The 143,776-nt window shown below is 46.3% G+C and overlaps 3 protein-coding genes and 1 pseudogene across 4 annotated transcripts; 2 read left to right on the top strand and 2 right to left on the bottom strand.

Moving 5' to 3' along the window:
- Window positions 1-27,500: 27,500 nt before the first annotated feature.
- LOC118590876 lies at window positions 27,501-28,261 on the bottom strand (annotated as a pseudogene).
- Window positions 28,262-38,106: 9,845 nt separating this feature from the next.
- On the top strand, window positions 38,107-41,512 carry Tmem254 (transmembrane protein 254). Of its 2 annotated transcripts, none has more exons than XM_036199467.1 (4): window positions 38,107-38,434; window positions 40,370-40,473; window positions 40,704-40,763; window positions 41,369-41,512. In XM_036199467.1, the coding sequence occupies exons 1-4, from the start codon at window positions 38,348-38,350 to the stop codon at window positions 41,487-41,489; spliced, it is 372 nt and encodes a 123-aa protein (XP_036055360.1). In that variant the 5' UTR covers window positions 38,107-38,347; the 3' UTR covers window positions 41,490-41,512. The 2 variants fall into 2 exon arrangements, with proteins under 2 accessions (XP_036055360.1, XP_036055359.1); XM_036199466.1 differs by lacking the exon at window positions 38,107-38,434 and adding an exon at window positions 38,465-38,685.
- Window positions 41,513-70,409: 28,897 nt separating this feature from the next.
- On the top strand, window positions 70,410-85,967 carry Plac9 (placenta associated 9). Its single transcript, XM_036199984.1, has 4 exons — window positions 70,410-70,559; window positions 82,751-82,839; window positions 85,363-85,486; window positions 85,853-85,967. Exons 1-4 carry the CDS (start codon window positions 70,505-70,507, stop codon window positions 85,861-85,863), a joined length of 279 nt encoding a protein of 92 aa, XP_036055877.1. The 5' UTR covers window positions 70,410-70,504; the 3' UTR covers window positions 85,864-85,967.
- A 1,484-nt stretch (window positions 85,968-87,451) lies between these two features.
- Anxa11 (annexin A11) lies at window positions 87,452-132,981 on the bottom strand. Its single transcript, XM_036199845.1, has 15 exons — window positions 132,814-132,981; window positions 105,270-105,332; window positions 104,070-104,182; window positions 101,466-101,852; window positions 100,211-100,298; window positions 99,817-99,911; window positions 99,285-99,398; window positions 97,449-97,539; window positions 96,927-97,006; window positions 96,717-96,773; window positions 94,772-94,865; window positions 91,235-91,330; window positions 90,233-90,291; window positions 89,951-90,073; window positions 87,452-88,164 (listed from the first exon to the last, which is right to left on the bottom strand). The coding sequence occupies exons 2-15, from the start codon at window positions 105,322-105,324 to the stop codon at window positions 88,105-88,107; spliced, it is 1,512 nt and encodes a 503-aa protein (XP_036055738.1). The 5' UTR covers window positions 105,325-105,332; window positions 132,814-132,981; the 3' UTR covers window positions 87,452-88,104.
- Window positions 132,982-143,776: the final 10,795 nt, after the last annotated feature.

The raw sequence follows: 143,776 nt of genomic DNA, 5'->3' as shown, positions 1-143,776 counted from the left end.
GATCTTTAGGATACAGCCTAACTGGAGGAAGCTGGCTCACTCAGGGTACGCTTTCCCACTATACGCAATGCCCTAAATTCAACCCACAGCACTGCACTGACTAAGTATGATGGCACATACCAGCTCTAAGGGAGTACAGGCAGAAGAATCAGAAGTTCAAGGTCATCCTCAGCTACATTGTAAGTTTGATACATAGGGAATTCTGAGCTAGCCTGGGATACAAGAGACCTTATTTCAAAAAAAAAAGAGGGGGGGGCTAAAAAGATGGTTCAGTGGTTAAGAGCACTGACTACTCTTCTGGAGGACCAAGGATCAATCCCCAGGACCCACATAACATCCATAAACCATTTGTACTTCCAGTTCCAATGGACTCCAGTGCCCTCTTCTGGTTTCTTTAAACACTGCATGAACATATAAGCAGGCAAGACACCCATACACACACATACAAAAAAACAAACAAAAAACAAAAAACAAAACAAACTAAAGACAGACAATTTATATGACCCAAAACAAATATTTTAAATTTTTAAGTTGTCTATCTTGGTGACTGAAAGTCAACACTCTGACTTTATAATTAAGCTGGAACCAGTTGAATTCTCTCCTCCATTTGTTTTCTTTAAATGCTACTATGTCTGTTATTAGCCACAACTCTTAGAAATTGTTCTGACTAAGAGCAACCCAATTTTCAAATCATTCTCATTGCTTTGTTCTTTATACTCACTCATATAATTTAAACTTATTTTTCCTTTCAACAGAACTTAAACTTCACCTAGTCACCAAAGAAAGACAATAGCCCATATTAAAGAAAAATGGTTCCCAACTTGTTTGGATATCTCATTTGGAGCTAGAGACTGTCTGTTGTATACAAGATCACCGCTGTGTTTTTCTTAGTGAGGAATAGAAGGAAGGCAACTTCGAGAGTTGGAACTCACTCTGTAGCCCAGACTGGCCTGTAACTCAGAGATCCGCCAGCTTCTGCCTCTGGAGTGCTGGGATTAAAGGTGCGGGTCACCACCACCTGGCTACTCCAAGTTGTTTAAAACAGAATCATTGACTTGCATTTGGTGCTTCTGCATAACAAGCACTTGGGGCCTCACTGAACCCAGCTCTTGACACTAAGCCATTGCTGTTGAACCAAGCACTGAGAAAAGATCATACAAGCCATCTCAGGAAATGCTGGGGACGGCAATGTCATGATGCTCAACAACAATCATAGAGGTTCCCTGCGACATGACAGGCCACTGTGTTTTTTTACATCTTACCTTTGACAGTTTGTTCAAAGCTGCCGATGCATCCTCCGCATAACTGTTACTTAACAGCAAATGAAGTCTTATCCAGCTTAGTTCATTTTCTACCAACATATGTCTCCCGAGAACATCATTGTACGGCACCCAGTGTTAAGTAGTCATCGTCGGGTGAGTAGATAAAAGTGAATGATGCTATTCAGCCTTTCAGTTAAGGAAATTAGCAAGGGATCATGGCACATACCTGTAGTCCCAGCTACTCCAGGTTGACACCGGAGGATCACTGTAGTCTGACCTAGTGCAGTAGGTAGTTCTTCAATGTCAGGTTCCTGAGAGCGAGTGAACCAAGGTGTGAGGATAGAGAAGATGGGAAAGCTGCCGTCAAGAAATCTTTAATCTTATTAAGAAGTACAACTTCTAGGCCGGGCGGTGGTGGCACACGCCTTTAATCCCCAGCACTCGGGAGGCAGAGGCAGGAGGATCTCTGTGAGTTCAAGGCCAGCCTGGTCTACAGGGTGAGTTCCAGGACAGCCAAAGATACACAGAGAAACCCTGCCTCCAAAAACAAAACAAGACAAACAAGAAGTACAACTTCTTCTATATGGTTTTGGGGGGGGGGGAGGGGGGAGATGGGACAAAGCCAGCAGGAAGTTAATCAAGTGTCGCACAAAGGGACACAAGCTATCTCAACAGCATTCAGAAGACACTGAGCCTTGGGACTGATAAACATAGCGCTCTATGTGGGAGGAGTTGAATTCTCAGGATGAAGTAGCAGCTCCCCCAGGACCCTGGCCCCAGGCCATCACTGGCCTTGCCAAACACAGTTCTGCTTTCAGATAATAAACGACATTTCTTCTCTGTAAACAGGGATGTAGGGAATGTCTTGGATCAGCCTAGCTCAATAGTACTGAGGGTCCAATCATAGACCATCCTAGGCAACATGGCAAGACTCCTGTCCCAAATACTCCTAGTTCTAACAAAGAAACCCTGTTGTTCAAACCATGGGTGAACTTGGAGGATGTTATTCTAACTGGCCAAAGTGCAATATAAAGATGAGAGCTCATAATATATGCTCCTGTATTTGAAATTTCATGAAATTCTTTAACTGGGTACGAGTTCACATCTTTGTAGGAGCAAAGACAAAACAATGATAGATAGCCAAGATTTAAAAGAGTGGGGAGATATATTACCTGCAACAGGCAAAGACAGCACATGAGTTATTTCCAAAGCAATACCCTCCTGGAACAAAGGGCAGCTTGGAGGTTTTATCCAGGGAGCCTACACATGCTCACAGGAGTTGGTGCATTCCTGAGCATGCTGGGTTTAACGTCACAATTTAAGAACAACCCAGAATAGACATATTTGGGCATGTTTAGCTTCACGTCATGGAGCCCATGTGTAAAAGATTATAGTAATAGGGCAGGAATGCCTCTGGCCTAGCTCAGCTGGATCCCTAGTTTTTTCCTGAAAATAAAAGTAAAAGCCATATTTGCAGGTGCATTAAATATGGGTGCCATTCTGAGTGCCTGCCTTGCTTACTGGCTAACATTTTTTTTTTTAATTAAATTTTATGTTTAGGAGTGTTTTGCCTGCAAGTATATATGTGCACCACATGTATGCCTGGTACCCTCAAAAGTCACAAGGCATTACAGAAAGTTGTGAGCCACCCCGAGAGTGCTGGGAACTGAATCTTGGTCCCCTGAAAGAGCAACAAGTGCTTTTAACTGCTTAGCCATCTCTCCAACCCTCTTGCTATATCTTTTAGTGAGAAAAATATTTGTCAGTGTTTGCACAGGCCCTGGGCTCACATCCCAGCACCACAGCTGTTAGCTGTCGGATGTACTGATGCATTCCAGAGAGAAAAGCCCTTAGCTGGGCCATAAAGGTGGCTCAGCTGGTACAGCCACTTGCACTAAAGACCCAAGGTTTGATCTTCAAAACCTACACCGTGCAAGAATATGCTCCCACAACCCGTCCTTTGACCTCCATGAATGCATGCACACAGCCCTGCCTGCCCCCTCATGATAAATAAATGTAAAAATACTTTTAACCTGTTTATTTTTTTAAAATGTGGAATAAGCCACCAGTGGTAGTGCACACCTTTAATCCCAGCACTCGGAAGGCTGAGGCAGGCAGATCTCTGAGTTCCAGGCCAGCCTGATCTACAGAGTGAGTTCCAGGACAGCCAAGGCTACACATAGAAACCCTGTTGTGGGGGCAGGGGGAGGAGAATGTAATAGGAGTGCAAATGAGCAGACTTCCCTACAAGCTGCTTTGCTGTGGATGAGCTTTAGAAATTTGGTTAACTTCTACCACATAGGAAATCAACCAACGGCTCCCACTTCTGTTAAGTGAGTGAAAGGAAAGAAAATCTGAAATCCAGATGGGGCACTTGTGAGCTGACAGAAATCCTTGGGAAACACCTATAGAAACTGTCTGAAGAGCCAGGCAATGACACCCGCTCAAGAAGTTGAATCTTTATTTGCCTATAAAGGAAAAGAAATACTATTACTATGTCCTATCATAACATTCAATGCATACTTAAAATCAAGTAAAGGGTGGAGTTCCCCCCTTGAAAACCAAATTGATAATCCTGCCAGTTTGGGGATAGGAGCTGTAAGCTTATAGCTAGGACTGGGTCATAATTCCTATTTATGAAGCTTCCTCTTGGGTACAGGAAGTTATAGGGAACCACTCAGGGGTGTGATGATATTTTGGTTGTTGTTTGATTATTGTTGTTGTTGTTTTTCTTTCTTCTTTTTTTCCCTCCAAAGCTGAGGACTGAACCCAGGGCCTTGCACTTGCAAGCGCTCTACCACTGAGCTAAATCCACAACCCCCCATGTTTTTTATTTAATAAGATCATTTAGAAATTCATCTACATGTGGAGATTCTGGATCTTTATTAAGTGTTAAGGGTTTCACAGAAGCTTGTAAGATTCCTGGACTCCACCTTAGCCCCAATCCTACTCAAATTCCTGCAGCTCATGCATTGCAGGCTGGTCCCAGGACAGCTTTGGGGAACCTGCAGGTATGTTTTGATAGGACCCCTCTCTTGCTGGGCAGTATACATAGCTGTTGGCAGCCCCTTGCTGCCCATCTAGCCAAAGAGGCATTGGTGCTCTGACTGCCTCTTGCAGAGGTGCAGGCTGCATCTGAAAGCCTGCTGCATCTCCATTACTTGGACCAAATTGGTCCTGATACCCTAAATCCCGGTGACTCTGTTGCTCGATGACCCAGCCTGCAAAGGAATTCTCTTGGTAGCTCTGAGGCGGTAGTGCCTGGTCTCCCCAATTATTCTGCTGCTGTTCTGGAAACAGCAGGGAATAGTTACCATCCACCTGCCACTGCCCTTGCACACTAGGAACACATCCAAAGACAGAGGACGTAGAACACTGGCTTCCCCATGTCTCAGGCCAGTCACCCATAGGATAATGCCCACACGTAGGGGGAGGCACAAAGTTTGTCGGTGTGAGGTTGAGCGAAGATCCACTTCCATGAGCGCCTGGATGCCATACAGCAACACTTGATCTCATTCTGATGCTTTGAATCGAGGACTCACGTGAATCAGAAGCTTCCTGGTTCTCCACAGAATAGACAGCAAGACTCCATGGAGCCACCTGCACATAAGAGACTTGCTCAGTGGTGTAATTGGGAACTTGCGTCTGGGTATCCTGGTGTATGCCTGTAAGCTTGCAGTCTTGGCTCTTCTGCATTCTCCTGGCGGCCAAGTTTTTGCCTTCCAAATTTGGTGGTAGCCTGGATCTTTTATTCTGAAACCAGTTCTAAAGAGAAAAAAAGGATATTGTCAATTAAGCCTGCTTTGCAGCAGTATCCCACGGTGCATTTTTTTTTCCTTTTTCTGTTTTTTTTCCCATTTGTTTGTTTGTTTGTTTCTTTGGAGACAGGGTCTCTATTATGTAGCTCTGGCTATCCTGGAACTCACTATGCAGACCAGGCTGGCCTCAGAGGTCCACCTACGGAGTACCAGGAGTCAAGACCTGTGCCACCATGCCAAGTACCACAGCCACTTTCACAGGACGGTAAGACTCAGCCTTACTAACTTGCTTCCCGACCTTGAAAAGACAGGTTGAAATGAAGGCAGCCTTTCTTAGGCCTGCACATTACCATGGAAGTCATGAACTGTGCACTGCTCCCCCACCCCCTACCCCGCTTCCATGTTTAAGTATGGAAGCCTGCTCCAGCCAATCCTGTTGTAGCCTCTGCATCTAGATAGGACAAACTTGGACTGTCCCTTAACACTTCCTAGACACTTCACCAAGCTGCCCCCAACCAAAACATCATGTTACAAATTATATTCTTTTTTTTTTTTTTAAGATTTATTTATTGGGGGGCTGAAGAGATGGCTCAGGGGTTAAGAGCACTGGCTCTCTTCCAGAGGTCCTGAGTTCAATTCCCAGCACCCACATGGTGGCTTTTGACCATCTATAATAGGATCTGATGCCCTCTTCTGGTGTGCAGGTATATATGCAGAGCACTCATACATAAAATATAAATAAAGAAAGACATTTTTTAAAAGATTTATTTATTTATTACGTATGCATCCCTGCAGGCCAGAAGAGGGCACCAGATCTCATTATAGATGGTCATGAGCTACCATGTGATTGCTGGGAATTGAACTCAAGACCTCTGGAAGAGTAGCCAGTGCTCTTAACTTTGAGCCATCTCTCCAGCCCACAAATTATATTCTTATGGGTGGCACAAAACTAGGCAAGACTTTGCCTAGTGGGTATTTTATGTGGTCCTAAGCACATCTGCTTTCACTTTTAGCCTCCTTAAAAATAACTATGCATAGCCAGGCTGTGGTGGCACACACCTGTAATCTGCACTTGGGAGGTAGAGCCAGGCAGATCTCTGTGGGTTCAAGGCCAGCCTGGTCTACAGAGCTAGTCCAGGACAGGCTCCAAAAGCTACAGAGAAACCCTGTCTCGAAAGACCAATAATAATAATAATTATTATTACACATGAAAATTATGGTCCAAAGCTTTTTTCGGGGGGAAGGGAGGTATAGAAATGATATTTTTTTTAAAGATGGAGGCCAGGCATGACAACACACTTTTAATCCCAGCATGTCGGAAGCAGAGGCAAGAGGATCTCTCTGTGAGTTCAAGGTCAGCCTGGCCTACATAGTGAGAAATGTGATTAACTATAACAACCACACAGTAGACCTGTGTAAGATCAAGCCAGCCACCTGTCCAGCATGGGGGAGGGGGAGACCTCTGTATGAAGACAACTCCAATCATCCATTTATTTCATTTTTCAGGGCAATCGTTTCTCCCCTGCTCTGTTGTATGTAGAATCATTTGTTTATGCTGTGGAACATTTGCTTTAATGGTGCAAAGATGTGTTGTATTCTTTTTTTTTTTTTTTTTTTTTTTTGAGACAGGATTTCTCTGTGTAGCTTTACACCTTTTCTGGAACTCGCTTTGGAGACCAGGCTGGCCTCGAACTCACAGAGATCCACCTGCCTCTGCCTCCCAAGTGCTGGGATTAAAGGTGTGTGCCACAACGGCCTGGCATGTTGTATTCTTTTATGTTGCATTTGTTTAACTCCATGAAGCTGTGTTACTTTGCCTGTGTAAAACACTTGATGGTCTAATAAAGAGCTGAATGGCCAATAGCGAGGCAGGAGAAAGGATAGGCAGGGCTGGCAGGGAAAGAGAATATATAGAAGAAGAAATCTGGGGAAAAGAAGGAGCAAGAGAACAAGGAGAGGAGGACGCCAGGAGCCAGCCACTTAACCACGCAGCCAGCCACAGAGTAGGAGTGAAAGTAAGATATCCAGAGGTAAGAAAAGGAAAAGTCCAGAAGCAAAAGACAAGTGGGATAATTTAAGAAAAGCTGGCTAGCAACAAGCCAAGTTAAGGCCAGCTATTCATAAGACAAAACCTCCACGTGATTTATTTGGGAGCTGGGTGGTGGGGTCCCCCAGAGAACAAAGAACCAAAAGAGTGAAAAACAGCCCACACTGCTCCACCTTTAAAATGGTCAACATTTGCAATACTAAAATACCCAGAAGTCTTCCTACTTTGTCCTTGTCACAGCAAACATCGGTATGAAACCATCACAGTCCCTGTCCTGGGTAATGGCAATAACTTTATCATCTGTTGTTTTTTGAAGACAGGGTTTCTCTGTAGCCCTGGCTGTCCTGGAACTTGCTTTGTAGACCAAGCTGGCCTCAACTCAGAAATCCACCTGCCTCTCATGTCAGTGTGGGGATTACAGGCATGAAAACACCATTCATGGCCTAGATTTTTTAGCATGTGTTGTATGGGCATTTTGCCTACGTGTGTATCTGCGTACCATGCGCGTGAAGTGCTTGTGAAGGCCAGAAGAGGGCTTCAAATCCCCTAGAATTGGAGTTACAGAGGCATGAGCTGCCATGCGGATGCCATGTGGATGCCGGGCATCAAACGCAGCTCCTCTGGAAGAGCAGCCCATGCTCTTAACCCATCTCTCCAGTCCTGGAGGGGCCTGAGTCCTTAAACTTGTCCCTGCTCCCAAATTTCCCTCAAAATGGGTTATTTTCCATATAAGCTGTGTCAAACTGGAAGAAGAAAGGTGGCATGTTGACACATCAGCTTTCTTGGGATTCTTCACTGCATTTTCCAAACAGCCCACAAAAGGGCACCCTCACACACAGCTTCAGAGATCTGACTTACTTCGATCACGTACACTTGGCACCCGAATTGCTGGGCCAGCTCATCCTTGGTTTGGAAACATGGATAAGGATTATCTTCAAACAGTTGTCTGAGTATCCTCAGCTCATCTTTGGTAAACTTATGTCGTGGTTTTAACCTTCTTCTTCTTTCAGGCTCTGCTCTCGCTTCGCTGCCATTGTCCTCTGTGCCTGGAGAACCAGAAATGTGGAAACAGAAATGCATTGAACATCAGTAGCACCCCCAGAAAGGCTCCTTTGTTGACTAGTCATAAAGATTCTTTTTTCTTTTTTTCTTTCTCTTTTCTTGGTTTTTGAGACAGGATTTCTTTGTGTAACAGCCCTGGTTGTCCTGGAACTCTCTGTAGACCAGGCTGGCCTAGAATTCAGAGATAGAATTCTAGATAGAAGGCATGTACCACCACGCCCAGCTCAATATTTTTTTTCTTAAAATGGAGCTCTGCCTTATTTCTATCCATAATGAAAGGTTAAAGGTCCATCTTTAAATTGATGAGGATAATTTAATTTATTTATGGTCACGAAATTAGGAAAGGGTTTCTTTGTCTAACAAAATTATATTATAAAGGAAGATTCTAACAACACTGACTTTTGTTAGTAATTGAGGATGCACCAGCTCACACTAGTGTGTAATTCCAGCTCTAAGGGGATTTGATGCCTCTGGCCCCCTTGGGCATCTGCACTCATGCACAATGAAACCACACACACACACACATACACACACACACACACACACACACACACACACATGTGCACAACTAAAATAAAAATAAATCTTAAAAAAAAAAAAGATTAAGCTGGGCAGTAATGTTGCACACCTTTAATCCCAGCATTCAGGAGGCAGAGGCAGGCAGATCTCTGTGAGTTCAAGGCCAGTCTTGTCTACAAAGGAGTTAGGTCCAAGACAGTCAGAGCTCTTACACAGAGAAATCCTGTCTCAAACCACCACCCACCATCCACCCACCACCACCACTACCCCACCCCCCCCCAAAAAAATCAACTCACATCAAAGCAGAAAAAAAATGTAGAAGATACAGAACAACTAAAATGCCAATATTGAGCACCTCTCTACAGGCAATTATTTAAGGTAAAAATGAGTTAACCTTCCCAGCACAAATATAAAGACTGGCTGATTTTAAAAACCAGAATAAGATTTAAACAGATTCTGTCTACAAGAGACTCACTTTAGATCTAAAGACACATTCAATGATAAAGTAAAGAATGCAGAGCTGGAACTCAGTTTGCAGAGGACCTGCCTAGCATTTACAGAGCTGGGGGGAGTTCAGCCCCTAGGCCACTGTGTGAAGAAGCATGATGGCATAGTCCCGGTATCCCAACACTGTAGGAAGATAGGATCAGAAGTTCATATCCACAGACTGAGCTGTGAGAGGGGATGAAAATCTATACTACTCCAAGTGGTCAACAGCTTCAACACAGTCTACATTGAAAACTCAATCAGACAAACATCTGCAAGTTCAGCTCCAAGGGATCAAGTGCTTTCTTCGGATTCTGCACCCACACAGACCCACACACTTGCACACAAGTATGTAGACACTCAAACATAAATCTTGAAGAAAAAAGGAACATTTGAGGGTCAGGTATGGTGGTGCAGGCCTTTAATCCCAGCATTTGGAAGGCAAGGGGAGATGAATCTCTGAATTCAAGACCACCACAGTCTACACAGTGAATTCCACAACAGCTAAGGCTATATAAAGAAACCCTGTATCAAAAAAAAAAAAAAAAAAAGTAAAAAGAAATCTAAATGAGCTGGCAAGATGATTTGGTGGGTCACTTGCTACCAAGCCTGCCGACCTGAGTTCAATCCCCAGGGCACATGAAGAGAGAACTGGCTCCTGAAAGTTGTCCTCTGACCTGCCATTCTCACGGTGTGGCAGGAGTGAGCCCATAAAGACACACACACACACACACACACACACACACTAAATGTAATTTTTTAAAAAAGAGTACATCAAAACTAAGAATTGAGCATTGGAGAACAGGATGAACAGCTTGAAATGCAGCCTACAGAATGGGCAGATACGCTTGAAAACCGTTAGTGAGAGGCTAATAGACTTGTTAAAGAATGACAAAGCAGTGAAAGAGGGCACACACACTCAACCTAACTTTAAAGTGGACAAAAGACTCCAATAAATATTTCTCTACAGACAACACATGACCACTAAACATGCACTGAAAACCTCTAGTTATTAAGGAAACCCAAATCAAATCTGTAGAAATACTGTCTCACACCTGCGGGGCGTTTACCCACCAACCCCACAGCTCCCCAGAGTTTTCTTGAGTGCATGCAGCAGGAAATATTAGATCAAAGGATTTAGATTGTGAAGATAAACAGATAGAAAATAAACAATAGGCTGGGCCGTGGTGGCACACGCCTTTAATCCCCAGCACTCGGGAGGCAGAGGCAGGTGGATCTCTGTGAGTTTGAGGCCAGCCTGGTCTACAGAGTGAGTTCCAGGAAAGGCTCAAAGCTACACAGAGAAAACCTGTCTCGAAAAAAGAAAAAAAAGAAAAGAAGAAAAGAAAAACAAACAAACAAAAAGAATGGCTACTACCACTGGGTGGTGGTGGCTCACACATTTAATCCCAGCACTGGAGGGCAGAGGCAGATATATCTTTGAGTTCAAGGCCAAACTGGTCTGCAAAGTAAGTTCTAGGACAGTCAGTGTTTCTCAGAGAAAACCTATCTCAAGGAGAAAAAAAAAAAAAAAGAGTGGTCACTTCCTATCACCAATACTCCTCAAATTATTCCACAACATAGAAACAGAAGAAACATTACCTCATTCATTTTATGAGGCTACCGTTACTCTGATGCCCAAACCACATAAAGAAAAATTTTCAACACAGAATTATAGACCAGTTTCCCCTATAAGTGCAAAAATACTCAATAAAATACTTACAACCAAATCCAAGAACACATCAAAAAGATCATCCACCATGACCAACTAGGCTTCATTCCAGAGATGCAAGGATGAGTCAATATATGTTACAAATGGAAAGAAACAAAAATACATAATCTTCTCATTAGGTGTAGAAAATGCCTTTGACAAAATCCAATAAACATTCATGATAAAAGTCCAGGAGAGATCAGGGATATAAAGGCCATATCTAAATGTAATAAAGGCCATTTACAGCAAGCCTATAGCTAACATCAGATTAAATAGAGAGAAACTCCAAGTAACTGCACTAAAGTCAGGAACAAGACAAGGTGTCCACTTTGCCCATATACATTCAATAGAGTACTTAAAGTTTTAGCTAGAAAAAAAGACAACTGAAGATCAAGGGGCTACAAATTGGAAAGGAAGAAGTCAAATTTGCAGATGACATGATAGCATACATAATCGACACTAAAAATTCCACTCCTACAGCTGATCCACACCTTCAAAGTGGCTGGATACAAGATCAGCTCAAAAAAGAAAAAAAAAAAAAAATGGGGTTGGGGATTTAGCTCAGTGGCAGAGCGCTTGCCTAGCAAGCACAAGGCCCTGGGTTCGGTCCTCAGCTGGGGGGGGGGAGGGAATCAGTAGCCCTCCTATATACAAACAACAAACAGATGAAGAAAGAAATCAGGGAAACACCTTTCACAATAGCCTCAAATAGTATAAACTATCTTGGAGTAATTCTAACCAACCAAGTGAAAGACTTGTATGGCAAAAACTTCAAGTCTTTGAAGAAAGAAATTGATACCAGTAGATGGGAAGATCGCCCATGTTCATGGAGGTAGGAAGTAACTGGGAGGAGTAGAGGGAAGAGAAACTATAATCAGGATGTATTGTATGAGAAAGGAATCTATTTTCAATAAAAGAAAAAAAAGAGCTACTATTAAAAAAAAATTAGGGGCTGGAGAGATGGCTCAGCACTGGTTGCTCTTCCCACCATCAATATGGAGGCTCACAACTGCCTGCAACTCCAATATCAGGTGATTCAGCGCCCTCTTCTGACCTATGAGGGCACCAGGCACGCACATGGTACACATGCAGGCAAGTGCTCATCTACATAAAATAAAAAAATATTCTTTTGGCTTAATCAACCCAAGGAAATAGCTAAGAACTAGATTAGGCTCTACAAACTCAAGTTCGCTCTAACATTAAAATCACCTTTGAGCTAACTAAACCACTCTCGTGGCATTATCCACTCTGTGAGGGTGAGGCTCCATGATCCTTACTTAGTACTGATACACTGAGGATGCTTTTCTTAACATACTAACTTTAGGGCCATGACCATAGACCATACATAGTAATCAGAGGACTACAATCAACATACCCAAAGTGAGCATTTTAGACATTTAATTGTATACCCAGATTTAAATAATGGATTTGTCATTAATCTAAAAGTAAATAATATGGGGCCAGCAAGATGGCTCAGCAAGTAAGGTTCCTCGCCACCAAGCCTGACAGAATCTTAGTTTGACTCCTGGGGCCCACACAGGGTCAGAACTGGCTCCTCGGAAACTGTCTTTTGGCTTCTGGGTGCCCTCGCCTCAAGTGATATATAAACAAATCAAAGCCCTGGCGTGCTAAACTAAATGCTGATCATCAAGAGAGCAAAACACCAATAAACTCCACACTCTTAAGTCCAGTTGGTAAATTTTGTTTTTCACCACAACTGGAAAATAAATTTAGAAACTCCAAAGGAGAGTCAGGCCTGGTGGAGCAGTGAAGACACGCTCCCCATCTTGCCCTTCTGTCAGAGGACCACACAGCCAGAAGGTCCTGCATGCTGCATTGAACAGCAGTACCTCATTCTTGGGCTGTCCAGCTTCTAGAACTATATATATATATATATATATATATATATATATAGTAAATTACCACGACTCTGCTATTGTTATAGCAACAAAGAACAAAGATATAAAGGTGAATATCACATTCCAGCAGCCAAGGGAAGAAAGAGGATGACCATGTGTGTCAAACTCCTACAAGGCTGAGACAAGAATAGCAGAAGCCAGACGGTGGTGGCGCACGCCTGTAATCCCAGCACTGCAGATCTCTGTGAGTTTGAGGCCAGCCTGGGCTACCAAGTAAGTTCCAGGAAAGGAGCAAAGCTACACAGAGAACCCCTGTCTCAAAAAAACAAAAACAAAAAAAAGCTGGGCTTTTTAAACCCAACAGTAGGTTGAATTTACTATTGTATTGGAGAGATAGAATAAGAACCTTTATCTGAGGTAGGCAAAAGTCACAGAACCATTCTGAAGCTAGAGAATCAGAGCTCTTAGCCAGTCCCAACATCCCCAGGTACCTCAGAGGTCCAGCATTTACGTTGTTTGCCTTAGGCAGCATGTCCTGGGCGCATCTCTCTCTCTCTCTCTCTCTCTCTCTCTCTCTCTCTCTCTCTCTCTCTCTCTCTCTCTCTCTCTCTCTGTCTCCCCCTTACCTCCTTTCCCCTTTCTCCTTCCTTCCTTCTACCCTGCCCCCCCCAAAATAAATTTGCCACATGGTCGAGGCGTCTGCAGTGTGAGTAACTTTCCACTGTCTGCCGGGCCGCATGGTGGGGACAGGCACCTTGGTCCAAAATCGGCCAAGGCCTCCGGCGTGCTGTATCATTACAGTGGCCCTTCACATTGCTCTGACAATTTCTACACCAGCCGGGTTGGTCCTTGGCTCTTGTGATATACACTCCTGAACTAGCCAGTGTGTGTGTTTTTCTGGTGGTGGAGACTGAACCCAGGACCTCACACTGGCCTGGCAAGTACCACTGATGATTCCCCAGCCCTCCTTCTGCCTGGTATCTTTGATTCTATTGTTCTCTCTCCTAAAGGTTAAGACACAGCATCCACCTTAAAAGAGGTTTCTCAGGAGGAAAGCCATGGACATAAAGACAGTCCAACACTCTAACAAGGGGGAGGGGGGAACAAAGCAAAACAAACAACCAGAATTCTGTTTCATGACAAAAAGGCCATTAAACAGCCTAAAAATAGAATTAAGTCATGACTGTTGACTTCAAGGGTATATTTAATCTTGTCTGCTACTGGGATGAGGGGCTAGTGAAAAGGAAGCAAGGTTTTTAGTGACTTTGTAGAATATATTTTCTGGGTTGGGGATTTAGCTCAGTGGTAGAGTGCTTGCCTGGCAAGCGCAAGGCCCTGGGTCTGATCCTCAGCTCTGGAAAAAAAAAAAAGAAAAAAGAAAAAAAAAAAACTGGAAAAAAGATAAAGGAAAAGAAAAGAGAAATAAGAGATCAGAAAAAGTAAAATGAATAAATAAAATACTTGATAATGAGGGGCTGGAGAAATGGTTAAGAGCGCCTGTTGCCTTCACAAAAGAATATGTTCTCCCAAATTTCAACATACAATACAGCTTTGACCGCTATCCTAGAAAAATGACCACCATTCAGGTGTGAGCCCACACCTATAACCCCAGCACAACTGCACAATCCCAGTTTAGCAGCAACACTTGGGAAGGGGTGGGAGACCCTCCGCTTAGAGCACAATTGCTCTTGGGGTACCACTGAGCACAGCCAGCATTCTGGGGAGCATATGATCTGAGGTTCCCAACATTTCTCAAAAGCAAGTGCACACTTTTTTTTTTTTTTTTTTTTTTTTTTTGAGCTGAGGATCAAACCCAGGGCCTCGTGCTTGCTAGGCAAGCGCTCTACTACTGAGCTAAATCCCCAACCTGATATTGCACACTTTTAATCCTTGTAGAGGCAAGTGGAATCTCTGAATTTGAAGCCAGCCTAGTCTACATAGTGAGCCCTGGGACAGCCAGGGCTATGTAGAGAACCTGTCTCAAAATAACAACAAACAAAACAAAACAAAACACCACCAAGGGTTTGAAACAATACTGAGTAGTAAAGACACCAACTAAGGGATATTCTCCAGGACCCCATGAACACACTGTGAGAAGCAGGTTCTGAGCCTGCCCACATGTGTCCCTGCATCTTCACGGAGAACTTCTCCCAAAGGGGCTGGAGCTGGATTTTTGCCTCTGAGATCATACTCCTGGGTCCACTATAAATCCAGGAAGATTCTGACAGAGGACTTCACCGTTGCTTACTGAGACATGCATAATGTAAGGAGCAGCTACATGCAGTCAACCCCAGAGCCCTGTGCTCTCAAGTAGGGCTCATCTGGAAGAAATCAGACCCCAAACCCCAGACTCTGCAAGTTCCCCTTCCAAAGAACAGGAACATCAAAATCTCTCCCTATCCTAGAGTTGAGATATTGAAAAGCTGCAGATTCGAGCACTACATGTCTTTAGCTTAGCATTTGAATTTCTACCCTTTAAAAAAAAAATCCTATTACCCCTTTCCTTTATGTATTTATCTTTATTTTATTTTATTTTTATTTTTGGTTTTTCGAGACAGGGTTTCTCTGTGTAGCTTTGCGCCTTTCCTGGAACTCACTCTGTAGACCAGATTGGCCTCAAACTCACAGAGATCCGCCTGCCTCTGCCTCTCAAGTGCTGGGACTACAGGTGTGCAACACACCGCCCAGCTTATCTTTATTTTTATTAATTTTACTTTCTTTCAGGCAGGGAGGGTCTTATCTTGTAGCCCTGGCTAACCAGGCTGGTCTCAAAGTCGGGCGTGTGCCTGCCTCGCCTTCCAGTGAGATTAAAGGTGTGCACCACCACACCTTTCGTTATAGTTTTACAGTACTGAGGATCAAGATAGGAAGGCTCTGTGTCAACAGGTTCTACTTCCCAGCCCCACCTCATTCACTTTCTTTCTTTTTTTTTTAAGCAAGAAGGCTGGGGTATGGTGGCCTTTGCCTTTAATCACAGTAGGCAGTTCTTTATGAGATCAGCCTGGTCTACATAGTGAGTTCCAGGATAGACACGGGACTTTGTAGAGAGACCTGTCTCAACACCTACCCCCTCCCAAAAATAAATCAGAAGGAATAGCAAAAGAGCTCAAAGAAGGGTTGAGGATTTAGCTCAGTGGCAGAGCGCTTGCCTGGCAAGCCCAAGGCCCTGGGTTCGATCCTCAGCTCAAAAAAAAGCCAGGCGTTGGTGGCGCATGACTTTAATCCCAGCACTCAGGAGGCAGAGCCAGGCGGATCTCTGTGAGTTGGAAGCCAGCCTGGGCTACCAAGTGAGTTACAGGAAAGGCGCAAAGCTACACAGAGAAACCCTGTCTTGAAAAACTAAAGAGCCCAAAGACGCTACCTCTTGAGTCAGCCCTCTTCTCTTTACCAGGGATTGAACAGGAGGCCTTACTCATCACAACCACTGACTTTGATGTGGACTGGTACTTGGCTGGTACCATTCACTCACCCACACATCCTGCTTACCTCTACTCTCACACCTATCCATCACTGCAAATGGAATCCCAAACACAATATTTTACCTGCAAATAAGTCCATATTGACCTCTAACACAGGAGAAACCCCCTCCAGTGTAACCACACATTTATTTGTAGGCACTTGAGTCTCTGGGAAAATTCCCAACACCAATATTCGGCAGCCAGGAGCAGTTACATTGTTTACAGGGCTGTCCTCATTCTACAAGCCCCCTTTGTTTTTTTGTTTGTTTTTTCCTTTTTGGTTTTTCAAGACAGGGTTTCTCTGTGTAACTTTGCGCCTTTCCTGGATCTCACTCTGTAGATCAGGCTGGCCTCGACTCACAGAGATCCACTTGACTCTGCCTCCCAAGTGCTGAGATTAAAGGCGTGAGCCACACACCGCCCGGCCAAGCCCACTTTTAAGAGATAGAAGTGGGGGGGGGGGAGAAAGGATAGTCCATATCCCTCCAAACAGACCAACAAAAACTCAGATGCAGCCATGCCCAACTTGTAGGCAGAATGTGTGCCGGGATGAATGCAGCCCAACACATCTGTAGATGAATGCATCAAAATATTAAAAAGGTTAGACATCCCTGAGTAATCAGATAAATAGGCAGCTACAGAAGCCAGAGCTTGATCCCTATCCAAGGAACTTACCTTTGGAAGTCATTTGGGAAACCTTCAATCCCAGTCCTGGAGTGCTTCAGAAAAAAGAAATGCCTTTTCCTGGTTATTGCTAATTATATAAGAAACAGAGGCTGCCCCCTCCTCAAAAACACCCTAAAAAGCCTATCCAATCATCAGGCAAAACAAGGCTCCACCCTTGACCCAGCCCTATTCTCCACCTGGGACTACCTTAGGCACATCTACTGGCAAAACAAAACAAATCTGTCTTTCAAATGCACCTTGCACCTTGTGTTCATTAAAGGAAGACTGAAAGGAATCTTCATATTTAATCTCTGTGTTATCTTTATAATGTTGGCATTGTTTTATCCCCACCTAGACTGGAAGGCAGAGGGGGCAGAGTGCCTAGACCACAGGGTCAGCTGAGGACCTGGAACCTCATGCTTGCCACATCCCACTGACTGCACAGGTGACTGCTATGTGAGGACAGAAATCTGGCTAGGTCACAGAGTGTCTACAACATTTAATAAGTGGCTTAATTACTTAATTGATTAATAAATTAATATTAATAAATGGAGGAATACTAAGAATATAGGCAATAGAGAGCCCACAGTGACACTGAAAAGGACATTATAAGACTTATGTGTTCTATAAGCATTAAATTGTTTGGCTAACTTACTCGATTTTGTTTTTGAGGTGCTCTTATAGCCTAGGTCAGCCTCATCTCTCTATGTAGCTGAAGATGATGACCTTAAACCCCTGATGCTCCGGCTGACTACTCCCATCTTAATCTTAAAGTCTAACCAGGCTTGGGGAAGACGAAGCTATTACTCCCAAGTTACTCAGGAAGCTGAGGCTCAAACTCACAGAGATACGCTTGCCTCTGTGTCCGGACCTCGGGAATTAAAGATGTGCGCCACCATGCCTAATGGGAAATAATGTCTTAAACTGAGCAAGTTAACAGCAGGAATCACAGAGAAGGAGCATGGGCAAGTTGGAGCTCAGTTTCTGGCTTGATTCCAGGACAGATGATGTTCCGTAGCCATAATGAAGCAGAGGTTCAAGAAACATGCAGATGGATGTATGTATGAAGTCCTGGGCGGCCGGGCTCATGAGCTATGGCTGTAGTGATCCTATGCTGCCTGCTTAGGAACCTCAACCATTCCTCTGGGGCAGCAGCATGTTTCCTGAGGTCGATGGGGGTGGAGTGATGCTGGCGATACTCTGCTCTGAGAAAGCAGAACAAAGCAATAAGAAGCTTCTTGGAAAAGCGGTCTCCGCCTGTTCCCAGGTTGCTGCAGCCTCCTCCTGTGTGAGAACAGCTCTGGACTCTCACAGCTTTGTGTCCAGTCTCCGCAAACACTATCTTTTAACGCTCTGCCATGCCCCACCATGTCAGAGGAGGCCCCGGACACATTACCAATCCCCTAAATCACTCCCAAAAGCTTTCAGGAGTGGAGGCACAGATAGGAGAGAAGTCCCAAGCAGGCCTGGTGGCACACGCCTGGTGGCACACGCCTTTAATCTCAGCAGAGGCAGCTGGGTCTCTGTGAGTTCAAACCAGCCTGGTCTACAGAGCAAGGTCCAGGAGAGCCAGGACTACACAGAGAAACACTGTGACAAAAACAAAATGAGAGAGAAAGAGGGAGGGAGAGAGAGAGAGCCCAGAGGGCAGGCAGTCAATGCAGAAAATGAGTGAAGGGAAGGGAAAAAGAGGAAGCAGAAAAAGAAAGGGACCACGAGGCTCTGGCAGCTACTGACAAACGGCAACTGCAGCTGAGGAGGGTGATGATGCGGATACAAGACGCAGAAACCCACATCGGTAACTAGAAGGCAGCAAAGAAAGAGTTAAATGTAAAAGTGGGAGGGACTGGGGAAATGGCTCAGTGTAGAGAGTGCCCACCTAATACAAAAGTGGGAGGGACTGGGGAAATGGCTCAGTGGAGAGAGTGCCCACCTAATACAAAAGTGGGAGGGACTGGGGAAATGGCTAAGTGGATAGAGCGCCCACCTAACATAAAAGTGGGGAGAGACTGGGGAAATGGCTAAGTGGATAGAGCGCCCACCTAACGTGTGCAAAGGCACGGGTTCAATTCCCAGCACCAACACCAAGTGAGTGTGGTGGCACACACTGACAATCCCAGCACTCAGGAAGTAGGAGCAGGTGGACTCGAGATCATCCTGAGCTACTAGAAGAGTTGGGGGCCAGACTGGATTAAATTATAAAGAAAAAGAGATGGCTTGATCTAGGTTTCCCCATGCTCCACTCCAATTTCCATATACTTGGTTACTGTGCCGTGCAGGCTACAACGATGAACTCACCACTCTATCCAAAGCGTGTTCCCACCCCAACCAACCAAAACACACTAATTCGTAGTAAAGGTGGAAAACAACACAAGTGGCTTGCCTTTCTTTTTCTTTATCTTTTGAGCTGGAAAGTATATGCATTATGCATGGTTCAAACCTCCAAACCTTGCAGCAAGCAAGACCTAGACACCGAGTCCCAGCCCCGGGTCTTTAGGGCCTGTTTGGTGAGTGTATGAAATAATGTGGTCCTATAACAAGGAATTTTTTTTTAAAAAAAAAACAGGTCTCACTGTGCATCCCTGGCTGTCCTGGAACTCTCTATGTAAGCAGGCAGGCCTCAAGCTCATAGAGATCCACCTGCCTCTGCCTTCCAAGCACTGAGATTAAAGGCCTGTGCCATGCCTGGATAGCAAGGATTTTATCGCTGAGTTGTTCTTCCAAAAATGAAATGCAGTGTTTGTTTTCTTCCCCCAAATTCACGGTTCCTGCCAGGTCTGCTGTTGTCTGCTGTTGTTTCTTCTCAATATCTTGACTTCCCAGTTCGTGGTGACCTGCCCTGTGCCTCCTCTTTGAGCTGCTGCTAAGAAACACCATGAGCAGAAACCCTCCTTGCCTCGTTTCTCATCACTTCTTCAGTTTCAGTGTGCCCCTCCTCTCTCTCACCCCATTATTTAGACATCGCTGGCAGAGATCGAGGAATCTGCTCCAAATTGCTCAACCCTTTTTCAGACTTCCTAAGTTATCAACTATGGTGGCCAGTGTCTCCATCCCTCTCCATTCCCTTCTCCTCCCCGACTCTCTCAGGCTTGGCTTTTGTGGGCATTCCCTGAGTTCTTCAACCTTTTGAAAAATAACCTACTGTTTTTGTTCAGCCCCACAACACAGACTGTATGACACAAGCTCATCTCTGAGAATCCACACTCAGAACTCTTTTTTTTTTTTTGAGACAGAGTTTCCCTGTGTAAACAGTCCTAGCTGTCCTGGATCTCGATCTGTAGACCAGGCTGGCCTCCAACTCACAGAGATCCATCCGCCTGCCTCTGCCTCCCAAGTACTGGGATTAAAGGCATGCACCATCACTGTCCAGCCACTTTTTAGATCTTTTAAATTCATTTTCTCCACTGTTTTGTAATTTTTTAAAAACTCAGCCAGATTTATAATCTGAGTTCAAGGCCAGCCAGAGCTGCACAGAGAAACCCTGTCTCAAAACAAAACAAACACAAAACAAAAACCCTCGACCCTATTGTTTTGTATTATCATTTTTTAGAAATGCCTATTGACAAGCTGGTTCACAGGTAAAGGTACCTACTGCTAAGCCTGGTGGCCTGGGTTCAATCTCTGGAACCCATATAGTGGATGGAGAAAAACCGACTCCTACAAGTTGTCCTCTGATTTCCACATGTAAACTGCCCAATACTCCCTCCTACACACACACACACACACACACACACACACACACACACACACACACGCACACACATGCACACAATAAAATAAACAAATAAAGTTTAAAAACAGGTATACAATCAATGGGTTTCATTGGTTTGTGATGGCAAAAGTTTACCTTAAATGGGACTAGACGTGGTGGTACATGCCCTTCATCCCAGCACTCAGGAGGCAGAGCCAGGAGGATCTCTGTGAATTAAAGGCCACCTTGGTCTACAGAATGAGGTCCAGGACAGACACCAAAACTACTCAGAGAAACCCTGTGCTGAAAAACCAAAAAAATAAAGTAAAATAAAAGGTCAGCCTGGTCTATATATGAGTTCCATGCCATCCAGGACTACATAGTAAAACTCTGTCTCCTCCCCCCCACACACAAAAAAAGTTAAGCTTAAAGTCCAAAACTATACTTAGCCCTCAATTCCACCTATTTCAAAAATGTGCCATTTTCTTTGCTCAAGACAAAATGAAAGTGTCCAATAAAGATGCAACATATACAGCTGGTGAATCAGCAAACTTGATGATCTGGCAGGATGGCTTTTTTCTAAGAGGTATTTTATTCATAATTATGTCTGTGTGTTTATGGGTGGATATGTGCATGTCAGTACAGGTGACCTTCAAGGCCAGAGACATCAGCCCTGTGGCTGTAGTTACAGGCTTCTGACATGGGTGCTGGGAACCAGATGCAGATCCCCTGCAAGAGCATTAGAAGCTTTTCACTGTGGCACCTTCTCTGCGGCCCCCAGAATGATGTCCACCTCACTGCGAGTGTGGAGGAGAGAGAGCATTGTATGTCAGTTGTCCAGTGAGTTTGATTTCTCCAAAGCAAATTCTAGCCCCTTGCTTCTTTCTCACAGGTTACATTTAGTTCACACAAGTCCAGCCGAGATTTCACTCTCTTCTCTACCTAAACTGAGCACTTGCCAAGCAGCTTTTAAAAACGAATGTCCTCTAGGCCAAAATCCTTCCCAAGGCTTGACACTCAGTATATACAAGACCTTGGGTTCAATTTCCCCAACAAACAATTAAAAAAAAAAAAATCCAGTCGTAATCATCACCAGTAATCATTATTCAGATGTGAAGGCTTTTGTGTGTCACACACTCAATTTCCATTTCCACCCCTATCTCCACACCCTATGGATTTCCCTGGCCCTTCATTAATTCAGTGACCTAAGGCACTTCTGTTTGCAGTCCCTGAAACAGTCTCCTATTATGAATGCAAAAAGGGGGATGAGGATGGAGCTCAAAGCATGCTTACCTAGCTTGCACAAAGCCCTCAGTTTTATCCTTGTTCCCTAATACCACATAAGAGCACAGTGTAGCTGGTGGTTCAAGCCTGCAATCTCAGAACATAGGTGGAGGCAGGGGCACCAGAAACTCAAGGTCATTCTCAGACTATGTAGTGAGTTTAAGGCCAGCCTGGGCAACATGATAGCCTGCCTAAAAAAAAAAAAAAAAAAAAAGTGAATGAAAGAAAGAAAGAAAGAAGGAAAGAAGGAAGGAAGGAAGGAAGGAAGGAAGGAAGGAAGGAAGGAAGGAAAAGGAAAGGAAAGGAAGGAAGGAAGGAAGGGAAAGGAAGGAAGGAAGGGAAAGGAAGGAAGGAAGGAAGGAAGGAAGGAAAGAAGGAAAGGAAAGGAAAGGAAAGGAAAAGAAAGGAAAAGGAAAGGAAAGGAAAGGAAAGGAAAGGAAAAGAAGAAAGAAAAAGCATATAATAGGTGACTCACACATGTAATCCCAGCACTTGAGTACCTGAGGCAGGAGCATTACCATGAGTTCCATGCCACTCTTTCTCAAACATAAAAGAATGTAAAGTGAGTTCTTCTATCAGGAAACAGATATCCTGTCTCTCATACACTCCTAGTAACTGTATGACTAACTTGAGCACATGACTACATTTGTCTTGTTCACAGATGCCAGTACAGCACCTTACAGTGAATGGGTCTTTCTACTGCAGAATAGTGACAACCACACCAGCCTCTCCTCCATTCCTGCCACACTTGTCCTGTTTGCTGTCATGTTCTTTTAACTCCACCTAACACACCCATTGTTTAAGGTCTATTATTTTGTTCTATTTTGTTCTACAAGGTCTATGACTACATGTGTGTATATGTTGGGAGGAGGACTGTGCATTTGAGTGCAGCTGCCCATGAAGGCCAGAGGCCTCAGATCCCACGGAGCTGCAGCTACAGGCAGTGTGGGCTGATCAATGTGGGTTCTGGGAATTGAACTCGGGTCCTCTGCAAGTGCAGCGAATGTTCTTAACTGCTGAGCCATCTCTCCAGCCCTGTCTACACCACACATTTTCAGTCCTCTAATGTAAAAATGTAAAAGCAAGCACACACCCCATCATGAACTCACCTTAGCTAAGGAATCCCAATTTCCCCAGTTCAGGACCAACCCCCTTCATGATCAGGCCCCTTCCATCTCTGTCCTATTCTCCTACCGCATTTCAAGTTCTTTCCAGCCAAAACAAACAAGCAGCCCTCAGCCTGTGCCCCCTTTCTCTCTCTCCTGACCCCATTTACTTTTTCTTTTTGTTAAATATTTTATTTATTGTTTACTCATTTTTATTTCATGTGTACTGGTGTTTTGCTTGCATGTATGTCTATGTAAGGGTCTCAGATTCCCTGGAACTGGAGTTTCAAATAGCGGTGAGCTGCCATGAGAGTACTTGGAATTAAACCCAGGTCCTCTAGTAGAGAGCAGTCAGTGCTCTTTACCAATGAGCCATCTCTCCAGCCCCCCCCCCACTTATCTTTTTTAAAGTTGTTTACATGTCCTCATCCTATGATCCTGGGACAGAGAAAGGAAGAGGCTGAAGAGCATTGTGGGGTGGCTCAGCACATTCTGTCACCAGACATAAAGAGCCCACCTCTTAGTTGAAACTGAGTCAAAACAGGACACCAAAGCATAGTTATCACATAGAACCCAGGTCACTCATAGAGGGCGCAGGCTCTGAAGAAGCCATGTCTGGACTGCGGGTTCTGCAGTTCCCTTTGAACTTCTTGTTTTGGAGACATAATCTGGGGCAGGGGGAGAGACAAAATTATCTTGAATTATTTTACTCTCAAGAAGTCGTTTACATTAGGCTCGGTGTTGCACGCCTTTCATCCCAGTACCCTGGAGGTTGAGGCCGGTGGATGTCTGTGAGTTCAATGTCAGCCAGGCTATATAGTAAGACACTATCTCAAAAAAAAAAAAAAATCTACTTATTCCTGACCTTTGTAACTGAGCTGATATCTTTGTGACTATTAGGTATAAAACTTCCAGAATGCATTTTTTTTTTTTTTTTACTTTTAGATTTATTTTTAGTGCTTTGCCTGCATGTGTGTCTGCACACCATATTCATGCCTGGTGCCCTCCAAGACTAGAAGAGGGAATTGAATCTCCTGGAACTGGAATTACAGATGGTTGTTGGTACTGCCGTATCTCAATGGAATGGCAGAATTCATAAAGCCAGCACAGCTGCTTGACAAAGATCCAGCAAAGCTGAGCCACATGGTGGCTGCCATGTTACATTTGGTTTTCATCTCCACCTGTTACATACTTGGGGCACTTTTAATATTTGTACAATTTGAGGATTTTGGAGTGATGGAAAATTCCTTATGAATCATTTATGCCTTCTCCCAGGAATACTGCTTCTAAGCTTCCCCAGGAAAGTCCTGAACATACTATTCCCCTCCCCCACTTTGAGGGAGATATCCTTATCTACTTCAAGGTCTTCCTTATGCCTTGGAGGTTGTGACACATAAAGAAGCCAGAGGTCTCTTCATGAGGCTATGAGACATTCTTGAAACATCTGTCCCTGTACTTACACTAGAACAAGATATTCAAAACAAAGTAAATTCAAAAAGGTCAACAAGATTCAATGGGCTAGAGGAATTGTCCACAGTTCAGATTACAAGCCTCTTCCTACTGTACACTCAGACAATTACGTGGCATACAACTCTGCCCTACATAGAGACATATTGGTGAGCAAAGTATGGAGTAGAAAGATGATAAAAGTATGAGGTGTCCCTTTAATCCCAGCACTTGGGGGTCAGAGGCAGGTGGATCTCTGTGAGATCAAGGCCAGCCTGGGCTACCAAGTGAGCTCCAGGAAAAGGCGCAAAACTACACAGGGAAACCCTGTCTCAGAAAAAAAAAAAAGTGAGGTGCAGAGAAGTTGTCAAAGACCACTATTATCTTAGCAAAGAGATTAAGCTTCCATATTAAAGCACACTATATTATGGCTCATGGACCATGATGCAGAGTTAAAACACCCACAAAATGCCAAGGATTGAGATTGTAGCAAATTCCTACTAACAAAAGTACCAATGTAACATTCATTGTATTAATTCTCAGAATTGTGATAATAACTATAGCATCATTTATTAATGATGTCAAAACTTGAGGGACAATGATTGGAAATAACTCTGTTCTGTCATAGTTTATTAATGATGACTAAAAGATGAGCAAAAGGAAGTGAAACACATGTCCCAAACCAAAAATGATATGATCTGTTTTGGAATATCATGAATGTATCCCTGCTAACTAAATTCTGTATAAATAAAGAAATACTCTGGCTGCTAGTCAGTCAGGCTGCAAGATTCTGCTGACCACCATGGTCTGGCTCACTTCCTTCCCCAGTCCTTACACCCTCTGCAGGACCCATCCACCACCGGGGCTGTCTCCTGGCAGGTTGTAAGCTGCCATGTAAGTGCTGGGAATATTTCTCTAGCATCTTCCTCCAATGTTGTGTTAAACTTAGCAAATGTCTATGTTCTATTAACCCTACAGATAAATGTGGTAACATCTGAAACCTAGAGGAGAGATTTTCCTACTCTGCTATAACCTGCCTACCTGATGACCCAGCAATATATTGGGTAAACACATTGATTTTTTAGTTTCTTTGGCTCTGTGACTATAAAACTGCACCTCTCCCATGATGGAACACGACATTCATAGTAACATGAATCCATGTTCTCAGGCTGTGATCATTCATAGTTTGCTCAGAATATGCTACGTCTTGCTTCCTTGGTCCCTCCTGTAAAATACAAACCATTAGGGTCCATTTTTAGAAGGAGGTATGCTTATGAGAGCTCATTAAAGAGTCAGAGGTAAGCAAGAGGCACAAAGCCCCTCCCTCCCCATCTGGAAGCCAGTACCTATTTATCTCAGAACTCATAGTTAGAAAGTTGTAGGCAGTCAGCGAGGTGACTGAGTCCGTGATCAAGAAAAAGGGTAGGGGGGTGTCCTGAATCAATAGGATGGGGAATTTGGTAAGGGAGCTCTGGAATTCAAAAATAGTACCTCTCTGGTTTGCCAGCCTATGGGGAAAAGAGGGCAGGAATTTAGCTTCCTCACAACCAGGGATTTTATTTATTTGCTTGTTTTTATGTGTTTGGGTGTTTTTACCTGTATGTAAGTCTATGCACCAAAGCACACGCCTGCTGCCCATGGACAGAAGAGGGCTTTGGATCCTCTCAGGTGCCATCATGTGGATGCTGGGACTTGAACACAGGTCCTCTGGAAAAGCTCTTAACCACAAAGCCATCTCTCTTCCCCTGCAATCAGAGACTTTAAAAACTACTGTCTTTAGCCAAATCAGCATGCCAGTCATTTTTGCCTGGCATTTCGCTCTGTTGGTGTCTCTCTTGGCAGAATAGCCTGTTTAGAACAGCTTCACATTGGCCGATCTCTTAAACTCATTACGAGTGAGGGGTTTGTTTCCTTGTGCCTAACAGGAGCAAACAAAAAGAGCCCTGGGAATCACTTCTGAAAGAGATTCCCAAAAGCTAGGGCAAGGTGTAGATTACCTGGGTGGGAAAGCTCTTAGTAGTGAAGAAGGCATCTTCACTTGAGTGGGCAGGGACAATCCTGCACAGGTGACCTGACCACAGACCCTCATACTTCCCATGTTATAGAAGGCTTCTGCTCTCCCCTGGGTGATTTTGGTGTTATAATAAAGTTCGCCTCTTGGTTGGGTCATGGATTGCATGCTCCTTAGGGTAGCACAGGGAACAGTATTTCTAAAAACTAGCTTTGAGGAGCTACCTCTTTAAGAACAATTATTTGGGGGCTTGGGAGCTGAACTGGATGGGAGACGCCTTGATTTTTCAGGCTGTTGCAGGGGAGAAGCTTGCATTCTGTTCCTCGGGCTACTGAATGAAAGAGTGAGCTACATCTGACCCCTCCAGCTGCCCCTGTGCTATGCTGATTCCACTCTCCTACCATGTATCAAGCTCCTCAGGGATGGTAGAGAGGAGCAATGCATCTCTGGGCCCTGCTGGGTGAAGCCCCATTTGTGTATTTGGGCTTGGGAGTAGAGTTTCAGATTTGGTTAGTTCCTCCCCTGCCTAATAGGTACCTAATTGTTCTAGAATCATGTGATGACTCACTCTTTAATTTGAAGTGCCACCTTCATCATAAATCAGTGCTTAGATACATATGAGATCCATGTCTGGAATTATTGCTTTCCATTGATCTTTTTGCATGTAAAATACTAAGGGTATAGTTTTGGTGTTCTACTTCGTTTGTGAGATAAGGTCCACTATATAGCCCAAGTTGACTCTATATTCTCCATATTCCTGCCTTTGCCTCCAGAGTTCTAGAATTACAGGCATGTGCTACCATGCCCACCTACCTATAGCATATTTTGGTTTGTTTTGAATATATGAAGCGGTCATTACCCTTGGGTATTTTTTCATTTTTCTATCCCAATGACATTGTCTGAGGATGCTCAGTGCAATGACCTTTGCCCTTTTACCCACTGTGGATATTGAAGATTTCCTCGTAAGTCTTTCAACTTTATAGTGCTTGCATAAAAAGGGGGGGGGGGTTGTTGCTGTTTGGGTGTGAAGAGATCATCTTTTTTTTTACATGCACAAATGCTTTATTAATACAACAAACATAAACTATGAAGAAGTAAGTTTCAACATCTGCATCGTAACAAACAGGCGGCAATTCAACATCCAGGTTGGACAGAATGCTGGAAGGAGATCGCAGCGGATTAGATTCCCGTGGGAAAGGGGTGTCTTCAGAGGCGAAGGGGCGTCCAGGTGCAGCAGCTCCTCAAACCCGGATCTCCTCATTCAGGATCATGAGAGGCCCTCCATTTAAGGGGAGATGTGCAATCTGGTGCTCCTCAGGCAGGTCAAAACTCTCAAAATCTAGAGGACTGAAGGGGAAGATCTTCGCTATTTCTGGGTAGGTATCATCAGAAGCAGGAACAAAGCCTTAGCAACCTTCTCAGAAGGTTATCTTTTTTTTTTTTTTTTTTGGTTTTTTGAGACAGGGTTTCTCTGTGTATCTTTGTGCCTTTCCTGGAACTCACTTGGTAGCACAGGCTGTCCTCGAACTCAGAGATCTGCCTGCCTCTGCCTCCTGAGTGCTGGGATTAAAGGCGTTCGTCACCTCTGCCCAGCGAGCCTTGTGTCTTAGCAACCTTCTCACTGATCTTTTTCACAAAGTTGACTGTTTTTGTTTGAGGGGTCTATTAGTCTTCACTGGCTTTTGCGTAGCTCTGTTGACAGTTCTCAAAGCCTTGCTGCTGGTTTTAGGCAAGGTTGGAGCATTGAACACTTTGCCAACTTGTGGCTTTGAAACCTGCAATTTCCCATCTAAGGCCTTGACACTAGACCCCAGCTTCAACCCATCCTTAGATGCCAAACTTAGATGACTACCTGGTTCTTCATTATCCTCATCAACAAAGATTAGAATAGCCATCCTGGATTACTCCAAGACTGCTCCTGAAGAAATCGTCTTAAAAATTTTGTATGCTGGTCTGTGGTGATGCATGCCTTTATTCTCGGCATTCAGGAGGCAGAAGCAACAGGATCTCTGAGAATTACGGGCCAGCCTGGTCTACAGAGCAGGACAGCCAGGACTACACAGACAGACCCTGTCTTAAAAAAGCAAAAAAAAAAAAAAAAAAAGCCGGCAATGATCAGAAACACTAATGACCTAATGACGCCGGGCAGTGGTGGCACATGCCTTTAATCCCAGCACTCGGGAGGCAGAGCCAGGCAGATCTCTGTGAGTTGGAGTCTAGCCTGGTCTACAAAGCGAGTTCCAGGAAAGGCGCAAAGCTACACAGAGAAATCCTGTTTTGAAGAAAAAAAAGTATCTATTTATTGTGTGCAGGCATGAATGTATCACATGAGTGAGACACTGAGCCATCTCCCCAGCCCATCTATGTTGCTTCTTAATATTTGCTAAGAGTTTTTCTTCCTACCTCCTAAAGATCATCAAATTACTCTCCTCTATTTCCCTGATTCTTTTACATATGCCGAAACATATGTAAAAGAATGTGGGGGCTGGAGAGGTGGCTCAGAGGTTAAGAGCACTGGCTGTTCTTCCAGAGATCCTGAGTTCAATTCCCAGCACCCACATGGTGGCTCACAACCATCTGTAATGAGACCTAGTGCCCTCTTCTGGCCTGCAGGCATACATGCAGGCAGAACACTGTATACATAATAAGTAAATAAATGTTTAAAAAAAAAAAAGAAGAAGAAGAATGTCGTTAACATAGCCGAAAAAGAGAAAATATAGATGTGTGAAACCCTCTATCAACCTAGAGGTAACAACAGGCAGGGTGCTTTGAGGGTGGAGAAGTCAGACCCCTTCCACTACAGGGGATGAGCAGGTTGGGAAAGAGAAACCCTTCTCACCAACCGAGTGACTGCATTCTCTGGGTCCACGGTTCAGAATGTCCTGTATGTGAAGGCTGTCTCAGTTCAGGCTTCTACTGCTTCAAGAGAGACCCAAATCCGCTCGGGGAGGAATGGGTTTATTTCAACTTACATCTCAGGTCACATTCCATCCCTGAGAGAAGTCATGGCAGAGGCTTGAGGCACTAACAGATGCTGAGGCCATGAAGGAATCTGCTTGCTCCTCCTGCTTTGCTCAACTTGTTTTCTTCCACACCCCAGGACCACCTGCCCAGTACCCACAGTTGGCTCGGCCCACCCACATCAATCGTCAATTAAGAAAATATCCTACAGGCTTGCCAGCCCAGTGGAGGCATTGTCTTAAGATTTCTTCTCCTCGATGACCTTACCTTGTGCTAAGTTAACATAAAACTAGCCAACACACTTAACAGTCAGGTTTGGGGTCTGTGTTAAGCTTCCCTTCCATGATAAGGGGTGTGGTGTTGGGAAACATTAAGCAATTCACCAGGTCTGGAGCTTGGTGATAGAAGAATGAAGTTCAAACACTGGAAAGGTTTTAGGACCTTCTAGAATATGTTAGGCAGAGCTTAGTGTGTGTGTTGGGGGGTGGGAGGTGGCTTGGAAAGTTTATAACCTCGCCCCACTTCTTTTTTTTTCCTTTTCATTTTATTTATTTATTTATTTATTTGTTTGTTTGTTTGTTTATTTATTTGTTTGTTTATTTATTTTTTCTCTTATCAGCTTGATACAGTACAAATTCTTATCCTAATAGTGAAATCTTCATTGAGGCTTGCCCAGTAATTGAGTAGAACCAAAACTTACTTGTTTTGGTTTGGTTTTTCGAGACAGGGTTTCCCTGTGTAGCTTTGTGCCTTTCCTGGAACTCACTTGGCAGCCCAGGCTGTCCTCGAACTCACAGAGATCTGCCTGCCTCTGCCTCTGCCTCCCGAGTACTGGGATTAAAGGCGTGCGCCACCACCTCCAGGCTTCAAAACTTATTATAAGCCATAGTCATCCTAGGGTCCCCTATGCTATATAGCTTCCTTGGTTCTGTGGGTTGCAGGCTGATTGTTCTTTGCTTTATATCTAGGATCCACTTATGAGTGAGTACATACCATGGTTGTCCTTCTGGGTTTGGGTTACCTCACTCAGGATGATATTTTCTAGTTCCATCCATTTGCCTGCAAATTTCATGTCATTGTTTTTCTCTGCTGTGTAGTACTCCACTGTGTACTCCACATTTTCTTAATCCATTCTTCAGTTGATGGACATCTAGGTTGTTTCCAGGTTCTGGCTAATACAAATAGTGCTGCTATGAACATAGTTGACCATGTATCTTTGTGATATGATTGAGCATTCCTTGGGTATATGCCCAAGAGTGATATGGCTGGGTCTTGAGATAGATGGATTCCCAATTTTCTGAGAAACCGCCATACTGATTTCCAAAGTGGCTGTACAAGTTTGCATTCCCACCAATAGTGGAGGAGTGTTCCCTTTGTTCCACATCCTCTCCAACATAGACTGTCATTAGTGGTTTTTTTTGGTTTCCTGTTTGTTTGGTTTGGTTTTTCAAGACAGGGTTTCTCTGTGTAGCTTTGTGCCTTTCCTGGAACTCACTTGGTAGCCCAGGCTGGCCTCGAACTCACAGAGATCCGCCTGGCGCTGCCTTCCAAGTGCTGGGATTAAAGGCATGTGCCACCACCGCTCGGCGTCATTATTGTTTTTGATCATTACCATTCTGACAGGTGTAAAGTGTAAGGTGTAAGGTGTAAGAGTCATTTTGATTTGCATTTCTCTGTTGATTAAGGATGTTGAGCATTTCTTTAAATGTCTTTCAGCCATTTGTGATTCTTCTTTTGAGAATTCTCTGTTTAGCTCTTTAGCCTATTTTTTAATTGGATTGTTTGGTATTTTGATGTCTAGTCTCTTGAGTTCTTTATATACTTTGGAGATCAGTCCTCTGTCAGATGTGGAGTTGGTGAAGATCTTTTCCCATTCTGTAGGCTGTCTTTTTGTCTTATTGACCATGTCTTTTGCCCTACAAAAGCTTCTCAGTTTCAAGAGATCCCATTCATTAATTGTTGCGCTCAGTGTCTGTGCTGCTGGTGTTATATTTAGGAAATGATCTCCGGTGCCAATGCGTTCAAGAGTACTTCCTACTTTCTCTTCTATTAAGTTTAGTGTAACTGGATTTATGTTGAGGTCTTTGATCCACTTGGACTTGAGTTTTGAGCATGGCGACAGATATAGATCTATTTGTAATCTTTTACATATTGACATCCAGTTATGCCAGCACCATTTGTTGAAGATATTTTCTTTTTTCCATTGTATAGTTTTGGCTTCTTTGTCAAAAATCCGGTGTTCATATGTGTGCCCCACCTCACTTCTAATTCTGCTTCCTATGCTGGAGAAAATTGGCCAGCTTCCTGTTCCTATGACTTCCTTGTCATTGTGGAGTCCCCCTGTGGAACTGTAAACAAAACAAACCCTTCCACAAGCTGATTTGATCAAAGTGGGGTTTTGTTGTTGTTTATTTAACTTTTTTTTTAGATTTATTTATTTATGTCTGAGTGTTTTGCCTACATGTATGCCTGTGCACCACATACATGCCTGGTGCCCAAAGAGGTCAGAATAGAGTGTCAGATCCTCTGAGACTGGAGTTAACAGTTGTGAGTCAATATGTGGGTGCTGGGAAACACGCCCCAGTCCTTTACAGAAGCAACAAGTGCTCTTAACCACTAAGCCATCTCCCCAGCCAACCCTCCTGGTCATAGTATTTTTATCACAAGAGAAAAGTAAGGAATCTACATGAGTTCCAAGGATCAAATTCAGGCTGTCCTCTTCGCTACAGCAGCTGTGGCTGCCATGTTCTCTGCTCTAGTTTGCTACCGGCTGTTCCACTCCCGGGATCAGTGGGGCAGAGTTGACAGAGAAAGCCACCTCAGCCCAAGACTGGCTTAAAGTCTGAACTTTCTAACTGGTAATTGTTACTTTCCTTGTTGTTACAGGAGGTGAGTGGGTTGGATCCCAGAGCAGCACAGTTGGCTCAATGTCTCATTTGGTTTTTAGAAACACGCTTGAAATAGATCTTAATGTCATTAAAACTCAGTGTGTTAGGGCTCATTTTCTCTGGCAATGAACAGAAGGTTTCAGAGAAACAAAATGGAGGAAATGGAAACTACATGTTTATTTATTTTTTAAAAAATTGAGGTTGTCAGCTTCTACTCACTGAGACACCTTGAAAGCACCACATATTTATGTGTGTCCGTGTGCAAGTGTGCACAAGTCTGTGCATATGAAGAGGCCAGGTGAGGGTGTCAGAGCATTTGGAGCGGGAATTACATACATTTGAACCCCATGACTGCACAGCGAGCACCCTTAACCACTGAGCCATCTCTCCACCCACTAGAAACAGTGGTTTGGTTTTCGGAGAGAGGATTTCTCTGTATAGCCCTGGCTGTCCTCGAACACAATTTGTAGACCAGTCTGGCCTCAAACTCAGAAATCTGTCTGCCTTTGTCTCCCAAATGCTGGATTAAAGGTGTGCACCACCACTGCCTGGCTAGGATATTTAATTTTAAAATTAATTTAAATGTAAGTTTTAAAATTGCTGTCCAAGTTGCTGACTTGAATTTCACTTTAAAAATTGTTTAAGGCTTTTTGCTTGAGACTAGGACAAAATTTCTAACCATTTCTGGGATGGCTCTAAAGATGCTTCTGCCATTTTTCATGTCACATATTTTTGCAAAGCAGTATTCTCAGCATTGGCTATTGTAAAATTAAAATATGGATCCACTCTGAAAAACATTGAAAATAGTCTATGTCCTGAAGTATCAAATATTCAGCCAAGATTTAAGTCAATTTCTATTTTATTTTATTTTTTGTTTTTCAAGACAGAGTTTCTCTGTAGCTTTGAAGCATGTCCTGGACTAGCTCTGTAGACCAGACTGGTCTTGAACTCATAGAGATCCACCTGCCTCCGCCTCCCGAGTGCTGGGATTACAGGCATTCACCACCACCACCTGGCTTTAAGTCAATTTCTAAATAATGATTATTTATTCTGTGCATGGGTCCATGCCATGATGCATACCCACTATGTGGGTTCTGAGGATCAAACTCAGGTTATAATATTTGGCAGTAAGTACCTTAACCCATGCAGCCATCTTGATAGCCCAAGATTTCTTTACGTAAATGAACATACACATTCATTTCATTGGTATGTACACTTGAACATAGACTCATTTCACTGGTATGTACATTTGGAAATGTCCTTGGTAAAATGTTAAATTATATGTTATGAAAAATGTTAAAACTTTGTTCAGTTGGAACTTCCAGCTTGCCCCTGCATGATCCAAAAAGCCCCATTCCTCCCTCTCTCTCTCTCTCTCTCTCTCTCTCTCTCTCTCTCTCTCTCTCTCTCTCTCTCTCTCTCCCCTTGGTGGCCAGGGCAGCTCCTTCCCTGAAGTTGCCCAGATCCCCACCTAAAGTGTTCAGTTTTTGACCATACTGGGGCACAAACCCAGCTTGTAGTGGCCAAGTATCACCTTCTGGCCTACAACCTGCATAATCTCTCTGCTTTTGTTCAGGTGTGTGACTTCTCCTGCCTCAATCTCTGTGACTGGAGACCTCACCCAGGAGTTGCTTTGCTCAAATAAACCTGTTCTTTACTTTTTCAATTCAGCTTGATCTAGCTTACTATGTCAGTAGAGAAACCTGTTATCAGGCTACAGAAAACCTACTACTCTTTATGATTTATTATCAGTAATGTTTTGAATACCTACATTATATGCCTATATAAAATTTCTCAGGCTGGAGAGATGGCTTAGAGGTTAAGAGCACTGGCTGTTCTTCCAGAGGTCCTGAGTTCAATTCCCAGCAACCACATGGTGGCTCACAACCATCTGTAATGAGATCTGGTGCCCTCTTCTGGCCCGCAGGCATACAGGCAGGCAGAACATTGTATACATAATAAATAAATAAATCTTAGAAAAAAAAAATTCTCAGTTGAAAGAGATCATGAGCAGAAAAAGTTGAAGCAGCCCTGTTCTAGAGCTGACTGGATATTTGAGAAAACAAATTGGCACAAGGAGAGTGTCATTAACATCAACAGGGGGGTCTTGATGAGGACTGATTCTGCAAAATGACAGTGGATTTCTTGTCTTGAGGTATGTGGGGGTGCTTGGTAAAGATGACTAGTGAAAGGACCAGGCAGACGCCATAACAGGCTGTCAGTCTTCTCAGAGATCAGGCCTCAATTGCAGTTTCCTGAGACTTGAGCAAGCAGTTTCTGGGAGGGCCGTGAACAAAAGACATAGTCCTCGCAGTAGCTCCCTTTCTGCATGTACTCTGACCGCTCAAAGTCCAGCCAGCTGTTTACTGTCTGGGACACCTCTGTCAAAGACAGAGCCTGGGCCACTGAGCCAGCCCCACAGTCAGTATGTGCTAGGCCAGCCAGCCTCCATGGCAGCTCAAGGACAAAGCCTGGGACTTATCCAGGTCTACCCAAAAATGGGTAACTGTAACCCTCAACTAACTCTGGTCAATTAAAAGTTACTAACATGATTGCCACTCACATAAACCAATCCGGAGTCTGTTCCTAAGTAGTCTGTAGACCCCAAAACTCCTTGCTTTAAAAACCCTGCCCCATTGCTACTTGGGGTCTCTCCTGCTCTGTTGCTGCATCAGATGGATGGAGAGGCCTAAGTTAACTTGTAAAAGACTCTGCTTTTGCATCAGATTCAGTCTCTTGGTGGTCTTTGGGGGACTCTGGGTACAACAACCAGCCATCAACCCAGGAAAGGAACACCAAGACTCCAAAGACCATCTTAGAGTCATCCAGATGGAGGTGACAACCGGATCTCAACAGCACTGAATACACAAAAAGATAAGATAAAAACCTGCACCTAGGAGGTAAGAATTAAAAGGACAGCTGGGAAAATACTCCGGACCAAAAGAGTGGTGTGAGCTGAAAGGGAAAAATCAGTAGCCCTCTTGAGAGATGCTCCTCCCTCCCCTCCTCAAAGGTATTTGCTGACCAGCAGTTTTAGAAGTGATCAGAAATTGAATTTATAAGGCTGGGACAGTAAATCTATGTATCCTGGACATGGCAAAAGGAGATATGGAGAATAATGGGCTCAACTGACCAGAAGTTGACCTTAGAGGAGTGTAGGACTGCAACCATAAATCTGAATGTGTCAACAAAAGCAAGACATAGGGAATAAAAATTTATGTCTCTATAGATACCCTGAATCCTGTTAGCAATTAGTAACCTTATGCTTACCTCACCCCTAACCCCCTAGTCCAATCCCAATCTGCATGGAAACTTTTCCTGTATAAACCCCTTAAAGTGAGTGCTCGGGGCCTGTTCTCCTCCACCCACTGTGTCGGATGCTGGACTGCAGACCAAGCTTGCTTGTTTTGTTAATAAAAACCTGTGTGCTTGCATCGGATAATGGCTCTGTGGTGGTCTTGCTTGGGGGTTTTTCGACCTGGGCAGAGCAGGCTAGGCATTGAAAACATACTATCAGCCCAGCATGGTGGCACACACCTTTGATCCCAGCTTCCTGATGCTCAGGCAGGTGGAGAATCTCTGTGAGTTTGAGGCCAGCCCGGTCTACAGAGCTAGTCCAGGACAGGCTCCAAAGCTATAGAGAAATCCTGTCTCAGAAGAAAAAAAAAAAAAAAAAAAGACAGAAAACCTGGACTGGTCTGCATGCTCTAAGAATATTCTTCTCGCACAGCCTGTACTTACTTGGCTTTTATATTCCCTACTTCATATCCATTACAGAGCACTGGGCACCTCTCTGTGTGCCTGCTACTGTTCATATAGAAACAACTGTCTCCGGGCGGTGGTGGTGCACGCCTTTAATCCAGCACTCGGGAGGCAGAGGCAAGCGGATCTCTGTGAGTTCGAGGCCAGCCTGGGCTACCAAGTGAGTTCCAGGAGAGGCGCAAAGCGACACAGAGAAACCCTGTCTCAAAATAACAAAAAAATAAAAAAAATAAAATAAAACAACTGTCTACTACCTGCAGATGTGTTGAGGATTAAGCAAACTAAACTTGGTACTGTACTTTATAAGCTCTCAACACCAGCTACTATTGCATTTTTTTTTTTTTTGAAGCTAAGGATCGAACCCAGGCCCTTGCTGCTCTACCACTAAGCTAAATCCCCAACCCCTACTATTGCATTTTTGAGACAGGGTCTTGAGACAGGAGTAGCTCCCACCTCTCAATTCCTCGAATTATAGGCATGTGCTGCCCAAGCATTGTTTGGTTTGTTTTTCAGTTGGCTGTTGGTTTTGAGACAGCGTCAGAGCTCACTGTGTATCTGCAGATGACCTTGAATCCCTGACCTTCCTGATTAGAGGCTTGGGCCACCACCACTCTTGCTCATGTGGTGCTTAAGACAGGGCTCTCTAGCCAGGTGGTGACGCACGCCTTTAATCCCAGCACTCAGGAGGCAGAGGCAGGCGGATCTCTGTGAGTTCAAGGCCAACCTGGGCTACAGAGTGAGTTTCAGGAAGGCTCTGTCTTAAAAAACAAAAAACAAAAAACAAAAAACAAAAAAACAAAAAAACACCAAGACAGGGCTTTCTGCATGCTAGGCAAGCACTCTACCTACTCTCTGAGCCACATCCCCAGCCCCTTAGGGACATAATTATTTTGACTGGCCTGGATCTCGCTAAGCAGTTCACTGAGGCCTGGAACTCATGGAATTAAAAAAAAAAAAAAAAAAAAAATCCGGTTTTTCAAGACAGGGTTTCTCTGTAGCTTTGGAGCCTGTCCTGGCCTCGAACTCACCGAGATCCACCTGCCTCTGCCTCCTGATGGATTCTGGGATTACAAACAGGAGCCACCATCAGGTTATTTTAATCTGTTTTTTAGGCCCAAGCAAAACTTGTCTTTCTCTGAAGACACTCAATCCAAACAATTGGGTACCCTATGTCTCCCAACACACACTGAAGATGCAACTAAGCATATGGGCCAATGCCTAGGCCAAAGTCTAAGTAATAATATTTTGGGTCAGGAAGTAGAGTTAACAGTATTCATCACTGATATCCATCTGGTAAGCAGTACAGGTCAGAAACTTAACGCTTTCTTTTTAGATAAACCCAAAACTTGGAATTGGGCTTGAAAGACCCCAGACCCCTGGGATACTTTCGTCTGCGAGAGGGCTCCCCCAGAAACCAAGATTCCAAACCAGCAGATGCAACGCGCATGAGGAATGTATTCAGCACTGGCGCAAGTGGGCTCTCTGTCCCGGTCAGTCAGAGAGCCCTGAGCAGTGGTTACAAGCATTTTTAAAGGCAGAAACTACAAAATTAGCATAAGATACCAGGTGCCCGGGTTTGGCCCAATTTAAAAATCATCATATATTTCAGCAATCATTTTGTTACTCGGGAAATTTTGTAACATTCGTTGTAAACTGGTTGGCTCAGGGGAGGTCTAGGGGGAGCAGTTACTCTGGAGGGGAGTTTGTATAGTTACATGCTTGTGATTGGCTGACATTTGACCTAGTTTGCTGGACTCACCAGATGGTCCTTATCTTGGGTCCCCTTTGAGGAATTTTTAAATAGACACTTATTATTATTTTAATCTATAATTGCAGACCTTGTCCCAAGGCCGGCGGCTGGGCTCTGAAACTTTTTACTTATTTCCAGGGAGAGGATGGGTCAGTGTCTAACGCAAGCAAGTTTACAGAAGCCGAGTCAGCAATTTGCAATTGTAAAATGTATCTCTGATTCTTTTTCCTCAGGGCTAACATGGCAGTTTCACAGATAGAGTGAAACACACGAGGGCTAAGAAACCAAGCTAATCTTTCAGGAGTAGCAGTAAACACTTGGGGGTAGCCTTGAGCCTCAGCTGTGCATGGCTCCACCCATTGTTTGTCACCCCATTGAACCGAGGAGGTGAGGAGGCGGCGCAATACTGATCACCACGCACAACTCACAGAAAAGGCTCGGAAATTAGACTCGCCATAACCAGAGCGGCAAAATAGCACCTACTCTAACTGAAATAGGCAGGTGCCTCCTGCACCGGGCTCCAGGGGTCACCGCAGCCGAATCCGCCTGGTGCACAGGAAGGCGCTCGCCCCACCCAGGCCATCCACCGGGTGCAGGAGTCTAGCCGAGACGCTGCAGCGATGGGGACAGCCACAGGGGCAGGCTATTTCCAGAGGGGCAGCCTGTTCTGGTTCACAGTCATCACCGTCTCCTTCAGCTACTACACGGTAATGCGGGCATGCACAGACACGGGCCGCGCAGGCGCACTGCCTGCCAGAGCTAAGCCTGTGAAACTCGCTCGCCAGGCTCGCCGGGTGTGGACGAGGGTGGGAAGCGGTTCTCGCCCTACAACTCAGTGTTTAGGGCTCTCACGATGGTGGTGGCGAAGTCGGACGCCCGTAGGGACACCACTGTATACTTCCGTGCAGCCAGACCCTGGCCCTCGCTGGTCACTGCCCTGGGCCTAGGATACTTCACGGTGAGGTATGGGGGACTGGAAGGCAGCTCTGACCCCCAAAACCCAGGAAGGCAAAGTGTGTGCGCGAGGCGGGGGAGGGGTGGGTTGGGTTGTACTTCTGCGCACGCGCACAGCGGTTGCCTAGGTTCCTGGTGTACGCGGAAGTTCGGTGGGCTCTAGGGGATTTTTCTAGTTGATGGTGTTCCGTTCCCGGAGTCCTCTCTCTCCATGGTCATTGATGTTTAACCGAGTTTTATCATTTTGGGAAGGGAGAAGTGAAATTAGTCTATTACCATAGATCTAACAACTCAGGACAAGATTCGAAACAGAGTTTTTGAATGAGTTTGAATTGCTTGGAAAATGAGGATAATCCTAACGGATAGGTAGGCATACATAGATGTGGGAGAAGACAGCTGCACACAGAAGAAGAGTAAGAGAAATTTTGTTTAAAGAATAACGAGAAAGATGCTGGGAATTAGCATTGGACTCAATGGGTATAATTATGAAGAAATGCTATTTAAATATCCCAGGAGACCTTAGGATTGTCATGTCCACAGTGTCTTTGGTGTCAAGTGTGAGCACCTCTTTCCTAATTTCACCATAAACAGAAGAATGAGTTAAAATTTTTCAAGGATACATTTTTTTGTTGTTCTAAGGTCCCCTGTCTCTGTTAAGTTAGCATATAGAGGGGAGGAAGCTTTTGCTAGTTCAAACAGATATTGTGGAGGTGGCAGGTACAACCCTTTAGTTCACATGGTTTAGAAAGATGGCAGTTTTAATATAAGCTTCCTTGATGAAATGTACAGGAGTATAAAATTTGCAAGTGTTGGCATGTAATAATTTTCAAAAAGATTCTCTCTCTCTCTCTCTCTCTCTCTCTCTCTCTCTCTGTTTTTTTGGTGAAAGAAGCAGTTCTAAATTAAATGGGAGATTGACTCCAGCTGTAACTTCTGCAGCCTAGAATAAGGCATGCAAATTCTTTTTTTTTTTCTTTTCCCGAGACAGGGTTTCTCTGTGTGGCTTTGCGTCTTTCCTGGAACTCACTTTGGAGACCAGGCTGGCCTTGAACTCACAGAGATCTGCCTGCCTCTGCCTCCAGAGGAGTGCTGGGATTAAAGGCGTGTGCCACCACTGCCTGGCAAGGTTTAGTATTTTTTTTTTAAGATTTATTTATTCACTATGTATACAGTTTTTCTGCCTGTATGTGTCCTTGCAGACCAAAAGAGGGCACCAGATCTCATTATGAGTGGTTGTGAGCCACCATGTGGTTGCTGGGATTGAACTCAGGACCTTTGGAAGATCAGTCGGTGTTCTCAACAGCTGAGCCATCTCTTCAGTCTTTTTTTTTTTTTTTTTAGCTGAGGATCAAACCTAGGGCCTTGCGCTTGCTAGGTAAGTGCTCTCTACCACTGAGCTAAATCCCCAACCCACAAATTCTTTTTTAACTTAGCTAATAAGCTCTATAAAATAACATTTTACTGACATCCATTAAGAATAACTCTGGACACTGATTCTGATAAGCATATTTCTTCTGCATAAATCACACAGTTAAGTTGTTTTTCGGGAATAAGCGTTGGGCCTGGAGGACTGGAGGATTTGTTCAGTTTCTTTGGGCTGTAGTTGTCTCTGCAGAATCATTGTTCCACAGCTGCTTTCAAATATAACCATTTACTGGACACATTCTGTGCCTCTGATTCTCTTTCAGTGGGTCGTCTTCTGGCCTCAGAGTGTCCCTTATCAGAGCCTTGGGCCCCTGGGTCCCTTTACAAAGTACCTGGTGGACCATCATCACACTCTCCTAAGAAATGGGTAAGGAATGGGAGGTTATGGGCACTGTGGCTCTAGGCTCTCTGGGTACCTGGAATGCCTGCAGTTAGCTTAGGTAGCTAACAAAGATACTAGTTTGCATTGAGATGTCTTTCTTTTTAAAGTTTCTGTGTTAGAGTTAATTAGCAAATGACTATAACCTTAAACTAAAAATAAATAAATAAAAATAAATAAAAAAATTTTTAAATACCTTTTTTGTTTGTTTGTTTCAGATATTGGCTTGCGTGGCTAATTCATGTGGGAGAGTCCTTATATGCCATGGTATTATGCAAGTAAGTCTTTGTAATAGGAACTTATCACTTTTATCTTGGTGTCTGATGTCAGTCACAAGTAGCTATGTCTAAATAATTTATACACTTTTAGGCTCAGAGCATGCGCAAGTGCAGCCTGAATCCCTATAATGAATCCTGAGCCTGGGACAGAAGTATTCTGTAAATGTTTGATGAATGAATGCAGTTTGCTTGTGTGAGCTAATTAATTATTTAGTTGTTTAACTGCTGTGTTTCAAAAAATGTGTCTAACCAACTAAAACAAATGGCTAGGAGTCTTTCTTCTAGTTTGCAAAAGAACTGAATTATTGGTCTAGGCTGGTGATTTTTGGTCCAGTTTCAAAACAGAATCACTTGAGGAGCTATTTGGAAATATGCATGCCTGGTTTCCAGATCCAGAGATTGTGATCTGATAGGCCTTGCTTCAGAAACAGGTCTATGTTCCTTCCTAAAACTCCTCAAATAATTCTGTGGTTCGGAGCCAGTTAAAAGTCCCCAAACCAGATCCTCATACGTTGTACCTCAGAGTTCTAAATAGAACTAAAAGTAGAATACCATAATCCCCCGGTACCAACATTAAAATTCTGTTTAAATTTGCTCTTTTTCAGGCATAAAGGGATCACAGACTGCCAGGCCCGGCTCCTCTGGTTCCTCCAGACTTTCCTCTTTGGCATAGCTTCTCTTTCCATCCTGATTGCTTACAGACCAAAGCACCCAAAACACAATTAAAGGAGAAAGTGAAGTCTCCTCTCCACTTCTTCAAGCCCTCCTTTCTGTGGGTCCTGGTTTCTGTGATGACCTCTCTGTCTTCTAGGCAGCCTCAGTCATAGAAACCTGTCTACGTTACACTGGGATGCTCTGACCAACCATGGATAGACCAATTGTAATTTAAGAAAGATTCTGGGGCTGGAGAGATGGCTCAGAGGTTAAGGCACTGACTGGTCTTCCAGAGGTCCTGAGTTCAATTCCCAGCAACCACATGGTGGCTCACAATCATCTATAATGGGATCTGGTGCCCTCTTCTGGTGTGCAGGCGTACATGCAGGCAGAATACTGTATATATAATTAATAAATAAGTAAGTCTTAAAAAAATAACTCTTAAAAAAAAAGAAAGAAAGATTCTGCCCTTCCATCTCTGTAGCCTGTGTGCTTGGAGAAGGCCTTGGGCCCCTCTCCTGGGGTCCTTGGCTGGGGCACTGTCCTTTTGTGTCTTTTGACTAAAGCACAAACTAGATTTTTCTGTGGGTCCACCTTTGCTCTCCCTTCTGACTAACACTTCCTCCCAGCCTCCCCACTGATATATTAGCTTTCCACCCCCACATTTTCCCCTGGTTCAGGGTCAAGATAAACTAAAACTTCCACATAACATCAGTTCCACATGCATTTATTAGGCACCATGAAGCACCCCACACGCCCCCCCCCCCCATTTCCATTTCTCCAGCTGCAGAGAAAGATAAAAACAAGCAAGTGCCTGACATAGAAACCCACTGGACCTGCTGAGCCCAAGATGGGAACCTTAGGGATGCCCTCCCCAATGCTGAGCCAGAGGAGGTGACTGGCCAGCTTGTGGTCCAGTATTCTCATGGAGCCAATGCCGCTGCTGGGTCGCTCCTCCACTTCAGGCCACTTCCTAGCTTTCCTTTCCTCTTGGTACTCAGGCTCCAGCTCTGCCCCATCAGCTGTAACCCTTCAGAGGTGCCGATAGAGGCTGTAAACAGGCTGTAAACCTGTCTCATCGAGCTCCATGTGAAAACAGCCTCTTTAGTGCACTTGGCAACTGAAGAGCTCAGGATTGCTCCCATCAGCAGCACCCCTCTGGGTGGGTCCTCCCGGGAAACCTGGTCTCTCTGGAATTCCTGCTCAGTCCTTCTCTGTCTAGCCCTGGCTTAGTCACACCACCACTCCAGTTCTGGTGATGTTTACCCAGGGGTTCTCCAGCCTGCAACTTCTACCTCCCTATTCACTGTGTATACCTGATTAGTGCTGACTCTTTAGGAAGGGTCACTCACTACTCTGTCCCCTAAACCTGGCAGGATGACCCTGTCAACTCTAGGAGCCTTCAGAGCTCTTTCCCTGTAGGACCAACTGTTCTCAGAGCAATTCCTCATTTCCCATCAGTGACATGGTGAGGCAACTTGTTTGTGGTTGGCAAACATATACACCTCACCCCAGGAAAGCCTCCAAGTGAAGACTCACCCCGAAAGGTTGTGGACTCTGGAGCTGTTGGTAGTGGAGATGAATTTCTGCAAATGTTTCTCAGCTTTTCCTCCTATGTTTTGTGATTCAAGGGTTGCATTTATGTAAAAAGAGATTTGTAGCCAAGTTGGTTTGGGTTGCATACCATTGTCAGCACTTCATTTGAATTTTAAAGTTTTGTGTCCACCTCTATGCCTTCACCAAGAAAGGAATCCACTCTCTGCAGAGTAGGGCTTGGTCTGTCCGTGGGCAGCTACATCCCAGCATCTGATCTGGAGGATGGAGTCTACACAAAGCTTCCCTCCTCTCCCCCCAAGGGAGGCGTGGAATTTGCTAGGGTCTTTCTCTGTAAATGTAGTTGGCCTGGTACTCATTATGTAGCCCCAGCTGGGCTTGAACTCACAACAGTCTTCCTGCTTCATCCTCCAGAGTGCCAGACATGCACCACCACATCCAGCTATACACCTCAGGAAACCATTGTCCCCAGCTTATCCCTGAAGAAACTAAGGGATTTCTACCAAGATGGCTGACTAGCTCAGACAGTTGGCTGGATCCTCCATGATGAACCCTAAAGAAACAGGAACTGTCGTGTCTTCAATTAAATAAAGGTAGTGCCACACCTTGAATCTCAACCTTTGTACTTGGGATCTCAGCACTTGCAGGTGGATCTCTGTGAGTTCAAGTCCAGCCTGGTCTACATAAGGAGTTCCAGGACAGCCAGAACTATGTAGTAGACCCTGTCTCAAAAGAGAAAAGAAACTGTAGGAGCAAGAAAGATGCACGAGTTCCTAAACCTAAGGCAAAAGCTAGAATTCCACACCCCCACACTGAAGACTTCTAGAACTGGGGGCAGAATGCTAGTCACTAAGGTAGACTAGCTCATGGAAAACCCAAGCAGAAACTTACAAAGTACTTTCTAATGTCATGCCCTCCAGTTGCCTTAGGATATGATAGTTGTCAGGGTGGCCCTTTTAACACGGTAGCAATAGCATCTAACACACTACCTGTCAGAATCATGTAATGGACAGAACTGAGAAGAAAAGTGGAGGGGTTTTATTTTTGGTGGGTTTGTTGTTTGTTTGTTTTTTAATCTTTTGAGGCAGAGTCTATGTAGCCCTGGCTGTCCAGGAATTCCATATGTAGACCAGTCTAACCTTGAACTCATAGAGATGCTCCTGCCTCTGCCTCGTTGTGCTGGGATTAAATGTGCACAGTCCCATGCCCAGCCAGGAAAAGGTTCTTAGCAACTCCTGAATTGATAGAGACCTGTAATTCCAAAGCAGTGCCACATGGTTCTTCTTGTGTCTCCTGCTAGCAACTGGAGAGCCCTGGTTTCCACATCACTGAGCTGACTCACACGCTCCATACAATTTTGGAAGTACACTACAAACAGCAGCTGCCTTTGCAGGCTTTGTTGTTGTTTCAAGACAGGGTTTCTCTGTGTAGCTTTGGAGCCTGGAACTCAATCTGTAGCCCAGGCTGTCCTCGAACTCACGGAAGTCCATCTGCCTCTGCCTTCTGAGTGCTGGGATTAAAGGTGTGTGCCACCACACCTGATGTTTTTGCTGTCTCTATGCCTGCTTCTGAGTTCTTTCTGTTTCTTCTGATGTGCTGTTGGTATTTAGTGGGATTTAATTTTGTTTGGTATTAGAATTGCCTGTTAGGTTTTCTTGTCCCTGGCCTTCTTTTCTCTGTAGTGTGTCCTTGATACGTATGATGCTAATAAAGCCCCAAAGGCAAAACTACACCAGAAAGTGCTTGGAGAAGTCCAGCTCCTCTCCCTACCGCTCTCTGCTCCTACCCATCCACCCCTACAGTTAAGGGGGAAGTTAAAATGTGCATAACAGACAGTCACCTTTTACGGACAAAAATGGACAGAAGCTCTGTCATAAAATACCCCACATGGTGGTGTTGGTGCCCATCCCTAGAATAAAGACTCCCGTACAATGTTCTGTAGAAACAGCTGGTCAAAGTACTGAGAAGAAATGGCAGTGGAGTGCCTGGCCTGGAGCAGGGCAGCTATATGACCCTCCAAGGCTCAAGGAAAATTAAGGAAAGGGGGACAGAGAGTAGAGGAGCCATGGATGTGAGGGCCACCTGGTTTTGACATCTGCCACCTCATGGGTTGCCAGGGTTTATTTGGCTGATCTGGTTGGCTAGGACAGTGTCACCTTCCTCCTCTGTAGCTCTGAAGAAGACAACCTTTCTGGAATGGTCAGTGTGGTGGTTTGGATGAGCATGGTTTCCATAGGCTCATAAATTTGGATGCTTGGTTCCTAGTTGGTGGAACTATTAGGGAAAGATTAAGAGGTCTGTTACTGGGGGTGGACTTTGAGGTTTAAAAAGCCCATGCCATTATCTATTAGGTCTTTCTCTCTCCTCCCTCCCTGCCGCTCCCCCCTCTCTCTGTCTATGGTGGCTTTCTCAATGTGTAAGCTCTAAGCTACTGCTCCATGCTCCCTGCCTCATGATCTTGGACTCTGACCTTCTGGAACAGTGAGCCCCCAAATTAAATACTTGGTTTTATACGATGCTTTGGTCATGGTGTCTCTTCACAGCAGTGGAAAAGAAATAGACAGTCTTCAGTCAAAGGTATGTGAGCAGCTGTGCTCCCCTACTAGACCCTCCAAACAAGCCATCAAGAAGGGAACAGCCGGAGGATGGGGGGAGTGCTGTGAAACTGTCTTCTGGACACACATGACATAGTATTTGTGAATTTATTCCAGCTGTAGTGACCTACTCAGGATTGGGCCCATCACCTATTTCATCATGCACACGGGAGGGGCAAATGATGCCCCACACTCTTCATGAAGGGACCATGGGAAGTCAATGGATGCTGGGAGAGGGAGTGTTGTGCTCTTCAGTGGGGTAGCTCCTGACAAGACACATGTTCTAGTAATTGCACCCCCACTGATGCTCATTCCAACTACCGTGATTACACTCAATGGGTCTCCCACCCACCTACCCACACCAAGACATGAAAGTGGAGATTGTTTAGAAGACACTTTTCAGTGAGAGGAGGAGGAAGGCTAAACAAAGGCTGGACACAACCAAAATCCATTATGTTCAGTATGAAGTTGTCAAATGTTTCAACAATGTTTTTACTGATTCTTTGAAAATGTCATACAATGTATCGAGAACACATTCACTCCCTCTTCCCCAACTCTTCCCATAACCACCTTCTTCACCTAACCATTCCTTCCCACTCAACCTTGAATTCGCTAATCCTCCCGACTCCTCCTCAACCCCTTTTGGTTTTTGCCCAGATTATCTTGTGACCCCATCAGGGGTCACACCAGTAAAGGAAACTGCCTCTCCTATCAAATGGTTTTGTGTTCACCTTCTGTGCTGAGATTCTGCCTGGCTGGGGCTTGTGCATGCTCTCTCAGTTACTGTGAGTTCATGTGTGCAGATGCCCTTCCAGATCCAGAAAACGCCATCTCCTTGCTGCTCTCCACCACCCCTGCCTCTGGCAATCTCTTCCCCTCCTCCAGAAGATCCCTGAGCCTGGGTGGGAGGGGGTGTGGTACCATCCAGTTTAGAGCTGAACACTCTTGTCTCATATTTGTTCTATGTTGACCATTTGAGGGGTCTCAAAGACTATTTTAGATTGTTTTTTCTTTTGAGATGGGGCCTCACTGTGTAGGCCCTGGCTATCCTAGAAAGCACTGTGTAAACCTGACTGGCCTAGAACTCAGAGATCTGCCTGACTCTGCCTCCCTGAGGGCTGGGATTAATGTTGTGAGCCAATGTTCCTGATGCTATATATATATATTTTTCCTAATAATTTTTTTTTCTGTTTTTGGATTTTTTTTTCTTTAGACAGAGTTTCTCTGGGTAGCCCTGGCTGTCCTGGAACTTGCTCTGTAGACAAGGCTGGCCTCTAACTCTGAGATCAGCCTGCCTCTGGTACCATAAGTGTGCACCACTACCACCTGGCTCTAAGAATATTTGAACCATATCTTCAAGAACTTTCTGGGCTGGAGAGATGGCTCAGAGCACTGTGTACTCTTCCAAAGGTCCTGAGTTCAATTCCTAGCACCCACATGGTGGCTCACAACCATCTGTAATGAGAGCTGGCATCCTCTTCTGGTAGGCAGGGATACATGCAGACAGAATACTGTATACATAATAAATAAATAAATCTTTAAAAAAAAAAAAAAAGAACTTTCTGCTTCGACTCCTGAGAGTCCATTACTGGTTCATTGAGCTGGGATTATTTACCCCAGGCAATCTTGATTCAGTTCCTTTCCCTTTGATGCTACTGGGAATGAAATGAACCAATCAGGAAGAAGCAAAGCCCCCCCCCCCCAAAGGAAGACAAATACGAATGAATCTGCACTTCCCAGGAAAAGGCGGTATTCAGCAACCCTCTGAGGGTTGGTGATGAACAGGACTTTCCTTTTCATTCATATTTTAGGTTAGCATTCAAAGCAATGGTTTCCGTACATGTGTCTTTTATACAAGGCCCTGTTCAATCTTTCATTGCTGCTCTTGTGAGCAGTGAGCGAGCGGGGTCTGCACCTTTGAGTGACAGCTCTGTTCAGTTACCCTCCACTTAAAGGCTGTGTCACCTAGGGAGAATTAGACCATCTGTTTGAGTCTCCTTTGGTGTGTTTCTCCTTTAATCCCATTTCCTGCTATCTTCAGTCCTGGACAGCAGTTCCTGTGTGTTAGATATGCATGTCATCTAGACATACATTATTATTTTGTGTGTAGTTTTCATTCAGTTTAAAGGGAGAGTAAGGGATTTGTAACGGAAAGACCCTATTGTATTGCCACATGTCAGCTGCCATTTAACATTGGCATCTCAGGAAGGGCTCTAAGCACTTGTCTGGTTTTCATTTAATTCTTGACAATTTGCCAAGAAGACCTAAGCTGTTCACATCCCATGCTGCTCCCTTAGAGAGGGGACAATCAGTCTTGAAGACGGTACAAGAGCCAACTGACAGCCGCTTGAGAAGGGCAACCAAGAAAAAGCCCATAGCCAGGCATGGTGGTGCACAGCTTTAATCCCAGCACTCGGGAGGCAAGGCAGGTGGATCTCTGTGAGTTTGAGGCCAGCCTGGTCTACAGAGTGAGTTCCAGAACAGCACAGCTACACAGAGAAACCCTGTCTTGAAGAACCAAAAAAAGAAAGAAAGAGGGGTTGGGGATTTAGCGCGCTCTCGCGCCATGGTGCAAGCACCTCTCAACAATTCCCCAAGGTGCCTGTCAGGAGTGTGGGGAGTTCTCAGCAGCATACCTCATGTCCCAAATATTTTGCAAAAGTTTTCCAAGAATAATACATTCAGAGAGGATGGTCCCTGCCATAAGCTGTTTAAATCCCTGCATCCTGTCCATGTTCCTGACGCCTGCCTTTATGCTGTATCCATAGCAATGCACAAATAAGCCCTCTGCAGACCTGGGGTTTCATACCAAACCAGGGTGTTTAGAGCATTTAGGGAGCTTTAACATCCGCACAGCCAGGGTTCACAGGCTTATGCTCAGAGTATTAGCCTATTTCCTAGGAAACTGAAATAAACACATCGTGAGGTTTCAGTGATTGATGTGTCACTACTGTTACCCTTGTCAGTTCTGTAGTGAGACATCCCTCCCCTAGAGGAGGGTCCTTATGCAATCCCATCATGTCCTTGGAATGTCGGAATCCTGAGGAATGGCTTCCGTATTAACCAAGTGAACAATCACTGTGTGCTATCATAGATGGTGCTAATACTTTAACCCCTAGGCACACCTAGATCCCTGATATCCTTACGGTTCACCAAGCCGCCCAGGGGGAATGTCGAGTATTTTGCAAATATTAGCCAAGAAACATCGCTGCTAGCCCAGTTTTTCCGACTTAGAAAACTCCAACATTCAGGAGGTAGAAACAAGAGGCTCATGAAATCATGCCAGTCTGTGCCGCACAGCGGGTTTTGATGCGCCTGGGCTGCATACTTTGACACCCTTCTCAAGAAATCAAAACAAAAGCAAGGAAGACAGTGGGAGCTGAGTGAAGAGTAGCAGGTTTACAATCAGGACTAGCACGGGAGGAAATCAAGAGTCAAACCTAGACCCCCGTGGTTCCAAAGCCCATGTCTGTAATGTGTTCAGGGCAAATTGCCAGGCACACAGCTAACTGTAGCACAGTCATTCCCCAGGAGCCATATATTCACAGTGAAATGCATTTTCCTGGGAAATTCATATCTCCACTATTGAACTCCTTTTGTGAAAATTATTTTGTTTCTTTGAACAAGGAGCCAAACTTGAGATGTCTCTGAAATGACACCACGTACAAATGAGTACTGAGTGGCCACTGTGCAATGTGCCTGGGACCTTGTAGATGAATGATCTCAATGATGCTCCTGATTTTTTTCACCTTAGGAGTTAAATTCTCTTCAGAATGAGGACGAGAAGCTAAGTTGGGCATGCAGGGGGGCTGATGTGACTCCCAGGCATCAGTCCAAGTTCATGTCAGTAGATCCGAGGACTCCTGGGGTGGAAGTAAGAATGGCCAGGTCTCTCCCCCACATATCCACACAATGTTCTGAACCTCCAACCTCACTGTGAGGGGAATGGCCCGCCTCAAGCATCGCAGCTATAACTAGCCACCCAGTGCCTTCTGCTATGAAAATATCCGTGCTAGAAGGAACAGACCAGTCACTGTGCGTTGGCCTCCAGGGACTGTCAACCAAAGACTAGCCATCCTCAGTCAGGGTCAAAGTGCACATCAAGAGTCCACTTGGCAGGCTGGAGGAAATGGCTCAGCAGTGAAGATCCTGTATAAGGACCCAAGTTTGGTTACCAGCACCCACACTAGATGGCTTACAGCCACCTTAACTCCAGCTCCAGGGAGATCCATTGCCTCTAGCTTCTGTGGGCACTTACTATACACACTTGCTCTGCATGTGCTCTCTCTCTCGCGCTCTCTCTCTCTCTCTCTCTCTCTCTCTCTCTCTCTCTCTCTCTCTCCCCACTAGGCCCCAGGTGAAAGCGTTGTTGGTTGGAGTGTGGGCAGTGCACATGGGGGCCTTAGCTGTCTAGCTTCCTCTGCAACAGCCATGGGGCACAGCACCTGTGACATGGACACCTCAAAGGTGAGATTTACATTTTGTTTGTTTGTTGGGTTGGGGATTTAGCTCAGTGGTGGAGCGCTTGCCTGGCAAGCACAAGGCCCTGGGTTCAATCCTCAGCTCAAAGAAAAAGAAAAGAAAAAATTTTTTGTTTGTCCTCTTGTCTCAGAGTTCCAGGACACATGAGGCTGAAAACAGTGTGAATGGCCTGAAACAGTGTTTGGCTGGATTCAGGCAGGATCTGGACCGGTCCTGTTGGGAGCACAAAGGTCCTTGGGATGCACAGATCACGAGGGAAACCAGGGATGTTTCTTAAAGCACACAGGATTCCTCTCAAAGGAATGGATAGATAACCTGTTTTTCAATTCAAAAGGCTGGGAATTGGAGGTGATTAATAGACCGGAGGTGGCTAGTAGTCTAAATGACCTTTACATTATAGGTACAGCCAGGGGCTCCTCCAAGCTCCCACAACCATGACTGGAGGTGGCTAATAGCCAAAATGACTTCTACTCTGCCTGTCTGTATGCCAGAGACCACACCAGATCCTTCTCTGGGCCCTTAAGATACAGACAGCCTAGCTCTAGAAGCCATCTTCTTGGAGGAATTCGAATGTACTGTGAGTTTGGATGTAATCAGACCTCCTCGTGTACCAGGGATTGTATGACACCAGGAAATTTTTTTCGAAATTGTACTGTGTTTAAATATGCTGGCAAAAACCCACCTGGCATCAGACTCCCAAAGTTTAATCCAGCCTGGCTGAACCAAGTATTCATCCTTACCTCTTCCTGGATCATTTCACTGCCAGCCACAGGCCAAAAGACTTACAGGGATCTGCCACACACACACACACACACACACACACACACACACACACACACACACACACACACACACCGCTCCCAACCGCACTCCCAACGCAAGTTCCAAGACATGATGTGACTCTGAGTCCATTTCTGGAATCAGTGGGGCCTCAGCCAGAACCTCCGAACAAGGCTGAAAACCCACTGGAGAGGATAAGTTCCACCAGGAGACAAGTGTGTTAGTCAGAAGTTGAAGACTACACAGCCTTCCCGGGAGGAGACTTCAGAAATACCCAAAAGTAGAAGGGCTGTAGACTCAAAGCAGGAGAAATTGCTATGGTGCACACCACAAGAAAAGAGTCTCTGGCCAGGTAGTGGTGGCACATGCCTTTAATCACAGCACTTGGGAGGCAGAAGCAGGCGGATCTCAGTGAGTTCAAGGCCAGCATGATCTACAAAGAGAGTTCCAGGACAGCCAAGACTGTTACACAGAGAAACCCTGTCTGGAAAAACCAAAAAGAAAAAGAAAAGAAAAGAGTCTCTAATGCCCTAGGTTTTCTTTCTTTCTTTTAAAAATTGATTTATTACTTTTATTATTTATGTGTGTAGTTGTGTGAATTTATGTTCACCACATGCATGCAGATACCCCCAGAGACCAGAAAGCATCATATCCCTTGAAATTGGAGCTACAGGCAGTAGTGAGCCTCCTGATATAACAGGATGTGGATGGTGGGAACCAGACTTGGGTCCCCTGCAAGAGCAGTAAGCACTCTTCACTCCTGAGCCATCCCTCCAGCCTCACTGGGTTTTCTTGGAAGCCTATCCCATGGCACATAGAGATGGGAGTAAAGAAAAAAGGCAGGGTGGGGTGGGGTGGGGTGGGGTGGGGGACATTTGAAAGAGAAGAAACCTGGGAAACAAACAGGAAAGAAGACAGGGCAGGACCCATTGAGCAGTATCTTCCCAGACAAAGCCAGGCAGAAGGCATAAAGCCTTGGGCTTTCACAGGACAACTGTAGGGTTTCTGTTGGTAAGACATTCTTTGAATAGACCAAAGAGCAATTATACACACACTCTGTGTTTGCTGAAAACCCAGGGCTAGAAGATTTAGAAGATAGTTACTTTTAAATTTTACTGCATTTCTTTTTGTTTGTATGTGTGTCAGTGCCTAACTGCCACAGCATGCCTGTGGAGGTCAAAAACCTTTTGAAGGAGTCCGTTCTTTCCTTCTACACTGTGGATTCCAGGAATCAAACTCTGGTCACAGGCTTAGCAGCAAGCACCTCTAGCCATTGCACATCATCTCCCCTGTCTATACTGCTCACAGTGTGTATGTAGAAGTCAAGAGAACACTAAAGGAGCTAGAGTTCTAACTTCCATTGACTTCCACAACATGAACTCTGGGAGTCAAAATCAGGCCCTCGGGCTTGCCTTTTACCCACTGACTCATCTTGCTACCCCCCTTTTGTTAAAGGGCTCTGGGATTGGAGGGGGCTGGGAAATGTAGGAGCACGGCCAAAACTCAGAACCGTATCAGAGCAAAATCACCCTGCCGCACAGAAGCACAGATGAGGATGGCACTGTCTGGTTCAGGGCAGCTGGGCAACCCTGGCCTGCAGCATTTAGAAATTCTAAAAAAGCTTCCAGTCCTGGCTCCACGGTGGGTCAGCAAGCTTGTTCTTGTTTTTAAGACAGGGTCTCACTCCCCACCCAGTCCTGCCTGACTTCACTGTGTAGCCTATTCCTGGAGCCTCCTCTCTCCTCTTCCCGAGAGATAGGCCTGGCCTTGAAAACTTTTAATACTGGTTTTGAGTTAGTTTGTTCCAATCTATTCCCACTCTGTGCTGGCTACTTTCATGTCAACTGACTCAGTTTCCCAGTTTGAATCTCAAGTCTATTTTGAGTAATAGAATTCAAGCTTGTTTGCTCCAATACTTTGAGAAAGTTCTGATTAGCCCGCAGAGTCTCCTTGAAGGGCTGTGAGAAAGTCCTGATTAGCCTATAAGAAGGAGCACACTGTCTAGCTAGATGCACGCTGCCGATGCCAGCCAGAGGTACATTGAGATGAAACTGCCTGCTCCTTGACACAAGGCAGGATAGATAGTGGGTGAATGCCTGTGCTGTGCATTGTTCTACCTCTGTCCTTCAAAACCGTATATAAACTGGCTGTGAAATCAGCTCGGGGCTGTCCAGCATTGACCAGCAGACCTATGACTCTTTTCTGTCTTCTTCATTGTCTCTTCAATCCGAATACCTCTATCCAGCTACCCAGCTGACTGTTGGCAGGCTCCAACATTGACATAAACTTAAAGTCATCTAAAACAGTGGTTCTCAACCTCCCTGATGGGGGTGGGGGTTGGAGTGGGAAAATCTGGCTATTGGAAGGAAAGCCTGTAGGGCATTTTCTTAAGTAGAGATTGATGACTGATGGGGGAGGGCCCAGCCCACTGTGAGTGGGGTTACCCCAGGCTGGTAGTTCTGAGTTCTGTAAGCAGGCTGAACAAGCCCAAAATGAACAAGCTGGTAAGCAGCACTCCTCCTTGGCCTCTCCTGCTTCTGCCTCCAGGATCTTGCCTTATTTGAGTTCCTGTCCTGACTTCCTTCAGTGATGAACAGTGATGTGGAAGTGTAAGCCAAATAATCCCTTTGCTCCCCAAGTTGCTTTGGTCATGGTGTTTCATTGAAGCAATAGTTGTTAATCCTACCTGTCAAGAATAAAACCACTACCACAATTTTTGAGCCAAATTTGAAGCAAGCTTTGTTAATACTGGCCAGGTCCATGGATTCCCAGAGTATGGAACTGAATCACATTAGACAGGAGCTCATAAAGTCAAGACCCACAAGGCTATATGTACTTCCCACCTTCATCTAATCAGGGGCAAGCATATATCCTGGCCTGCCTACACACCTCCCATAATCAAGCATCCTGTGTAATTGGTGTAACCATGCTGGTTTACAGAAGTGAAAACACATGGCTTGCTATCTTTTTTGGTTTTGTTTTTTTTTTTCAAGATGGTTTCCTCTGTGCAACAGCTCTGGCATTCCTGGAACTTGCTGTGTAGACCAGGCTGGCCTTGAACCAAGAGGTCCACCTGCCTCTGCCTTCCAAGTGCTGGAATTAAAGGCACATGCCGCCACTATCTGGAGTGGCTTGTTGTCTTACACATACAACAGCTCCCAGCATTCCAAGAAGTTATCTGTCTCTGGCAAGTAGGGCTTACAGGTTAGAGGCACTTCTGTTTTATAGATTTGTTTGGTTTTAGTTTTGGTTTTGGAGACAGGGCTTCTCTGTATAACACAGTCCTGGCTGTCCTGGAACTCACTTTGTAGACCAGGCTGGCCTCAAGCTCACAGAAATCCACCTGCCTCTGCCTCCTGAGTGCTGGGACTAAATGTGTGCACCACCACCTTTCAGCATTTTATAGATATAATACTTTAAACTTAAAACATAACTATAGCCCTCACATAGTAACCCTAACTAGTATTCACTCTAAACACTAGGGACAGGAAGAAACTTTTTTTTTTGTGGATGATAATGAAAGCAAAATGACCTTCTTCCCCGCCCCCCCCCCTCCCGACAGGGTTTCTCTGTGTAGCTTTGTGCCTTTCCTGGAACTCACTCTGTAGTCCAGGCTGGCCTCGAACTCACAAAGACCCACCTGCTTCTGCCTCCCAAGTGCTGGGATTAAAGGCATGTGCCACCACTGCCTGGCACAAACTGACCTTTTAAAAAAATACTGATTTCAAGGGCCTTTGAGGTCAGAATGAATCTCATGATCCTGTGGAGATGCTTTTGTTTCAGTTCACTGACTGTTGCTACCTTCAAGTACATCATTAAATAGTCACTTCAAACGGTCATTTTTGAGCCAGGCGGTGGTGGCACACGCCTTTAATCCCAGCACTCGGGAGGCAGAAGCAGGTGGGTCTCTGTGATTTCGAGGCCAGCCTGGACTACAGAGTGAGTTCCAGGACAGCCAAGGAAGCATAGAGAAACCCTGTCTCGAAAAGCCAAAATAAAGAAAATTTTATTTACTTTGGTTTACAACATTTGAGCTTGGAATGTTTTATTTTATTATTTGGAATATTTTAAGTATTACAATTTTGGTTTGTTTGTTTTTTTGCATAGTGCTATTCTTTTAATCAGAGGACGTTTTATACAGCTTATTTACAATATATAATATATGATGTACATAAACTGCCAAGTTCCCACTGCCATCAAACCAGATAACTGATCATCTATTCATGTGCAACATTGTGCATGGAAAGACAAAGAAACTTTTGAAAGAATGATGTTTTGTTCAATTTCTATGGAATGCAAAACCAAGCAAAATTAATCTATACTATCAGGATTAATGGTGGGTGGTGGCTGAGAGACATGGGGTCCTCTCGGATGCTGCTGTCCGTCCGTCATTTGGTCTAGGTACTGTTTATATGGGTGCATTCAGTTCCTAAAATGTATGCACACTGTAGTTCCAAATTTAAAAGAAACGACTAACATCCTGACTCCAAATTTCTTGTCATTTTAACTCAGTTGTTGCAATCACCCCTTCAGCAGATCAGAGAAAAGCTAACCTCTAACTAACGACATCCTCCCTCCTCCAGAGTTATGGCTGCATATATTTGCTGCTACCCTTCCAAGTTCAGGACTCTTCACTCAACCCTAGGCAGGATGGATTCTTTCAGTCTCTCACAACTGGGAGGATGTAGAAGAGAAGCTGACCTGCCCAGGGCTCTACTGTTCAGGAGGGAAGGTATAACAGAGCTATGGGAAATTAACATCACCTAGTGACCCTTCTGTTACTTCCTTACAGGGATGGTCAACCACATAAGACAGAGAATTAAACGTTCCTGACTGAAGGTCCCCTTGTTTGTAATGTATTAGCTCTCATTTTGTGCATTGGTAAAAGACTTTTTTTTCTTTTTTTCTTTTTTTTTAAATTGATTAATTAATTTACTTTATTTCAGGTGCATTGGTGTTTTGCCTGCACTGGAGTTACAGACAGTTGTAAGCTGCCATGTGGGTGCTGGGAATTGAACCCAGGTCTTCTGGAAGAACAGTTAGTGCTCTTAACCTCTGAGCCATCTCTCCAGCCCCCTTTTTCTTTTTCTTTTTAATTTGAGAGTTTGGCTATACAGCCCAGGCTAGCCACAAATCTGTGGTCCTCTGGCTTCTGCTTCTCCTGGGAGCTGGGTGAGGCAAGCAAGCACAGGAGACAGTTTAATACTCTTGGATACTATTCAAGATGATTCCCCACTACATAGCAAGAGCCTGCCTCTAAAAAGGTGTGTGTGTGTGTGTGTGTGTGTGTGTGTGTGTGTGTGTGTGTGTGTGTGTGTGTGTGTGTGTGTGTGTGTGTGTGTGTGTGTAGTCTTAAATGCCATATGTAGACAAGGATAACTTTGAACTCTTCCAAAGTACAGAAATTAGAGGCATATGCCGCCATACCTAGTGAGTCCAGTATTGTAAGGCCAGCTTGGATGGCATGGTGAGTCCCCATCTCAAACAAAATAAAAATTTAGACAAAGGAGTTTGCACTGGACATAAATGACAAACACCTGTGGTCCCAGGACTGGGACAGTAGAAGCAAGAGGATCAGGAGTTCAAGGTCCTACTGGTTTCAGAGCAAGTTCAAGGATAGGCTGGGCTGGAAGAGACCCTATCTGGAACCAAAATCAAACAAAAACCAAAGGATTTTGAAAGTTCTCCTGGAAAAGAAGTGATAAATGTTTGCCTGGTGTACCAAAATTTGAACATTACACAAAGTCTGTGCACAAACTGATGGCCTGTAAACATGTGCAATTATGTGTCAACTTTGGGTGCACAGTACATAAAGCTATGATTCCAGAAGAAAAAGAATAAGAGGGTTTGCTGTGACCCTTGGCTCAGTTAAACCCTGCCACGCCTCCGCTGTTATCTCTTTCCCTGGAAACCTTGAACATCCTGGAGAGCTGACATTGCTCACACCTTTGTACCCTGAGGAAAGCTGGAATCAGCAAGGCCCTGCGGGAGCAGCTTTAGGCTCAGAAAAGCCTAGGAAAGCAACTCAGAGACAGGCAGAGGAATTCTGCTGTGTTTTGCTTTTGACATCGTCTTACTATGTAGCCCAGGCTGGCCTTGAACTGTCAATCCTCCCGCCTCTTCCTCTAGAGGGCTGAGAACACAGGCAAGTGCCCCACATCCTGCTTTACTTGAGATGTTTTTATTACTCCATTTTCTAGTGTGAACACTGAAGATGGGGGTTAGGGGTGCCGCCTAAGGCTACAAAGCCAGTAAAGACAATCAGGATTTGAACCAACTCCTCAACTCCATTACTAACAGAAACTACCTCACATTCTTCAAATGGTCATCCACACATGGTCTGCAGACAGCTAACATTTTTATGGTGACATAAATGAGATCATCTCTCCAGAGAGTGCTGCACAGAACATTCTCTAAGGGCTGGGGGTGGGGGTTGCCAGCTGCCTCCGATCTCGACAGGAGATCCTAGAACATGTGGGAAACACCATGTTTGTGATGATTAGCTCAACTCAGCACTGTGGATGCCCTGTGTGAGCTTCCCTTGTGTGAGCATCCCTTGTGAGCACCCCAGAGCTAAGCTGGCAGGTACCACACCAGTGCTAGCATTCACCTTGCCCCTCACCCCTACATTTCTCATCTCCCTACACTAAGGAGATTGCCTCATCTCCCTATATCTCCCGCCTCCTGGGACTGTTTGGGACACAGGAACACTTGGGACTGTAGCTCAGTAAGTAGAGTGCTTGCTTAGCATTTACAAAATCCTGGGTTCAATCCCCAGCACCTCATAAATCAGTCATGCTAGAGTACACCTGTAATCCTAGAACTGAAGGCAGGAGGATCAGAAGTTTAAGGTCATTATTGGCTACATAATGAGTTCGAGACTAGCCTGAGCTACATGAGACCCAGTCACAAAATAATATAATAAATAAATAATTATTTTTAAAAGCACTGAATCTCAATATTCCAAGTCTTCTGCCTCCTTTTCTGAACCCACTCGAGATGCCCATGCCAACCTAGAGACACCTTTTCTGTTAATTCTGTGAGCCTCAGTCCAGCAACTGCCCTCCATTTGTGCATAGAGAAGCTGGCCTTGTTCACTGCATCAAGGAGGGCTTTCCTAGCCCAGGCCTCCCTGTGGCTTTGGAAATTCTTGTTTGATGCCAAAAGCAGAGGACAAGAAGGCTCTGTGCGTTCCAGTCCCCCCAGCCACTGAGGCTCTTCTAACTGGAAGAACCTTTCGCCCAACCACCATGCCCAGAAGTCCAGCCAGCCTCTATTTCCTGCTTCCGTTGGTTCCTTGCCTTTGGCCATGAGCAAGGAGAACAAGCCCCTGCCAGATTCCCTGACATGTGTCCCCCAGCAGCCCAGGCTGAGGAGTTCCAAAAACAGGCTGTAGCATGCCTGCATGGCCTGAAGCAACATTGGAGCAAACTGCTCGGGTCCCTAGAACTGCATACCGTGGCCGCCACGGCCTAGCTCCTCTGAGCCTCACACTCCACTCTATGTGGGTTTCTGGGCTACCTGGCAGGGAAATGGGAACATTCCAGGATGGGGAAGCTCGTCTAGAAAGAGCACTTCCCTCTGTGGGTGGCCATGAGGACCCAGACTGCCCAAGGCTCAACACTGCCAGCCACCAAATAACCCCACTTGCGTGTCCCCTCCTACACATCCCCTCACTGGCTAGTGATTTTCCTAGGGCCCCAGAGTTCAGAACAAGCTGCACAGATATACCCTGCCTCCAACCTGGGATCGCTTCATCCATTTTATATTAAAAAGCATAATTGCGGACTGCCTCACTAGTCTAAGACCTGTGCAGCCTTAGCTGAGCACTGTGTTCAGAGAAGACAGTGTGGAAATGGCAGAGTGACAACCAGCGATGGCACTTACTACCCCCCACCACCTTGCCCATGTACTCTGCCCTGGCATTAGTTCCATCCACTGATGCCCACTTCCGTTTAATGTCAAAGCTCATATCTAGAGAATGCTGAAGGCGGACCTTAGTAAGTGAATGTGTACTGTCTTGGAACTCATTCTGCAGACCAGGCTGGCCTCGAACTCATTGAGATCTGCCTGCCTCTGCCTCCCAAGTGCTGGGATTAAAGGCGTGCACCACCACTGCTGGGTTCTGTTAGTGTTCCTTTGTGTGTTTGGGCTGGGTTCTCTGGGTGAGGAAATAAATTACTTTCCACATACCGCAATGCTGATAGTGCATAAAGTGATGCATGCCATTCTGGCTCTGCTGGACTTTGTAAGAAAACAAGCAAATCTTCTACCACTAGCCATATTCTGTCTCTTTCATTCCTTCTTGGGAAGCTGGGGAGATGGCTCAGTAGTTCAGAGCACTTGGTGCTCTTGCAGAGGACCTAGGTTCAGTTCCTAGCATCCTTATCTACTTCCGGGGGATCTTATACCCTCTTCTAGCCTCCATGGGCACTGCATGTACAAGCAAACACAATTTTTTTCTTTCCAATTTAATTAAATAGGGGCTGGAGAGATGGCTCAGCAGTTAAGAACATGTGCTGCTCTTCCAGAGGAGCCAGGCTGCATTCCCTGCACCACATCTGGAGACTAACAACATCTGTGAGCCCAGCTCCAGGAGTTCTGACAAGACTGCCTCTGAAGGAGCCTGCATTCATGTACACATACCCATACACAAACACATAATTAAAAATAATTTTAAAAATTAAAAATTTTTGCTGTTCGGTGGTGGCACACACCTTTAATGTTACTGCTTGGGAGACAGACAGACAGATCCCTGAGTTAGAGGCTAGCCTGGTCTACAGAGTGAGTTCCGGGACAGCCAGGGCTATATAGAGAAACCCTGTCTCGAAAAACAAAAACAAAATTAATTAATTAATTAATTAATTGTTTTTAATTAATTATTTATTTAATTTTTGGTTAAAAAATTAAAGAAATAGAAGTTAAAGATTATCCAAGACTAGGAGAACAGGTGGCCTGCACCTGGAGAAGACATTAGCATATTATCAAGATATGTAAAGAAAAACAGAAGAAATAGAGAAAGGTCCTTGATAGGCCAATGAAGCTCACCTTCTAATAAACAGTATATAAATAAAAACCACAACAGGGTGCGATTGTCCATCATCATACTGTCAAAACTTAAATAGCCAGTGTTGGAGAACGGCCCAAACAGATGGCTCCTAAGAACGGCGGCCCTGTAGCGCCATCCTCACAGAGAGACAAAATGATAAAGGCCTGCCTCAATGACTGCTCTTAAAGAACGGCTTCTACCGGCTGTGGTGGCGCATGCCTTTAATTCCAGCACTGGAAATGAAAGACCCCCGGCACCCCTATAGGAATGCTATGTTTGCAAGGCTTATAAGGGAACAAAAGACAGTTCCAGGAGATAGAATGGCCCCACCGCAGCCCAGGTAGCCGATAAGCATTGCCCTGTTGTGCAAACCCCCTAGCTTATGAGGCACGTAGGGGAACAAAGGAATTCAGCTAGAAGGCAACCAGAGCAGCTGGAATTCTAGATAGGGGTTGAGTCAACACACATATCTGGTTACCAAGGAGACCCACAAACCGCCCTGAGCCTGAATCCACGCCCCATTTGATTTATGCTTATATATTCGTGCCTCACTTGAATTGTCCAATCAGAGCCATTCACGCCTTGTTTAAATTATCCAATCAGAACCCTTTGACTAATGCTTTCCCGCGCTTCTTGCTATAAAAACCCATCCCACCAACCCAGAGGCGCGCTGGTCTTCCGAGAGGCTTTGCTGCCCCAGGTACCTGTGTTTGAATAAACCTCGTGCTGTTGCATCTGATCGGTGGTCGCTGCGTGCTCATTGAGCCGGGGGTCTCTCCGGAAGGGAGATCTCTTCGGGGGTCTTTCAGAAAGGCAGAGCCAGGTGGGTCTCTGTGAGTTCCAAGTCAGCCTAGGCTATGTAGAAAGATCATGTCTCAAAAAATCAAAAATCAAATCAAATCAAAACAACAACAACAAAAACAACAACAAAAAAAACCCTTCTCCTCTCAGACATAACATGTCTATGGAATGTGTGCAGAACACACACACACACACACACACACACACACACACACACACTGAGGATGGATGGGCTGGGGGTTCAAGGCTTCCCTGGCTCTCTGGCGCCATTGCCACCTCTATCTTGTGAGGCTACAATAGGAGAGGCGAGCAAGAAGGAAAATGTGTGGACGTTAGGCCTCAGACAAAGCCCACACACGAACTACAGAAAAGTAACCGGAACCAGAGGAATATAAAACAACTGGACTATTTAAATGGTTTATCTGGTCTTGATTTAACTTAGGTATGTAGTATCTATCCAGAAAATTATCCATTTCTTTTAGATTTTCCAGTTTTGTGGAGTAGAGGTTTTTGAAGTATGACCTGATGATTCTCTGGATTTCCTCATTGTCTGTTGTTACGTCCCCCTTTTCATTTCTGATTTTGTTAATTTGGATGCTCTCTGTGTGTCTTTTGGTTAGTTTGGATAAGGGCTTTTCTATCTTGTTGGTCTTCTCAAAGAACCAACTCTTTGTTTCATTAATCCTTTGTATTGTTCTCTTTATTTCTATTTTATTGATTTCAGCTCTCAATTTGATAATTTCCTGGCATCTGTTCCTCCTGGGAGACTTTGCTTCTTCCTGTTCAAGGGCTTTCAGGTGTGCTGTCAAGTCACTAGCGTGAGATTTCTCCAGCTTCTTTATGTGGGCATTCAGTGCTATGAATTTCCCTCTTAGCACTGCTTTCATAGTATCCCATAAGTTTGGGTATGTGGTGTATTCATTTTCATTGATCTCTAGGAAGTCTTTAATTTCTTTCTTTACTTAACCCATTGGTGATTCAGTTGAGCATTATTCAGTTTCCATGAGATTGTAGGATTTCTGTAGTTTTTTCTGTTGTTGAAATCTAACTTTAAACCATGGTGGTCTGATAGAACACAGGAGGTTATTCCAATTGTTTTGTATCTGTTGAGATTTGCTTTGTGGCCAAGTATGTGGTCGATTTTAGAGAAGGTTCCATGGGGTGCTGACCAGATAAACCATTTAAATAGTCCAATAACGCCTAAGGAAATAGAATCAGTCATTAAAAGTCTCCCAACCAAAAAAAGCCGTGGACCTGATGGTTTCACTGCAGAATTCTACCAGATCTTCAAAGAAGACTTAATACCAATACTCTTTAAATTGTTCCACACAATAGAAGCAGAAGGTATATTACCAAACTCCTTCTATGAGGCTAAAATTACCCTGATTCCTAAACCAAACAAAGATGCAACATAGAAAGAGAACTACAGACCGATCTCCCTCATGAACATTGATGCAAAAATACTCAATAAAATTCTGGCAAACAGACTCCAAGAACACATCCAAACAATTATCCACCATGATCAAGTAGGCTTCATCCCAGGGATGCAAGGGTGGTTCAACATACGAAAGTCCATCAATGTAATACACCATATAAACAAACTCAAAGAAAAAAACCACATGATCATCTCACTAGATGCAGAAAAGAAATTTGACAAAATCCAACACCCCTTCATGATAAAGGTCTTGGAGTGATCAGGAATACAGGGAACATACCTAAACATAATAAAGGCAATCTACAGCAAGCCAACAGCCAACATCAAATTAAATGGAGAGAAACTCAAAGCAATACCACTAAAATCAGGAACAAGGCAAGGCTGTCCCCTCACCCCATACTTATTCAATATAGAACTTGAAGATCTACCCACAGCTATAAGACAACATAAAGCTATTAAGGGGATACAAATTGGAAGGGAAGAAGTCAAGCCCTCCCTATTTGCAGATGACATGTTAGTATACATGAGTGACCCAAAAAAAGTCAACCAAGGAACTGATACAGTTAATAAAAACCTTCAGCAACATTGCAGGATACAAGATCAACTCAAAAAAATCAGTAGCCCTTCTAAATACAGTAGACAAACAGGCAGAGAAGGAAATCAGAGATACATCACCCTTTAAAATAGCCACAAATGGTATAAAATACTTTGAGGTTATGCTAACTAAGCATGTGAAGGACCTATATGATAAGAACTTTAAGTCCCTGGGAAAAGAAATTGAAGAAGATGTCAGAAAATGGAAAGATCTTCCATGCTCATGGATAGGCAGGATTAACATAGTAAAAATGGCGATCTTACCAAAAGCAATCTACAGATTCAACGCAATTCCCATCAAATTACCAACACAATTCTCCACAGATCTGGAAAGAATAATACTCAACTTCATATGGAAAAACAAAAAACCCAGGATAGCCAAAAGAATCCTGTACAATAAAACAACCTCTGGAGGCATCACAATCCCCGACCTCAAGCTCTACTATAGAGCTACTGTAATAAAAACAGCTTGGTACTGGCATAAAAACCAACATGTAGACCAATGGAATCGAATTGAAGACCCTGACATTAACCCGCACACCTATGAACATATAATTTTTGACAAAGAAGCCAAAAATGTACAATGGAAAAAAGAAAGCATTTTCAACAAATGGTGATGGCATAACTGGATATCAATGTGTAGAAGGCTGCAAATAGATCCATATCTGTCACCGTGCACAAAACTTAAATCCAAGTGGATCAAAGACCTCAACATAAATCCAGCTACTCTGAACCTGATAGTAGAGAAAGTAGGAAGTAGTCTTGAACGAATTGGCACCAGAGATCACTTTCTAAATATAACACCAGTAGCACAGACACTGAGAGAAACAATCAATCAATGGTGGAAATGCAAGCTTGTACAGCCACGTTGGAAATCAATATGGCGCTTCCTTAGAAAATTGGGAATCCATCTCCCCCAAGACCCAGCTATAGCACTCTTGGGCATATATCCAAGGAATGCTCAATCATACCACAAGGGCTTTTGCTCAGCTATGTTCGTATCAGCTTTGTTTGTAATAGTCAGAACCTGGAAACAACCTAGATGCCCTTCAACTGAAGAATGGATAAAGAAAATACGGCACATATACACAATGGAGTACTACTCAGCAGAGAAAAACAATGACATCATGAGGTTTGCAGGCAAATGGATGGATCTAGAAAAAATCATCCTGAGTGAGGTAACTCAGACTCAGAAGGACAAACACGGTATGTACTCACTCATAGGAGGATACTAGATGTAAAACAAAGATGACTAGACTGCTACACAACTCCAGGGAGGCTACCTAGAAAACGGGACCCTAGGAAAGACCCAAGGATCACCCAATGACAAAGAAATGGACGAGATCTACATGAACAACCTGGATGACAGTGGGAGTAATGAAGGGCAAGATTTGAAGGAAAGAAAGCTTAGGGGATCAGGAGATCCCAGCTTGATCAAGAACAGAAAGGGAGAATGAGGAATAACAGACCATGATAAATGAAGACCACATGAGAACAGGAATAGGCAGAGTGCTCGAGAGGTCCCCAGAAATCCACAATGATATATCCTCTGTAGTCTGCTGGCAATGGTGGAGAGGAAGCCTGATTTGACTAGGTGATCAGATGACTAAACACCCTAACAGTTGTCTTGGAACTCTCATCCAATAACTGATGGAAGTGGATGCAGAGATCCTCAGCCAGGCCCCAGATGGAGCTCCAGGTGTCCAACTGTCGAGAAACAGGAGGGTCTGCAAGAGCATGAATTGTTGAATCCAAGATTGCAAAAAGCACAGGGACAAATAGCCAAACGAATGGAAGCACATGAATTATGAACCAAAGGCTGTGGAGCCCCCAGCTAGATCAGGCCCTCTGGATAAGTGAGACCATTGAATAGCTTGATCTGTTTGGGAGGCACCCAGTCTGTGGGACCAGTATCTATCCTTAGTGCATGAGCCGGCTGTTTGAAACCTTGGGCTTACACAGGGACACTTTGCTCAGTCTGGAAGGAGGTGACAGGACCTGCCTGTACTGAATCCACCAGGTTTAAATGAATCCCCAGGGGTGTCTTGATCCTGGAGGACATGGAAACAGAGGGGAGGGGCTGGGAGGAAGGTGGGGGTGGGGGCGGGAGGGGGAGGACAGGGGAACCCATGGCTGATGTATAAAATTTAAAACACATAATAATAAAGAAAATTTAAAAAATAAATAAAACAACTGGAAAGAGCGCGCCCTCTAGTGGAGGGTGGAAAAAACCCTCTGCGTCGCTGGCAGGGAACGGTGGTGGTAAATAAACATTAAAATATTGATTGGCAAATTCCCCTTCAGCATCTGGCACTAGAAATTGGATATTAATCAAACATGTGCTGGAGAGGTGGCTTGGTGGATAAGAGCGCCTGCTGCTCTTCCAGAGGACTCCATTCCCAGCACACACGTGAGGTGGATCACAAGCTTGGTGAGGGTCGGAATCCAACTCCCTCTTCTGACTTCTGCCATCTGTCTCACACACACAGCATATACTCACAACACATACACTCACACATAAAATTATATATAGTTAATACATATACATATTATATAAACGTTTCACCTTTTTTGTTTTGTTTTGTTTTATTTTAAGAGACAGTTTCTTTGTGTTGTCCTGACTGTCCAGGCTGGCTTTGAACACACAGAGATCCTTTTGCCTTTGCCTCCCAAGTGCTAGGATTAAAGATATGTGCCATCACCGCCTGGCTATATGTTTAAAATAGCATTTCACAGTGTGGAAAACGATGACTTCATGTCTATGAGTAAAGGAGAGTAGATAGACAGCAACACACCCATCCCTGGGATCTTGTGTCTCGCTTTCTTTTTCATTTTATTTATTTGTAATTATTTTAATTTTGTTTTCTGTGTATGGGTGTTTTGCCTGCGTATGTGTGTATCATGTGCACAGTACCCCTGGAAGCCAGGAGAGGACATCCCCTAGAACTGGAGTTACAGACTCTTGTGAGCTGCCATGTGTGCCAGAAATCCAGATCCTCTGGAAGAGCAACACACATGCTTAAGCACTAACCCATCTCTCCCTTTACTGCTCTTCGAAAGCATTAAATGGGTGCCATTGTATTCATTTCTAGGGACTTTTTCAAGTCTCCAATGGCCTCCCGAGGACTAATGAAATAACTGAGGAAACTATAAATGTAAAAACAAAATATTATTTCTATCCCATGTCTGAATATATATTGAAAAGCTACAGAATTTGTGGACAAAGAGGAAGAGGACACCAAGCTGAGGGGACTGCACTGAGCAGACTGGACTAAGGTCGCTGAGTAGGGGCAGCTAGTGACAGAGTGTTTTCATGTTTTACATCATATACTTCATTACTTTGCTTTTTAAATTAATTTGTTTTAAGACTAGGTTTCATTATGTAGCCCTGGCTGGCTTGGAACTTTGTTATGTAGACTAGGCTCACATCAAACTCACAGAAATCCACCTGTCTCTGCCTTCTGAGTCCTGCCATTAGTGGATGTATGCCATTACATTCACCAAATTAATTTATTTTTAAATTTAATTACTTTTATTCCTGTGTGTGTGTGTATGTATGTATGTATGTATGTATGTGTGTGTGTGTGAGTGTGCATGTGTACATACCACATGATGCTTGTGACATTCAAGGTCTTCCCCAATGTGGATGCAAACCCAGGTCAGCAGGCATCTTTACCCACTCAATGGTTACATGGGCCCATACTTTGTACTTAACAGTGATGAAGCACCTATTTCATACATTACTCATTTATGTATTTCTTTACAGTCAAGATCTCACTATGTAATTCAGTCTGGCCTTGACCATTCCCCTCCTGACAAGCCTTCTAAGTTCTGGATTACAAATATGTGCCACCATGCCAGGCTTTGTGTCTTCGTATCTTAAATTCAAATAATTAGGTAGCCCACTAGCTCTAAGCTGCAAAAATCTTTGTGAGTTTAGGTTTTTTGTTTTACAGTTTCATGCCTAGCTAAGCTAAAGCAGAATGCCCTATGGAAGTATAGACAGTTCTTGGCATTATTGAGATAAATCCTTCCCCCTAAGCCTGCTCATCTGGGCATCCTAATCCTGGGGTAGGGGAAGAATTAGATCCAAGTCTTGGTGGCAGAACTGGTAACTCCTAGTCTGAATTTCCGTGAGGGATTTCTGCCTCCTGGGGAGGGGGAGATGAGGAGAGAGCTACTGGGATGCAGGGACTGTGATGTGTAACAGCTACACTGTAGGGCCCTGGAACCCCCCAATTTGGGTAACTGTTGCCTGCTTGCCGACCTTGTCCAGATGTCCTCCCTATGCTGATTCCCTGACAGTCTCCACCCTCCTGAATGCTCACAAGAGTTTTTTTGTTGTTGTTGTTCAAGTATCCTGCATTTGGTGTAAACAACTTAGATGCTAGAATGTAGAACATTCGGCAGCAAACTTCTGTCTTCCGGGGTTCCTCCATTGTGCTGTAAGCCTGTATTTAAGGCCTCCTCCCTCCTTCAATAAGTGGCATTCAGCATTCTGCTGACACGAATGGTCTGCTGTCTCTTGTCTCTGTTTTTCGATCCACAGCCCCTCGCTCGGACATGGTGAACTGGTGGTGGTAGCACAGGTGTTATCGCTACACTGCACAGACACAGACACAAGACACAGATACACACACAGACACAGATACAGATACAGATACACAGATGATACAGATACAGATACACAGATGATACAGATACAGATACAGACACAGATACAGATACAGATACAGACACAGATATACAGATACCCAGACACAGATACAGATACAGATGATACAGACACAAGACACAGATACAGATACACAGACACAGACACAGATACAGATACAGATACAGATACAGATACAGATGATACAGACACAGATACAGATACACAGATACAGATACAGATGATACAGATACAGATGAAACAGATGATACAGATACAGATGATACAGATACAGATACAGCGTATGATGATGCAGTGGCTGGAGAGATGGCTCAGTAGTTCAGAGCACTTACTGTGCTTGCTGAGCACCCAGGTTTGGTTCCTAGCACCCACATCAGGGGGGCTCACAGCTGCCTATAACTCCAGCTTGAGGGTACCCAGCACCCTCTTTCGGCTTCCGGCCTCATCAGTACACACCTGCATGGACACACGAGCACATATTTTGACAGCCATGACCCCCAGACATTCTCTTGACTCTGGATAGGTGAAGCCATTCTCCCACAAAGGTGCCCAGTCTGCAGCTAGGAGCTCTGCAGCTTTGACCTGGAAGTTCCAACCCTCACTGAGGCTTCGGTAATGGTCACGCCTACAAGGCGGGGCTGAGAGAAGATGCTGAAAACCCAAGTTCTGGATGCAGGGGCGCTCTCTTGGTTCCTGGACCCTGGATGCTGGAGGTAGACCGAGCAGAGTTCTCCAGGGAACACCACCAGACTGTGCTACCCCTTTCCCAGACCCTGCAACCTAACTATCCACTCATTTGTAAGTTACACCACTAAATAAACCTCCCTTTAACTTCGTGGAGTGGCCTTAATAATTTCACCAATAGAGCTGTGTTTTTGAGCTCTGAAGATTTCTTAGACTCACTGTTCTTGATTGATGGTTCTGTGGTGGTCATTTGTTTTTGCACTTGTTGAATGGGTGTGTTCCACATCAGCAGTGTTCTAAACGGCGGGAGGTTTGAGGTGGTTTGAAGCTCACTGAAAAAAACAAAACAAAACAAAACAAAACAAACAAACAAAAAAAAAAAAAAAAAACGGCTCTTAGGTTGAAGACACATATCCTCCCTACCTCCATCCCACCCTTCCCCAGCAGCTTGCTTAACATAAAAACAGAGCTAAGCATTGCGTATAGTTATCTAAAAAGCTGGTTGGTTGCAGAGGCAGCAGAGCTAGATTTGAAGACTGACTCCACATTGTCCAACTGTGTGACCATCAGCGAGATTCTTAACCTCTCTGAATCTCATTTTTTTGTTTGTTTGTTTGTTTGTTTGTTTCTTTTCAAGACAGGGTTTCTCTGTGTAGCTTTGTGCCTTTCCTGGAACTCACTTGGTAGCCCAGGCTGGCCTCAAACTCACAGAGATCTGCCTGGCTCTGCCTTCCGAGTGCTGGGATTAAAGGCGTGAGCCACCACCACTCAGCTTTTTTTTTTTTTATCTTCAGAATGGATATGATGTTAGGCCCCTTGTGGGGTTACAGTGGGGAGCAGAGATAGTACAGCAGAAGAGAATCACCATGGCTTAGCTCTGTTTATATCATAATGACTGCTGGGACTGGAAACGCCTTAAGGGACCAACACTATGTGAATACCTAGCTTATTTTCCACTTCCACGTCTCCTAGAGACTACCAAATATTAAGTCTCAAACCCAGGGACAAATGGCTCAGGTGCCTATTTACTATATCAAAGTGGACCTGGCCTCCAGGTTCTCCCAGCATCTCTGAGTCCCTACCTGTTCAGGATATGACTGCCATACTCCACCCTCTACCCTGAACTCTCTAGTCCAGGGGCTGGGCTGCCCTTCCCCCAGCTGCCCTTTCCCGTATAATCCAACCATTTTAGTTACTCTCCCCTCTTTTACCTTTTGACCTCCTGGCTCCTGCACCTGGTGTCCCCCACCCCGTCCCCACACCCCCACCTCCTCACGTGGCTCAGGGTCATGTCCACTCTGGACTCCCCGAGATGTCTCTGACTCTAGCTACACTCGCCCATTTATCTACAATAAACTTTCTTCTCCACCATACCTAGGAGCTGTCATGTTCCTTTCTTTTTATTTCTTTTTTTCCATTCACCAAACACTACCTACTTTAGGGCTAACACATTTGCTAACTGATTTCAAGTCTATTGCGTCTCTGGGACATACCTTGCTTTTAAACTGCTTTGCAAGTTGTAACTTCCAAAGTAACTTGTAAATAACTGATTAAGGTGCAAAATAGTTCCTTTCTAGATTTGTAAATTCTGCCTGCGATAAATTCACTTACTGCTGGATTCATTGCTCACCGTGTGAGAGGTCAAGCACCCTTGTCCCTCATCTGCACAGACATACATACAGATATACCCCAGGCATGAGTAGCTGGACAACTTGTAGCATCTCACTTTAAAAAAAAATATTTAAATTTATTTTATATGCATTGGTGTGAAGGTGTCAGATCCCCTGGAACTGGAGTTACAGATAGTTGTGAACTGCTATGTGGGTGCTGGGAATTGAACCCAGGACCTCTGGAAGACCAGCCAGTGCTCTTAACCACTGAACCATGATCTCTCCATCCCCGCCTTCATTATTTAGTAAGGAGTTAAATGGTCTTATCAGTGGGTTTCTGTGGACAGCAACACTAGGCCTTCAGTTCCCTCTGTCCGATACCATTAGCCTTCATTTCTGGTTCAGAAGCAGGCAGAGAACACTTCCAGATCCTAGGAAGCCGCGGGGCTTCAAAGCCTGCGCCATCCTGGGAAGGACACAGAAGAAGGTCCTCATTCCTGGGCTCAGTCTGGCTGGCTGTGAAATGGGCTCATAAAGAGTAGTGACCCCAGAAGTAGCGCCTGTAGCCTCCTCCCCCACTTCTCTTCCTGGGGTCCCAAGGCCCGGGGGTGGGGTCGTTGGCTGGACTGGATGCCCTGGTGAAGAGGTGGCTCCCGGGCTGCGCCTTCTCACAGGGTACGGTGGGGCTTCTGCAGGGGGCGGGTTCTCTGGAGCCAGAAACCCGGAGCCGCCCAGGAACTTCGGCTCGGACTGCATTTCCTCGGGCCGGGCGGGCGCGATCCCGGGGAGGTGGCTGCGGACCGACAGCTGCGTTTGGTGGCTCCGTACCATGCAGCCCCTGCTCTGCGCACTGGCCGGGCTCGCCCTGCTCCGCGTCGGGGCAGGTGAGTGGGGTCGGGGACCCAGGGACACCCCCGGACAGCAAGGTAGGAGTAAGAGAGGGACCGGAGACAGAGGTACCGGGAGAGGTGGAGGGAGTGAAAGGTGATGGTGATAGAAAACAGAAACACCGGGACAGAAAAGGGAAGAGATGAAGGAAAGAGATACCTAAGAAGAGAGGGGCGGCTGAGAGCGGAAGAGGCTTTGAAGATAAACGCGGAGTTTGAGAAAAGCGCAAACAAGAAGGAAAGAAATGGGAATGCAGAAAGAAACGGAGAAAGAAAGATCTGGGGAAAGGAATGTGGCAACCGGATGCGCGGTTGGCCAAGGCGGAGGTCGGGTTGCAGGGTGTGGCCGCCCTGGGGCCAGGGCGGCCAGGGAAGGGCTGCAAAGGGCGTTGTGATGAAAAGGGAGCCTGAAAGGATCAATGACCCAGGCGGGGCCAGCACCACTGTTGAGAAGACAGGCGGGAAAAAGGTACTGTCTCACCTGCCAGGAGGCCTGAGGGCTCTGTAGTGAGGTGAGGAGGCCATCTTCCAGGTTCCCCGAACCCTCCAAGAGCTATGGCTTATTTAGCTGTCTAGGCAAGGATGAGCTCCGGCCTTATAGCGCCAAGGCTGACCAGCACCAAACCCCAGGCCTCTGGCTCTCTTGGATTCTTGCTCCAGCCATGCAGAAAAGTCTTGGCTCTAGCTGTATTTCGAGGCCCACGAACAGAAGGGAGACTAAACTCAGATCGTTAAAGGGAGTTCCTAGTGGGTGAATCACTTTACGTTTCACAGGCTGACTTCGGGGAATGTAAGCAAGGACGTGCCCACCAGTGAACATACAACACTAGTTGTCTCAGACCATCAACCCCTCTAGCCTCAGTTTCCCCATCTGTTAAGGAGTGACTGGCATTTTGTGCAGCTCAGAGTCAGCTCACAAGGCACAACCTCTTTTTTCCTTCCCTCTCTTGGATGCCCCTGTCAGCTCTGCATGGTGGCAGAGATAGGGATCAGGGTTCCACTAGTTTCCTGCCCCTTGAGCCACAACCCGTTTTAAACATTGCTTTCCTTTCTGATGTGCACGTTCATTGCAACAGACAGGTTAAGAGGAAAGTATAGATGTACCCATGTAGTTGCTCAAGTTTTCACTTCTAACCTCTCAGACTTCAGACACTATCCCATCACTTAACTTTCAGAAGATATTTTCAACACCTTCATTGTGCATACTATGGGATACAATTTTTCTATGACTTTTGACTATGAAAATGTTTGGATAAAAAAATAGAATTTAAGATGACCTCATACATAGATTACTATAATGTAATTATACTATAATTATTAATTAAGCAATCTCGCCTCTGCTGTCATCCTTGGGTTATTTTAAAGGAAAGTCCAAGCACTGTATTTATCTGTTAAGTTTTTATTGTCTGACAATTTCATACATATGACAAATTTTGTGGTTGTCACGCCCCCTCTCCCATCCCCCCTTCCCCTCCCCTCACTGAAACTTTCTTCTGAGCAAGCCCTCTCCCGTTTTCATGTTCTTTTTGGTTTTTTGTTTGTTTGTTTTTCGAGACAGGGTTTCTCTGTGTTGTTTTGGTGCCTGTCTTGGATCGCACTCTGTAGACCAGGCTGGCCTCAAACTCACAGAGATCTGCCTGCCTCTGTCTCCCGAGTGCTGGGATTAAAGGCGTGTGCCACCACTGCCTGGCTCCTGTATCTCCTCTTGTAAGCAAGTATAACCATCCTCACCCACATCTTTGAACCAAAACAACATGGAAGGATAGAGACAGAAAGGTATCCTGTGCCTCACACCTTTGTATTTCCCCCCATTTTACAGAGGGGGGTTGTAGCTCAGTTGGTAGAATGCTTGCCTAACATTCATGAAGCCCCAGGTTCAATCTCCAGCATCCATGTAGTGGGTGACAACCACCTGTAACTCCAGTTCTAGAGGACCTAATGCCTTCTTCTTGCCTTCAAGGGCACCAGGCATGCATGTGATGCACAGACTAACACACAGGCAAAACATCCATTCACATTTCAAACAAACAAACAAACAAATAAAAGAGCACTGGGGACTCAGAGCCAAAACATCGAGGTAGATTTGACCTTGCAAAGTCAGGCGTCAGCTTACAGAAAAGACAAAAATGACTGGCACACCAATTTAGCACAAAATTGTGTTCCTTATATCCCTCATCACATTCCCCTGTCCCATTGAATTCTTCATCAGGTAAGTTCTTTAGGGAAGTACAATCTTCTTGGTGTCTACTACCACCAACTATCCAGATTCCCCAATCTATTTGTTCAGGATGCAAAGCCTTATCTGGTGTCCAAAGATGGACTTGAAGTTCAAGATGCCCTCCTTTTCTGATAAGGGGACTCAGTCACACAGTGTACTCTCTGTAACTTTTCAAGTCTAAGATAAACTAAAACGCTCCCAGGGAGCAGGCACCACCTACTAGCTAGGGAAGACAGGACCTGTATGCATGTGTGTAAGAGAGAGACAGAGAGACTTATGATGTAGGCCTGGCTGGTCTAGAACCCACTATGTAGACTAGACTAGCCTTGGACTCAGATATCCGCATGCCTCTGCCTCTCAAGTGCTGGGATTGAAGGTGTACACCATCATTGATTTTTTTTTTTTTTTTTTTTTTTTTTTTTTTTTTTTGCCATTGCTAAGGACTGAACCCAGGGCTTCGCGCTTGCTGGGCAAGTGCTCTACCACTGAGCTAAATCCCCAACCCACCATCATTGAATTTTAAATGCTCTGAAAATGAAACATAATTATTTATTTCTTACAAATACAGCGGGGAGCCCCAAGGTAGAAGAACTTACTTTACACATCTCCACCACCAACAGGGACAGACAGTTTAAGGGTTTGGATTCCTGACCCCCCCACCCCCCAGTACCTTCTTCCTAGCTGTGTATAATAATAATAATAATAATAATAATAATAATAATAATAATAATAGGAGGTTTGTTTTGTTTTTGAGACAAATTCTTGCTGTGTAGCCCAGGCCGGCCTCACACTTGGCAATTTTCCTGCCTCAGTCTCTCAGGTGCTGGGATTATAGGAATGCCCCATAGTAAAAAAATAAAATAAAACAAAGTAAAAAACATTGCTTTTTTAAGGTGGAGGAGTATATAATCCAGTACTTGGAAGGCAGAGGTGCCAGAGAATTAAGAAACAAAAGGAGTGACTTTATTTAGTACCAAATGGTCAGCCCTGAAAACATACATAAAGGTAACATTATACAGATTGAGCAGGTTATATTTAGGAATATGTAAGTACATGCATATAATAAAAATTAATGGAGGGGCTGGAGAGATGGCTCAGAGTTTAAGAGCACCGACTGCTCTTGCAGAGGTCCTGAGTTCAATTTCCAGCAACCACATGGTGGTTCACAACCATCTGTAAGGAGATCTGGCACCCTCTTCTGTATACATAATAAATAAATCTTTAAAAAAAAAACATAGACTTTAAAAAAAATTAATGGAAAAAAGGCCATGAATTTGAAAGAGAGCAAAGAGGGGTATTTAAGAGGGTTTGGAGGGGTTTGTTGTAATTATATTATAATCTCAAAACTATAAAAGGGAAAAAATCTACAATTAAATGACTGATGTGTATCCACATTATACATCCAGCAAAAACCTTGACATGATAAAGGACCGCAAAGCAATTGTAACTTAGAAGACAGAGTATAGCTGTGTCCATTCAAATAGCAGCAAAAGACAGTATCCAACAAATGGATTTAGCTTGCAGAATATAATCCAGTCAGATTAGGGCTGTCCCTGCATTTTTGTGGGGGAAGCCCCCCCCTAGAACATAGTATCCTCTGACTTCCTACATATATTTATTCCTGAGACCTAATCCTGTGATCTAGGTTGAGCTCTAGACTCTGCATGAGAGAGGCAGAACAAGGGAAGAGGCTCCCTGACATACCTGCTCCATCATTCTGAGCTTGTCTGGTCAGTGTCCCAGACTAATTTGCTTTCTGTTGCTGTGGTAAACACTGTGACCAAAAGCAATTTGTGGGGAAAATGTTTATTTCATCTTACAAAGGGAAGTCAGTGCAGGCATTCAAGGCAGGAACCTGGAGGCAGGAACTGAAGCAGAGGCCGTGGAGGGACATTGCTTACTGGCTTGTTGTTCTCCATGGCTTGTTCAGCCTGCCTTCTTATAGAACCCAGGACCACCAGCTCAGGGGTGGTACTGTCTGTAGAGGACCAAACCCTCCCATATCATCATTAATCAAGAAAATGCCAATCAGACTTGCCACAGGCTAATCTGAAAGGGTAATGGGGACTATTGGGGTCCAGCCCCTCAATAGTCCTCTCCCAGGGCCCATGGAAGAATCTACATCCAGCTGATAATCTCATCTTAGATGGTAAGAAGTGAATCTATGTACACGGGATTCTTTAGTCCACTCGCTTTGTTCTTCTGAGTCAGTTCTCTCTACGCAGCTTCTGTTCTGCTCTCATGCCGAGCTCCTTTCTTGCCAGATTTCTATCTACATTTATCTGCTGTCCCCTCTAAGTGCTATCTTAAGTCCTTCATCTAGTTCTTTCCCATCTTAGCTCCTCTCCCATCTCCTTCTCTCTCATCTGTTCTTCCTCATCTTGTTCTTCCTCACCTTCCAGCTCGTCTTTCTTCTTGTCCTCTCTTCTCCTCTAGTCCTCCAGTCTAGTTCTCCTCTAATCTAGATCTTCCCATCTTAGTTCATTCCTCTCAGTTCTTCCCCATCTAGATCTTCCATTCTCTTTTCTCTTCTCCATCCCTGCTCTGAAGATAAAACTGCCTTTTATCCCTTTGGCCCTTATCTCTCCAAGCTGTTTCTGCTCCTGTTTTCTGGCAGGTTGGGGGAAGTGTGCTCAGTCGCTAGGCAACTTCCATCACAGCTAGATGGACCTGTAAGTAGAAACCCTTTAGTGCTGAGTTAATTGGGTTTTTTATTTGTTTGTTTGCCTGTTTTGTTTTGTTTTGTTTTGTTTTGTTTTGTTTTGAGACAGGGTTTCTCTGTGTAGCTTTAGAGCTTGTCCTAGAACTCACTCTGTAGCCCAGGCTGGCCTTGAACTCACAGAGATCCACCAGTGCTGGGATTACAGGTTTGTGCCACTACAGCCCGCCTAAGTTAATTGTTAAGGGTTGATCTAAAACTAGAGATAAGACTTTGGAAAGGAGAAAGTTAAGCTTAATTAGCACACCCACCAGGCCTTCTCAAACAGATAGTTTGGATGCTTAAGTCTGTTCTTAGAGAATAAGATACTTCCATCCATCCCGGGATGGTCCTGGCCGGATGCTGCTAAGGATGATAGTTACAGAAAGGCCTGAAATTAGGGATTTTGACTGTGTCTGAGGTTGCACAGTTATACAGATACTTTAATTGTGTAAGGGAAATTGTGCCCAGTGAATAATGGAAAAGCTGCAATAGCACACAAGAAATTGATAGCAGGAAACGGCTAATAATCCAAAGCCAATATCACCAAGACTCCTTGAGCCTTGGCCTCAACCTCTGGTAGAGTTCTGAACTCCTCCAGGTCTGGCTTTGTCAGAATCAGCCGAATTCCTACTTCATATATATTTTTGTGGCATGCAGCAAAAGGGTCCGTTCCTCAGTTGAGGTTCCTTCCCCCCAGGTGACTATAGTTTGTATCAAGTTGACAAAGACTAGCCACCCTAGTCCACATGTGGCATCAGCCCTATGGTTCATAGGCATCTTCAGGTGTGACATCATGGCAATCCTGCAAAGGAGACAGGGCAGGACAGACTGCTCTCTTACTCAACCTGAGGAAGCTGAGTGAGAGACAAAGAGTGTGCCTCAAGGGTTAGTTTATTCTAATTAGTGGTTTAAAAAATACAGGGTCGCAAACCAGAATCTGGGATCATGTCTAGGCTCAGGAGCAGAGCTGCCTCCAAGCCTGACTGTCAGCCAGTCTAGCTTTAATGGACACAGGAGAGAGAAATAGACAGGAAGGAGGTGGTGATTGACAGCTCCATACATTCTAAGTAAAACACTAACTCAGCCCCAACGGGAAAGTGTGGGAAGGACAGGGATAAGTATCCCAGGGCCCCAGGAGTCTCCAATCCACTTCTGGAAAAAGTCTCAGAACAAGAGAGGGAGATAGAGTGTGCCTCTCCTTAAGCAAAAACAAACAAACGTAGAATTCCTCATACAATCTTTTTGAAATGCATGGTTCTGCTTCTCTTTAAGAACCAAAATTGCTGGTGGTTTTGAATGCATCACAAATATTTATACAAGTACTGGATGTGGTGAAGTTTATTATTCTATTATACTGAGTGTGGTCAAATATCATTAACCCCAAGTGGCCAGTGTTGCTGGTAAAAATAGAATATGGCTTTGGTGATGAGTGTGGGTACTTTCTCACTGTGTGAGTCCTGGGTACATTAGTTTGCCTTGTGAGGGCTGTGACTGGGCAGGGCCATATAGAGGACAAGACTGACTGGCCAAGCCTCTTTAGTTAGGTCAGCCAGCCCAGCACCTCTCCTGGTCCCTGGGCTCCCCCCACCACAGGATCCTGCTTCACCCATGGCCACTATCCAGGGTACAAACAAGGCTTCAAGCAGGAGCCAGGCCAAAGAAAACAACTCCATACCCTAGGAAATCCACTGGCAGAGGAGGGAGGGCAGAGGGAGAAAGGGAGGGAGCGTCCACAGCCTTGGCTCAAGGTCCAGTGAGATAACACAAGAGTCCTCTGGCCTTTCCGCCCATACTGGATGAGCTTTCTGACAGCCAGAGAGAGAGAGAAAGGAAAGAGAGCCCAGTTTTTGTCACACACACACACACACACACACACACACACACACACACACACACAGCCTAGCTCTGTCCTCTGAGGCATCAGACAAATTCTGAAAGACTGACAGACTCCCACTCCAGCTATGTCTCGGACCAAGAGCCTCAGGCCAACCCCACCCAGCATGATAGAGGAGGCCAGAAAGTTAGTGGCTGGGGGTGTAGGCTGAGAAGGGTCTTCAGGGTGTTTCCAAGCAGAGCTGTGCTGAGGTTCTCGGCAGGGAGGGAGCTAGTTACACAGGACAGTTGTTAGGGCTGTGCTCCAAGTTTTCTGTCAGATGAGTTCCCAGGAGGCCTGGATGAGCTCAGAGCACAGCTCCATCCAGATGTGAGGGATTAGCACTGAGGGGAGCAACCTCACCCCAGCCTCTCCCCCCTCCCCAACCAGGGAGATTCTGAAGCCAAGTTAGACCTCATCACAGATTCTGGAGAACAATGTCTGAGGCCAGGGGAGAGAAGTAGATGCATGCTGCTCAAGATGCCCACAGCTGCCAGCTTCCACTGGGTAAAGGATCCTGGCAAGCATAAATGATGCTCCTAGAGCAACCTGGCTAAAGGCCCCTAGGCAGAACATACAGAGAGGGTGTGTATGCAGACTCCCACCAGGACTCCCCACCCCGGAGTAAGAAGAGCTCTTCCTGCCTTTTCTAACTCTCCAGGCTGCTGAGCCCCCAACTTCAGCTGAAGCAAAATGTGGAGCTTCTTCACTAAGGCTAGCCTGGACCTCTTCTCTTGTATCTCAAAGGCCATCTCAGATCATGGGGCATGGCCTTCCAGCAGGGAGATCTGGACTAAGATCTCTTCCTCATCCTCACTGTGTTATATCTGCCCATTCAGCCCATCATGGCCTCTGCTTTTAGACAATTCCACCAGGCAACTGACTTACATTATAAAAACCTTAAGGGGCAGGGTACATGGCTTAGCAGTTAAGAGTGTGTATTACTCTTATGAAGGACGTTAGTTCAGTCCCCAGCACCCACACTGATTGGCTGATAACTTCCTATAACCTGTTACTCCAGATCCAAAGGATCTGATGCCCCCCTCTGGCTTCTGTGGGCACTTGCATTCACATGCACATGCCCGGCACACAGAAACGGACATACACACATAATTTAAAATAAGTGTCTGGGTCAAAGAGATGGTTCAGCAGTTTTAAAAGCACTTGCTGCTCTTACAGATGACCTGGGTCATTTCCTAGCTCCCACAAGAAGGTTCACAACTGTCTTATATGTAACTCTAGTTCCAGAGGATTAGATGCCCTGTTCTGACCTCCTCAGACACTGCACACACATAGTGCACTTACATACATGCAGGCAAAAACACTCACATAAAAGAAAAATAAATAAAACTATACACACAAAAGTAGAGGGGATAGTTGAATGCACCCCCAGGATCTTTGCTGTGAATGCCCATTCACGCTTCATGCGGCTCCTCCACCAGGCCTGGGTGATTCTGAAGTAAATCTAAGACAAACATTTTAGCAGAGAATATTCTAATACGGGTCTCCCAAGGACCCGTTTCTACAAACGTCGCCAGCACACTGCACGTCCTGGTTGCTTTCCTGTCCCTGTGATAAAACACTCTGACAAAACATCCTTAGGGACAGGTGTGTTCCAGCTCACAGTTCCAAAGAGTTACAGTCCACTGTGCTAGGGAAGGCATGGTGTAGAAGCATGAGGCATCCCATCCTATCTCACGGGCAGTCCAGAAGCAGAGAGGGACAACAGGAAATATATGTATTAACCCTAAATCCCACTAGTGACATACTTCCTCCAGCAAGGTTCCACCTCCTCAATTTCCATAACCTTCCAAAATAGCATCACTGATAGGGACCAAGTGTACAAATTCATAAACCTATGGGGACATTTCACTTTCTTTTCTTTTTTCTTTCTTTTTTTAAGATTTTTTTCTTTTCCTTTTTTTCTTTCTTTTTTTGTTTTTGTTGTTGTTGTTGTTGTTTTTTGAGACAGAGTTTCTCTGTGTAGTTTTGGTACTCTTTAGACCAGGCTGGCCTCAAACTCACAGAGATCCGCCTGGCTCTGCCTCCTGAGAGCTGGGATTAAAGGTGTGTGCCACCACCACCGGGCAATTTATTTCTTTATTATGTATACAGTGTTCTGTATGTTATGTCTACCTGCAGGCCAAAAGGGGGCACCAGATCTCATTATGGATGGTTGTGAGCCGCCATATGGTTGCTGGGAAATTGAACCCAGGTCCCCTGGAGGAACAGCCAGTGAGTGCTCTTCTTAACCACTGAGCCGTATCTCCAGCCCCCGACATTTTACTTTCAAATCACATCACTATAGCATTCTTTTCCCCTCTTCAAATCCGTAGCAGCACCATTGTCTTTTGGACAGGGGTTTCTAAGTTCAGTAAAGGGAAATCACATTGTCTTCACAGAAGGTTCTCTATTAGGTAGTTTGCCATTGCTATAAGAAAATACCCGAAGCGATCTGCTTAAAAGAGAGAGAAGGTTTATTCGGGCTCATGGTCACCTGGCCTCTGTGCTTTGGACTGCTGTTGAGGTAGTACATCATGGTGGGTGCAAAACCACTCACCTTATTAGGCAGGAAGAAAAAAAAAAAAGGAGCACCACATGCCCTCAGAAGGCACACCCCTAATGACTTAACAACCTCCCTATAGGCCTCACTTCCCAACAGTCATCTTACAGTCACAGATCCCCTCCCTGCTCTCCCATTCCCTGCTCTGTGTACTAAGCCTATAACCCCCAGAGTTCTGTCAGGACAGAACTGATTGAAGACTGGCCCTCTAGAGAACCCTGGCTAAAAGTGAATCTACAGATATATACAAAGTGAATCATTAGAATGGCTTACATGCTGTGGTCCAGCTAGTCCAACAATGGCTGACTACCGATGGAAGGTCCGGGGGGGGGGGGGGGGCCTTCGGAGGACATCTAAGGTCTGAATTGTAGCAGTGGGCATTGCCACTGGCTCACTCACACATTTTCTCTCTTCTTCCCTATTCCCCTGATCCTGGATTCTGGGGCTTCCTATGTCTGCGGGAGGTCCTCTCCTTAATTTCTGTTCCCTCGAAGCATGGCTATGTTTCTCCAAAGCCTAAGAAAACACTCAGGACAGTAGTACACCGTTCTTTGGCCATGGCCAGCTGATCTCCCTCCCTCCCTTCCTTCCAGGCCAGGCTTCCTGAAAAGTTTTACCAGAACCCAAGTTTCCAGCCTCAGACCTTGCTTCCCACCCCATTATGCCACAACACTATGTGCATCCATAGAATGGGACAGCAAAGGACAGGGACGTTCCTTCCTGCCACTTTAGGTCATCCCCTCTCTACAGTCTGGAAAGATGTCTCTTCACCCCTGGGGCAGCTCCTGCTTCCTGGGAACAGGCATTTTGCAAAGGCTCAGCCAACTGTAATGCCTCAGAGGCACCCACTGCAACCCAAGCTCAGAACCAGGACGCTGACTTCTTGCATCAGCATTGGTGACACCAGGTACAGCCTCAGTTAAGGAGGAGGATGAAGAGAGAAGGGTTGAGTAGGTGTATTAGCCAGGGTTCTCTCGAGGGACAGAATTAATGAGTGACTGTCCCTCTAGAGAACCCTGACAAAAATCTCAGCTGGTCTTCAGTATATGCTGAAATTCCAAAGAAGTAGTCTCTAATGCCAGTGAAGGAATGGACTAGCTGTAGAGGGCAAGCAGGCAAAGAGAGCAAGCTTCCTTCTTCCATGTCCTTTAGATAGGCTGCCAGCAGAAAGTGGGGTCCAGATTAAAAGTGGATCTTCCCCCTCAAAAGATCTTGATTAATAATTAAGCCAGGCAGTGGTGGTTGATATCAAAGGTATCCCAGCATTCAGAAGGTAGAGGCAGGTGGATCCCTGAATTTGAGGCCAGCCTGGTCAACAAAGCGAGTGCCAGGACAGCCAAGACTACACAGAGAAACACTGCCTCAAACCTCCTCCCCCTAAATTAATCAATTCAAATAATTAAGAAAAATCCCTCACAGGTGTGTCCAGCTGCTTGGGTTTCAGATAATTCCAGATGTAGTCAAGTCGAATGTGAGGGCTAAAGTTATGTTTTAAATTTAAATTACTGTGCTTAAGAGATCTATAAAAGCCAGGTATGGTGGCGCATGCCTTTAATCCCAGCACTCGGGAGCCAGAGGCAGGTGAATCTCTGTGAGTTTAAGGCCAGCCTGGTCTACAGAGTGAGTTCCAGGATAGGCAGAGCTGTAACACAGAGAAACCTTGTTTTGAAAAATCTGTTCCCTGCCCACCTAAAAAGGGGATCTATAAAAGAAAAATGCCTCTAACTTGTAAGCCTCACTTGCCCAAGGACAGATAACTTCCTGGAATGCTAGGGGGCTGTTGTTCATGTAAGACAGCAAGCCACATGTTTTCACATCTGCAAACAAGGTTGGTTGGCCCAATAGCACAGGATATGCTTGACCACACATGAGATGGGGTGGTACATAGGCAGGAAGTACGTCAGAATGTATGCTTGCCCCCAATTGGACAGAGGCAGGAAGTACGTAGGTTCTGCCTTTATAAGCACCTAACATAATTTGGTGCCACACTCTGGGAATCCCAGGTATGGACCTGGCCAATGCCCATCGTCCTAGCCAGTATTTAATAAAGCTTGCTTCAAATTTGGCTCAAAAATTGTGGTTGTGGTCTTATTCTAGCCAGGTGGGATGAACAGACAACCAAGAACAGCCACAGCAGTTAGTTAAACCTCCGATCCTCTCACCAGCAGTGATTTTGGACATGACCTCTCACCCCTCTGTGCATTAGTTTCCTGGAGTACAAAATGAGGTCACTACAGATCGTCAGGACATCCTCAGCACACCGTTCGGGGCACAGCTGCTCAGACTCACTGGTTCCTGGTACCGAGGCCGCTCCGTTTCCTCCCTGGATTCTGTCTACTAGTGTCTGGCTCATACTTCTCACATGGATTACTACCACCACTGCCAACCTCCACAGTCCCATCCCCCCACATTCCCTACTCGGAAATTCAAAACACTCCCTCCAAATACTCATGGAGCTTCTTGGAGGCCTTGGGTCCAAGTGTTACCCTTGGCTTTGATCCCAAGACCCCTCTCTAGTTGAATCTCCCACCCACCTGGTTCTTTACAGGCATTCCAGCTCCCTGGATGGTTGGTCCAAGGAAGATGTACATCTCTCCATTTCTTTGTAAGCAGCCAAACCTTCCCTGTCTTGACTTACCCAGCCTAGACACTACCTCCTTGATGAAGCCCTCCTGGGTCTGGAGACAGGAGTGCGTAGGGTGGCGGCTCATCTTCCTCCTCTGCGTGTCCGGCTGTCTGATTTCAGCACCCACTGCACTCAAACCTGGTGTTGTATGGGCCTCTCTAGTGCCATCAGAGAACCTCACAATGACAAGACCTGTTTTCCCTACAGCTGCTGAGTCCTCCAGAAAAGATCTAGCTTGGAGCCCAGGCTGTGACAGATATGTGGCTGTCCAAGGCCGATTGGACATCATGGAAGAGGTAATGAGGGTGTGGGAGGAAGGCACCATAAAGCTTCATGGCCATCTGCCAGGCTGGAGGCTTTGTGGAGTACAATGGTCAAGAAACCCAGGCCAGTCTTGTTCCCCAGGCACCAAGTTAAATACTCTGCTCTAACTGGGATGCTCAGCTGAGCAATGTGTTATATACCCTAGCTCCCAGGAGGCGTTACTTACACCAAGCCTGAGATTTTTTCCCCAAGATGGGGAAGGTGGAAATTCAACCATCAAATTTTGTAAAACAGCCATGAACCATAACTTTGGGTTCATATATTTGTGTGGGGGAAAGTTTTATTATCTTCATTGCTGGAAACTTTTAAATCCTTTCCTTCCACCATGCAGTGTCCCAGGGATTTCACTCATGTTGTTAAAAGTTTGTGGCAGGCGCCTTGACTATCACCTTGCCAGCCTCCTCCTCCTCCTCTTCTTCTTCTTTTTTTCCATTTTTACTTTTTTGTGAAACAGGGTCTCACTATGTAGCCATGGCTGGTTTAGAACTCACTATTAAACCAGTCAATGGCAATCCTCCTGGCTCTGCCTCTAGGACTACAGGCATGAACCCACACACCCAGCTGCCGCATGTCCTCTGTACTCCCTCATTCTGTGAGGATGGCAGCCATGGCCTGGTGTTAGACTCTGTCATTTAGTGAGTTAATATGTACATATACTAGTACATCAGAATTTAATCCAGTCTGTAAAGTGCTTGCCATGTAACCACGAGGAGCCAAGTTCCATCCTCAGGACCCACAAAAAAAGCTAGGCACAGTGGCATTCCAGCACCAGAGAGGAAGAGATGGGAGGATGGATCCCTGGGGCTCACTAGCTGGTCAGCCTAACCTAATCATTACCAGGAAGAGCTCCTGCCTCAAAGACAAGGTGAGGCCTGTGAGATGGCTCACCAGGTGCCGGCCATCGAGCCTGATGACCCAAGACTGATCCCCAGGTCTTTCTCTTCTTTTTTGGCTTTTTTTTTTTTTTTTTTGCTTTTCAATACAGGGTTTCTCTGTGTAGCTTTGCGCCTTTTTCCTGGAACTCACTTGGTAGCCCAGGCTGGCCTCGAACTCACAGAGATCCACCTGCCTCTGCCTCCTGAGTGCTGGGATTAAAGGCGAGCGCCACCACCGCCCGGCTCCTTTTTTTGCTTTTTGAGACCGAGTTTCCCTGTGTAGCCCTGGCTGTCCTGGAACTGGCTCTGTAGACCAGGCTAGCCTTGAACTCAGGGATCCTCCTGCCACCACTGCTGGCATAATCCCCAGAATTTTCCAAGTGGAATAAGAGAACTGGAAGCCAGGTGGTGGTGGCACACGCCTGTAATCCCAGCACTCGGGAGACAGAGCCAGGAGGATCTCTGTGAGTTCGAGGCCAGCCTGGGCTACCAAGTGAGTTCCAGGAAAGGCACAAAGCTACACAGGGAAACCCTGTCTCAAAAAACCAAAATAAATAAATAAATAAATAAATAAATAAAATAAGAAGAGAACTGTTACCATGGTGTGAGTGCCCCGTCCCCACCCCAGGGGACAGCTCCTAAGACTGACATTTGGCCTTTCTGCCCCCTCACTCCCACAATGACAAAATAATTATTGGAGAGAAAAATCATCTTCTGTATCCTAAACTGGTCTGGAACTCGTGGTGATCTCCCTGTCTTGGTCTATGGGCTTTTGAGCTTACAGACATCAACAACCAAAATAATATATAGTTTTTAACATTTGAATGCTATTGTAATGTAGTTGATATCCCCTTCCACCCCACCCCCCAGGCATTAAAGAACTGTTGTGAAGCCAGGCAGTGGTGGTGCATGCCTTTAATCCCAGCACTCGAGAACCAGAGGCAGGTGGATCTCTATGCGGCCAGCCTGGTCTACAGAGTGAGTTCCAGGACAGCCAAGGCTACACAAAGATACCTTGTCTCAAGAAACAAAACAAAGCCGCGTGGTGGTGGCACATGCCTTTAATCCCAGCACTTGGGAGGCAGAGGCAGGTGGATGGATCTCTGTGAGTTCGAGGCCAGCCTGGTCTACGGAGCGAGATCCAGGACAGGCACCAAAACTACACAGAGAAACCTTGTCTTGAAAAACAAAAAAACAAAACAAAAAAGGAAAAAAAAGAAAAACAAACAAACAAACCAAACCCCACCCCTTTAAGCCATCCCTAGAAACAAAACATTAAAATCCCAAACCTGTCATTTAAGGAAGGTGCCACTAGGGGGTGGTGCAACAAAAGCAATGTGCACTATTACTGCAAAGTCCCCAACAAAGAAAAGGCGCTTAGGGGTTCCTGTGCCAAGCCTGGCACCTTTGAGTACCAGAGAGGAGGATCCTTAAAGCAGCCTATGATGGTGTTACTGGGGAAACTGAGCAGAGACTGAGTGAGGGCCAGGACTCCACAGCACCCAGTTCTCTCTCCACTGCATTATGCTGGGGCTCAGTGAAATTTCTTCAGGGTATCACTAAGCTAAGCTGAAGTTGGCCCTACTCCTGTGCTTGACTTGCCCTGCCCTCCCACTCTAGACGGTGGAGAAGACGGTGGAGCACCTGGAGACCGAGGTGACAGGTCTGCTGGGCCTGCTGGAGGAACTGGCTTCCAATCTACCCCCAGGGCCCTTCAGCCCCGAACCCGACCTGCTAGGAAGTGGTAAGTGGCTCAGAGGGCAGAGGGACACCTGCTGGGCCTGTCACTAAGGGTCCCTGGCAGCTCCACCACACTGGTGGAGCCAGAACACACAGGAGGTGCTGTGCAGTCCCAGGGTAGAGCTGGTAGCACATCAGTGTTCAAGTAGTCTGGTCTGCGCTCCTCCATCCATTCTCACCACTCCAGGGAACTCTGGGCCCTGGAGCCATAGTGATGCTCTGACACCCCCACCCCCAGCTCCTTTCTTGAGTCCTGTTTTTGGTACTGCTGTCCCAAGGGACTGGGAAGCTGGAGGGAGGAAGTCACTGGGCATAGCCAGGACAAAGGGGCTCCTTCAGCTGCTCACTTGAGACACCCCCTTTCTTGCAGATCGCTTCTGAACACCAGGGGTAGTGGAGCCTGGCAGCTGAAGTCAGCCATCTGAGAACCAAGTCAGGCCTTTTCCTGCTCCACCTTTGTGTGAAATAAAAGCTACTACTCTGGCCACCTGTGTTTATTAATGGTGACCTCTGTAACCTCAGCCCCAGCTCCTTTGGTCATACACCCTGAACCCCACACGCTGTACTAGCCCACAGACCTGAGTAACCTGTGCACCTGCACTTCCAACTTTATAGGACAGACGACAGAACCCGATTCACACAAAGTGAGGCACCTGAAGCCCAGAATGGTAACGGGACATAGAAGGCCCTTTATACAGCCTTGCTACTCAAACTCTGGCCACAAAAACAGCAGCCGGTGACACCCAGAAATACATGGTCATCTGGGTCCCATCCAGCCAACCCCCGCATCAGAATCTCTGCCTTCCTGCCCTCCTGGGGGTGAGAGGTTGTGTGCCCATTAGGAATCCTGTTCCATGGCTGAGAATCCAGACATACTTCCAGCCTCTTTTTAAAAAAAATCTATTTTGGTAAACCAAGTTCACATTATATAAAGTTCACCTTGAGGTGTGTGTGTGTGTGTGTGTGTGTGTGTGTGTGTGTGTGTGTGTGTGTGTGAGATTCACCATGCAGACCAAGCTGGGATTAAAGGTGTACACCCAACAAAACTTACCCTTTTAACCTGCACAAATTCTATGGTTTCTAGTGTGTTCACCATTAATTCCAGGACATTTTCAACACCCCAAAAGAACTCTGAACCTACACAGCAGTCACCTCCCTTCCCTCTCCCCATTGCCAGCCCTCAAAAAACCAGTCCTCTTCCTGGACTTGCCTACTGTGGGCAGCTTCTCTGAATGGCATCAGGTTCTCACGGACAAGTTCTGAAAGGTCATCCATACTACAGTGTGTCATTCCTTCATATGGTTGAATAATGTTCTATGGTATCAACAGGCCACAGCTTGCTCACCCATCAGTTAATGGGTCTTTGGGGTGTGTGCACAACTGGGCAATTAATATGATTCCCAGCACTGGTGGTGAGCTCACAGACACAAGTGTGTGTACATCTGGAGGATTAATATGATTCCCAGCACTGGTGGTGAGCTCACAGACACAAGTGTGTACACCTTGAAACCATCCCTGCTGGTTCCCTTTCCCGAACACCAAGGAGCAGAGGCCTGCAGGGCCAGAGCCCAGGGCCCTTCGAACGGCAGGTTCCAAGGCAGCATGAGGCTGGGCCACCTCCCTGGGTTGATCCTGTCCTCATCACTAATCTCCCTGAGACGACCCCAGGAACCATATAAACACCTTTCTGTCCTTTCCCAGGACCAGGGTGACCGGCCATCCTTCTCACCTCAGTCAGGGAACTCTACCACCTCCGTATGGCTCGGGTGCCTGGGCCCTGTCACTACCTGGGCCCTGTGTGGACCTGGAGAGCATCTTATGCAGGTCCTTCAGACACAACCCCTGCCAGGTAGCTTATGCCTGGGATTTTCACAGCGTATGCTTCTAGTTCAACACATCCACTTTTACTGGCTAGCAGGGCCGGAATCTCTGAGTCATAATGCGGAAGAAAACAGGCTGGCACCAGAAAGACATTTCCAGAATGTTCCAGAGCTGGCTGACTTTAATTTGGAAACAGCTTTTGGCTACAGACATTCAGGTTTAAGGCACATTCCAAACTACAAGGATCCTAGTCCCTGGCAGGGAACTGGCTTTCTTCTTGCATGGAAGAGGGGACCAGTGATTTTTTGGCCTTTTTCTAAAAAAGGAGTAAGTTTGGCAAAACTCATGACACATTCTCACCAGACACAGCCGTACCCTCGCAAGACCTCCCTTCCATCTGGCAAGGATGGGGTGTCCCAGCCACTTCCCAGTCTCCTCAGAAACATGCATATCATAAACAGACTTACATGCATCTGCCTGGCAAAGGTGGTTAAAAAAAATTTCAAATAAAAATACAAAATCACACGTTTATAACAAAGCTATAAGTCTTCGCCACAAGCAATGAGGAATGATTGCAGGAGCCAGGAGAGAAAAACAGCAATTCTGAACAGCAAAAGGCTGTGAGGGCCAGGAAGATGGCTGCCTAAGAACTTGGATGGGGAGAGACCAGAAAAAGAGGCCATGGTTCTGGGGAAGAAATGGTGCGTCTGGGGCTACTGGAGAGATCAGGAAAAACTGAAGGACACTCTTTGGGCCCTTCCCTGCCAGTGCCAGCAGGGGGCAGAAGTGAGGACCTTGAGCTCAGTCATTGCCGCCACAGATCTTCAGTAGAATCTTCCGATAGTCCCCAGAAGTGTCCCCCTGGTTGCAGAAACAAGAGTTAAGGTTAAGGAGGCAAAGCCACCTCCTCTCTGGCCTGTCTGAGGGAGAGGTCCCATTCAGAGCATCCGGTGCAGACCTCGCTTGCTTGAACAGTGTCCAGTGGGCCCCAGATTCTGTGTAAAACAAAAACCCAAAGCCAGGCACGATGGCATGTGTTTGTAATCCCAGCACTGGGTAGGTGGAGACAGGCAGATCCCTGGGGCTGACTGGGAGGCCATTCTAGCCTAGTCATCAAGCCTCGGGTCCCAGTGAGACTTTCTCAAAAATCAACAGGGATAGCTCCTGAGGAATGATACTCGATGTTGACTCTGGTCTCCACATGCATATATGTGCGTGCATACATACATATACACAGTATCACTCACCTATTACAAAGTCAAACAAGTATCTAGAACAACGTTTTCATCGGCCCAAGGCTCACCACCCAGGGCTCATCAGCATTGCTCTTTGCTTAGAGCATTTAGGCGGGGCTTCTACTATAAAGCAACACTGTCCCTGGAAGCCTCGTCCTTGTGACCACCCATGGAAGACACCATTACTGTTACAGCCTCTCACTTCTCACAGATCAATCAATCTCTGTCCAACACCACAGTGCATTCTACAAATTTAGCTAATTTCAGATCATTTTCTGTTGTCCTGAACTCTCCAAAGGAAAAGCCCGTGGCTTCTTCAGCTGTCACAGCCTACTAGTACTCAGCCCCAATCAAATAGGAATGATAAACTCTCATTCCCATAGCACAGGAATGAATGGAGATTAGCTAGTCTTCAAAGAGGAGCCCAACAGTATCAAATGCTGGCTGTGAAATCAGGCACTCAAGTGCTGGGGACTTGGTATCAACTTCTGCCACCCAGCTCAGGCACACCAGGCTTCTTCCAGCGTTTGTGGAGCCTGCCGCCACCACAACCACACCTGTGGAAGAACTATTAGTCTTAGAGATGCAAGGCCACTGCTTGGAAGGTTTGCAGACAATGCTCAAGGGTCATGAGGTTAACCGAGTAGAAAAGCCGGAGTCAGACCCCCAGGCTGACCCAAGCGCTGAGCTACCTATGTGGTCTCCACTGTCAAGTGAATGGGGGGGAAGCCAGGATCAAGCAAGCAAGAGCTGAGCTCCACAGACCCTTGGGACATGAGCTGTCCTTGGAGAATCACATCTTCAGAGTGGTGGGGTCTCTGAAGGTCAGGGACATGATAATAGAAGGACAGATTTCCCTATACCATTGGCAGATACCCCTGCTGAGTTATCAAGTACTGAGGTCCTAGAGGGTGGGAACGAAGAGTCACAGTGTGGAAGCCCATTTTCAGGTTCCTAGTGGCTTTACCCCGCAGGTTGGCAGAGAGGGGATGACTGGACCACGGGCCTGAGTGCAGGTGTCTGAGGTGGTCTGCACTGGGCTGTGCTGGGGAGGTCTTCTGCTCCACCCCTGGCATCTCTATTAATACCCTAGGGCAGACACAGTCAGGGCCCAATGGAATAGGTTCCAGGCCCTCTCCAGGCTCTCCTGTATTGTCTATCTGTTTATCTCCACACTCTAAACCCTCCTATCTAATATTTTCTGCTGCTCACACTCAAGAAAACTCTGGGGAGCTGTGAGGCTGATGGGTAGCTGCCCTGCATCACAGGATTGTGACCTGCCCTGTCCTCAGGATCTTGTGATATGTTTGGAGGTGACTAGAATGAAGAAGCCCACTAGGCCAAACACAGGGCTGTTCTAGAGGAGAGGGGGAAGGAGACAGGGAGGGCCTCGTTGGCCCCTGAGCCCGTACCGTGATGTCATGGTACAGCGACTTGCCGTACATCCGCTTATACTCTGCTCGGATATCCAGGAGGTCAAACTCGCTGCGAGACACCATGATGCGAATCAGGGTCCGGTCTTTTGTTCCTGCTCCCTGAAGACAGAGTATGCACGTGAGGCTTCTCACCCTCCCACCTTCCCTGAGGCCCCAATCCCTCTGAACCTTCTACACTCAGCCCGCTGTGGACCCCTTAGACCCAGGAGGTTTTAAGATGTCTTGGATTAGGGTCCCCTGCACACAAGAGCTACATACCCGCATAGCCTTGTTGAGCCTTTCAGCAAAGAAGGCGGGGGTGTTCTTCAGGCATTTCACTACAAGAGAAGCACAGCGTAAGGGCGGTAGGATACAGGGGGGCACACACTACCTAAGGGTCCCCTAGGAAGCCTGGACATCAAATCTGCCACCACTCATCCACTTCTCTTCCTGCTGGCAGTGATCCCGTGAATGTGGATCCACACAAGTAGGACCATCAACTGCTTGGCATCATTGAGCAAAAACCACTGGGGCTGTGCAGAGGGTGGGGTGGGGGCTTAGTGAGAAGAGGCACCAACTTCATGGGTGTCTAGGCATGAGGGCTCAAACAGAAAGACCCTCGTGGAAAAAGGGAGGCCAAGAGAATGCCATGTTTTTCTCAGGCCACGCGGGGAAAGGAGGATCTAGTTCTGGTCAGAAAGAGCCAGAAAAACATACTAAAGGAAATGGGCAAACTGATGCCCACCCCCACCCCCCAACCCCCGTGAGTATAAGGTGGCAGGTCTATAGGGTAGGAACCCAGCTCCTCACTGGGGGAGGTTCCCGGAGCCTCCAAGCCCCGCTGTAGAGGGCACAGTGCTGTAACAGGCACTCCCCATGCTGGAAGCTCGGCCGGCCGGCGTTCCTAAGAATGGGCCCTGTTTTGCTGCTGCAAGTGAAAAATCTTTCCATGTGTTTCCATCAGGCAGCTAACGGGATGTATTTTTAGAGGAAACTTGGCAGGATGTGAGTCACCTTCCTCCAGGAGAGCAGCTGGACAGGCCCCCACTGATGCCCACACGGGAGCTCCATGCTGCAGAGCTTCGTGGTAAACACGAGATCCCTCCGTCCAGAGGCCGGGGACTCACGGATTCCCACCAGCCAGATGGTCCAGATTAGCAAGCTCAGACTCGGTGGTTCCCTCACTACACCACCTTCAACTGTGAGTACCCAGCTTGGGGCCCACACCACCCATGGGGTGGGCAGGCAGGCAGGCAGGCAAACCAAGCTCCAGACACCTACCCACAGCCAGCATGCCCTGCTCCAGGTCCCCGGACATCTCACGACAGATGCTCTTCTCAATGTCTCGCCCTGTCATCCTCTGATACTCATTGAAAACTAGCAGGAAAGAAGGGACGTTGTCATACTAAGAATCATGTTCTCTTAAATTTCCATGTGGCAGTCCTGACCCTCAGCATCTCAGAATACATATTAAAATGATTCCATGATGGCGGGCCCCGAGTCAAGCTAACCGGAGGTCAGGTGTGTGTGGACTGACAAAGCTTGGCTGGAGGTGGCCTAACTTAGGGTCAGGCCTTCTACTTTCCACACACAGCCACAGCTCTCTCCAAGTCCCATTAAGCACTCAGCACTTTATAACCAACACAAGGCCGGGCAGTGGCTTCACACACCTTTAATCCCAGCACTCCAGAGGCAGAGCCAGGTGGATCTCTGTGAGTTCGAGGTCAGCCTGGTCTACAGAGCAAGATCCAGGACAGGAACCAAAACTACATAGAGAAACCCTGTCTCAAAACAAAAACAAAAACAAAAACAAAAAACCCACAAAAACAAACACACAAAAAACCCGACACAAATCTGCAGTAGAGGACTCCACCCTGCTGTATGCCAATATGTTTTGAGTTTAGTTAAATCACACTGGGCTGAAGTACAATTTTTACTACATCAGGCATAATAAATGCATTTTTGTTTTTTGTGTGTGATAAAGTCACATCATACAAACCCTTTGGCTTCAAGGGATCCCCCTGTCTCAGCCTCTCAAGTAGCTAGGACTACAGATACATGTCACTACCTAGCTGTGAGTGTATTTTTCGACTTATGACATTTTCACATGGGTTTGTTGGATAGCATGTCATCATAAACTGAGGAATGTCTATGTAGGAAGAGACCACATGGGGACACAGAATGAGGAGACTCATCTAGAGAGAGGCCTCAGAAGAAACCAGTCCTGACAAGCTTACTAGTGTCCAAAACCCTAAGAAAACACATTCCTGTTGCTTAAGCCCAGCCTACAGAATGTCACAATAGCAAAGCATAGAGGACACACAGACGGACGGGGACAGACACAGACACACACACAGACGGATGGAGACACACACACACACACACACACACACACACACACACACACACGAAACTGCCTCTCTTTCACTCTGCCCTGGACAGCCTGGCTGCCCTAGTGCAGCTCACAAGAAGCCACGCCCTCAGCCTTAAGTTTGGTCCACGGCCGGATGCCCTTCAGTCAGATGATTCCTTTATCTGCTTACCCATCTTGACCCACACTCTGTTCTCAACTCTAAATCTCCACATTCCCAGCCTGTGCCCTTTTATTTCATGCAGCAGGCTCACCCTGCTCTACCCCACTGTGAGCCATGACCCACTCAGACATAACCCGCACTGTTCTGTCATGCCGAAAAGCTTTTTAATTATAAACTCAGTAGCTGCTGAGTGCCACAGAACAAGCTGTTGGCTCCCTCAAGAAGAGGCCATGCTAGAGCCCACTGATGGATGCTAGAGAGCCGGTTTAAAGAATGTGGCCCCTGAGAAGCTCCCATGCTTCAGTAGTTGGCACTATCAATGTATACCAGGTGTGGTGGCACCTGCCTTTAATTCCAGTTCTCAGAAAGCAGAGGCAGATAGATCTCTGAGTTTGAGGCCATCCTGGTCTACATAGCCAGTTTCAGGCCAGCCAGGGTTACTCAGAGAGTCTCTGTCTCAAAAACCAAAACCAAACAAACAAAACAGAGCACATAAAGTTGAGAAGAAAAAGTGGAGCCTGGATAGGAGAGAGGACGGAGGTCAACTTGATCAAAACATATTTACATGAATATATGAAATTCTCAAACAATAAAAAAGACAGTGAGCCGGGCAGTAGTGGTGCACGCCTTTAATCCCAGCACTCGGGAGGCGGATCTCCATGAGTTCAAGGCCAGCCTGGTCTACCAAGTGAGTTCCAGGAAAGGTGCAAAGCTACACAGAGAAACCCTGTCTCGAGAAAAAAAAAAAAAGACAGTGAATACATGTTGATGAGCCCATGTTCACCCACACTCTATCACAGTGGCAGGAAGTTAAAAAGCATGCCCTGGGGACAGGGCTCAAGCCCAAACTCAGCGAACTTCTGCACTGACCTCATGACAATCCTGAGAGTAATTGAGGGAATATCTCTCCCCTCCTGTGTGCCTGGTTAGATTAGAGGCCTGGGGTATGAGCCGAAATCCTCACCTCCCTCCTACCCTGAAGCTCCTGCAGCCTTTCCCAGCTGTCCTCGGCTCTGATTCCTCACCTCTGCCCACAGGGGCCTTCAGACACAGCTGACCTTTTATCCAGGCCCTCCCATCTTCAAACTGCTGCTCTCTCTCTGGTCCTCCTCCAGAGAAGACTTCTCATAATCCCAAGGCCTCAGACACTTGACCCCTCACAGCCTCAATCTTGCAAGCCCAAAACCTTTCCTGACTTCTGGGCTCATCAGCACAACTATCTTCCTGATGCCATTGCCCGCAATGTCTCTTCCATCTACTGCTCCTAATCTCAGCTGAGGGCCAGTTTTCCCACTCACTCAGCTGATACAATCCCTCTGTCCTCCTAGGCCATCTCACTCCAACACACCACGTCCAGCTTACCAACAAGCAGGCCAGACCCTGGTCCTGTCTATGCCAACTCCCTATCCAGGCTACCACCAACTCCTAAGTCACTGTATGGCTTTCTCCTAGATCCCCTGCTCAACTGTGGATCCTTCACCCTCCTTTCTTCACACCTAAGGCCCAAGGTCACCTAGGGGAATCTGGGAGCATGTTGTCTGCAAGCTCAGGGAGGAAGGAGATGTATTCCCCTGAGGGCCCTCCTGTGACTTCTGACCTCTCTCAGAATGAACACCTAACTCCCTAGACTGTCAGCAGAGCTGTCTACCACCTCTGACCCCACCCATCTCCTGCTACTGTATCCCCTTGGCTCTGCAGGGGCCATGCCTCCCTTATGGCTTTCAATCTCACAGCCTTATACCAGAGAGGACTGCTCCAGCCCCTCCCCCAACTCTACCCTTCACCTTCTACCCAGTTCCAGTCCATTCTTCTTCTCTACATATTGACTACCAGCTCCAGGCTGCACTGAGTATCTGTCTCCTGAATGAAACTGAACCCATGAAAACAGTCTACACCTCTCCACCACTTGATAAGACAGAAACCCAGGACTATGTGTTCAGTCAGCTAAGTAAACGTTACCCAGCACTCCTGCAAAGAATGTGTTCCTCTTTTCGTTTTGCTTTTACTTGTTACTGGGGGAAAGGCACATGCCGTGTGTCTGAAGGTCAGAGGACATTGCACTTTTCCCTGCTGGATCCTTCCCCACTCTGACATTCCTTATTTCGGTGCATGGCAGTCCACATCCTCACCTTTTCCTTTGTCCTACAAGCAAAGTCTACAGGAAACTTTCCATAGTGTCTTTCAGTGAAAGTCCATGCAGAGGACATCAGCCAAACATTCTGCAGGCTTCACTCCAACAGAACGTCTTGTGTGCCCTCATCTAACTGACCCAGGATTGTCTTACCTGCCACCAGGTGGGCCCGGCTCCGGGAGCACAGAATCGCATTGAACTTGGATTCATCTGTTCCTAGACGGTTCTCCCCGGCTGCATATAGCTCCTGGATGGGGAGGAAGATGCATGTGTGTAGCAAGCACCATCTAGGTCCTGGGCTCAGATCACGTAGGCAGCATCTAGCTCTGTGAAGCCCAGAGGGGAAGGGCAGGGTCCCAGCAGTGGGAGTACAGGTTAGCTGAACCCTGTAGGCTATGCTCACTGTAGACCCAGCAATTCATACCCTCTCCTCTGTCTGTGTGTAGCACAGAGGATTCTGAGTCCAGAGCCCAGCACCCAGAGGAGGGAAGAGAAGCCTGGACTTGGGTCCTAGCTCAGAAGCAGCTTGCAGTGGGATGCTAGGCAGGGCTCTGGCTCCTGTGCCTCAATCTCCTCATAAAGAAAATGGAAGGATTAGATCTGACTTGAGGTCATGACCTTGAAGCCCAAGGGGGCACATGGGAAAAACGGTGAGTGGGAAAGCCAGAAGGGACCCTAGCCAACTCCTCAGGAGTAGCACTTCTCAGCGGTGGAAAAGAATGCAGGCCTAGGCTGACAGGTCTACATCTCAGGAGAAGCCAGCTGCCAGACTTCTATGTGACATTTCCCAAACATGGAAAGCAGCTCCCCCACCAATAAGAAACACATGGATGATGATGATGACTATCACACTTGGAAAGCAATTGCAAAAGGCAGAAGCAGGTGGATCTCTGTGAGTTCAAGGCCAGCCTGGTCTACAGAGTGAGATCCAGGACAGTAAGAGGTTCAGAGAGAAACCTTGTCTCGGAAAAATCAAAAAACCAAAACTAAACAAAAACCAAAAACTAGTCACCAGAACAGAGAGACACCTTGGCAGCGAATCCTTAATACCCTCTTTTGACTCCCTGCCAGGCACCAGGTATACACATGATTCACAAACATGCATGTAAGTAAAACACTCATCAACATAAAAATAAATCTTTAAAAAAAATTCCAGCCGGGCGGTGGTGCTCACACCTTTAATCCCAGCACTCGGGAGGCAGAGCCAGGTGGATCTCTGTGAGTTCGAGGCCAGCCTGGGCTACCAAGTAAACTCCAGGAAAAGATGCAAAGCTACACAGGGAAACCCTGTCTCAAAAAACAAAAAACAAAAAAAAATCCAGATGGGGGGCTTCGTCTGGTCCTTTCTCCATGCTTCATTACACGTATCATGTTTACTGAAATGGGCATCATAGCTTTCTAAAACCTCTGAAGGTTTGAGCCCCAAATATTTGCCTATCTGCAACCTTGCCCCAGACCTCTAAAAGGCTTTCCAGGCCTCAGATGTTCATGGAAATTACATCGATGCCCCAGGACACTCTCAGGTTGAGATCTCTCAGGTCAAGGTGAGTCTAACCAGGTCAGGAAGGGAGAAGGGTGGGCAGGAGCCAGCCTTTTGGGGAAGGCTGGGGGAGGTCTGGCCACCCAGCTAACAATCAGAACTGCCCAGCAGACAATATAAACTTATTCAGATAGGAATTCGGATGCCTGAACTTTGTCCCTTTTGTCTCCAACTCAAGGTGACAATGAAAAAAGTCTAAGGGTACAGGGCTAAGGTGACAGCACATTTCTAGGCCCACAAACTCAGAAGCTGGACAGACTGGTACCTTCGCACACCTAGCAGTACCCGCAGGGGAATGTACCCAATCATATGAAGCCCCACACCCCTGTGATCGGCAGCTTTACTCCCCTGCTGTCTCTCTCACAAGTGGGAAACTCAGAGGGCTGGGTGCCCTGTTCAATGTCAAGTCTCTGAGCACCTCAGAAATCCACAGCACGTGGAATCCACCAGTGTCTACTGCTCTTCCCATCCCTGGGCACCTACGCCACAAAGCAGGAAGTGTGACCCAGCTCTGGCTCAGCAAGCCCCCAGTGGCACCTTGCCAGCCACCACACTCACCTGGACATCTCTCTGGACAAGGGACATGTCCACGTTTGTGCTTTCATCGCGGTTTCCCTGGAAGAAAGGAGGCTGTAATGTCAAGCCACTTTCTGGAAGACCACCTCCCTGCTCCTCACTCATTTACCAGTGCTTCCTTGAGCCACCTCCCCACTCCCTACCCCCCAGCCTTCCAATCCCCTCTCTAATGTCCTGTTGTGAGGAAGGCACCTGAGAGAGAGAGATGAGAAGCCGCTGGAAGTGTCCTGATGTGTCACTTCGAATGGCCTCCTCCAGAGTCTTTTTGAATTCTGAAAGACACACACCAGGGTCTACCCTATAGGCCTGCTACCTCCTAAGACACAGTTAACAGGGAGCATTGGCACCACAAGGGTCCACGGGTCTCAGGCTGGAGGTGACAGGTGGCCCATCCAACCTTCCAGGCTCATGTAAGTTTATGACTCCAAGGCTGACCCCAATCAAGATCACCCTCCCCACCCCCCAACCCCCCACACTGCTTCCCAACTACAGGCACCTGCCCCGTATGTAAACAGCATGCAGGGCAGGACTTTGGGTCAAAGCTGAGAGAGTTGGGCAGTTGGGCGTGAGAGGAAACAGGGGATAAGAAGATCAGTGACAGGAAACAGGGGACAAAGATGCCAAGGACTAAGAGGCCCTGGAAGGAGGAGGTGTGGCCATTGCCCAGGAAGCAAAACCATCTGTAAAGAGCAGAGGGGCCAGAGAGCTTCCAACCTGTTTTGTAGGTTCTGCTTATTTCCCGGATGTGCTCGTTACTTCGGGAAGCAAGGATTTCAATCAGGCAGGCCTCATCAGTACCGGCCCCCTATGGTAGCAGAGAATATAACAACAGATCGCTTGCTGGTGACCGGGCCCTCATTGGCATCCAGGAAGGACATCAGTTATAGAGACCCCCAACACAGACCACACACATACACACACACACACACACACACACACACACACACACACACACACACACACACCATTCATGCCTGACAATGAGCTAAGGACAATGGAGGGTCACCCCTACATGCACCAGGAAACTGAAGGAGGGAAGAGGGAGTGTGCAGTGACTAGCCCACGCCACACCCTGCTGGGTCAGGCGGAAGTGCAGATCAACATCTGTTTCTTCCAAGTTCGGGCTCTGAGATAACGAACAGACGTGGGAAAAATCTGAAAGTAAGATCATAACGGCTGTGAAGAAAGCTAGAGTCCTGAGTGGACTGTCTGGAGACATCTAGGAAAAGAAGCCAGAAGGGACAAAAGAAATGCCCGTGCCTGGGGCAGCAGGAAGGGAGAAGACAGGGTCAGTGGCCTGGCTTTTATATCAGTCTGAATCTTGGCTCTACGGCTTACAGTGTGACCTCAGGCACGGTGATTAACTTTTTGTGCCAAGTTTCTTGTCTATGAAGGGAATGTATGTGTACCTACCTCCCAAGGAGTCCTTGATGGGACTAAATGGGCTAATTTGTGAAGAACATCTAGCTGACACGGTGTTTTTATGATTACCACTGCCAGCATGCTACCAACTTACAAAGAATGTTCATGTTCGCATCTTACCCAACGCTCCCTGCATGTTCTGAAAGAACACCCACTGTCTCCACTCATGGGTGCTCAGGTACACAACAGCTATGCAGCACAGCTGGCTTCCTTGCCTGTGATGTTCTAGTATTCCACCAACTTCTCATAAAGCTGCAGGAGGTGGGTGCTGACCACTCCCAGGCCCAGCCCATTACCATCCTGTCTGCCCTTAGCACCTTCTAGACTACAGCAGGCACTGGGTTTCAGGCAGTCTTTTCTCCCTTCCAGACCATGCATAGAGCTCTCAGACTCTAATGGCAGTGGAATCTGTGCCCAGCATGCCTCTGAGTGAGCAGCTCCATCAGGGTGCCTGAAGAGGGACCCTCTACTCACAGGACACACACAGCCATGTGGCTGTAGAGCCCACACAGGACCTGCCCCATGGTCAAAATCTACTAGACCCAGGGAGCCAGAAAGCTCAAGCTAAGCTGCAGGAAAAGGCCCCGTGTGGAATTTGCTTCTTCTAGAGCTGGATGTCTGGGAGGTTGACAGGTGTGGGGACAGACATCTCTGGATACAGCATAGGACAGACACAGCAGTTAGGAGAGCGAGGTGGTGCTCAGGAAGCAGTGGAGACAGACATAAGAGAAATCTGTCTTACTGTGTCCTAGTACTAGCCCTACCTCTCCCCACCCCCAACCGAGTCTCCTCCTCTGCTGCTCTGGCTCCTCAGACATGTTGCTGCTATTTGCTAGCAACAGTTCTACTGAATGAGAATGATCAAAAACAGCCTTGCGCCCTCTGTCATCAGTGTCCTCCACACCCCCAGTCTGGTCACTTCTGGAGATGGAGACAGATACTCCCTGTGAGTAATAGCATGCTACCCGCCTCTTTGAAAAACTACCATGGGCTCCTTCTAAAGCTCATGGGCTGCAGCCAGGAACGCCTGGAAATCAGGCTAGGCAGCAACTGGTAAGTGGGTAGCACATCACCCAGTCCTCTTCCGCCTGGGCTATGGCTATGTATCCATAAGGCACCAGGACATACCTTGATGGCTTCCTTTATCTCATAGACATCAAACAGGACCGGGGTCTTCATCAGGGCCAGGATAGTCTTCTCAAAGTTTCCTGACAGTTCTGATTTTAGGTCTTTGATCAAATCCTGATTGGACAGTCAAACAAACAAAATCCACATGTGAAGAGCATCAGGACCAGCCATGGGAGAGGCCTGAGTAGGGTACTAACAGTAGTTATGTACTTTACCTAAAACTCAAAATCCCAGAAGCTTAAAACACAATAAGCCTTTTCCACCAAAGCTCTTACATCAGCTAAACCTCCTGGGATCCCGAAAGCAGAGGAGGGGAAAGGGAGGCTGGGTAGGGGAGAATGACCTATCTACAGACTTGTCTTGGCAACCCTAACTAAGTTTGCTGTCCATCATGGAGATCTAGTCCTACAAGGTCCCAGTTCCTGGAAGAGCCAAGTGAGTGGGCCTGGAGCTATGCTGGTTGTAGGCCCTGGAGCTGGGCTCGGGAGAACCAGGCCTCAGTGGTCTTCCTGCATTCCCCTCTCCTCCTCACCTTGCCATAGGCTGTCTTGAAAGACAGGAGGATCTGCTGCCGCTGCTTGTTAGAACGGCTCCCTAGGCAGTCGATGATGGCCTGTTCATCCGTGCCTAGGAAAGAGAAGGGTGTAGGCAAGCTTTGGATTATGAGGATGCTCTGTTTCTCTGTGGCCATGGACTCTCCCAGCCTAGGGCCCCCATTCATTCTCCTGAGCATCTTCCATCTCCCTGGCCAGGCTTGCCTGCCCTCCCACACAGTGGACTGCCCAGGGAACTAGGAGTACAGGTAGGATTGGAGTCAGTCTGGTCTCTGTCTGTGAGCCTGGGCTGTCCTGGAACTCACTCTGTAGACCAGGTTGCCCCGGAACTCACAGGGATCTGCCTGCCTCTGCTTTAGTCTGGTGTCTTACCAAAGCCCTTCATGGCCTTCCGAAGGACCTCAGCATCTCGCAAGGGGTCAAATCCAGAAGCATCTGTGATGGTACCTCGGTTTCCAAACTACTCAGACAAACAGCCACAGGTAAGATGACCCACCCATGCCACCCAAAGGTGCAAGACTCTTCCACCTCCTCCTATGCCCAAAATACCTCTTCTCTGAGAGCTGAGGCACCTAAGAGGAACCTGAAGCCAAAAGCACTAGACATAAATAGCCCCAAGGCATGTGTCCACGTTGCTGTTTAGGAAGTGGCTACTGGAAGGATATTAGGTCACTAGGGTGGAAGAGGCTCCTGAAGGGGATATTGGGGCCCACGCCCCTTCTGCTACTTGCTTCCTGTCTGCTGTAAGGTAGTCAGCTTTGGTTCACCAAGTGCGCCCTGCCACAATGTTCTGCCCCCACCACAGGCACAGTGACAAGGCCTAGCAGCCAAAGTCGCCTTTCTCCTTTCGGGGTGTGTTTCCCTCAGGTATTTATACACGGGCTTACTGTTGCCTGGTGAGTGATCCTTCTAGTGGCTAGTACCTGTGCTTATCAAGGCCATAAGGAGGCATGCTCAGAGAGAGAGAAGGGAGCAAGGGTGGGCAGCGGTGCAGGGTGGGCAAAGAGCACAGTGGTACAGAGTGGGCAGAGTGGGCAGCGGTGCAGAGTGGGCAAGGATGGACAGCAGTGTAGAGTGGGCAGCGGTGCAGAGTGGCCAAGGGCGGTCAGCGGTGCAGAGTGGGCAGGGGTGGGCAGCGGTGCAAGGGTAGGAATGGGAGCAAGAGGAAGCAATGGACCCTCAGTCTAGAAGTAGTCAGCCAGCACACACCGCCAGCCCTGGGTTTGGCTGGTTTAGCCATGTAACCATGACAATGAATTCTAGGCATTGCAAACATGAACTGATCTCTAGAACGAGCCAAGATAAACCCTGGAAGAACTGCCAATCTTCTGTCCTCAGAGAAGACTCTGAGAATCCTTCACATTTGTCTAGGAGGGGCCTATTGGGCGTGAGGCCATGAACCTGGCGACCTCAGGACTGATCTCAGTGAGGAGCAAGCATCAGGGCAGAGCTTCCAGACCTTAAGGAATATGCCCTGGGGTGGGGAGCACAAGAGAAATCAGCACCGTTTTTCTAAAACAGTGTGTTGTAACTGGAGGCCTGAGTCTTCCCTATGTTCCTTCAATCCCCCAAGGCCTTGCTGGTAGACCAGAGTCCAGCCTTTGAACTCAGTCTGGGTAGCACTCACCTGGGCTGGAGGCACAGCAGGGGTGACGGTACTGGATCCTGAGTATCCTGGGTAACTTGGCACTGGCTGTTGCCCGGGGGGTGGCATTGGTGACTGTCCAGGATAGGTCATTGGAGGCTGTCCAGGATAGGCCCCTGGGGGCTGCTGCCCAGGGGGTGGCATGGGCTGGCCTGGCACAGGGGCCCCTGGGTATGTCGGATATGAGGGCATCCCAGGAGGTGGGTTTCCCCCTGGGGGTGGATACATTCCATAAGGAGGGACAGGCTGCTGGGCGGGAGGGGGCTGCCCAAAGCCACCAGCGGGGACTGGAGGATAGCCACCCCCAGGAGCTCCAGGATACAGATTTGGCATGTTGGCTCCTCCAAACGTCCCAGACATGTTGGCTGCCTGCCAAGGACACAAAGCAGAGCCTGAGACTCATAGGCCCAGGAAGGTCAGCACCATCTGTCTACCCTCCCCTTATAGAGTTCTGCAATGGCTCTAAGTAAGGAGCTCCCTACCAGAACCACCCCCCTAACACACACAGTACTACGTATACCTAGTAATGGATGCAAGCACCACTATCAGCCCTGCCCCCACCCCAAAGGTGACAAGAAGGGCAATCCTGCCATGGATGATGGGTACACTTGCTCAGTGAGCAGGGCAACTGGACTCTGACATGGATCGCTCTGTATGCACATCAGAATCTCCATCCCTTCTGGAGATAGAAACATGGAAGATGAGGCTGCTTCTTCCAACCAAGACTAATTGGGCACAGCTAACCACTCAAGGACCCTGAAAGTACAGGGGCCCCTTCTGCAGGCAGGGGGTGGCCCCATCACACCAGTCTGCTAACAGTCAATTGAGGTAGGTAGGGCTGCACGTGCCCAAAACAGAAGACTGAATCCTCACACCTCAGCCTCTGATGCTCAATGCTAAATGGGTCCCACCATCTTCACCCCTCACTTACCCTCTTCAACCATGAACCCCTACTCTTCTCTGTCCCCAAGCTCATCAGGCCCATGGGTACTCCCAAGGACCAGCTGACCCTAGACATTCTCATAGCACATTTCTCTACCATGTCAGATCTTTGTTCAAGGTCCCTTTTCATGTCCCATCTTGAGAGGTCTTTAATCTACACTGTGCCCCCAGCACCTCTGACCCTTTACCATATTATTATTATCTCCCCTCCCCCTTGGCCCTGTGCTAGGGATTGAACCTATGGCCTCAGACATTATAGGCAAGCACTCTACCACTGACCATTATATCCCCATCTCTCTTTTTTATTTCTTATTTTGAGGCAATGACTCACTAAGTTGCCCAGGCTGGCCTTGAACTTGGAATTCTCCTGCTTCAGCCTTTCAAGAAGCTAAGATCATAGGCCTATGCCGCCAGGGTCATGTAACTTCTTACCTATCTTCCTTACTCTCTTCTCTCCCTGTCTCACCCACCCTCTGCCCTCTCTTTGATTCTTCAGTTGTTGTTTTTATTTTATTTTTACTTTATGTGCAGTGGTGTTTGGCCTGCATGCATGTCTGTGTGAGGGTGCTGGATCCCTTGGAATGGAGTTACAGTCAGTTGTGAGCTGCCATGTGATGCTGGGAATTGAACCCAGGTCCTCTGGAAGAGCAGCCAGTGCTCTTAACCACTGAGCCATCTCTCCAGCCCGAGCCTTCTGTTTTGAGGCAGGATCTCTCTATGCTGCCCAGGCTGGGCTGGAATTTTCAGTCCTCATGAATTCACTTACCAAATGCTAAGTGTATGCCACAATGCCCAGAAACACCCGTCACTTTTCAACAGGTAGGTGCACATGGAGGCAAAGGTCATGTATTCTCTACCTTGTTTGAGACAGAATCTATCACTGGCCCTGGGCCCATCATGTAAGCTAGCCTGGCTAGTCAGCAAGCCCAATGGATCTGCGTCCCTAGCACTAGAATTACAAGGACCATACCTGGCTTTTTTCACGTGGGTCCTGGGAATTGAACTCTGGGCCTAAGGCTGATATAATAAGCACTACCATCTGGGCTATCTCCCCAGCCCAGAGAATTTGTTTGCTGTATCTATATATTCCCAGTGCCTAGGACTGGGCCCAGCATAAATTTGGGTGTCTACTAGTTGCATTGTTTCCACTAAGGGGACATTTGTTTTCTGATTATAAGATACATTCTTCTAAAAGCAAAACAACAAATAAAAACAAATACAGCCTAACCTGCCTGCTACATTGTCGCCAAGTACCAACCGGAACAGCATCTGTGTGTGCACCTCCATACCTCTCTATACACACCCTCTCTTCCCTCTAGGATTTGTGCTCAGCTCATTAGACATTCTCAATAAATTTCCCCGCAGGTACCAGCCTTACCCGACATCCCAGGGCCATAAGGACCTGAGAAGACCATCAGTTCCAAGAATATATATCTATTCTTGGAACTCGTATAGATGGGGAAAAGTGATGCCCAGAGAGACAGGGGTGATAAGTAGATGACCCTTATATTCTAAATTGCTGCTCAGCACTCTATGCTCATACAGACAGGCATGAGGTATCTCTGGAGCCTTGGGGTCAGCAGCCTTGATCCCTATAGCCAGGCAGCCACTAGCCCAGGGTACCTTGGCAGGGGCCTGACTTACCATGCCTGAGAGGTAGTCTTGGTTGAACTGCCCTGCATAGTTGGCCACGTTATCCAGCCCGATGGGGGGCATGCTGGGAGGAGGGTAGGCAGCACCTCCCCAGGGACCACCACCTGAAACACGCAACACCAAGCTCATGAGTTCTTATCCCTGGCCCAAAGACAGGGCAGAAAGGAGGGCTGCAGGGGAACGTGCTGCCGGAGCCAAGCAGGGCTTCAAGCCAACATTACTCCAGAAAGACTGGAGCATGAGGGTCAGGGAAGGAAGAGGAACTTTCCCTTATTCCAGGGAAGACCCTCGGTGAGGATCCAGGCATTCTCTGTCCTCTCAAACCCAGCATCATGGGGTGAGAGAACAGATACACCCTTGGGCTCTGTGCTGAGCATGTTACCGCAGTGAGCTCCACGAACCTACGGATTCTCAGATGCAGGGAAATGGGGCCGTGTTGGAGGACATGAACACCATAAAGGCCAGCAGCAAGGAGCTGGTTGGCTGTGCGTCCTGGGGCAAGACTCTCAACCACTCTCATTCATGTTTGTAGACGACTGGAGCCGGGGACATGTGCGACCCTCAGGCTGCTGGGGTGAGGACTGAGGAGTGGACACCTGCATGGGGCTAAGGCAGCAATTCGGCCGGTGCTTGCCAGATGCAGTCTTACCCAGCCAGGGCAGGCCAAGTCTGCTCAGCAGCTCCTGGGCTTTGTAAGACCCGGAGCATGCCGCTGCCACCATGGCAGTTTCTGCTGGAGAAGGGACTGCTTCAGAAGGAAGACAGGTGCATTGCTGCTGCCCCACATGGGTGGCCTCACCCGATCACCAAGGGCTCTTGGGAGCCACAGGGAAAGGCAGACAGGAAAGGACAGGAAAGTGACCCTCATATTGGCCTCAGCAGGAGAGAACCCAAAATCATACTTCTTGAAACAGGGTAGGTGGCCGGAAGCAGTACTTTGGAGGAAACGCCTACCAGCTGTCACTGCCTGTCATTAGTAATGGGGACAGTTGGGGGAGGGAAAGAACCTTGAAGCTACTTTGCAAAGGAGAGTCAGAGTGTGGCAGGCCTCTGTCCACTTGTCAGCTAAGAAGGCTCTCCCAGAACCAGCCAATTCCGGCCTCTCCAGCCCCTGTCCCAGTGGGTGAGCCCTCTGGGGGAGAGAACCAGACTCTACCTTTTTGCACAAAGAATCCACCCAGGTCCTCTTACCTGGAGCCGCTGGAGGGTAACCACCAGCAGGTGGAGGGTAGCCTGGGTAGCTCATGGTTAAAGCTGGAAGAGAAGAGAACGTGCATTCAGATTACACTGAGGATGCTTCCCACCAGGCCTGCTGGCATCTGCTTCTTAGGAGCACGACCCATTGCCAGGCCCCCACAGGAGGCATTAGGCCCCCATGCTCCAGTGCAATCCAGTCCACACCTCCCTGCTGGACCTCCAGTTAGGTTAGGCCCACCCCAAGGATACAGAAGGGTGCGACGCCATGAGCCAGCAACTGTTTCCTTGACAGCTGCTCCCCCAGGCGTGGCTTCTGTCTCCACCGACAAGGGAACAAAGCATTTGGCATCTGGCCTGCTCTGACATCAAATTCTAGATAGAGCATTGCCTCAGACTCCATGTCTACTCTTCCTTGTCCTTATCATTCTCCTTCCCACAAGAGAGGACCCTGTTTCCCTGCACCCCATCTACAACTCTCAAGCTCGCCACAGCAAACCTCCTCCCACCCCACCCCCACACCGGATCAGACTCAAGCCAAAAGTATAGACCAGCTGCCGCCCAGTCTACGTCTTGCCTTGACATTCCATTCTCTAACACAAAATAACATGGTTAGGTGGGAGTCATCGTTCTTAGAACCAAGAGACGCCCTGCGAAAGGCCTTCTGCTTCAGAGGCCTGAATCGGGGCAGGTGTCAAAGTCCAAAGAGAGGAGTGACACGGAGATGCGGCAGTAAGCGAGGCAGAGGGACACCTGCTCTCACAGTCCTCTGTACACAGGTCTTCAGCAACGCCCCATGCCAATTAAGACGCCCAGGAAGAACAGAGATCAGCCACTGCCCTGCAACCTGCCTGCACCTGCCACATAACAGCTGCTGCTGCAGTTAAGTGCAAAGGTCCAGGCCAAGGCCACATGAGGAAATGCATGGCCTCGATGGTCATGGCCACAGGTTCTCGGATAGCCACTGTTTCACACATGGGCATCTGCATTATGCCAAGGGATTGTAAAACATCCTGGACTCCACCATTGGTTTCTAGTCTGAGTAAGTTCCCAGTGATGGTACTAGACCTGGGGTCCCCTCTTTAGTAACTGTCTAGAGACTATCTACTTAAAACATTCTAGTTGCTCATCATGTCTGGCTTGAAGAACAGAGTATGCTGTCCCAAGGAAGCTGCAGAATTTCTTTAGGGTACCACTGCCCCCCACGAAGTGGAGCTGGCTTTCAGCCCCCTTACTTTGGTCACTGGGTTCAGAGAGGGCAGTAGGCAATACACCAGGAAATAAGGTGACTCCTTTGCAGTCATGGATGGGGCTAGAACTGGCAGCCTGTAGACCCTTGCCCTTTTACACAGCTTTGTCTTTCTACATTCCTATGCGTGTGCGGTTCCTAACATGTATGAAATGGCCACTCACAACTGCCTCCAGCTCCAGCGGGATCCTGACACCTTTTGGCCTCCATGGACACCTGCACAGGAATATGCATGTTTGGACACACAGATGCACAGACCACCCTTGACACTATACACTAGTCACCTCTGGAAGAAAGACAGGCTGGAGGTGAAGCTCATTTTCCATGTACAGCACTACACATCCATGACTGCCTAATGAAGGCAACTTTAAGAAAAGGCCCAGTTCAGACTGGCATTTCTAAACACATGGCCTGGGTGGCTCTTCCAAAATAAAAATAACGCACACAGGGCTCATTCAGCTCAGGCATCCAGGACACAGACTAGCCCTCCCTCCTGGGAGAGCAGTGGGAGAGTTTCCTGCAAGAGCAGCATCTGCGTCCTGGAAAGAGTCCTGCCCCAAGGCCCATCCTATGGCTAACTCCACGGTAGAACTCAGTCCTTTGGTGACCCTGGCTCCTTCCCTCCCACAAGACTCCGCTTCCAGTCTCTCTCTCTAAGGATTCATTTTCTACCTGGAATTGTTTGAGCATTCTCCTTCTTCTCTTCTCCTCTGAGGCCTGTCAGGACCCAAAGCCACAGACTGGCCCAGAGATCACAGGGCAGGATGGTCACTTCCCTCCTCCCTGCAGGTGGGGCTTCCTGCTTCAGGGAACATGTGGTTTTCTGGGTGATGGAGGCATTACAGGGATTCCTGTGAAGTTTCTCTTGTGGGTCTGCCCATTTTTCCATCCCTCCTCAATCTCTGGCTACGGTGACTCACAGCGACCATCTCAGCTCTCTCTCTCACTCAGCTGGTTCATAACCACTGATTTAGTGCACATGGCATTATGTTCCTCTAAGTAAGTGTTAAAAATGGGTCCATGGCAGACAGTCTTGAGCTGTCACACAGAATTTCCTGCTGATGTAGCCCTGTTGACACAGGTGCTCATCTGCCACCACTGGGCCCACATCCCTTCCATGTCCCAATGTGGGCTCTGTTAGGGCTTGAATCTGAAGTGTCCCCTCCAGGCCCATAATCTGAACACCTGTTCTCAAGACAGTGTGATATTTTGGAAGGTTACAGAGACTCAGGAGGTGGAGTTAGCCTGGAAGAAGAAGCCCATTAGGAGCAGTCCTTAGGCTAGGGCCAATTTCCTGTCCTGCTTTCTTGACTTCCTAGTCCACAGTGATGTGAGGAGCCCCTGCACCCCACGTCAATACCCTTTTCCAACATGACAGCCTAAACATTCCCCCTCTTAGATTTTCTCTCAGATATTTGCTCACTGGGACCCAAAAGTAATTAACACACAAAGGTAACACCCTACAGCTCGCCCGCCTACTAACTCCCAGGGCAGGAGCCACCAGCTTAGAGGCAAGACCCTTAGAGGCTCTAGTCAGCAATCTAGGGACCTTACCTTCTCAGCTCTAGCTCTCCATGACGAATGGAAACAAGGTGAGCTACTGTTTGCTACCTTCCACCTGACAAAGCCTTTCTTCTACTTTACACTTCAGCAGAGAAGCAAGGTGCATGGGTGAGAGACACTTCCCAAGGCTGATGTGACTTGGACAGCCAGGCACGTCCTATCCCATACGCCTGCTTCTGACCATGGCACTCAAACATGGGAGAGTCTTTCTGCATAGGACAGACACCTGGCTCTGATTCTAATAACCCTGCCTACAGAGAACTTCTAGCCTCTGGTTCTGACTCTCTTAGGGATACAACAAAAATCATCACCCTACCTTCCTCACTGGGGCTACGTAAACGCAGCTGTGTAGATTCATCCAGCTGCGGCCCTCTCCGGCTTAACCACATGTTTCTTAGTTAGGTTTTCTCTTGCTGGGATGAAACACCATGACCAAAAGTAACTTAGGAGGAAAGGGTTTATTTCAGTTTACACTTCCCTATCACTGTTCATCATTGAAGGAAGAAACTTCCTAGTCCACAGTGATGTGAGGAGCCCCTGGAGGCAGGAGCTGATGCAGAGGCCAGGGAGGGGTGCTTCTTATTGGTTTGCTCAGCCTGCTTTCTTGTAGAACCCAGGACCACCAGCTCAGGGACGGTTCCACCCACAATGGGCTGGGCCCTCCTACATCAATCACTATTTAAGAAAATGCCCCACAGGCTTGCATACAGCCCAATCTTATTGAAGCATTTTCTCAATTGAGGTTCCCTCTTCTCTGGTGACTCTAGCTTGTATCAAGTTGACCAGCCAGGACAAGGTGTTTTCAAAACAGACCTTTGTGGAGCATATTAAAACCTAGACTGCTGGGCCCCATTGAGTGTAAGACTCCTCCACACATGAGAACCGCATGGAGAACTTGGATCCTGGCATCCCAGCATCCCTAGTCAATTAAGAAGCCACTTGGGGTGGGGTTGGGGGGTGGAAGCTTCCTTGGGACTGTGAAAGGGCGTGTTCCCTAAAGCCATGAATATCCCCACCAGTGTACTCTTAAATTTCAAGGGCCCCCACCACATAGGCAGAAATCTAGAGACAGAACAAGAGGGAAAAGCTTCCAGAATGGAATTCCTCTCCCTAGACTCAGCCATTCCCCCACCACAATGGAGAGCCTTATGCTTTCCACCCTAAGAGGAAGGGGTGGAGACAGGCCCCCATCCCACAGCAAAGCTAGCCTAGTCACACCCTCCAGTGTCCAGCCTGATTTCTAGGGACACTGAAGGGAATAAGGAATGAGCAGTAGTGGTACCAGGCCTGATGTACAGGTCCAATGGTAGCTTCTCAGAGACAGCCTCTCACACAGCCTCTCTCAGAGATGGCCTCTCTGTAGAACTGAAACCACACCTGGCTAATGCTTCAAGGCAGAGGTCTGAAGAAGTACTCCAGGGCCTGAAGCCCCTTGGCACTAAGAAGCAGACAAATCGGGCCTGATGTCTCCATCACTGTATTTTCCCAGGCTGTTTGTTGGCCAAAGAGTCCCTTTTGATCACACAACATAAATATACAGCTTAAACCACACAGCTCTGACAATCTTTGTTGACTTTTTTTCCCTAAGTAAAAGGAAAGCCAGACTTAGTGATGCACCCTGTAATCTCAACTACTCAGGAGGTTGAGGCAGGAGGATGGATCCCTTATGGCCAGTTTCTCTTTCTTTCATATTCATATTCTCTCTCTCTCTCTCTCTCTCTCTCTCTCTCTCTCTCTCTCTCACTCACACACACACACACACACACACACACACACACACACACGATCTTGCTATGTAGTCCAGGCTGGCCTCAAACGTTTTCCCCTTTTATTTATATATTTAATGTTTATTATTATTTTCTCCCCTCTCGTGCATGTGCCCTGGTCCCTGGGCAGAGGTGGAGGCGACAGTCTGGACACTTACATAGCTCTCACTGCCCTTGGTCTTGTCACCAGGGCACATCAGACTCAAGGGAACCAGGATGTGGTAGAACATGATCTGGGGTAGCAGACAGTGAAGCCTGCCCTCCTTCCCCACACCAGCAACCACTGGTCTCCCTTGATGGCTCCAGGTGGCTCTGCCATTGCTGACTTGCTTAGGAGCTTCCTTCCAATGGACAGGAGAGACAGTACAGGGAGCAGGTTTTGAACTGGAGTCAGACAGAGACCCCTCAAACTTTTAATGCCTCAGCCCACAGAACTTCCTTCCCCCTACTGAATCCAGCTTTTAGATCACGGCTGTTGGCTGTGAGGGAAGAGGGAAGCCACACATGCCCAATTTCTACCATACATGCACTCAGAGTCAGCTGAGCTGGCCTAGCACACCACATAAGCAATGGGAACTTCGCAATTCCAAGGAATGGCTCATATGATGGAGGTGCTGATGACCAATGATTGACATGGAGAATTTATATAAGCAAAATAGGGCCATAAATCTTCAACCCCCAGCAAAGCATTGCTTCAAGGTCAATCTTGATTCATCTAGATCAGCGGTTTTTAGGAGAATGAAGGCTAACGAATCTGAAGAACACTGGACAAATGAGACAACTGAAGAAAAAGGACAAATCATCTGTCCCAGGAAACAGAGTAAAATGGCCTATTGGTATATCATCTACAAAATTTCATAAATCTTCCTAAATGTTTGTTTCTGCTCTTCTCTAAAAAAATTAACACTATTGGTCTTCTTGTAGTCCCAGTTCAATTAAAGTTTAAAGCCGACTTTGCAGTTGGAGAATGGCTCTCTCCTCCTTTAAACTCAATCATGTTGTTAAAAGGAAAATGAAAACTCCCTGTATCATACCAGAAGAAAAAGCCATCTTCTGACATGGGACAGGAGAAAAACCAAATTACTTAAGGGACTATTCTATTACTAATCTCAATTCTTTGATTCTACTCTGATTCTTTAAACTTTTCTTAAAGAATGAATTTTATATCAAAATTTACAAGATATATATATTTCTTAAAAAAACTTTGTTAAGATAATAATGGTCATATAGAGTACTAATTAATTCTAGAGAAAAGGCTTCAATTAGCTGCCTATACATGTCTTTGTGTTCGAGTCTCTTATCAGTTTACTGCAGGAAATCACGGCCAGGCCTAACTTCAACTGAAATCTTCAGGAAGAAGATGGGACCCCACAACGACAATTCCACGTGGAAAAATAATATCACTAAGCTGACAAACATCATCTACAGATGAGCTTTGGACTACAAAGTGCTTAGAGCAATTCTGAGATGGCTAGCTGAGATGATCCAGTTTCAAAGACTACTTGAATAAGAACTTGAGATAAACCCTGAACTCTGGCATTATGGATAACAAAGAATATAGTTACCTTTCCTAGAATTTGACAATTAACCCAAAATTTTTCTTTTCAGAATAAAGATACCTTTGCCCATACCCAGCAGGAAGCAACTTTAAGAATACGACGCCCACATTCCCAAAGGGGTGGTGTGGGGCGGATGGTTTTTTGGTCTTTTAATGGGTTTTGGGTCTGGGATAGTTTTCACTGTTTAGGAGGGTTGGTTACAAGTTGTTGTTAAGGGTTAGGAAAAGGGCTAGGCAAAGGAGATTAGATTTAAGGTGCTTGTTTAAAAAAAAAGAGAGAGAGAAAGAAAAAATAAAAAGACAATTACTAGTTTTAAATACTTTACATTGGATTGGATTGTTTTATATTGTACACAAATTATATATATATATATATAAATATAAATATAGATAGACAGATAGATTGTTAGAATATGCCATACACATATTTCTAATCTTGCTCGAGATATTGTACTTATACCATTCATTTAACAATGTAATGCAATCCTTGAATGTTATCCAACTATTAGGATATATAGAAATGAAAGTTAGTAGTTAGACATTACAATTGAACTTGTCATATTAGGTGTGTTTTCAAGATCGAACAGATATATTTTAGATAGACAGGTCACCTTCAAACCCTTCAGAGATCTACAGAATATGGCATTTAAAATGTTTTAATAACTTAGGAATTTTTCTTTTTTGTTATGACTATGAGACATGTTGGCTCCTGGCAGTATCAATATACTTCAGAGAAAATATGGGCATTGAAGAAACTGCATATGGAGTTAACTTTCATTGTGGCAAAAGTTAGCCACTGGACAGTTAAATTAAAAAAAAAATCAACAATTTCCAGAATTTAAAATCCTGAATCACGACATGACACTAATGAAATTCAGGTGTTTCTGGTACATGGACTGCTCTCACCAAATGTGAGGTCAAACTGTTGACCTTGTATACATCCTAGTTCACAAATGAATCTGTCAGATACACTAGCCTATAGGCTGAAGATGATGCCTCAACACTGTGGAGAAACCTCAGGTGACAGTCCAGGCAGCTGGCTGTTTCTGTCAACTCACACTTTTTTTGGAAGCTGCTTGCATGCACTTCCTGTTTTTATTTTTTATTAGGTAGTATTATTTCCTTCTTGGGTCTCTGAGGGAGTTGAAGATCAGTTAGTTATAGTTATAATTTTCTTTGTTAAGGATTTCAGAAAAAACTCACTAAGAGCTGTAAGTGTATAAATTTGAAAGACATTATAAGACAGTTCCGTTAGTAATATAAGTTAGGATAGAAAGTGAATCAGGTACATTTTGGACTTACCAAAATAGGATAGATAATGGAATTATTTTCTCTGAATTTGTCAAATACAAATGGACTAGACATTTTAGTTATAACTTTTTTCCTTTTATTAAAATAGAAAAGGGGAAATGTGGTGATACTATATTTGTAAAATGTGATTTTATTTGTATATTAATAAAGTTGCCTTGGGGTCAGAGCAAGCCATAGCAGAAGCTGGGCAGTGGTGGTGCACGCCTTTAATCCCAGCACTTGGGAGGCAGAGCTAGGTAGGATCTCTGTGTGTTCAAGAATACAGCCAGCATGGAGACACACGCCTTTAATCTCAATACTAACCATAGAAGACCTGGAGGTCTGTACAGACAGACAGTGATGAGGAGGTCATGTGGCTGGGTTTACAACCAATGAGAACGCAGAACAGAAAGTCTATAAAAAGAAAAAACACACAGAAGTAGCTCTCTTGCGGAGAGGAAAGACAACAGAAGCAGTGAAGGGTAAGGTTTTCAGCTCTTGCTCTGACCTCTTGGCTTTTAACTCTGCAATTGGATCTGTGTTTCTTATTTAACAAGACAGTTACATCTACAAGCGGTTCTCAATCTGAGGGTCACTACACCTTTGGGTCATTCTGTAACAATGAAAATACATCCTGCATATTACATATTTACATTACAATTCATAACAGCAGCAAAATTAGTTATGAAGGAGCAAAGAAATAATATTATGGCTTGGGGGTCACCACACATGAAGAACTGTATTAAAAGGTCGAAAGCATTAGGAGCATTGAGTACCACTGATCTAGACCCTATCTACTTCCTGTTTGTTTGTGTAAGAAAACCCCAGGCATCATAAACTATCTCCTGTGTAATTTTTTAAGTACTATCAACTTTAAATGTATGTACACATACACACACACACACACACACACACACACACACACACTCACTATAAAACTCTATGTTAATCATGGGTTCCTATGCCAACACACTGGACTTGGGTGCTGGATAATCTTAGGGGAAGTGGGAACACCTGACACTTGAAGACACACGTCCAGGCAAGGGGACCAGAGCAAGCCTCACTGCTCCCAGCCATTTCCAGGACTCTAGTCTGACACAAAGGCCAGCAGCCTTGTCCCCATGATCACACTGCAGTAAACAGGGAAGGCTTGAGGCCTGGTCTCTGCCTTGCTGGCTAGTAGCTGAGTGAGGCTGGCCATGTCACTTCGGTCCTTTTCTCTTTTAAACCTCACCCCTCACTTGCTCTGGCAATCATTTATAACAGCAGTTCCCAACCTGTGGGTCGCAACCATCGCAAAAACTATTTCCCATGGTCTCATGAACCCTCAACCATAGATTTATTTCATACTATTTCATAACTGTAATTTTGCTACTGAGTGGTGTCTCAGTATCTAAGACCATCAGAAGTGTGTTTCCGATAGCTGAGACCCATGGGTTGAGAACCACTGGTTTATAGGCTCAAATAGAAGTTTGGCCTGTACACCGTGGGCATTGAAGTCAGGCCCTGGCAGAACAGTAAGGCCCCAACTATGTCTTTTTGCATTCTGTAGAGTAGGACACCCAGGGCACATGTGTGACTATCAACTGGTGGCAGCCACACACAGCCACAGGGAACCAGAACACACAGGATCCAAATCTTCTCTGCAGGGCCCAGTCTGTCCACTTTTCCTGTTGTCTCTCTACTCTTGGGTGTACCATTCACTGTCCCCAACAGTCCCGGTCAGGCCTAACCTGGACCCCAACACATCTGGGGTCACCAGAACTGTGGTCACAGACTCCAACAGCACCCTACACACTGCCAAGTTAGCCAAAGATCAGAGACAGATGTCTAAAAAGCTTATAAAATGATATATACAGTTACACGTTCTAACTAATGCCTCCCAATTCATGCCGGCATTATGAAAGCTCGGAAAAATCCAGTCACAAAGAGGCCCCTGCTTAACTCTCTATCCTCAAATTGACTTTCTAGGCCATGCCAATCGTCACCACTGGTCAAACACGTACGACGTGCCAGGCTCAGCTTTAAGGGATTTACATGGACTTTATCTTTAAAACAACCCGAGCACCATCCTAAAACCAACAGCCTTCGAACAGCAAGAGACATGGGGAAGGTACAGCCCATGGTGGAGGTGGGATTCAAACCCAGGCCATCTGGCTTTGAATCTCAGGACTTTTACCACTACACCATAGATGTGTGCAGAGCCTACTGGTCCTAGGAATAGGATCTCAAAGGCTGAGCGTTACAAACACTGGTGTGACAGAATAGCACGGAATTAGGAATCAGTACATGCCGCTGGTTTCTAACCATAACTCACTTTGTAGACCAGGCGGGCCTCAGAGAGACAGAGATTCACCTGTCTCTGCCTCTGAGTGCTGGGACTAAAGACATGCACCACCATGCCCAGCTAAGCCCATGTTCTTAAAGGCAATGTAAGACAGTAGAAAGAGCATGAACTCTGAAGGCAGACTCCTCAAGTTCAAATCCAAGCTGGGTTCCTACAAGCCAGGTGATCTTGGGCAGGTTATTTAACTTTCTGTGCCTCAGTTTCTCTCCTCTATTAAATGGGTAACAGTCTCATACTAAGTCTGTTCTCATTATTAAATCATCTTAACTTTCACTCATGGAGTTGTCCCAATATAAAACATCAAACAGGGTTTTGGGATGGGGGTGGGGGGTCCACGGAAGACCCCGAGGCATTTGGTAAAGAATGAGAATGTGGAGACTGGAGGGGAGGGAAAGGAGTTGAGGAGGGACCTGGCACAGGGGTGGGAGTAAAGTTGAGACAGTTTCAAAGACAGAATGGTAAGGGCATGCTATCACGTGGACCAAAAAAGGCCCTCAAAGGCCCATGTGTTGAAAGCTGAGTCCCAAGCCCCTGTGGCACTACCGGTAGGTGGCGGGACCTTGGTGAGGTGTAGGTAGGGCTTGGGTCACCAGGACATGTCCCTGAAGGAGTCACTGGGATCTGAGCTTTCCTCTTTTGTCTCAGCTGCCATAAGGTGAGTATTCTGACTGTGACGTGCAACCTCACCACAGGCACAAAGCAACAGAGCAGCAGGAACCTCTGCAGCCACCCTTCAGACTTCTTTTTTTTTTTTTTTTTTTTTTTTTTTTTTTTTTGGTTTTTCAAGACAGGGTTTCTCTGTAGCTTTGGAGCCTGTCCTGGACTAGCTCTGTAGACCAGGCTGGCCTCGAACTCACAGAGACCCACCTGCCTCTGCCTCCCGAGTGCTGGGATTACAGGTGTGCGCCACCACCACCCAGCTTCCCTTCAGTCTTTTTAGCTGCTGGCCTCAGACAGTGGCAGAAAGAATGTACCTGTTTCCCAGATGAAACCCACTGGGTTAGGAAACAGGGTACTGCGGCTGCTGGGTCTCAACAGTAAGTAGAACTCTCATGAACTAGATGATGGCCAGAGAGACTATGTAAGGACACTGTGAGAAGTGGCCAGCCACAAATCCAGAAATGGTCCTTTAGCAGACACTGACACTTGATCTCAGCTTTCCAGCTTCTAGTACTGTGAGCAACACACTTCTGCGGAGGCTGAAGCCTCTTGTTCATAGTATTCCTTCACAGCAGCCCCAGGCAAAACTTAAAGAAACATACACACAGGGCTGGAAGGATGGTTCAAGTAGTGAAGAGCACAGGGACAGAATTCAGACCCCAGCACCACAGTTCACAACCACCTGTGACTCCTGCTCCACCTTTGGGGATACTCTGATAAATGGGGATGGTTAGTTGGGACGATGAGAAAATTCTGGAAATGGGTCGTTGGTGATGGTACCCTGAAATCAGCAAAAATAGTCAATTTCATACTACCACAAAAACACATCATTAAGTCTGCCATGATCTGCAAGAGCAGGAACTGCAAACTAATCTACACACAGCCACCTCTCCCTTCCTCCAGATTCCTTCTTGGCTGCAACCTGCCCACACAGCCTGGCCAGCATCTTGGACAAGAGAAGCATCAAATTCCTAAGACCACAGCAAGTCATTTCAACAACGAAACCACTGGGTGCTCACTGCTCCCTCCTGCCTGGGAGAAGGAGCCCAGATAAGGCTTGTTCACTTGTATTATAGGACAACACAAGTTACCATGGTCACCGTGAGTCACCATAATAAGAGCTGGGGTAGATTCTCTGTGGCGAGGCAACACACCCAGCCAGCAATGCAAACTCTGGGGGAGGGGAAAGCTAAGGGCTTGATTTATGCATGCAGGTAACAGAGTGTGCCGCCCAGCTGGTAAGCCAAGGTGGCCCGAAGAGATGACTCAATTTACCCCATTGCACCTCTTCCTTCCACTTAAATGTGGAGAAACTTACAACCAGGGAGGGGAAGTGGCATGCCATCATGACACAGCAAGGGACCTAGCCCAGAACCTCTTGCGTCCATGTCAAGTGCTATGATGCACAGGGCGTGGCACCAGCCCAGGCTCATGGCTCAGGAGGGACCCACTTGACCTGGATGCTTCCTTTTATCAAAAGCTCTGAAGGAATAAGAGTTCTAGCTGGGTTCAATGCCGGAGGCAAGGGCAGATGAGGTGTAGAAGACCAGAGTTACCATGGATGATTTCACAAAAGGGCAAAGAGGTGGTATAATAATGCCCAAGGACTCAGCACTGTTTATGTAAATAGACAACAAAGAACCACAGGACCTCCGAACAAGATCTCCAATAAGAGCAGGAGAAACCAAAACAAGAGAAGGCTCAGAGGGGAGAGAGCCATCGATGAGAAGTAAGGGGGTGGTGGTGTAACATCAGTATGCTCAGAAACATAGAGAACAATCTATTTATAAAACAAAACGAAAAGCAAATTATAAGAAAGCAGTAAGGCCAGGCGGTGGTGGCGCACGCCTTTAATCCCAGCACTCGGGAGGCAGAGGCAGGCGATCTCTGTGAGTTCGAGGCCAGCCTGGTCTACAGAATGAGATCCAGGACAGGTGCAAAGCTACACAGAGAAACACTGGGGGGGGGGGGGGGGGGAGCAGAAACTTTGAGGTTGGGGATTTAGCTCAGTGGTATAGCACTTGTGTGTGTGTGTGTGTGTGTGTGTGTATGTGTGCGCACGCGCTCGTGCACAGAAGCAATAAGAGAACTCTTTGAGTGTCCTGCTCTGTCACTGACTGAATTTGGAGCTAGGCTGGCAGCCAGCGGGGGTTCCAGGGATCCTCTTGTCTCCATCCTGCCTCCAAGCACTGGGCTTTACAGGCAGGCACATATGTGGCCATGGCCAGCTTTCTATCTAGGGGCTGGGGAGGGATTTGAACTTGGATGTCTATGCTTGTTCAGCAAGCCTCCTTACCCACTGAGCCATCCCCACCTCTCACAGTGTTCTTGTGCTATAACTGATCATTTTCTTGCCTCAGCTTTTCCTGCCCTCCCTCCCGCTTGGGGGACTCATTTTAGATCAGTGGTTCTCAATGTTCCCAATGTTGTGGCTCTTTAATACAGTTCTTTGTGTTGTGGTGACCTCCAACCATAAAATTATTTTCATTGCTACTCCATAACTGTAATTTTGCTACTGTTATGAATTGTAGTGTAAATATCTGACATGTAGGATATCTGATATGTGACTCCATCCTGACATACAGGTTGAGAAACACTGTTTTAGATCGTAATATTCTTACATCTTTTTATACCTGTTTGTTAGTGCTTTTCATTTGTGAGAGTACATATGTGCACATGTATGTAGAGGCCAGAAGCTAGCCTCAGGTGTTTCTCAGGGTCTCTTAGTGGAATCTGGTGTTCTCCATCTAGGCTCTGCTGACTGGCTGGCTAGCAACCCCAGGGATCCACTTGCCTCTGCCTCCCCAGCACTAGAATTAGGCATATGCCACTGTGTCTGGCTTTTAATGTTAGTTCTGGGGATAAAACTCTGGTCTTCATGCTTATGCAGAAAGCACTTTATTCACTAAACCTCTCCCGAGTTCTGTTTGCTTGCTTGCTTATTTTCGGGATAAGATCTCATGTAGCAGAGGCTGGCCTCAGACTCGCTATGTACCTAGGCCCTGGACCTCCAGAACCCCCTGCCTCTGCCACTGAGTGTTGGGATTACAGGCATAGCTCACTACAACCAGCTTGTTGTTGCTCTTTTAGCTCTGGGTTTTTCCTGGCTTGCTTTTCTAACCTTTCTGTTGAATGTTAGGGTTTGTTTGTTTCTCATTTTCTTTATATACACATTTATTTGCTACTGATCTATTGAAGTTTGAGTTTTTAATCTCTTCTATTTTCAGTTTCTGAAGACACCTTATTGCTTCCTTTCTTTCTTTCTTTCTTTCTTTCTTTCTTTTTTCAGAGCTTTTTTTTTTATACACCACACACACTCACAGGCATGCACACAAATAATAATGTCTATGATTATGATATAAGAGCACTGACATCTGAAGAGATAGTGTAAGTGGAAAGAACCACCTAGTGGTAATCCAATGTCTGAAAATCACGTGACCATCAGCAGAGTTCACCAACCTGACACGGGAACTCAGAGGCAGAGAAACAATACTACAAGCTTCTAGAAAAAGAAAGGAGCTGTGGTGTTATTTTGTTGTACTCTAATAAAATTTGCCTGAAGATCAGAGGACAGAGCCAGCCACTAGATTAAACACAGAGGCCAGGCAGTGGTGGCACACTCCTTTAACCCTAGCACTTGGGAGGCAGAGATCCATCTGGATCTCGGTAAGTTCAAGGCCACACTGGGCTACATGAAATTGATCCAGTCTAGGAAAGAAAGAGCCAGGCAGTGGTGGCACACCTTTAACCCCAGTATTTGGGCAGCACCCATGCCATTAATCCCAGCACTAGGAAGGTTGAGATAGGAAGTGAAATGGCTGGGCAGAGAAAGGCAGGTAAGGCGTGAAGGGACAGGAACTATAGACCCTTTCGGCTGAAAACTCAGAGGCATTCAGGCAGAGGATTCACGGAGACAGGATCTTTCTTCCCCTTTTGGCTGAGGAGCTGGTAAGGTGAGAAGTGGCTATGGTTTATTTGCTCTGATCTTCTAGCATTTACCCCGATATATGGCTCCGGGTTTTTATTATAAGACCACTTAGAATTAGTTCAAGAAGGAGCCAAGTTTCTTCAGGGGAGAAGGGAATGACACTGGGTTCCTTAACCACTGCTGGGAACTACAAGTCAACAGCCCCTTCCTTCAACCTTCCCAGCGGAGAAACTGTTCTCAGTCTGTCATTCATTCCTACAGCCAGCTACATTACCCACCCACCTATCAACAGGATGCACGCACCTTTCCCGAAAGACTCAAGAACAAAGAACACCCCACACCCACCCACTTATACTAGGACTTCCTAAGAATTCTGACAAAGTGAAAATGTAAAAGAACCCCAATGCGAGGGGACTCTAACACAGAAAACTTACAAAGGAAGTCCCAAGGTGATAGCTGAGTGACAGACTTGAGGAGCAACCTGGCCAGCTCAAAGCAATGGGTGAGCGGAAGGAAACTCAAGCCCATCCAGGGGAGGCTGACACACTGTAGGAACAGGAATCTTGGTGGCCTTGCACTCCGCATAGGTCACCTGGAACAGCAGTGAGCAATTCTCCAATCATTATAATGCAATTAACACTGATATGTGCATCGATTCCTCATCTATAAGCAGCATGTCAGAAAGTAATGTCTACACTGATAAATTGACAAACAGAACTATGAGCCTATCATGTAAATAAAGATACTGTTAGGAGAACAGTTAGCTGCACAGAAGCAAAGGGGTGGGCATGTCGGGAGAGAGCTGGTTTCATCTTAAGCCCTTCAGATTAACAAACAGAGCTGACTTCTCATTCTGTAAACTACGAATGTTTTATAATACAGCAATAAGTGCCACATATGAAGGAGACCCTGTCACTTAACTAAAAAAAAAAAAAAAAAAAAAAAAGACTATTCCAGCACAATTGAGCGGCTGTATTCAACCATTCTCTGAAAGATAAAAACACTTTTTAACTGAAAGCTGAAACACCATTTGTTCTCAGTGTTGCTTTCTTGCACCAGTCCTGGGGATTTTGCCTTTTTGTTTTGCTTCATTTCTTTATCGCCATCGATCGGCATAGGTAGAGGTCTGGTGGCACACAAAGCTTACAGGATTTTAAGGGCCCTCTTAAGGAAAGGATACAAAACACCTTCCTTTATGCCAATGTTATCAGGCGGTATGGCTTCTGGAGCTCTCCCAGGGCCCATTAGGGCCATGGAGGTGAAAGCTTTAGCCTAAAGCTTTTACCAAGGGGTGGGGTAGGTGGGAGGAGGTTAGTGACATCTGATTCTGCCCCCCACTCCCCCCCACCCCACCCACCCACAATGGATGAGGGCTGGCTCATTAGACTCCCTACAACAGGGGCTGAATACACAGGCACTTCCAGAAAACACACACATACTTCAGAGCCGTCCTCCCTTCTCCCGTGGGGGGAGGGGGAGGGGAAAGCCTGACAGGATGGAATGTAGTCTTAGGGCTTCACTGGGGTGTGAGGAAACCCTCTTCTCTCTAGTGGACACAGGTGGATCCAGACTCTCTGGGGTTCCTCAACCCCACCTATCTAGCAGCTGGGACTTCACGAAGGTTTTATAGACACCATCAAGAAGGTTCTGCGCTTGAAAAACAAAAACAACAACAACAACAAAAAAGAAGGTTCTGAAGCTCAAAGTTGCTTCCTTGGGGAAACAGAAGGGACGCAAAGCAAATCTGTGACTTAAACCATTTTAGAAATGGAACAAGAGGCTGGGCCCTCTGTTAAGCCATGTTAAGCCTCTCAGAGGCAGGCTCTCTCTCTCTCTCTCCTCCTTCTCTACACCCTCTTGCAGCAAGGGACAGAGGGTGAGGCTGGAATCAAGGCTACAGGCAGCAGGGGCCCGCACCCAGTACCGCACACAGCCAGATACTCATCGCCTATTTGTTCACACTGGAGCTTTAGTGCCTCCACACCTGGAAGACACCAGTGTTCGGCCTTGCTGAGAAGCCTCATGGTTTAACCACCTCTTAGCAGTTCGACTCTTCCGTGGTGCAAAGGACAGACACTGAAAGGAAGTCCCTGGAGAACACACAGATCACCCAGGTGTAAGATTCTCTATCAGGTCCTGGCCCTCTGTTGCAGGCATTCCAGACTAGAAGTTACACTGAGCCACGGAGGAACAGCAGAAGACAGAGGTCCAAAAGACCCCCAAGGTATGTGCCTGACAGCAGCAGCCAGGAAATGTATGGCCCTCACTCAGCCAAGCTGGGCAATTTCTATTGCAGACAACTGGTCAGATGTTCTTATGGCTGGCCACCCTGCTGTCTCCTAGGCTTCCCTGAGGTCACATGGGGTCCCCACCTCTTTCAGGAAGCTACCTTGACCTTCCCACTCACAATGATGGCTCTTTCTGGAACTAACTCAGCCTAGCATGTTCTCTACGTCCACTAGTGTTCTAGTCATCTAGGTCCTAGATGGGCATGTGCATTTCCTCACTAAACACCCCACGAACTTTCCCAGCAATCTCATGGATGTATTATCACACCACACACCAGGGAGCAAGGCTTAGAGGTCAAGAGCCAGTGTCAGGGTCACTTCTCCTGGCCTTCCAAGGAGAAGATGGCTCCTGCAGGCTGTTGGACAGCCTCCCCTCCCTGCTTCTTCCCACCACTGGCCAGCAGTCAGCACTGAGATCTTCAACACAGACGCGTCCCACCAGGACCACGAGTCCCTGACTCACCTCTTCTTGCCCTGGCTGGTACCTGCCCTGACAGCCTGTCAGTAGGTAGACACTAGGAATCTGAAGGGCAAACAGTACCCATCTAGAAGATTCCCTTCTTCCTCTGATCCCAAACAGGATGCCAGAAGATACAGGAACATCCTAGCTCTTCCAGGTCTATAGTCTCACACCCTGTGATCACAGGGCACTAACCTCACCTATGTGGGTCATGGGTGCCATTAAGTGACTGACACAAGCCAGAGAACCCTGGGGCAGCATTCACCAACCCTGACTGCATTTTCTCAGGCACTACACAAAAAGCCCACAGAAGGTGGAGGCAGGCATTCAGCTCCCCACCCACACAGAAGGAATTAAAAATAGCACGGCTGACATCAATCATTCTCCAGGCTGTGCAGCAGACGCTGCCATCCAAGACTGGTCTCCTGGACTGCCCAAGCTAGAGAAATTCTGGGCAAAGCTGGCAGGACAGCGGCCACAGCAATCACTGGGGCCTCAACACGGGGTTGAGCCTGAGGGAGCAAATCTGAAAGAGCCTGCTTAGAAATAAAAGGCCAATCCTCAGTGGCATTTGGATTGCTTCAGAATTCTGAACTGTTGGGATCATTTGAGTCAATGGCGTATTTTATTTGGTAGGAATCAAGGCCCAGGGAGCAGGAGAGACCTGCCTGAGTTCTCAGGGCTGCCTGGGAACAGACAGTACAAGGTCTAAAACTGTATGTATCTCTTGATGTCTTGTCCAGTGCATTCCGGCCCACGCTGCTACTGTATACTCCCATCCCACTCTCCTAGGCTAGAGGTCAAGTTGGGAGACATGAAAGAACCTGAGAAAACCGAAGTGAGGCAGTGCTGGTGATCTCCCAACAACTCCCACATAACTGCATCATACACAAAGTACCATCTGTTCCTAGGAACTATGTGTGACAGCAGAGAAGATACTGGGATGGGCAACCACAAATCTCTCTCATGAATGTGAGGAGCCCCAGCAACCATCAGCCTTGGTTCAGCCAGGGCATACAGGGCTGTTGCCACAAGAGTGCCCTCCGTGTCATATTTGAAGTTAAAGAAAGCAACCTGGGAGAGAGGGTGGCATAGCAAGAAATCTCCATCCTCAAGCTGGGTCTTCGAAGGGCCAACTGGTCCCATGAGGCTGGGAGACCCAAGTGAGTGTGGTTCCAGAGCAGATCACAGCATGCTAACAGCCCTGGCCTCTGGGAGGAGGCTGAAGATTCTCAAGCATCAACAAGGAAGCAAAGGCCTGCCCAGCATGTTCCTCCACCCAAGGGACAGAACCACGCTGCTGTATGCCCTGCTGGCTTCTGGCAGCTATGAACATATGATTTGGTCCCCACTTCTTAACCTCTGCAGCACCAGCTCCCCCAGTGGCAAGAGAATAAACACATTAGTTTCAAATTAAGGAGAGAAGTGGGTGGTGTTCCCGAACCTTCTGACTGTCATCTGTCAATCATCTGCCCTGTCATGCTATAACCCGGCACCGGAAACCCCAGCCTTTGTGCAATGGCACCGAGAAGTGACAAAACCTTTATGAGGTGAGCTGAGTGGGAGGTGGAAACTGGCTGTTATAACACCAGTGGCCTCCTGCTTTCTACTTCTCCTTCCTCTGCCATTCTGTGACGGAGCAAACAGCTGCCAGAGCGGGGAGCTTTATTTGTTCATCAACTTCTCTTTATTTGTTATACAGCTCCAGATGTTCTATTGTAGCATCAGAAGACAGGCGGAGACTTCCAGGTCCCTTCCCTAAAGTCTACAGGTGAGTCTCGGTTTTATCCACTCTTCCTAAAAGCCTGGCTGTCTTAAGGATAAGGACCACTGGGACACTGGGGGGAGGGGCACTCATGGGTATCAGCAGGCTGAGAAACAAGACCTTCCTACCAACTGTTCCCCATGGGCCTGGACACAAGCACAGCTTGAAGCCTGCCAGGGACACTGCCTCTAAACGCCTGAGTCCTGCTGTTTTGTGAAATGTCTTTTTATTCATTTTAGAACTGTAAGGAATAAGATTATCCCACCTCTTAGTTATTTCTTCTCCTAAAACATAAATAACATGGACCCAAACATCACAGACCACACACTGAGATCCACGAAGCAGACCTGAAACACTTGTTAACTCCAAACATGAAAGACAAATTCATAAAAGCCAGAACCCTTGCCAAGGACAAATGCAGCGTGACTTAGATAAAATTACAGTGAGAATTATTTAGGTCTGTTGCTTTTATTTATTTGTTTGTTTGTTTGTTTTTAGATAAGGGCTCGCTAGGTAGACTAGGATGAACCTAAACATATGGTCCTTCATAAATATGTGACCTTCATATACGGTCCGGGTTGGTCTTGAGCTCTTGAACCTCCTGCCTCAGTCTCCCAAATACTGGGATTACTGACCCATGCCACCACAATCAGTTTAACAGTGAGAATTTCTGATACATCTCTAAGTGATAAGAAAAAGTCAAGTTGAATTTGAAGGAAGAATTTAACATAAGGACAGAGGATTTAATGCAGTCTGAGATGTTTGCTCTTCACTAATCACAGCCCACTAAACCCAGGACCCAATCACAGCCCTCTAAACCCAGGACCCAATCACGGCCCACTAAAACCAGGACCCAAATATGAAGCAGTAAGCCTTTCCAAGACAAACTCCCATTAACACTACATGAATCAACTTGGAAATTCAGGATGGTTTTCTAAACAATCCCCTGGTCATAACTGATTTACAATGACAGAGAACAATGGAAAGGTGGGCACTTTGTGAATGGCACCCATAGCCTCATAGGGAGTGGCACTATTAAGAGATGTGGCCTTGATGGATGAAGTGTGTCACTGGAGTGGGCTCTGAGGTTGCAGATGCTCAAGGTAGGCCCAGTATCTCTCTCTCTTCCTGCTGCCTGAGGGTCCAGATACAGAACGCTCAGCAACACCTCCAGGACCATGTCTGCCTGTCCACTGCTGCCATGATGATAATGAACTAAACCTATGAACTGTAAGCCAGCACCAACGAAATGTTTTCCTCTATAAGAGTTGTTGTGAAAAACAAACAAACAAACAACAATATCAAAAGAGTTCTTGTCATGTGTCTCTTCCTAGCAATAGAAACCCTAATTAAGACAGTATGGAAACCCATCTGCTAGCATTATATCCAAAGGGCAGTGCTGAGCATGACAGGAAACATGTCTTTTCAATGACAAGAGAGCAACAAAATAAACTGAAGAAGGAACAGATAAAAGCTGAAATTAATAGCTCCTGAACAGAAAAATAAAATAAACATGTAACTAAAATTCTATTGAAAGTAGCTAGAATCCCATTATTCTTTTTTTGTTTTTTTTTTTTTTTTTTTGTTTTTTTTTTTTTTGGTTTTTCAAGACAGGTTTCTCTGTGTGGCTTTGTGCCTTTCCTGGAACTCGCTTTGGAGACCAGGCTGGCTTCGAACTCACAGAGATCCACCAGCCTCTGCGCCCCCCCCCCCCCCCAGTGCTGGGATTAAAGGTGTGCGCCACCACCGCCTGGCAGAATCCCATTATTCTTGACCTAGAGAATTTAAAATCATTTAAAAATGTAAACACTTCCTAAACAAATACGTTCCGGAGCATTCTAAGTGGACAGTTTCTCTGCCCCAACTCTGCTTCAAGTCAATAAAAACAGGAAAAGAATTCATTACCCACAAGTGAGGAAAAGACTGAATAAATTATGGTAATTCTGTACTGAGAACATTCCACAGCTGCTGACCTGGAGCGACAGTAACCCAGAGACTGTCACCATGAACAAGTCATACACAGAAACGGCAGGATGAGGTCCAGGGGCTGTGGCCGTCCACCACACATTCTCCTCAGGTGAAAAAGCAGCAGCAAGAGCAAGCTGAGAAAACAGGACCCAGCGCTTGCTCACCCTGACCTCCACACAATCCCTCTCAGGAGAGGCTGCACACATCTGCTCCAGCTGTTCCTTCCTGTCCCTGGCCATCACAGCAGTGCCACCACTGACCCCTCAAGTCTACTGAAGCAAGACGACCCTGGTCCCTGTAACTAGCTCCTGTCCATCTCCTCTACTGCTCAGTTCCCTTTACTCGGCTATCCCAGGGAGTTCTCTAACATCACCATGCCCTTGACTTCAAATATAAATATAACCCAGACAAAATTGCTTCTCTAGCCTAGATGCTTCCTCAGTCCCACCCCCCCCCCCTAGAATCTCAAAAGACACCTGAAATGCAACCTGAAAGAAACCGAATTTCATGACCTTCTGCACCTTCCAAACTGGGTCCTCATCCAGCCTCTTAGGGATATCTATCCAGGGGGCAAACCTAGTGTACTTATGCTTGGAGGCCACTGAAGATGGCTATCAGAGCTCTGTGGAAGCTTTCTTCCAAGTCAAAAAGATGGAATCTACCTCTGGCCCTGGGTGGACACATGACATTTTGATCTGCTCCAAAGATTAGATCGCTGCACGCGATAGGCTCCTCTCTGAGTTAAAACAGCTGGGCTTGTCAATCACCTGGCCAAGAGACCAAGCCTCAGGAATGCTAATTCACCCAAAGTCACAATCAGAAGATGGAGGAATTCCCTTAGTGGAATAATGTACTTATCTTATTCTCTGTGCAGTTACCCACAGAGCTGCTATCACAAAGCACTGTGACCCCCCATCTTTCTGCATTACTTAGAAAAGCACAACCCCCACCCCTTTTCCCCTGTCCTTTTCTTTCAGATACTGGACAAAGCCTGGGCATGCTCTCCAGATTCTCTGGGCTTTCTCCCTTTGACTCTAAAGCCTCCCTCCCCTTCTGCCACTGGGCTGCTTGTCTGCCATGAGGCTATTTGCTGACGCCTATCATTGAACCTGTCTGCTTTCTCAAAGGCACGACTTCTCTCTCCCTCTTCTCCATCCCTTCCTCCTGGCAACTAATGAGAGTCATAGTTTCCTACTCTGCTGTTTTTCTTTCTAACTCAAATAAAACTGTCCTTGAACATCCTTCCAAGTCCTTTCCTAAATTCTCCTATTAACAAAACCGAGAACCCAAAGAGGGACCTCGGTATTCCCAGTAACACTAGTCTCCTCTTGTGCCTACAGAACTGGCTGGACAAGCAGTGGGCACTCAGTAAAGATCCCAACAGAAACATGCCTTGTCACCTAGTTCCTAAAAATAACTGTGCCCTTTGTGGTGGACACAGTAAGTTCTCATCCCTTAACACTGGCCCTGCCCCTCTCACACATCCCTCTCCCCCAAAGGTGCTTCACACACCAGGCTTCATGTGCCTGCCTGCCTGATCTCCCCGTGAACTGCTTCCAGTCTCTTCTCTACCCCCACCCTGAATTCTCATCCCTCCATCTTGCAAGCCAACCTCCACTGAGCCCCTGTCTTCTTGGCTGCTAAGACAGTGGGACCTTCAAGAACACAATCTTTAAAAAAAACCTAACATTAGTGATCACAGAGCCAGCCTTGACTACAGCACATTCCACCTTCAGCTTCCTGGTTCCTTGGTGACACTCCCCTACTATCAACAAGATCATCGCTGCTCTCACTAATCTCAAACCCTTCCAGAAACATCTTGTCATCTGACTGTCTGTTGGAGGCAACCATTTGTCAGCCAGAGAACTGGGACTATGTGGTTACATGGTTTACCCCGCATTAGCCAGCAGATGAAAACTGTCCTCCAACCCTATAATTCTTTATAACCTTCCATGTACGGGCGCTAGGCCTGCATCTATGTGCGTACACACTTACACGACTGGTGCCCGCCAAGGTCAGTAGAGGACGTCAGATCCCCTGGATGTTACAGACATATGAGTGGCAATGTGGACGCTGGAAATCAAACCTGGGTCCTCGACAAGAGCCACAAGTGCTCTACGGTGCTTTGAACAGAGACTAGTTCCCATGGACTCCTTGTCTGAATAGCTGGCTTCTAGTTGGTGGTTGTTTGGAAGGATTAGGCATGGCATTGCTGAAGGAAGTATGTCACAGGGGGTGGGCTGTGAGGGTTTAAAAGACTTATAGTATTCTGAGTTAGTTCTCTCTGCCTCCTACTTGTGGGTTGAGACGTGAGCCGCGTTCAGCTGTTTCTGCTGCTGCAGGACTTTGCTCTACCATCGTGGACTCTGACCCTCTGACAGCATAAGTCCCATTAAACGCTTCCTTTTACAAATCGCCTTAGCTGTGGTATTCTGTCATAGCAATAGAAAAGTAACTAATACCTGTTCTATTTTTTAATGATTTACTTCTTTTGATCTTGTGTGCATTGGTGTTTTGCCTGCATTTATGTCTGTATGAGGTGTCAAATCCCTATGAGCTGGATTACAGATAGCTGTAGCCTGTGATTTGTTGTTGGTTGTTGTTGTTTCTGACAGGGTTTCTCTGTGTAGCCCTGGCTGTCCTGGAACTCACTTTGTAGACCAGGCTGGCCTTGAACGTACTACTGAGATCGGCCTGCCTCTGCCTCCTGAGTGCTGGGATTAAAGGTGGTGTGCATAACCATCGCCCAGCCCCAGCCAGTGCTCTTAACAGCTGAGCCATCTCTCCAGCTACCTACACCTGCTCTTAAGCACTGAACCGACTCTCCAGCCCCTGTCCCCACTCTTTCTCACATCAGTGGGTACGATCATCAGAAGCTGACCATTCCACTGGATGGCCAGACTTCCCCACCATGACAACCAAGTGACCCCAGGACCTTTATTTCATGAGTTATGGTCAACATGCCTGATGTGGGCTAACCGGTTTTAGTGGTTATTGAAAGGTTTCATTCCAAAGTCCAACAAATGTTACTACAAACGCCAACTCCCACCAAGGAAACCTGGAGCTCATGTATCCTCAGAGCTGTCCTATCTAGGCACCACTCAAATTCCTGACGTTCTGGAATGACAGTGGGTTCATGAAGAAAGAGTCACAGAAACTGGACTATGTTCCTCGGCTGTGCCTTCAAAGCACAGCCACACCCGGACTCTCCCACTCCCATGGGACCAAGTGCCAGGAACTGCTTTGGGCCCAAGAGGGAGAAAAGCAGCTAGAAAGGGAAGAAGAGAAAGCCACGGGTCTTCTGGGAACAAGCATGCAATTTCATCCACCCTGGCTTTCTTCTCTCTGTCTCCGGCAGAGTCCCCTCTCCCGCCATCCCGAACTACCCATTAACCTCCTGGGTCATAAAACACCCAGGCATTACTAATCAGAGCCTTCTAGATAAACTGAACTGAGACAGTTCTCTTCTCCTTGTCATGGCTACAAAAAGAACTCAAACAGCTGAGCTTGCTTGTTTTTGTTTGAAATAAACATTTAAATTGTAACTGTGTGTGTGCCTATGTGTGCACGGGCATGGATAAGCCACAACTTAGAGTCAGTTCCCTCTTAACACTATCTGAAAACACAAAATCAAACTCAGATTGGAAGGTGCTGGTGCCTCAGCCAAGGTCTTACATAGCCCAAACTGCACTCAAATTCACTATGCATCTTCCCCCTCCCAGGAGGATGCTCAGTGTTAATTACATTTACTCATTTTGTGTGCACGTATGCACTGGGATGGGGGGAGTGCACACCACTGGACTTGTGTGGAAGCCAGAGGAGAACCTGTGAATATCAGCTTTCCATCTACTGGGTCATATCTCTGGCCCCAAATTCCTTCTGTATCTGAAACTGGCTTTGAACTCCTGATCTTCCTGCCCCATCTCCTGAGTTCTGGGATTATAGGTGTGAAACTCCACACCTAGCTCTTTCACTCCCCCCAGTCTGGATACATTTCTCTTCCACCTCCCCACTCTTCCCTGCCTACCCTGTAGCTCCAATACTCAAGCCACAAAGACATTACTTCTCTGGCCTGCCTCTCATCCAAGTGACATTTCCTTGTTCACTTAAAGGGAAAGGCTCACCATGGGCATGCTGAAAGACGAAGCGATGATTCAGAACAGTCTCCACACTCCAAAGACTGAGAATAGCACAAGATCAAGACACCTGGTCATACAAACCCAAAGTGGAGGAAGAGGGCGTGGCCTGTCCCCTACGGGGGGGGGGGGGGGGGGGGGGGCAGCCATTGCAATGGTCAAAATGTCAGAAAGAGGGCAGTGCAGCGTGGCCTGAGACAGGGCAGTTGGAACTGGCTGTACCCTCTGCTCTGGCTACCACTGTTTTATCCACTAGCTGCTCCATCTGATTACTTATACACCAGGCCTTGCCTGTGTGCTTTATGTGATATACCAGCTGCTACCTGTTCTAACTGGTCAATACTGAGCACTGTAGAGTTGTTAAAAACATGAGCTTGCTGGGCATGGTGATACAAGCCTTTAATCCTAGCACGTAAGAGGCAGAGGCAGGTGGGTTGCTGAGTTCCAGGCCAGCCTGATCTACACAGTAAGTTCCAGGACAGTAAGAACTACATAGAGAGACTGTCTCAAAAAGAAGAAAAAGTTAAGAAAATAACAAACAAAAAACCAAACAAACCTCAAGGGGCTGGAGTGATGGTTCAGCAGTTAAGAGCAATTGTCTCACCCACATGGCAGTTCCTAACTGTCTGAACTCCAGTTCAAGGGTATCCCATGCCCTCTTCTGACCTCCAAGGGTATCAAGGGCACCAGGCACCCACATGGTACACAGACATACATGCAGGCAAAAACACCTATACACATAAACAAAATATTTGTTTAAAAAAAATAAGCTGGGTGTGGTGGTACACACCTTTGACTCCAGCACTCAGGAGGCAGAGGCAGGCAGATCTTTGAGTCTGGGGCCAGCCTGGTCTACAGAGAGAGTTCCAGGATACCCAGGGCTACACAACAACAACCAAAAAAAATTGTAAAAATAGAGTAACTCATAGGGCTAGAGAAACATCTCAGTGGAAAAGCATGCATACTGCTCTTGCAGAGGATCAGAGTTCAGAGTCAGACAGCTCACAACTACCTGTAAGTCCATCTTCAGGGGATCTGAACACACAGACACTGAATTAAAAATAATATAAACAGTCAACTGGGCAGTGGTGGTGCACGCTTTTAACCCCTGCACTTGAGAGGCAGAGGCAGGTGGATCTCTGAGTTCAAGGCCAGCTTGGTCTACAAAGTGAGTTCTAGGACAGCGAGGGCTACACAGAGAAACCCTGTCTCAAAACACCAAAAATAAATAGTAAAAAAATAATAATAATATAAATAAATTTTTTAAAACATTAACTTGCTGGGCAAGGTAGCAGCACATGCCTTTAATCCCAGCACTCAGGAGGCAGAGGCAAGATCTCTAGGAGTTTGAAACCAGCCAAGGCTACATAGGGAGACCCTATTTCATAAAACAAAAAAATCAAAAACAAAAAATTAACTGGCTGAATCCTCACAATAAGTCTATGAAACAGGAATTATAATTTTCCTTATCTGATGGATGAGGAAATCAAGGTGCAGAGATTAATGACAAATGGGGAAGGATGGAGGAATCCAAAGTGGGCATCTTGTGTTAGAGCCACAAACTGCCCTCACTCACCTGGCTGGCCTGGTTAGAGGACACTAAGCACAGATAAGAATTGAGGGAATGGCCCTGCTGTTAATCCTCCTGGAATTCTCAACTGACTGAAGCAAGGAAATAATGAAGGAGCATAATGAGAGCAAGCTGAGGGTGAGCAAGGCAGCTGGCCCTGCCCTACAAGGCTCCAGGCAGTCCAACCTTTTGACAATGACACACACTGTCATCTACAAAGTTTACACTTGAGAACAGCTCAATTCAGTTACAAAAAAAAAAAAAAAAACCTCACGTTAAATTTACTGATTTTGTGTAGGACTGACTGTATCCGTAGCTTTTTTCCTCATTATGTAGCCCCGGGACAAGCCTGCTCGTAAGTCGCTATTATGCCGGCAGGGCAAGGCAGCAAGGGAACAGACTACTTGGGGTGACAGTGGATGGTCGGGTCCGAGAAACACAATCTCTATACACACCCACTAATTATCGGGTGGGGAAGAGAAATCCCCAGAGAATGAGCCCAGCTTCAGCTTAGCTGTTTGCTGCCTAGTTACGTCGTTAGGAACCGGGCCCGAGTCCACGGGAAGTGGGGGAGCCAAGTCCAAGAGTTCCTCGGGACTCTGGAACAGGGGCCGCAGGCGGGGGCGGAGGGATCCTATTAGATGAGCGTTAAGGAAAGCAGGCCACACAACAACACCTGGCACGATCCCGCATTCTCTGGACGACGTGGGAGCCTGCCTTATATAAACCCTAGGTGGCAGGTTCAGGAACCCGCGCCCTGCAGTTCCGGAGCAAAGTTCCCAAAGACAGCTTTCTGGGCCGGCTCCAGCTTCTCCCGGAAGCGCACCGAGCTGAGGAGACCTCAACCACCCCCAAGCTCGCACCCGCTGAGGTTCCAAGCACACTTGCCTAGACCCTGCTCCACTCCGGGCCCTGGCCTCGGGGGACCCTCGCACCCCCAGCCGAGCGCGAACACCCAGCCCACGCAGGTCACCCGCCAGGACCCTCACTCACCTGGCACCGGGGACCCGGCGATGAGCTCGACTTGCAGCTCCTTCCCACAGTCGCTTTCTCGGATCCCGACCGGGTAACGACACGTCTACGTACGGCTAGAGGAGCCGGCGGGGCGGAAAACTCTCCGGGTGCGGTCGCCTTAAGCGCCCCGGGGCGGAGCCACGTGGAGGGGTGGGGCCTCTCTAGAGTGGCGGGGGTAAGTGGACCACGCCCACAGGTGAGGTCCGCGTTCCTGCGTGGGTCCTGCTCGCCCCGCAGAGCCGCTCTAGACCCCTAGGGAGTGGGATTTATCCTGCTGTGTGTTTTTAGAGATCTGTCAGTGAAGAAAACTTTTAAAAGGTCAAACCACATGTACGACAGGATGAAACTTCATAATGGAAAACCAACTGCCTCAGCCGGGTGATCAGGGCCAACATTAGCGGTGGCGAATTACATTACTCTTCTGTTGTATGGTGTCTTCCTCTCAATGACACATGACCCAGTGTAATCGTGCAAAAACATCGGACAAGCCCCAATTGAGGAACTCAACGACTGTCCAAAACTGTCAAGGTCATCAAAACAAGGGAAGCCTGAGAAGCTGTCACATGGAGATAAGAAAACTAAATAATGTGACATCTTGAATGGGATCCCGGGAAAAGGGTATTTAGGGTTTTGGTTTTTGTTTTGTTTTGTTTTTTAATGCCATTTAAACACACTATCAATATTGGTTCATTCATTATAGCAAAAACATTAGTATGTTAATTACAGGAGAAAACCCATATTTATGGTAAACATGTCTTTCCTAATCTTTTCTGTAAATCTAAAACTATTCTAGAAATTGTGTTTGGGGTTATTTTGTTTGTTTGTTTTTAGAAAAAGGTTGTGCAGTAAATATACAATTGTGTAACATTCAAAAAACAAAAATTGAGAGTCCTCTTTTTAATTTATCCCCCAGCTCACTTTTAGACTCCTTCTTCCAGGTGTCTGTCCAACACTGTCTATGTGTGCATTGCTTACTTTGTTTAAGTAAAACGTGTTGTTTATAAAACCGGATTGCAGTGGATTTTCCTCACTGTATCTTGGAGTCTTTTCAATTGGCCCTTCTGAATCAACCAGATTCTTCCTAAGAATTACACAGTATTCTTCCAACCCCTTATGGATGGGATCTCGATTCCTAACTACCTAGCTCCCACCCGGTGTACACTTCCTTCATTGCCCACTTTGGACTTGCAAATAAGCCATTAGTCATTTGCATTTCAGGAGCCCAGGAACAGTAAGGGCCTGAAGGCACCTGGTAGGCAGGTGCTTTGCTGTTGTCTGCCCTGAGCTGAGTAAGAGGCATCCAGGTGCAGGCAGGAGCCTAGCGGGACTTCCTGTGCCACACAGACGGCCAGCTCTCTGGGGCTGCCATCACCGTGTATGGTGGCTCTAACACATATACCTGCAGGTACCGCTCCTTCCAGATCGGATAGCGTGCTTCGGACAGGAATCAGTGGGCAAGTGGGAAAGCACCTCCTGAACAAAGGGGGGGGGGGCACAGAAAGAACAGGACTGACTGTTATCCTTGTGGGGACACTGGACTCATGTAAAAAGTCCGCCACCAAACCAACTCCAAGCCTTTCTGGATTCCAGGGAGCTATTGTCACAGTCTCTGGGACAGGGAGATTCTTGAAGGAATGTCACCTGGCTGCGACCCAGCTCCTCTGTCCCTTTCCTGCTCAACGCTGGTCCACCCACAAGGGCTGCAAAGGTGGGTTTCTGATGGCCACTTTCTCTCAGGTGGCGCCAATGCTTCTTGGAATATGACATGTGTAAAAAAAATAAATAAATAACAAACTCGTTTAGGGCAGAGGTTCTCAATCTATGGATTGCAACCCCTTAGGGGAGTCCAATGACCTTTTTACAGGGGTTGCCTAAAACCATCTGGTCTTATTTACATTTATGTCTTATTACATTTACATCAGATTCATAACAGTAGAAAAATTACTGTTATGAAGTAGCAATGAAAATAATTTTATGGTGTGTGTGTGGGTTCACCACAATGTGAGGAACATCAAGGGGTCACTGCATTAGGAAGGTTGAGAGCCACTGGTTTAGGGTGAAACTGCTTTCTGTGACACACCACCTTTCTGCCTCAGAGCTCTTCAAACCCTGAATGTCAAATCAGCTACCTTTTATAATTCAATTTTTTTTTCCCAGACAGTCTCAGGCTGGCATGGAACTAGTTGTGCAGATGTGAACGAAGGTGGGGGTTCAAGAGGTCAGCCTTGGACAAGGGGAAGATAAGGACTTTTATAGCTTAAGGGTAGAAGGTTTCCAAATGGGTGATTTGGCAGGCAAATAGGCAGGGTTACAGGAGCAGAACTAAGTATAACAAGTTGGTCATAACAACCTCCTGAAACAAAGTCATGATTGCAAGGTGGTCATACAGTAGTTATAACAACATGGCAGTCATAACAAGGTGGTTATAATAACTTTTTGTTTGTTTGTTTCTTGAGGCAGGGTTTCTCTGTGGAACACCACCATGGCTGTCCTGGAACTCACAGAGATCCACCTGCCTCTGCCTCCAGAACTGGAATTAAAGGCATGCATCACCACCACCCAGTCACAAAAACTTTTTTGAAACCAAGTCATGGTTGCCCTTTCCTGGAACAGGCAGTACAGAACCATCTTTAGTTAAGATTGTAGGTGAGGCATAGCTCAATCTTTGAAAAACAGAGATTTAATTATAAACAGGATGAGTCTAGCTCGTCTTTACTATAATATGGCTTTTAAGCCTAAAATCAGGCAGGCTGGCTCATCACTGTCTCTCTGGTGTACCCACCAAAGTATTTTAAACTTGTCTTGGTTTATTACCTCCCTGGTTCTGTAAAGCTCTAGCGACTTCCTGAAATTGCTTCCCCCATTGGAACATGGAACTTGGGAGAACCTACATCTTTGTTCATGAGCCATGGTCACCCAAAATGGCTCCAGGACAAGCTATCTCTTATTCCTTAAAATGAGAGTTGTGGTTTTTCCATCAATGCAAGTGAGGATGACATCTGACTCCTCATCCTCCTGTCTCCAACTCCCAAGTGCAGAGGTTACAGGTGTGAGCATTATGCCTGGGTCTTCCTGCATGCTAAATGAGCACTCTACCAACTGAGCTATATTCCCAGCCTTATCCTTTTATTTTTCAACAAACCTGTTAGAGCCCTAGCTCCGAGTCAGTGAGATGCTAAGGAGGCACTACAGAGGGCTTACAGAATACCAGCTCAAAGGGCAGTGGCAGGAGTCACCCAGAGAACACTGGATGGGTGAAAAGGTGTGAAACTTGGTATTTTAATCTCAATCTGACATTTATTCATGATGCTGTCTTAATTACTGTTCTACTGTTGTAAAAAGACTCCATGACTACAGCAACTCTTAGAAAGGAAAACATTCAATGGGGACTGGCTTACTGTTTCAGAGGTTTAGTCCATTATCATCATGGCAGGGAGCATGGCAGTGTGCAGGCAGAAATGGTGCTGGAGAAGGAGCATGAGAGTTCTACATCTGGATCCACAGGCAGCAGGAAGAGAGAAAACACCTCTGGGCCTGGCTTGGGCATTTGAAACCCTAAATCCCACTCCCAGTGACATGCTTCCTCCATTAAGACCACATCTCCTAATCCACTCCCTAAGCATTCAAATATGAGTCTATGCGGCTGTTCTTGTTCAAGTCACCACAGATGCACACTGCCAGCGTTGGCTTTCTTGCCTATAAAGTCTTCCAGCATGTGCTGAAGAATAACACAGGAAAAAAAAAAATGACACAGACACAAAGAATATGAAATGCTTAGAGCTCGGGAATAGCACGGTATTATCATTTTCTTTCTTATGTCAAGCTATTCAATACATAATGGTTGAGGATAGCTGAAGTGACTGTCCCACGGCTTGGGGGCCCAGGGCACAGGTATCACTGAACTTTCCTTTAAGAAAAATAAGGCAGAGCTGATGCACACCTTTAATCCCAGCACTCTGTGAGTCCAAGGCCGTCCTGGTATACATAGTGAGTTCCAGGACAGCCAGGGCAGTTACACAAGAAACCCTGTCTTGAAAAAACAAAACTCTGTCTTGCAGAGGACCTGAGTTCAATTCCCAGTCCTTCATGATGGTTAACAACCATCTGTACCACCAGTCACAGGGGATCTAATGCCGTTTTCTAGTCTCCAAGGGTACTGCATACATGTGGTTCACAGACATACTTGCAGTCAAAACAACCATACACATAAAATTAAAAAATTTAAAAAAAAGAAAGACGAGAGAGAGAGAGAGAGAGAGAGAAAGAGAGAGAGAGAGAAGGAGGGAGAGAGAAAGCAGAGAAGTAGACAGCAGACTGGATCTCAAAAGGCTGAAACTGTTTAGTTGGAACCGTCATCTGCAAGATGAAGGTTGAGCATGTGTAGGGGCCTGGGGAACATGTACACACACACACACACACACACACACACACACACACACACACACACGATGGTAGCTAACAGGAAATTACAGCTATTCTGTGATTTGACTGGAAGCAGGGTAGGTTGTTTTGATACCTGGGCATATTGTTTCTGCAGGTGGAATGAAATGGTCAGGCTGAGGCTGTCATTCTTTATGGCTGGCGGCTGCTGTCCACTATATCCTGACTCAACTCCTCCTGACTTGAGGTTGTCACCCAACAGTTCCTACGACTGGGTGTGCTGCCTCGTGGCTGCTACCCCAGCACTCTGGAAGTCGATGCAAGCAAACTGCTGATGCCACTTGGAGGCAGCCTAGACGACGCAGTAATTTTCAGTGGATGGGAGGGGAATTCTTGCTTTCTTAGCACAGCTAAGCTTAATGGAAAAGCAAATACATCATCAATGCCCCGTGTGATAAAGATCTGCCAGGAGACACCCAAGAGTGGGTGAGATATATCCATAAAGTTTCCTGAAGCCCGGCACCAGCACCCGCAAAAAAGCTGGACACAAAATCACAGCTGTTTCCACAGCACAGCTGGGGGGCAGACAGAAAGATTCCCAAGGCTTCCGGCCAGCCAGTCTGACCAATCAGTGAGCTCCAGGCTCAGTGAGCGAGACCTTGTTTCCAACAAGGTAGAAAGTATCAGAGGCAGACTCCTGATGCTGTCATCTGACCCCCACACGAATCACACGTATATGCTGCACAGACACCAACTTTTAGTTATTTTAATTATGTTAATTTTTTTGAAGTAGCTTTTTGCTCTGCTTTTATCTTTGCGGTTGCTTCCCTTCGACTTACACCAGGTTCTGGTTTCTAGAGTTCAACCTCAGCATGGAGTGTTTTCAAAGTCTTTAGCTGTTTTCTAGTAAATGTGTCTAATTATAAATCTCCCTCTAACTCTGCTATAGCTGCACCCCAAGTTTAAACCTTCAGTACTGCTGTGACCTCTCAGTTATAAATAAATACTTGGGAGGTGTTGGTAGAATTTTATCCTTAATCCATGTATTAGAAGTACGTTTTCAATTTTTATTTACAAATTTATGGCTTATTTATTTATTTATTTATTTTTTAAGAAGTCAAACAATCTTTTCATTGATTTCTCCCTTCAGTGCTTGGAGATACAAAAACGCACTCACTCCTTTTACAAGGCCATGTTCCTTGGTGTCTTCATTTTTTGGGGTCCCAGGTTTTGGTTTTGGTTTGTTTGTTTGTTTTCCAAGACAGGGGGTTACTTCAGGAGCAGGAGTGACTGAGACAGCTGGAGCAGGGCAGGCTGGAGAATCTCCTCCACCCCTACAGTTGTTACTGGGTATAGAACCTCGGAAAGAGGGCCAAGTGTGAATCTTGTAATTTCAGGAGTTTCCTGAGGCTTCTGAGTTTCCTTTCCTTTCTGAGCTTGTAAATTAAAGTTACTTCCTGAGTCTTATTTGGCCTTTATGAGGGAATGTTTTAGTTAGAGAAAAGAGCTACACAATATCCCCATATCCACTGAATCTTGGTTTATCAGATCTATTTTTTTCTGACATTATATATTCACTTAAAAAAGATTAATGAGGGCTGGAGAGATGGCTCAGAGGTTAAGAGCACTGGCTGTTCTTCCAGAGGTTCTGAGTTCAATTCCCAGCAACCACATGGTGGCTCACAATCATCTGTAATGAGATCTGATGCCCTCTTCTGGCATGTGGGCACAAATGCAGGCAGAACACTGTATGCATAATAAATAAATAAACCTTTTTTTTTAAAAAAAGATTAATGATAGCTTAATGATAGCTTGGTAGGAAACATGTCTACAAGGATAACAAAGACCTTGACCTACCACCCCAATGAGAACATCCAACAAATACAGATTAGACTGAAATAAACTTTCCTACTTTTTTTAAGAATTTTTTAATTCATTTTACATAACAATCAAAGATCCCTCTCTTCCTTCCTCCTGCACCTCCAGCCTCCCCATCTTAACCTCCCCCCATTCCCTCCTATAAGAAGATAATGCCTCGGGGCTGGAGAGATGGCTCAGCAGTTAAGAGCACTGGCTTCTCTTCCAGAGGTCCTGAGTTCAATTCCCAGCAACCACATGGTGGCTTATAACCATCTGTAATGAGATCTGGCACGTAGGCAGAACACTGTATATATAATACACAATAAATAAATCTTTTTTAAAAAAAGAATATAAGGCCTCCCATGGGGAGGTATATTTAGTAGAGGCAGGTCTAAGCCCCTCCCACTGCCTCAAGGCTTTGCAAGGTATCCCACCATCAATAATGGGCTCCAAAGAGCCTGCTCATGCACCAGGAACGGATTCTGACCCTACTGCAAGGGGACCCCTTAAGTAGATCAAGCTACACAACTGTCTTGCTATGCCGAGGGCCTAGTCCAGTCACACGCAGGCTCCACAGCTGTTAAACTTTCCCACTTTAACAACTGAATTAAGGTTTCAGTTTTCTGAGAGGGACAAAACAGGTGTCTCTCCCAACAACGGGCCATTAATCAAAAGCATCCTTATTCAGGGACAAGGGAGAGAGCATGTACAAGGTCCGAGTCAGCCCCACAATGTCTCAAGGACAAATCCTGCAACTTCCCTTCTGAGTCATGTCCAGACTTGCCCAAACTTGCTTAACTATGTCCAAAAATGATAAAACTGAACCTCAACCATTTAAAAGTACTAGTAACTAGTGTAACTGCTGGTTGCTTGACAAATTATGTTTGGATTGATCTAACTGTTCCTGAAATTCCCCTAGCTGTGCTTAAAAGGAGCCTGCACAGTCCTCTCAGAATTGTTGCCAATTTGTACAGATGTTCGACCCCCACCTGCTGATAATAAACATTCTTTGTGTTTGCATACTGTGTGTGTGTGTGTGTGTGTGTGTGTGTGTGTGTGTGTGTGTGTGTGTGTTTCGGTTTTTCCAGACAGGGTTTCCCTGTGTAGCTTTGCACCTTTCCTGGAATTCACTTGGTAGCCCAGGCTGGCCTCCAACTCACAGAGATCCATTCACCTGGCTCTGCCTCCCGAGTACTGGTATTACAGGCGTGCGCCACTACCGCCCAGCTCAGTATTTTATCAGACCCTTACAAGACACTGAACAGGAAAACTTCAATGTCCCATGATATTATAGTTGATGCAGGAAACTGTATAGAAATAATTTCAACATTAACAGTTATCATTAAAAATTTCATGTTAAAAAACACAGTGATGCCGGGCGGTGGTGGCTCAAGCCTGTAATCCCAGCACTCCGGAGGCAGAGGCAGGTGGATCTCTGTGAGTTCGAGGCCAGCCTGGTCTACAGAGCGAGTTCCAGGACAGGCTCCAAAGCTACAGAGAAACCCTGTCTCGAAAACAAACAAACACACACACACACACACACACACACACACACCATGGTAGTAGCCCGTGCTTACAGTCGTAACAACTAAGAGGGTGAGGCGTGAGGGTCAGGAGTTTGAGGCCACCATGAGCTATGTAGAGAGCCTTTTCAAACATAAGAAAAAATGAGTGTGTTTTCAGTTAAAATAGCTAACTTTTGTAGGATGTGGTAACACACGAAGACTGAGAGTTTCAGGTTAGCCTGTGCTACATAGCAAATTCAAGGCTAACCTGGACTATATAATGAGACCTTGTCTCAAAAACAAAAAGGTGGAAAAAAAAAAAGGAGCTGGGGATGTAGTTCAGTGAGCAAACACTGGCTTAACATGTATAAGGCTCTGGGTTCGATCCCCAGTACTGGAAGACAGGAAGGCAGGAGAGAAGGAAGGAAGAAGTGAGGGAAAGAGACAAACCACATGACCATCCAGAGAAAACTGAAGACTCTTTCTATTAGGATTTGGTACTATGAGGCCTCGACAACCAGCTCCTTATATGTTGAAAGGCTCTCAAAGTTCCTCCTGCAGAGGAGCCCAGCTCTGCCTGTGAGAGCATCCTTGACCTTCTCACAGCTACAAGCTCTTCCTGATGCTTGAGTTTTCATAAGAGTGTGTCTAAGTGAAGCCCCAACTCAGCCTGTTTTTAAAGTATGACATATCCCTTCACTGGCACTGCAAAGTACCACTCTGAGGAGAGTCAACCTCGCAACCACACTGTGCCTTTGAAAAGCTGGGTAAGAAAAAGTTCTCTATGGACAAGTACCTTCAGAGCACTCCCTGTCTCCAGCCTCGTGTTCTCAAATACAGGGTGGGTTTGGCAGAACAACTCAGCTGTGTGCTTGCTTGCCTCCCATCCAGTCCTTGAGGAATTTACTTTAACATGTTTGTGCTTTGATTGGCAGCCCTCAGCCCATGCGGAGGAGCACTGAACCCCCAAAAACTAAACACTAAAAATGTGGTTTTTGAACTTGAGTCTCCTCTCTGTTGTAGGGGTGCTGCCAAGGATAGGGACCCTCCACAAAGCTCCAGAAGAATGTGCTCTTTGGTCTCAGCAGATGGGGCCTCCAAATACTCAGTGCCCTGCAACGGGCCCTATTTCTCTCTCCCCAGCAGCTGCTGAGAGCTAAACTGGAAATGACGAGAGACCATAGACACAGGACTAATGGGTCAGGTCTGGACAGTTAGAGGGTACAGGACACGGATGTGTGCCATTGGCAAGATGCTCTAGAGTTGTGGTTATCAACCTTCCCAATGCTGCGACCCCTTAATACAGTTCCTCATGTTGTGGTGACCCCCAACCATAAAGTTATTTTCATTGCTTCCTCATAACTGTAATTTTGCTACTATTATGAATTGTGATGTGTATTTCTGATATGCTGGATAATCTGATATGCGGGCACCCCCTCCCGAAAGGGGGTCGACCCACAGGTTAAGAAACACTGCTCTAAAGGTTTAGCTTGCTATGGGTGGGCAGATGTTGAGTACCTGGGAATCTCCTCTGAGGGTCAGAGTTGAACACAAAAAGATCCTACAAATGAGTCTTGTGCAGGGGACTGAAGGTCAGTCCTCCATCTTCCATTTGGGGCGATGGAAAGGACAGGAACTTTAGGAGGAGAAGCCTAGTGCAGTGTAACTGTCTTGTGATGTGGGCACTGCCATTGGAATGAATTGACTCCATTCTCATGGGACCTCAGTCAGTTCTGAAAGAGTAACCTGTTATAAAGGGGCAAGACAGGACCCTCCTGTCTTTGGCTTCTTGTCTTCTTGTATAATCTCTCACACCCTCTACTCCCTCATAATGCCATTTACCATCCAGTGAAGCAGCTAGGGGGTTCTTGCTGGAGACAAAGCCATGTTGTTTGAATTTCCAGTTCTAAAGCTGTGAGCTGAATGAGACTCTTTTCTTCATGAGGTACCCAGCCTCAGGTATTTTCTTACAGCAGTCAAAAACCAGATTGACACAAGAATCCTAGAGTCAAGCATGGTCTTCTCCCTTCTTCCTTCTCCCTCACCAGTTTACTTTCTTGTTAGCACACCTGGACCACATCACTAGGAACAGCAGGGACTGTAGGTGAAGCAAACACTGTATGTTTCCACTGTTTCACTCCTGGTCTCCAGATCTAGGAACAGTCTCACTCCAAGTTCATTTATATTATGTGAGTGTCTTGAGTGTCTTAGTTAGGGTTTCTGTGCTGTGAAGAGACACCATGACCATGGCAACTCATATAAAGGAAAACATTTCATTGGGATGGCTCACTTACAGTTCAGAGGTTTAGTCTATTATTATGTTGGGAAGCAAGGCAGATATGGTGCTAGAGAAGGAGCTGAGAGTCCTATATCTTGATTTACAGGCAACAGGAAGTGGTCTGAGACACTGGTGTGTGGCTTGAGCATAATGAGACCCCCAAAGCCCACCTCCACAGTGACACACTTCCTCCAGCAAAGCCACACAACTCCTAATCGATCCACTCTTTTTCTTTCAAACTACCACAGTGAGCCAAAGAATTTAAAGTGGAAAAAATTTAAAGTGGGCCCTGGAGTCAGAGGGTTGATTGTTCAACCCTAGCTCCACCATTTGCCACCTCTCAAGAACACAACAGGAATTGAGAAAGACCTTGTGTCTTTCAGAGACACCCTGACACTCCTGAATCATAGCTATCCCAGGAGAGAAGGCAACTCCAGCTCTGGTAACAAACAGAGCCATGCCTAGGGAGAGACCTGTTCTCTGTCTCCAGCCTGCAGCAGCGTAACTGCTTATGTTTATCGTTCACTGCCTCACTAGACAATGAGCTAAGTGGTTTCACATTCACACTTTACCTGGGATTAGGCAAGGTGGCTCTTAATACTTGTGATCTACAAGGTTTTTTGTTTTTGTTTTTGTTTTTTGTTTTCCAGTATGGGTCCAATAAAGAGAAGCTATATCATAGAAACTCTTAATTACATCTTAATGTATTTTGTGTGCATGTATATGTATATGTATACATAGTTTGTGTGTGGAGGTCAGACTCTAAGTTTCAGGAGTTGAGTCTTTATAGTATGTGGATTCTCAGGATTGAGCTCAGGTTGTCAGGCTCGGCATGAGGTGTCTTTACCTGCTGAGCCATCTCAATGGCCCCAGGAATGGTTAAATTCTTACAAAAGTCTAAACACATTGTGTAAAAAGA

The sequence above is a fragment of the Onychomys torridus genome, chromosome 9 (genome assembly GCF_903995425.1).
Source record: "Onychomys torridus chromosome 9, mOncTor1.1, whole genome shotgun sequence".
Classification (NCBI taxonomy): domain Eukaryota; kingdom Metazoa; phylum Chordata; class Mammalia; order Rodentia; family Cricetidae; genus Onychomys; species Onychomys torridus.
Note: the sequence above shows the minus strand (reverse complement) of the source record. Positions and strands in the feature narration are given on the sequence as shown.

Excerpts from the sequence above, each read along its gene's own strand:
- Tmem254 (XM_036199466.1), top strand. The coding sequence starts at position 38,581 with ATGGTGGTGGCGAAGTCGGACGCCCGTAGGGACACCACTGTATACTTC. Across the intron at positions 38,686-40,369 it reads TGGGCCTAGGATACTTCACG|TGGGTCGTCTTCTGGCCTCA; the intron begins GTGAGGTATGGG and ends ATTCTCTTTCAG. Across the intron at positions 40,474-40,703 it reads CACACTCTCCTAAGAAATGG|ATATTGGCTTGCGTGGCTAA; the intron begins GTAAGGAATGGG and ends TGTTTGTTTCAG.
- Plac9 (XM_036199984.1), top strand. The coding sequence starts at position 70,505 with ATGCAGCCCCTGCTCTGCGCACTGGCCGGGCTCGCCCTGCTCCGCGTC. Across the intron at positions 70,560-82,750 it reads CCTGCTCCGCGTCGGGGCAG|CTGCTGAGTCCTCCAGAAAA; the intron begins GTGAGTGGGGTC and ends TTTTCCCTACAG. Across the intron at positions 82,840-85,362 it reads GATTGGACATCATGGAAGAG|ACGGTGGAGAAGACGGTGGA; the intron begins GTAATGAGGGTG and ends CTCCCACTCTAG.
- Anxa11 (XM_036199845.1), bottom strand. The coding sequence starts at position 105,324 with ATGAGCTACCCAGGCTACCCTCCACCTGCTGGTGGTTACCCTCCAGCG. Across the intron at positions 104,183-105,269 it reads TTACCCTCCAGCGGCTCCAG|GTGGTGGTCCCTGGGGAGGT; the intron begins GTAAGAGGACCT and ends TGCGTGTTTCAG. Across the intron at positions 100,299-101,465 it reads CTGCTGTGCCTCCAGCCCAG|TTTGGAAACCGAGGTACCAT; the intron begins GTGAGTGCTACC and ends TTGTCTGAGTAG.